Source organism: Meles meles, chromosome 6 (genome assembly GCF_922984935.1).
Source record: "Meles meles chromosome 6, mMelMel3.1 paternal haplotype, whole genome shotgun sequence".
Lineage (NCBI taxonomy): Eukaryota > Metazoa > Chordata > Mammalia > Carnivora > Mustelidae > Meles > Meles meles.
The window spans coordinates 6,065,612-6,207,339 of record NC_060071.1 but is presented as its reverse complement, the minus strand read 5'-3'; the positions used below and the strand labels follow the sequence as shown (position 1 = coordinate 6,207,339).

The 141,728-nt window shown below is 45.9% G+C and overlaps 3 protein-coding genes and 1 pseudogene across 7 annotated transcripts; 1 reads left to right on the top strand and 3 right to left on the bottom strand.

The window, feature by feature from the left end:
• Positions 1–25,783: 25,783 nt before the first annotated feature.
• Positions 25,784–78,678, bottom strand: AP3S2 (adaptor related protein complex 3 subunit sigma 2). Of its 3 annotated transcripts, none has more exons than XM_046008187.1 (7): positions 78,448–78,678; positions 73,719–73,810; positions 73,221–73,332; positions 56,734–56,805; positions 29,244–29,417; positions 28,406–28,513; positions 25,784–26,734 (listed from the first exon to the last, which is right to left on the bottom strand). In XM_046008187.1, the coding sequence occupies exons 1-7, from the start codon at positions 78,514–78,516 to the stop codon at positions 26,606–26,608; spliced, it is 756 nt and encodes a 251-aa protein (XP_045864143.1). In that variant the 5' UTR covers positions 78,517–78,678; the 3' UTR covers positions 25,784–26,605. The 3 variants fall into 3 exon arrangements, with proteins under 3 accessions (XP_045864143.1, XP_045864145.1, XP_045864144.1); XM_046008189.1 differs by lacking the exon at positions 78,448–78,678 and adding an exon at positions 77,900–78,435; XM_046008188.1 differs by lacking the exon at positions 29,244–29,417 and having other exon boundaries at positions 78,448–78,611.
• Positions 69,448–69,653, bottom strand: LOC123945238 (annotated as a pseudogene).
• Positions 78,679–83,694: 5,016 nt separating the features above from the next.
• Positions 83,695–93,482, bottom strand: ARPIN (actin related protein 2/3 complex inhibitor). 3 transcript variants are annotated; one of them, XM_046008193.1, is made up of 6 exons: positions 93,263–93,482; positions 91,877–91,952; positions 89,169–89,301; positions 86,081–86,287; positions 85,539–85,702; positions 83,695–84,430 (listed from the first exon to the last, which is right to left on the bottom strand). In XM_046008193.1, the coding sequence occupies exons 1-6, from the start codon at positions 93,352–93,354 to the stop codon at positions 84,422–84,424; spliced, it is 681 nt and encodes a 226-aa protein (XP_045864149.1). In that variant the 5' UTR covers positions 93,355–93,482; the 3' UTR covers positions 83,695–84,421. The 3 variants fall into 3 exon arrangements, with proteins under 3 accessions (XP_045864149.1, XP_045864146.1, XP_045864148.1); XM_046008190.1 differs by lacking the exon at positions 93,263–93,482 and adding an exon at positions 92,699–92,919; XM_046008192.1 differs by lacking the exons at positions 91,877–91,952; positions 93,263–93,482 and adding an exon at positions 89,420–89,508.
• Positions 93,483–115,106: 21,624 nt separating this feature from the next.
• LOC123944215 (cytochrome c oxidase subunit 8A, mitochondrial-like) lies at positions 115,107–117,145 on the top strand. The gene is made up of 2 exons (XM_046009103.1): positions 115,107–115,259; positions 116,820–117,145. Exons 1-2 carry the CDS (start codon positions 115,146–115,148, stop codon positions 116,913–116,915), a joined length of 210 nt encoding a protein of 69 aa, XP_045865059.1. The 5' UTR covers positions 115,107–115,145; the 3' UTR covers positions 116,916–117,145.
• Positions 117,146–141,728: the final 24,583 nt, after the last annotated feature.

Below are 141,728 nucleotides of genomic sequence, written 5' to 3'. Positions count from 1 at the left end.
CTTAATAAAAGAATGTTCATTATCGCTCTTCCCACCCAGCAGTCCAGTGTCTCAGACTTTGACACCTCCTGACCCCGACTTCCACGTCCAGTTCTGCCCCCATCCCTGCTCTCACCATGTCCTTGGTCAAAGTCACTCTCCCTGTTCATACAGACTCCACTATGCCCTCATGGACTCACCACTTCCACTCAGGCCCCCTCAAATCTGTTTGCCACCAAGAATTGGATCGGCTTCAAACCTTCCTAGGACAGCTGGCTGGCTCAGTCAGGGGAACACGCCACTCTTGATCTCAGGGACATGAGTTCAAGCCTCACGATGGGGATAGAGAAGACTTAAAAATAAAATCTTTAATTAAAAAAAAAAACAAAAAACTTCCTTTTTGCTCATAAAATCCAGACTAAATCTTCCAAAGAGACCTACAAGTTCAGCCTGCCATCAGCCTACCCCCTTCCCAGCCTCATTTTCACCACATTCCCTTCTGTCCCAGTGGTCCAACCACTCTGGTCTTCATCCACTCCCTTTGCCACAGGCCCTTTGCACATGCTGTTCCCGTTGACTGGATCAGCATGTGATCCAGGGCTCACACAAGCAAAGGTCAGTAGGCTGGGCAGGGGCACCTTCTTTCCCTAGTTATTTCCTATTCATCCTTCCATTCTTTCTCAGAGAAGCCGTCGCTGGCCAGGTCAAGTCCCTATTAGTTCCATTAGTTCCACAAACCTCTTTGTCAAAGCCCTGTAACTCAGTGCAGTTTTCCGTTTGATCCGTGTGGTGAAGACTTGAGTCCCGTCTGTCTCCCCCAGCAACTGCAGTCCCCATGAGAGCAGGCCCATGGCTGCTTCCGCTCACCAGCCCGTCACGGTGCCCGGCACATAGCAGGTGTTCAATGCGTAGTTGTTGAGTGAACGCACACTAACATGAATCACTGCTTACTCAAGTCTAGTTTCTAGCCCATTTCCACCCCATCCCTGCCCCCACTCTGGCCCTGGGAGAACTGCCTGCCCCCTTCTAGGAACCTTCCTCCAACCATGGCAAACAGGCAGTGTTCTGGTTCGAGCCCGCTCTATCTCAGGGCTCACCTGGGCCGGCTCCATCAGCTTGTAAGCTCCCCGTTCATCTGCCGCTCCCCGCCCTGGCTCGGGTCTGTCTTCCCCTGAGCTGCGTGAACGCTTGGGAAGTGAGTGCCCGTATGCATTGAATGGAGGCGTAGATGAACTCATTCACATGTAACCGCAAGAATGAATGACCGCCACCTGTCTCTGGGCCGGCAGAGGTGGGGTCTTCGGGGAATCCGAAGTGCCCATCCTTCAGACTGAGTGTGTCCTGACCCCTTGGCGCTTCTTTCCTTCTCTCTAGGGACCTGCCTACGGGGCCCTGGGCTGGCCGGTGTGGATTTCCCACCGTGGTGGCCAGGACCCACCCTCATCAGGCCTGGGCTGGCGCCCAAGGGTACTCATAGGAAGCCGAGTGCCCAAGGAAGTTTCCAGCTTGGGCATGGTGACGGAGTGGACAGTGGCTCCCAAGGGTGATGTGGCAGGTGCTCCCAGTCTATCATCAGGGCCAGGACTGGCCTAAGGAGGCCATCTTTATAGAGACCCCATAGGCTGACCCCCAGAGCCGTGTGTTCCCCTAAACCAAGTTTCAGTCTGTCCCTGATGGGCCTGCAGCCCCCCACCTCTGAAGCAGAAAGACCCACAAGCCTACTTGGCCTAATCCCTTCTCCAAATAGACAGAGGCCCTGCCTGGCCCACTGTGGTCTCTTCCTGTTTGTTTTGGACGCAGGCCCAGCGGGCTGGAATCTTTACTCTTTTGGAAAGAGCCTCTAGTTTTCAAAGTCGGCGCAGGAGGCAGCTTATTGCCCTGTAATAAGGGGTCCCTGCTCTGGGCACCCGGCCAGCTCAGGCTGGGGGCACAGTGAGGGGCATATGCTTTAGCTTCAGGGATGCTATCTTCACACCCCAGGGTGTCGCGGCGGGCATCCCCAGGCTCACCACACACCTCAGCACAAGGCTCTTCCTTTCCTGCTAAACAGCCTCCACTTCCCCACTGCCTGCAGAATGAAACCTGTCTTGAGTCTGAAGACCTTCTTGAACTTGACCATCTGCCCTCTCCTCTTCCCAATGCCTACTGTGCTGCCGGCCTCAGCCATTTCCCCAAACCTGCTGGGCCTTTTCATGCCTCTGTGCCTTTACTCGTCCTGTTTCTATTACTAGGATTGCCTTTCCTCTCCCTCCTGTCAAACTCCTACTCATCCTTCAAAACCCACCTCAACGTCACGGCCTTCTCGTGCACGGTGACTCCTCTCCCCTCCGTGCTTCCCTGGCCTGTTTCACATTTCTATCACAGCACTTACGACCACACCATCTATGTATTCAAAGCCTGCCACTAGACCCAAGCACCTTAAAGGAAGACCCTAATTTTGTAAGTCCCTCCGTTACCAGCACAGGGCAAGAGTCCAGTAAATACTGGCTAAATGAATGACCATGTACACAATCCTTGCCATGGCTTTTAGGCCTGGCATGATCCAGCCCTCCAAGATTCTCTAGTCTTATGTCAAGCTTTCTTTCCATCACCCTCTGCACTCTGCCCAACAGCCTCTTTCTCTTCCTCAAGCCTACCACATTCTCCCCCTTCTAGCCGCACACTGCAACCCCTTCCCCACCAGCAACAAGCGGCTCTCTGGGTCTGGGAAGCTGCTGTGTTTCCCGCACCATCATCCTGGAAGCCCACTGCAGTGATGCTGTCCCAGGACGGCCCTCCCAGCACCCCCAAGACTCCGAGCACCCTGGGGACAGTATCCCCCACACCAGGAAAGCACCTAGCACAGAGCAGGCAGGTAACAACGCGGATGGAATAGAGGCATCGATAAGAAAATGAGCCAGGCAGTTCAAGATGGAACTTGTCCTAGTTCAGACCCTTGATCCTAGGGGCCCATTCCCCCCTATACCCCACACTCCTTCTTGGGCTTCTGGATCAGAGACACAAATCGCCTTTGTGACTTTTGCCATATCTGTGATCCTCTTGGGTATGACTCACTTAAGATTTTTCTTTTTTTTTTAAGATTTTATTTATTTGAGAGAGAGACAGAGACAGTGCACACGAGTGGAAGGAGAAGCAGAGGGAGAAGAAGAGGGAGGCAGAACGAATCTCATGCAGACTCCACGCTGAGCAGGAAGCCTGACACAGGGCTCCATCTCCCGACCCTGAGAGCATGACCGGAGTCAAAATCAAGAGTTGGAGGCTTAACTGACTAAGCTATGCAGGCACCCCAATATTTTTCTTTAAGTCAATCTATTTACTCTCTTTTGGAGCAGTAATTAGCAAGAACTCAGAGTTAGATGCATTAAGTTATAATTTTTCCTGTATACATTTGAATGACTGACTATTGATTTAAAAAAGTATTCATCTAGGTAGTCTCTAATATCATCTTGTATCTCTACACTCACGTTGGAAATCATTGCTCCACCCTGTCTGGTTCTGAGGCTGATGGAGTCCCTGTGGGCTGTCTTTGCCGTGGGACCTTTCTGCAGGTGAGCAAAATACGTGTGTCCCTTTTACTGTGACTCTCTTGATGAGGGAGAAGCTGAGCACCTCCAGCCCCTTCGCAACCAAATCAGCCTTTCTGTGGGTTTATATATTTCTGCCTGTCTGTGTTTTGGTTTAGAGAACAAACGTTCTAAATTAAAAAAAAAAATTAAGTTTGACAACTTGGAGATATTGAAGGCACAGATCACCACACATGTGGGAGACATCAACTGAACAAGAAAAGGCACCTTTGTCCCAGATGCAGGGGGCACAAGTTGCCTTCTGTTCCGACACAGGAAAGCCAGGAGCCTGGGGCGGGGTGGGGGTGGCTGGGGAGAGCCTGGGACCCACGGTCAGTTCGATCCAGGCTCCCTCACAGACCCCTGGTAAGCTCCTACCGAACACTCACTCCGTTGCCCCCTGTCCCCTGCAAGGCTGAGCAGGCTGGGTTCTGGGGGACAACCTGCAGCCCATCTGTCTGTGGTGAAGGAACAGTGACGGGGAGGTGGGGGGTGAGGCTGGGGCTCCGGCATGGGACACACTCTGGCCCCTCAAGCCGCTGGCCTCCTCCCAAGCTTCCGAGCCCTCCATCCACAGCTGCGTGAGCCTGGGCGTGGGCCAGCTCCCAGGGTGCTTCCTCTGGGAGCATCAAACATCGTCTGTCCTGTGAGAACCTCAGAAGGCCCTGATGGGAAGTTAGCTCTGCTACGGATGGATTTCTAAGCCAAAGCGGCGCTCTCCGGAGGGAAGGAGCAGAGAGGCCCTGGTAGACTGGGGGGGGGGGGGGGGGGGGCAGCAGTATGCCAGCCGCGAAGGGGCTGGGGCCGCTCTGGGCTGTGGATCTTGCCTGGCAGCTCCCATCTGTGCAGCTGAGCTCCTACTATGGGCCCCCACCGGGGTCATCACCACCAGCGGGCTGCTGAGGAAACCGAAGCAGAGGGAGATGAAGGGACTTGCCCAAGGTCACACAGCTAGTTAACGGCAACTTCTACAGGCTTAACTACCCGCCCTCGGTCCCAACCTCATAAAACTCATAAAACCTTCTCCCACGCCACCCTCCCTTATCTCCCGGGCACCAGAGGAGGCAAAACACTTTTTAGCATAACAACACAGGACAGCAAGTTAACAAAGGCAGGATCTGGGCAGGATGAAAGGTCTGATCATCTTTTAGGGGGACTGTGTGTCCCTTCTGAATTTTTATTTTTATTCACTTTTATTTTGAGAGAGACAGCATGTGTGGGCGGGGGGCAGAGTGGCAGGGACAGAGAGAGGCCGGGGAGTGAGAATCCCAAGCAGGCCCCACGCTCAGCACAGAGCTGACATGGGGTTTGATCTCACGACTTTGAGATCAGGACCTGAGCTGAAATCAAGAGTCAGATGCTTAACTGACTGAGCCACCCAGACACTCCTCTCTTCTGAATTTTAAGGGACATTAAAGGTCATGGACCTGAAGCGGCTGTTGGAGGGAATGGCCAAGAAACAAAAAATTTGATGGAAGCCAGTTTGCAGGCTCTGCCCATGGGTTCTGAGCTCCATGCCTCATAGCACTGGAAGCTGGGGGTGGCTCTGGGAAGTGGAACTTCCTGGCAGGAGGGCTGCGTTGGGGGTTGGTAGCAGACACAGGCCTGTGGAGGATCCTGGCCTTATTTCCATGGGTGCAGCTGGAGCCCCTGCGGGCCTTTGGTGACAGATACCTAGGGTATAGCCAGGCAAGTGGCGAAGGCCGTCAGCATGGATGAAGGCACCAAGAGGCCTCAGTGTGAGCAGCTGGCCACCGTCCGTGCCGCCCCTCTCAGACCGTCCAACAGCACCCAGCAAGGGGTTCTGGACCCTCCACCAGAGCCACGAGCCCAAGAACTACAGACAATACCGATCTCCCCACCCTTCCAGGGTAGGGACCCCCACTCTCTCCTCACAACGCTGAGCAGTAAAACTTCAAGCAGAGGGGCTGGAGGGCCTGACTTAGGGACGTGGGTGTAGCAAGCCCCCAGGGGCTGCGGTGGGGCGGTGGGAACCCAGGATGGGGTTGGGCTGCCTCACACAGCTGGGCCTGTTCCCCAGCGGCGAGATGGAAGCAGCTTCCCTCCAGCCTTAGACCCTGAGGCTCCATAGGGAAGCGGTTGGAGGCCACAGGATTGGTCACAGTGGGATCTCTGCCAGAAGAATTCCTGTTACTCGTGGTGGTGGGGTCTGGGGAAGGGGCGGCAGGCACCTGGTCCTGAGCCAAGAAGCGACCCACGAAGCTGGCTGAGGAGGTGATCAGGCTCCAGCCCTCCCGCAGGAACAGAGGAGCGGGAGAAACTCCCCTAAAGACGAAGACCCTGGGAGGGGCCCCCAGGCCGCAGGTGGAACGAAGTCTGGCCCCAGTAAACCCCTCCCCAGCCTGGGGCAGGGGCGAGACCTCATTCCGTCCCTGCAGCGGCAGAGTCCGCGTTCCTCCCCCATCTGTCGCCACCTGTACCTGGAACCACGTGTTGTTCCGGAACCGGTTCTACGCTTGGGAAGAAACTTCTGCAAAAAGAAGAGGACGAGGAAGGAAGGACAGGAGAAAAGAATAGAAAAGAAAAGAAGTTTCGCTTCGCTCTTCCCTGGACCTCAGCGTACCCGTCTGAGAAGGGGGCGTGAGCAGCAGATGTTGGGTTCTCTGCTCGCGCTTGCGCCCGGGGCCCTCGCTCACTCCGGCCGCCGCCCCGCAGCCGCGCCCCCGCCGCCGAGCCCCGCGCCCGCCGCCCCGCAGCCGCGCCCTCCACTTGCCTGTCGCCGCAGAGCCGCGCGCCCGGCCGGCCGGGAGCCTCCTCCCCGACGCCGCCGCCGAGTCCGGCCGCCGAGTCCGGCCGCCACCGACACTGCCCCGCTAGGGCCTGACTCCTCCTTTCCCCGTCTTTTTAAAGGGAAGTAACCCGACCCGACCACTACTCCTCGGGGTTAACCCCTTTCAGGCCTCCCGCCCACAGCTCCGCCCGGCCCCGGCCCGCGCCCGCCCGCCCCACGCAGCCTCCGCGGAGCCCCCCGCGGGTGGGGAGCCGCTCCGCCGCTGGCCGGGGCGCGCCGCCTGGAAGCGCCCTGGGTTCCCGGTCCCCTGCGCCCACCCCACCCCAACCCCCCGAGCGCGCCCCCCGGGGGCCCGCAGCCCCGGCGCCCCGCCCCTCCACATCTGGACAGCACGTGCCCCCGAGGGAGGGGCGCAGAGCCTCGCCCTTGGAGCTGGGGGGGGGGGGAGTGGGTGGATAAAGCCCTACTCTTCCAGAAAGCCACCTAGCAACGCCTGGAGATGAGTGTTCCAGATAAATGAATTGTGCCAGGACGTAATTTAACTTTGGTAATGCCTTCATCCTCAAGAAGGCAGAGAAGCCACAGGACTTGGCAAAAAAATAAATAAATAAATAAAAAATAAAAATTAAAAAAATAAAATAGATCAGAGTTGGGAGTATGCATATGCTTCTCGTGCAGATTCCGGGCTCTGTGCAGCCAAGCGCAGGGCACTCTTCTAGGGCCTTCCTTCTGCTGGGCAGTACCGGATGATAATCCTGTGCCTTTCCTCTGGCTGCTGTAACAAATTAATACACACTTAAAACAATGCGCATTTATTACGTTACACTTTCGTGAGCCAAATCGAAAACAGGTCTCTCTAGGCTAAACTCAGGGGTGTCCACAGAACCTCCTTCTGACAGTTCTAGGGAGCATCCACTCCTTTGCCCTTTCCAGCTTCCAGAGACCGCCCACACTCCTTGGTTTCTGGCTGCCACCACTTTTCAAAGCCGACAGTGGCCCCATCTTTCTGACATTGTATCGGTGTAGTACTAACGCTTCTGCTGCCGGCTCCTACCTTTGAAATCCGTGAGATTACGCTGTCCACCAAGATAATCTCCCTATTTTAAGATCAGCTGATTAGTGATTTCAATTCGATCCACACCTTTAATTCCCCTTTGCACATAGTGTAACATAGTCACAGATTTTGGGGATTAAGAAGAGGACATCTTTGGGGCGACTGGGTGGCTCAGTCGGTGAAGCGTCTGCCTTTGGCTCAGGTCAGGATCCCAGGGACCTGTCACGATCCCGGGGTCCTGGGATCGAGCTCCCTGCTCAGCGGGGATCCTGCTTTTCCCTCTCCAGCTCCCCCTGTTTGTTCTCTCTCTCACTATGTCAAATAAATAAAATCTTAAAAAAAGAAGATCACAATGACGATGATGACATCTTTGGGAAGGGGGCCATCATTCTGCCCATTACAACATTCAAGATGCCCACCAGAATGTCAGGTCGAGGAGCACAGTTAGAGACGCTCCAATCTAACCGGCTCCTCCTTACACATTACTGGGATCCGTGGGACAGTTACGCTCTGTGCTGCATGGTCCAGACTAGTTGCTTTCTGACTCCATTTTATTGCTCTTCCTTTGGAACCTGGAGAGTGGACCAGGGTGCCTCTAAGCAGCTGTCTTGCTTCCCCTTCCTAATATGCTGCTGGGCTCGTAAAAGCCAGGTCACAAGTGTACTGGACTATAGAAGTGTGTGTAAAGTAGGAGTAGGTAGGCTCTGAGGGAGACCCCAGCAGCTACTGTGGGTTTTCCCTCTCTCTTGGGTCTCATCCTGCCTCGCCCCCTCCTCCAGCATATTTTACATTATCTGCTCTATGGCTCAGAAGCCAAGGAAAGACCTGCTCAGGCCAGGAGAGAATCTTCCATCCTGGGTCCCTGCGGCTCTGTGTTAGGCTCCGAGGGCATTTTGGGAGGAGTAAACCTGCCTGTGTGGCAAAAGTGCAGCCCAGCTTTCTGGAGGCCACTCTGGGGACTGACATGAAGGTCACTTTCAGGAATTGAGCCCAGTGAAATAGAATATTTGGGGCGCCTGGGTGGCTCAGTCAGTTAAGCTTCTGACTTTGGCTCAGGTCATGATCTTGGGCTCAGGTCATGATCCCAGGGTCCTGGGATGGAGATCCTTGTTGGGCTCCCTGCTCAGTGGGGAGTCTGCTTGTCCCTCTCCCTCTGCCCTTCCCCCTGCTTGGGCTCTCTCTGTCTCTCTCTTAAATAAATAAATAAAATATATTTTTTTAAGATTTTATTTATTTATTTGACAGAAAGAGAGAGAGAGAGAGGTCACAAATAGGCAGAGAGGCAGGCAGAGAGAGAGGGGGAACCAGGCTCCCGGCTAAGCAGAGACCCCGATGCGGGGCTCGATCCCAGGACCCCGAGATCATGACCTGAGCTGAAGGCAGAGGCTTAACCCACTGAGCCACCCAGGGGCCCTAAAATCTTTTTTTTTTTTTTTTTTAGATTTTTTATTTATTTATTTGACAGAGAGAGAGATCACTTGACAGAGAGAGAGATCACAAGTAGGCAGAGAGGCAGGCAGAGAGAGGGGAAGGAAGCAGGCTCCCTGCTGAGCAGAGAGCCTGATGCGGGGCTAGATCCCAGGACCCTGAGATCATGACCTGAGCCGAAGGCAGCGGCTTAACCACTGAGCCACCCAGGCGCCCCAAATCTTTTTTTTTTTTAAGATTTTATTTATTTATTTGACAGAGAGAGATCACAAGTAGGCAGAGAGGCAGGCAGAGATTGGAGGAAGCAGGCTCCCTGCCAAGCAGAGAGCCCGATGCGGGGCTCGATCCCAGGATCCTGCAGGGGACCATGACCCGAGCTGAAGGCAGAGGCTTTAACCCACTGAGCCACTCAGGCGCCCCTCTTTTTTTTTTTTTTTTATGGGCAAGGGTCTTCACTGTAATATGACTTATAATTCAGGAAAATCGGAAAGAGCCTAAATGTTCGGCTACAGGTAACTGGTTAAATAAATTACAGTCTTGCCGTACAAAATACTACCCCACCATGAAAAACAAATCATGTTTTAACTAAAAACAAAAACATAAATCCCAGAGTGGAGAAATGCTTTCTAAATATTACACAAAACCTAAAGCCCCAAAAGACTGATAAATTTGACTACATAGAAAAATAAAAATTTCTGCATCGTGAAAATTGCCACAAACCAAGTCAAAAGAGAAATTTTCAATGGGAGCGGGGCACGCAGGGGCGGGGTGGTGGGCATAACCTAGGCAGAGGGATGATTTCTCTAATATAGAAAGGGCTCCCACAGATTATTTCTAAATGAACCAACAATGACTCAAATAAGGAGAAACAGGCAAAGGATATGAAGAAACAGTTCATAGGAAAAGGGAAATTCAAAAGCATTCTTAAACATGTGAAAAGATGCTCAAAACTCCCTTATAAGGATAAATGAAAACTTTATCCCCAAAGATACTGCCGTTCACTTATCTGATCAGCAGAGACAACAAGGTTTATTAACACACTAGGTTTGCAAGGGTGGAAACACCCTCCCTCCTGGCTGGCTGGTGTGTAAACTGGTTTAAACCTGATAGAAGGAATTTGGCAATATTTATCAAACCTATAAACACACGTCCCCTTTGACTCAGCACTTCCACTTCTGGAGATGTATCGCACAGATAGCCTCACACAGAAGTGAAATGCAGAACGCATCAGGCTTTTCACTGCAGAGCCCTGTGTAGGTGGGATGAACCTGAACGTCCACCAGCAGAGACAAGATAACTGAGCTCACTGTATGCCCGTGCAACGCAGAGTGTAGGCAGCTATAAAAAAGAGCTGGGGGGCTACCTATAAAAATCTCTAAGACATGCTGTTAAGCAATAAAAGTAACAAGTAAATTTTTTTAAATAAAATAAACAGATCATTGTTCAAGTAGATTATCAATTGTATTTTAAGCAGGAAAAAGCACGTAATTCGCTTTGACATAGGTAAACAATGACTCTAAAGATACACAAGACACTGACAACATTGGTTGTTTTCCAGGAGGGGAACGGGGCAGTGAGGGAACAGGATATAGAGCAGATTTTTCCATGCATCCTTTTGGAATGTGAAGCCTTGTGAACATGCTGCCTATTCAAAATATAAATAAAAGTGTAAGGCAAAAAAGACCAGAGGATTAACAGATTTTACAATATAAAAATTGTTTAACTTTTCTATATTTGCGGATGAAATGACTTGATATTTGAGGATTGCTTGGAAATAATCCAGGTGCAGGGGGAAGTCAGGGCTGCCTGCTCAATGCAGCATGATTAAAAATAGGGGGAAATCAGGGGTGCCTGGGTGGCTCAGTGGGTTAAAGCCTCTGCCTTTGGCTCAGGTATGGTCTCAGGGTCCTGGGATCAAGCCCCACACTGGGCTCTCTGCTCAGCGGGGAGCCTGTGTCCCCCTCTCTCTCTGCCTGCCTCTCTGCCTACTTGTGATCTCTGCCTGTCAAATAAATGACTGAAATCTTAAAAAAAATTTGATAAAATATAATAGGGGAAAATCAGAAGCAACTTTAATGTTCAGTAGTTGGGGACTGGTTAAATAAATTATGGTCCTTCATGTGAAAAATACTGTGTCATCATTTTCAAAAATAACAAATAAAAAAAATCATGTTTTAGAAGTAGTAGAAGAGGGGCGCCTGGGTGGCTCAGTGGGTCGAGCCTCTGCCTTCGGCTCGGGTCGTGATCTCAGGGTCCTGGGATCGAGCCCCACATCAGGCTCCCTGCTCAGTGGGGAGCCTGCTTCCCCCTCTCTCTGCCTGCCTCTCTGCCTACTTGTTTGTGATCTCTCTCTGTCAAATAAATAAATAAATAAATAAGGAAAAAGAAAAAAAAGAAGTAGCGGAAGAATCTGTTTTTGTTTTGTTAATAATCCTGGGCTGGAATGACCTTTCCAAGAATTATATAAAGACCAGGAGTCCCAAAAGGAAAGTAAGAAAATTGACTATGTGAAAACAAAAATCTCTGCATTGCAAAAACCACTACAAGCAACATCAAAAGGAAAACTTCACGCCTTACCTTGATCGCTGTGGGAGCTCAAAGGTGGGTACACTAAGAGTTCATTTTACTGTTCTTACTACTTTTGAGAATGTTTTTAAATTTCTGGAATAAAAAGTTAAAAATGATTTAAGTATATGTGAACTTCCACAGAGCAAAAGACAACAACTGCACTGGGCTATAATATTTGCAACAAACATAACAAAGAATATCAGTAACATTCAAAAAGTTGCTACAAGGTGATTTTTAAAAATAAAGATGCAGCCACGCAAAATTGGATGAAAGGTTAGATAGAAAGACTTGTGAAAGAGGAAATTAAAAAGGCCAATTGATACACGAAAAGATGTTCAACCTTAGCCTTAGTCAGGAAACATGATTTCAAAACAACAAGATATCAAATTTTCCCCAGGATACTGGCAAAGGTTTGGACAATTAACCACACCCAGAGCTGGCCAGGGTGTGGGGGACGCGCTCCTGTACTTGTGAATTGCTCTGACTGCTTGAGAAAGTAAAGTGGCAAGAACTATTAAAAATGTAAGGATGGGGGCACCTGGGTGGCTCAGTGGGTTAAGCCGCTGCCTTTGGCTCAGGTCATGATCTCAGGGTCCTGGGATCGAGTCCCGCATCGGGCTCTCTGCTCGGCAGGGATCCTGCCTCCCTTCCTCTCTCTGCCTGCCTCTCTGCCTACTTGTGATCTCTCTCTCTCTGTCAAATAAATAAATAAAATCTTTTTTAAAAAAATGTAAGGATGGGGTATGTGAGAGGCTCAGTTGGTTAAGCGTCTGACTCTTGGTTTCAGTTCAGGTCATGGTCTCAGGGTTGTGAGATCGAGCCCTGCATTGGGTTCCATGCTCGGTGAGGAGCCTGCCTGAGATTTTCTCCCTCTGTGCCTCCCCCCTTTAAAATGAATTAATAAATCTTTTTAAAAATGTAAGGTTGTGTAGCAAGGTGTTTATTGAAGCATTCTTCGTCATAGGAAAAAAATAAAAAAGCCAAGGTGTCCATACATGCCATTTAAACAAATGATTATGAACGTCCTCAGGAGGCATTACACAGCAGTTAGACAAAGAATGAGTTAATTCTATATATCTACCTTGCAATGTCTATGGGATATTTTTTTTTTAAGATTTTATTTATTTATTTGACAGAGAGAGAGATCACAAGTAGGCAGAGAGGCAGGCAGAGAGAGAGGAGGAAGCAGGCTCCCCGCGGAGCAGAGAGCCCGATGCGGGGCTCGATCCCAGGACCCTGAGATCATGACCTGAGCCGAAGGCAGCGGCTTAATCCACTGAGCCACCCAGGCGCCCTGATGTCTATGGGATATTTTTAAGTAAAGAAAGAAAAGGCATATGCTAAAGGAACACATTTACGATTGTTCCATCCTCCTAAGAACTCACTTGTGGGTGGTGTCATGAGTGTTGGGGTGAGTGGAAAGTCACGTGCCAAATGATTGCCCTAAGTGTTCTCAGGGAAGTCAACTCGATGCAGGGGCACTGGGGGCAGGGCAGAGAGACGACCCTTATTTTCTTATACACCTGTGTACTCTTTAAATTGTGGAACAAACATAGACTGCTTTTGTAGCAATCACCACCCCCAAGTGGTAAAATGCTGTTTAAAAAAGAAAAGGATATAAAAAAGCCAGGGAGTAGGGGGAGATGGGAGGAGCTAGACCCTGCCCACCCCATGTGGGGTCCCTGGGTGCCCCTGATCCCCGCTGCAAGCTCTGGGGCTGCTGGGCAGAGCTCTGGCGGGGAGCACCCGATGTCACGTGGGTGACACGTGGGACCAGCCCAGAGCAGCTCAACGAGGACCCTCCCTCAAGTCCCTTCATCCAAGCTGGAGTCCCTTGAGGACCAGAGCAGTCCCTTCAAGGCCTCCATCTCCCCTTGAGTCCAGAAAGAGTGTGGGAGTAGGCAGGAGAGGGGTGCTGACTCCCAAGGTCTCCAGCCTCAAAGACCAGGACCATTCAGTTTCCTCACCCCTCAGGATCCCTTCTCTACAAACCCTCCCTCTCTCAGGGGAACAATGTGTCCTAGAACTGAACACCTATTGTGAGCAGGTGTTTTAACTCTGAGGCCAACACAGTCCCTGCCCAGAAGCCAGAGAGTGAAAAGAGAAAGGATTATGGTTATTCATTCACTCATTTGGTCAGTGAGTCAATCAACAAACAAGTTTAAGGCGCACACATGGCATGTGGGCAGCAAGCGTGGCTCTGTGGGATCTAGGTGGGACTTGTTCTGGGGGCCTTGTTCTGGGGGACTTGTGGTCTACCTAGGCAACAGTAGCAGGGCTCGTGAACTCCAAGGGTGGGGGGCTGGGTCGGTACTGTTTTCCACTGTGCCCCCGTGCCCAGCATGAGACTTGGCACTTATCAGGTGAATGAAGGAACAAAGTTCCACACGATTGTAACGGTAGGAGGTCTGCTCCATGTCTGGGAAGGGCAGGAGAGGGTCAGTGAACAGGGGGAGCTATTTGGGTTGAGTCCTGAAGAGGGAGTTGAATGACCCTACTGGACAGGTGGAGGGAGGGTCTCCTGAGTGGAGAGACCAGCATCCGCAAAGGCAGAGGTCAAGGGCATGGTGGGGCGTCAGGCTAGGGCAGGTGAGGATGGGACATTAGGGCCTTGGATGCCATGCTGAGGATTGTAGGCTCTGCTCCTAGGGGATGCTGAGTCCCTGATGGATTTTGAGAAACAGACGCTACTGGAGATAGTTTTGCCTTTAGAGCACCCTCCTGGGGACACTTTGGGACCATTTTGGAGGGGGGTCAAGTGGGAGGCAGGGAGAGGCGTTGGGAGGGGGCATGGCTCTCCAGAGATGGAGAAACTCAGTGAAGGAGGGGGCAGTTTGGGGATATTGAGGCAGCTTGGTAACCCAGAACTGCAGGCTTGAGGAGGTAGGTTTTCTGAGAAAGAGGAGGGCTGAGCCCAAGCGGCTTGGGGAGCTGGGATGATTTTATTATTTCTCTTTGCTGTTGTTCTCAAGAATTCAGTTTGGGTTTTATTATAAAATTGATTAAAAACACATTGAAAAAAAGGAGGACAAAGAGCAGCTTTGAGAGCAAACTGCCTTGGCCAGGCAGGAAACAGGAGAAGTCTTTTTGATCTGGAGCTGGGCCCAGCAGGGTCCTGGACCGCAGAAGGGACAGACTGGACCTGGAGCACAGTGGGAGGGACAGAGCTCCCGAGGCTGGGGAAGAAGGGACAGGCAGGCAGGGCAGGAAGCAGAGGGAGCCCTGCACCCCTTGGTGGGTTCCCATTTTAGGGCTCCCTCATCACCCCACTCTGGGGAGCCTCCCCAGGGCAGGCCAGGGTGCTCAGTAGAAGACCCTGGCTTCCTCTCAGGGTCTGACATGCACCAGGGAGGTCACTGACTTTGGGTGTTACTTCCCCTGGAGCCTTCACCTTCCTCATCTGTGAAACGGGCACAGTCTGTCATGGAGTTGTTGGGAGAACTACATGAGAAACAGTGTGCACAGTGTTGACCACCGTCCAGCCCACAGGTAGCCCTCAGGGATGACCCCGCCATTAAAATGTCCATCTTTGACCAGTTTGGCAAGGTTTGTGCCCCCTCTGGCCCTGCCTCTTCCCGGGCCTCTAGCCTCCAGCAATCTCCAGCTCTGGGAGTTTCCCCATCTGCCTTCTTGGCCACCTCTCCCACATCCTTTCCCAGGCCCTGCCATCTTCTGAAAGTGCCGTTTCCCGAGTCCCCCTCCTAGAACCCGTCTTTTCAATCCCTCAGAGAGCTCTAGGCCTCTGCCCACCTCCCACATCGCCCTTTGCAGGCCTTCCTGTGCCTGCCCCGCCTGAGCCCGCCCCAGGCCACTGGGCAGCCCTGCTCCCTGGCTCCCCCACTATTCGCCCCCTGCCAGTCTGTGAACCTCCTTTCCCGCCCAGGGCCACCCTGTGCAGCGGAGGGATCTGTAATAGGCCAGTTCTCACCTCCCCTGTTTCGGTTTCCCAGGGCTTCGGTAGCAAATGACCACAAACTGGGTGGCTTGAAACGATAGGAATGTGTTCTCTCACCGTCTAGATGCCAGATGTCTGAAACGCATGTGTCAGCAGGGCTATGCTCCCTCCAAGGCTCCAGGGAGAATCCTTCCTTGTCTCTTCCAGCTTCTGGTGGCTCTGGGTGGTCCCTGGCTTGTGGCTGTGTCCCTCCTGTCTCTGGCTCTATGATCGCCTGGCCTTCTCCTCAGGGTATCTCTTATGAGGACACTTGTCATTGAAGTTGGGTTTCCCTAAGTAGTGCAAGAAGACTTCATCTCCAGAATTTTCACATAATTATATCAAACATCCTTTTCCCACATAAGGTCGCGTTCACAGGTTCCGGAGATTAGGACCTGGACCTGTCTTCTGGAGGGCCACCATTCAACCCAGGCCAGCCTCTGCCCGCTCCCCCTGTGGCTCACCTGGAGCACCCCTCATGCCACACCCCATGTCACAGCCTTCCTGCCTCCAGCATCAGAGGAAAACTCATGACGTGTCTTTCCCACCTGCCCATGGGGCCTCAGGGGCACCTGCTCCAACCTGCTCCCATCCCACCTCCTAGACCTCCTCCTCTTTCTCCGGCAGCCTGAGAGCTTTCCTAGAATTCCCTTCTTTGAAACCCCAGGTGTTGGACAGTCTGACCCCTTCCCAACCCAGGGACCTCTCCCCTTGCTCCTTCCACAGACCTGCTGAGAAGCTCTCAGGTTGTGCCATTTTGGAAGCTCTCCTCTTCAGAGCCCTCAGGAAGCCCTGGGGATTCCAAGAATGGTCCCAAGCTGTTTTAGGAACGAGCCCCCCCCCCCCCACCCCAACCATTGACCTAGGTCTCTGAAGATGGGTCTGTCCTCTCCCTGGCACTAGGATCTGCACAGAATGTGGTTCCCAAGACCATCTGTCCACACCTGGTGATCGCTGAAGCCCACTTTAGGCTTCTGGGCCAGGTGGACGGAGGTGTTTGGGGTCTGCAGCTGGCTGAAAATTTCAGGAAAGAGGCCAGACCTGCGTCCAGCACTGGTACCTTTGGGAGGGCAGAGTGTGGACAGTGACTGTTAAGGATCAGGTTTTGTATCCTGGCTGTGAGAACTGATTAGCTGAGTGACTGGGCAGGAAGCTCCTGCGTGCCTCGGTTTCCCCATCTGCCAATAGAAACAGCACTCTGCCTCACAGCATTGTGGGGAGGCATTAAGTGAGGGAATACAACGGGCAGCCCTGGGCCTCAGCGCCGAGCTATACCTGCCCCTTCTGCCCCTGCCCCTGCCTGGGGTTCAGTGCTGGGGATGGCTAAATGTTTAACAACAGCTGGTGGCGGCCATGAGGTAGTCCTGATTTAGCATTTTCTGATCTCCCCGCATCCAAGTTTAAGCTCCCACAGCAGGCAGAGTTGGGACAAGACACTGCGGGGGAGGGGCGCACAACACTGTAGAACCTCAAGAGGATAAACACGTCAGATGTGGGAACGTAATTAGGAAGCCATGAGTTTTGAGTATTACCTTTGTCTTTACTGTATTTTATTTAATTGTAAGCCTGTATCATTTAATTTTTAATAATGGCCATGGTTCACAACGGACTCACAAGCTTTGTGTAGTTCTAACAGTGGGCTCTCGCGAGCTGGGAGGCGCAGGCTCCAGACCCCGGCTGCAGCCGTGCCCGCTCTTCCGGGAGATGTGGGGCTGCTCCGAAAACTGGGGCCTGGGGTGCATCCACCTCCCCTTCACCCTAGCGTGACTCTCAGGGAACCCCCGCTTAAGCAGGAGCTGGCTCTGGGGTTCCTGGATATGGCCCATGTTCGTACCCTGCCAACCATGCAGATTCCTTCAAGGTGCAAAGGCACAGCTTTGGGATTCAGGCACACCTGGCTCACCTGGATTCACCCTTTCGTGGCTGTGTGACCGCCTGCAAGTGCTCTAATCCCAGCGAGCCCCATCTTCCTCCTCTGTGAGACAGCGACAAGAATTTTATCAGAATTCTAGTCTAGCAGAGTTGCCTGTTCTTTAAGAACAGTTTTGTTGAAACTGACATGCACTTGACAGACAGGAAACTGCTTAGTCCACAAGTCCTGACAGGTGCGTACTCGTGCCGCACTCTACACACTGAAGATACATAAAGTCCCTGGTGACCCAAAAGTCTCCTCGTGCCCCGCTGTGACCCCTCCCTCCCACCCCACCCCTTCCCCGCCCCATTGCCAGGCAGCCACTGACCTGCTTTCCGTCTTTATGGATTAGTTTGTTTCTGCAGTTGTACATAGATGCAATCCCATGTCTGGCTGCTGTGCTCACAGGGTTGGGTGAGGATTAACCCCACAGGACCCGGTGCAGAGGAAGTGCCGCCCACCCAGGAGCTGCTGAGGCAGTCCACTGAGGTCCCACTACGCTGAAGTAACAAACAGCCCCAACTCCTCCCGGCTTACAAGGCTCAGGCTGCATGTCTGTCTCCATTGTGGGTTGGCTCTGCACTAAGTCGGCCCCACACAGAGACCCAGGATGAAGGAGCAGCCCTCACCTGGGACACCACCAGTCTCCTGGCAGAGATGGAAGCGACACGGCAGCACCATACCATGATTCCTGAAGTTTCTTCTTAGACGTGGTGCACCTCACTTAGGGTTAGGTCTTCAAGCCTGATGGCAAAGTTGTGGGAAGTGTCTTGTTTCCCCCAGAGCAGAGAGAGGCAATGGAACCTTTGAACAGTAATAACATCTACCCCTGATGCTTTCCCTACTATTATCATTGTTTTGGATTAACCCCTTCTGCAATATGGAGGTCATGCAAATGCTCCTCACGTGTGGCCCAGCCTGATGTCCCAGGCACCATCACCCCGCGCTGGGCTCTCTTCTCCCCACGGACAGGGTCCTCCCACAGTGCCCAGTCCACTGTTTTGGAAACACAGAGATTAGCTAAGTCCACCAGGACCCCATCTCTGTTATCCTTGGCCACAACCCATTCTGTGCGCCCTTCCCACGGCCCACTAAGCCCCAGAAGCCCTCCTTCCGTGACCCCCACTCTCCTAATCATTCTCTGAGCACATGGCTTCCCTTCCCTTCCGGGACCTGGCCCTCCACACACTTTGCCTACTGCATCTCCTCTCTTCTTGCTCTGCTCCCCAAACCTAACTTACCCGCCACCCCTATCCTGATCCTTCCACTGTGCCTGACAACACAGGGCCACATCATCCACGTGGCTGCCCAGGGCCCTGGTCGTCACCTCCCTCCATGCCACAGGATGAGCAGCAAGTCTTGTCAGCGTTAACCCGATGACGTCCCGTGCATCCTCCATATCTGTCTCCATGGTCCCACCTTGACCTGGTTTGGGCCACTAATGAAGGCCTCCTGGGATATTTCCCCTCCATTTTCTGCACTAAAGCTAGGGTGCAAAATGGGACCCACAATCACCCCCTCTATGCACAACCAACACACACAGTCGCTCGCTGGCTTCCTGCTGTACTCAGGAGAGCCTTGCAAGGCCCCAGCTCTGGTCACCTGCCTTACGCATTGTCTCCACACCTGCTCCAGCTGCTCCAGAGCCCTTAATTGGCAAACTCTTATGCTCTCTGGCCCCCTGGCCTTTGTGGAGCTACCTAATCCCGTGATGAAGGAGCTGAACGTACAATTCTGGAGGTTTGCTCCATCTCCCCGCCAAGGAGCTCAGTCTCTGGATGATGGCACCAGCTCTGTCCACTGAGGGTTGTGGACACGTGGGTCTCTTCCAGTCTGAGAGGACAGGGAGGGGACTGGTGAGGCGGGAGAGACCAACCAGTGACAAGGACAACAGTAATGACAGTGACCCAACATTTATTCAGCTCATACCATGGGCCAGACACTACCCTAAGTGCTTCCCATGGATTTTTTTTTTCCCTTCTCAAATCCATGTTGTTTTTTTATTGATGTTTAAAAAAACCTAGATAAAAATGTGAAATCATAAGTGAAGAACTCCATGAAGCTTCACGAAGTGAACACACAAGCGAAACCAGCTCCCAGACCAAAAGTGAACACGCCCAGCACCCCAGGAGCCCCGCTCCTGTCCCCTTGTCTCTTGCTTCCAGGACACCCACTCTCATGGCTGTGCTTATTCCAGGGAACAATGTTTATTCATGCATTTCCATTCCATTGAAATGGGCATTCGGTCGTTCCTGATTCTTGGCGATTATGCATAGTGCTATCAACAGGTTTGTGCACATCTTTTGGTTGGACACGTGCACTCATTCGGCACCACGGGGTCGGAGGATAAGCATATGTTAAGTCCAGGGGATCCCACCAGTTTCCCACCAGCTGTAGAGGAGAGTTCTGTGTTAAGTCTTCATCTGCACAACAGCCCGTGGCACGCGATGTGGTGGACAGCTGTCTCTGCTTCGCTTGGCAAGCTCCCTTCTGTGTGACGCTGGGGCCACCTCCTCTACTGCCGGTTCCAGCCTCTGAGCTTCACCAATCAAAGGCACCTGCCTGGGAGTCTGTGTCTTCGAGGAAGGCTGGCAGGGTCTGCAGCCCTGGGGTCCAGGGATGGCAGGTCGGAGATGATTTCCAGAGGACTTTTTTTCCTTGTGTCCTGGTCAGCTTGGTTCAGGGCTTTCCACCTTCCTTTTGAACCTGTGAGAGCTTCCCCACAGCACGTTAGGAAGCTTCTCGGTTGGTTCTGACTGATTCAAGGGAACGATTTTAACTCCATCTCACAGGTGAGAAAACAGCACAGAGAGGTTAAGTAGGTTGCCCGAGGTCACACAGCTGACCTGCTGGAGCCAGGACTCAAACCAAGCTTATACCCTATTTAGGGCTTTCTGTCTGCACGTTTCATACACTATTCCCACAACTTGAAGCAGGCAGCTAAGTGACTCACTCGGGATCACGCAGTGAATCACGAAGGCAGGCCCCGTGACTCCCACACCACAGAGCTTCCCGCCCTGAAGCCTGGACTGAGCACGAGCGTCAGCACACTTGAGAGGGAAACAGGAACGTGCATGCAAGTGCCAAGCCATCTTTTATTGACTGACAGCTAAGGGGGGGTCAGGCACTGCGCTGGCCACCAGCAGCAAATAGTGAAGCAAGCAGAGGAGACAGTACACATGCTGTCCTGTCGGGTGACAAGGGCCATGAAGGACAAAGCGGGTGAAGGAGAGAGAGTGACTGATGAGGCAGGCAGGACAGGGAGGTCCTCTGAAGACACCGGAGCTGCAGGGAGGCAAGGGAGAAGGCCCCTCGGTGGCAGGGAGCCCGGCGTGTCCGCCGACCCATGAAGGCCAGTGCGGTTGGGGCAGGGAAGTCAGACGGCCGACAGGAGAGGACAGAGACGGGTAGGGGCCCAGCTAGGCAGGGCCTTGCGTTTTGTTGTGGGGCTAGTGGGAAGACTTTGGAAGGTTTTACGCGCTGCAGGGCGGTGCTGTGTGGTCTGATGAAGACTTCAGAAGGTTCGGTCTGGCTGCTGGGTGATAAAACGGGCCATGAGGAGGCAAAGGAGGGCTAGATCAACAGCTGAGGGGCTGCGACGGTGTCCAGGCAGGGGATAAGGGTGCGGGGACGTGGGGGTGACGGGCGGGTTCCAGGATGGTTGGTTGGTTGTCAGTATCTGCGACAGGTGGGCAGTGGGCTCCCAGGAAAGGGACTTTATGTTGGGGGCTCTGAAAGGGTGAAAACAGGGGCTGGGTCACCTGAGGCTTCAAGGAGGGGTGAGGCTGGGGACTGCCGTCTCAAAACAAAGGCACTACCTGTGAGGCCACACGGGAGCTAGAGGTAACTGGGAGGCCCGGGGAGCCCAGCCTGGCCTCGGGTCCGTGGCCTTTCTGGGGGCACAGGAGCCCAGAGCAGCTCCACAGGGCTGGGCTGGGAGCCGGGAGTGAGGTGGCTGACAGGAGAGTTCTGAGCCCGAGCCCTACGGCTCAGCTGAGCCTGATAGGGAGGCCCCCTCTGGGCTGTCACCCGGAGCCAGGTGCTGCTCGTTGCCAGGCAGCATCACCGTGGCACCTGCCTGTTTGGCACAGACTCTGGACCTTGGGATTTCCTTCCAAGGCTGTAACATCATTATGCACTCTAAACAGCTGGTGGGTTGGTCGGCGCTTCCGAGGGCCCGGGAGGGCCCGGCTGCAGGAGAGGAGGCAGTTCGAGGCTGGGACACTCAGAAGGGGAATTTCAGCAGAAAATGCCCCAAGGTGTTCCAGCCCAGCATCTGAGCGGGAGTCTCCTCCCAGTGGTGCTGGGGAAGAAGCTCCCAGGCACACAAAGAAGTTCCAGGAAAGTTGGCTAAGCAGCTGGCAGTTCAAAAAAACCCAAACCAAACCAAACCAAACCAAACAAACAAAAAAAAAACCTTAGCTTGCCTCAGTTTCCCTAGCAAGGAAGGATTACTTCCCAGCCTGTAGTGTTGCCATCTTTGGCTTGTAGCTACCTCATGCCAGGCTGCCTGAGTGAGATTTGTGTGGCCTGCAGCCAGCTGGGGCTCCCGAGAGGCCTGGGGAGGAGTCAAAGGAAGGGCATTCAGGGCCCAGTGCTCAGAACAGAGAGGCTGGAGGAAAGTTCCCGCTTAGTCTGCCAGGGCAAGAGTAGTGGTCTCTGGCTGCGGGGCAGTGGCCTGGGTTTGTGGCTGCCTGTTCACCTCCAGCTGCCCTGCGTGCCTGTGAGCGTCCAGAGACGGGACATGGGAGGGCCTCCTTCCGCGGCACCGCTCCATGCTGGAGGAGGCGTCCTGACTCACCAGGCCACACATGTAAACGCAGGGTCTTATCTTGGCGGCACCCAGGCTGGTAAAGGAGTGGCTGCCTCCTGGGTTCTCTCTTCTGCTGCCTCTGGAAAGGCAAGGTCCTTCCTGGAGGCAGACCACCATGGACCACCGGTAACATCCCCACTCTCTGTCTGGTGCCTCCACTCCGATCAGTCAGTGCCTGAGCCATGCTGGTGGGTCAGTACATCCTAGCGGGGGACAGGAGCTACAGTCCAATATACAGTATGCTAGAGTGCCATGGAAAAACAAAGTACAGAGCAAGGGCGGGGATGCAGAAGAGGGGAGCCACTTCATGTGGGGCGGTCTGAGGCCCCTCCTCTGTCCAGAGTGTGGCATGGCTCGAACAGGCTGAGGCCAGTCACCCAAGTCACAAGGAACCTAACTCTTACAGAAAGAGAACACTCTTGGTTTTGGTAATAGAAATCCAGGGGCCTTATTTCTTAATTCTTTGAATTGGAAATACTTGTTGCTATCAGAGATAGGGGCTTCGTGGTTTGTGGGAACAGGGTGGCAATCTGGCTGAACAGCCTTCTGTTATCTTAAATTTTGAACTACATGAATGTATTTCCGTTTTAGAACACTAATTCGCTGAAATAGGAAAGAATGTGCCTTTTGGAAAAGGTTAATCATTTCCATGGAACTATTTCCTTAAAGGGGGTCTGTCTGCGTATCTGCTGACTGTCTGCCAGACAGCAGATGGGAGCCCTCCCATGCAGCTCAGAGGGCAAAGTCTCAAGCAGGGGGACAGCCACTTGGCAGCTTGTAAGCACAGCCAGGTGGCACACAGGGGTGTGTGGGCACTCTATGAACCATGTGCACAGTGAGACAGGCACCCCTGGGAGGCAGGGTAGAAGGCGTGGGAAGCTGAAGAGCAGGGCGTCTGCTGGAGCGGACAATGCCTCTGGGTCTCTCTCATCCCGCAGCGGCTCTCTGTCCCGGCTATCACGTTCACTCCGATTTCTATCTTCAGGCACCACGGGTGCATCCTATTTGGGAAGCTGCAGACAGATGGCTACACTAAGGAAACCCCCTCTTACAGACTGGTCCAGGGGCGCCTGGGTGTCAACCCAGGCGGAACCCTCGGTTGAGGGTTCGACTCTTGGTTTTGGCTTGGGTTGTGATCTCGGGGTTGTGGGATCAAGCTCCGCGGTGGGCTCCCCACTGGACCAGGAGTCTGCTTCTCTCTCTCTCCCTCTGCCCCTCCCCCGGCTTATGCACTCTCTCTCTCGAGTAAATCAATCAATCCCGGAAAAAATAAAAATAGAAGTCTGGTTCACAAGACAGGATTTAGCCGGCATGCCCCCCTGGCTCTCTGGTGGGGCTGGGGCCAGAGCGCACTTCGCTAGGGTGGCTGCTTGGACGTGGGGTGGGCGGGGGAAGGGCTGGCTCTCTAAGTGGCAGAGGCCTGAGGAACAGGGAATGAGAAGACTCAAGATATCCCAACTTAACCCTCAATGTGACAAGCAAGGGCTGTGACCAGGCCAAGAGGAAAGGTAAGTAGCTAGATGCCCTTACGGATGAATGTCTGTGTCCCCCAGATTCCGATATGGAAGTCTAATCCCCATAAGTGAAAGTATTTGGGGGGGGGCTTTGGGAGGTCATTAGATTTGGATGAGGTCATGGGGGTGGAGCCCCATAATAGGACCTTATAAAGAGGAAGAAGACCCAGAGCCTTCTCTCGCTGCCATGTGAGGACGTAGCAAGAAGGTGGCAGTCTATGAAATAGGAAGCAGGTCCTCACTGGACATCAAATCTGTTGGCATCCTGACCTTGATCGGACTGTAGAACTGTGAGGAATGTTTGTTCAACTACCCAGTCTAATCTAAGGTCTTTCTGTTACAGCAGCTGGTTAGAGCATGGCCAGAAGAGCATGATGGGGGCTGCTGGCGGTAGGAAATGGGTTTTTGTCCTTTAAATATCCCATATAACACAGTCACCAATTCGAGTCACTACAAACTCAGACTGCTAGTCACTCAACGTGGGCACTCAGAGCTCCTCAGCAGAGACAAGATCAAGAAGCCGAGTCTAACATGCACCAGGCACTTAGAAACTGCGTAACAAAATTTCAGAGTTTAATTAGGGGCAGTGAGCATTGGAAACCCAGTACTCTGTCCCACTTCAGGAAACCCTCAGTGTAAACTGTGCAGGGCCAGGAACTCCCAAATTTAGACCCAGTCCCTATTTTCAAAACTCACATCTCAAGCAGCAGAATCTGTATCCTTCTTCAAAAAAAGCATACAATTTCCTTTTAATTAAAAAAAAAAAATTATGGTTTTGCTGATAGCAGGCAATAGATGTAGCTGAATTTGCAGGCAACCTCAAGTACTTAATGAACAATTACTGTGGTTTGCCCAAAGGGATAGAGCTTTCCAATAAAACAACAGGCTAAAGTTTTAGGCCACTTTTAGAGGCCGTCTGCGAGGGGACTGGGATGCTGACTTGCTGGGGGTCTATGGGACCCGTCAGTAGTTTGTGGGAACAGAGCAGAAACCAACGGTCTCTGGCAGCTAAGAACATTGGAAGGTTGTCCCGGGAAATGCAGGACATCCAATTGTCCTGAAGTAATACATGAAACCACAAAACAAAGAAAGAAACTCAAGAAAAATGACTAGGTTCTAGCTTTGTGACTCTCAATACAACACTTAACACTCTGGTCTACTGTTCCCTTATCAGCCCAACAGAGCACATACACGGCCTCCAGGGCTTGCCCTCTAGGACACTGTCACTGGCCCCGTGAGCCAACCAGGCTTGGTTTCCTTATGTATAACAGAGAGGATTAAATCCGGAAAAGCCACTGAACAGTGAAGAAAATGGACTTTGGATTTAGGCAAGCAGAGTCTCAATTCTTAGTCCTGTGTGACCAAAAGCAGGTTACTTGACCTGAGTCTTACTCTCTTCCCCTGCAAAACGGAGCCAATAATGTCTCTTCTAAGGACTGTGGAAGGATCTCGTTCACACCGCCTTACAGTATGTGCAATGTAAACACCAGTCTTTTTCGTCCTTTCTTATTCCACATTCAACAAATGTGAGAGAGGGATGTGAATATCCTGAAATGTCCATTAAAAAAAATTAAGCCGTTCAAAGAATGCCATCAGCGATGACATCAGATAACCTCCATCTCCTTCTTCGGATGGAAGAGGGCCTACCTTCTGATCACCACACCCATCTCCGAGGTGGTCAGGCAAGCCCTGAAAGGGTGACAAGAAGAGGCTTCGGGGAACACTGGGCACTAAGCACAGAGCATGGAGGTCCTATGGGTGCTATCTAAGATGGGCTCTGCAGCAGCAGCAGCAGCAGGAGAGGGGTGAACAGTCTGGGCCCCCGACAGCAGGCACGAGAAACCCCCAGACTGGGAGACTATGCCGTGACAATGCAGTGAGCTCCGTAAGGCCCTGAGTCCTGGCCCCCGAGGCAGTGTAGGAAGAGGCATTACTCTAAGGTGCCGTCTGAGCTCTAAGTTAACCACAGAAATAAAGACTCATCACACGTGAAAATGTATGGCTTTCCACAGCCAGCTGTGGGAGGATGTCACCCAGGGGGCACAGCGCGGGCCCATAGGCAGAGATCAGGGAGCGGCTCCTCCCACACGAGGGAGAAGATGCTGCGCTCCGGCCAGGCTCAGCTAGCACACTTCCCGTGGCCCCAACCTTCCCCGTGCCAGTTCTAGAATGAGTGATCCCAGCTCAGGCTCTCCTGCTCCACAAGCAGGCGCAGACGGCAGTGGCCTTCCTGTATGGAGAAACTCATCATTTATAACACAGCAACTGATCTGTCTGTTCCTCGTGAGAGGAATGTATTTAAACCTGGAAAGAGTCATAATTCTGAGATATTTCACACATTGTCAGCTTTGCCTTCCACAGACGTGGGGCCTCCCCACTTTGGTGGGGGGCCTTGTGGCTGTGCTGGAGAAACGGCCGTGGGGAAGGGGGTGCTCTCCCTATTAGCATGCACCAGGTTCATGATCTGGGTTGCGTCCTGTGCAAACAGAGCTAGGACTGTGGCAGTGAAGGCGGTGGGAACCAGAAAACTTGCCTATAAAAAGGTCTCTGGGCATGAAAACCCTAACAGAGCCAGGGGGCAACTCTGGTTCTCATCAAACTCGACCCTTGTTTGCCACTGACCACATACCCTAACTGAGGGGTTGGCCCTGTTCTAGCTTCCGCACCTTGTCAGCAAGAGTGAATGCCACAGGACCTCCAAAGCCTGATGGTGCTAAGGATGAAGACTCTAGGCAGAGAATGTCCTAGTGGTGGGTTCTAGGAAGCAGATGGGCCCCCAGACAGTGCCTGGTCCCTTGAATTGGCTACATGCGGGAAGTAAAGGTACGAGTGGCTCGGGCACGCGGATCCCCACAGAGGAAGCCAGGGTCCTCCCACATCTGCAGTGGCCACATGTATCACAGGCCGGCAGGTAGCACATGTGAAAACCAAGCCCATGCTAGCCATGAACCTGGGACACTCCCCACCCCCAACGCCACAGCAGCAGGGGGCAGGACCCGGGGCCTGACCCTTCTAAGGCTCAGAGTGGGCTCTGTGGCAGGACTGGCTTGGCTTGCTTCAAGGATTGCAGTTCAGTAGCCGTGGACCCTCAGACAAACTGGGACAGGTTGGGGACTTTGATGTTGAGATCACCAATGTTGATGTTCCGAGGAATCTCCGGTAGATTGATGTTTTTCACAGCAGACACGGCCCGGGCAGGAGCTGCTGAAAGGCCACCCTGAGGAGAAATGAGAAGGGACATGAGACACACGCTCAGTGTCATCTGCCCAACACTGAGAAACAAAAGTGACAGAGATCTGGAAAGTGTCCACACTGAGCACACACAATGCATGCTTTGATTTTTTTTCTCTTTATTCCTCAAAGGTAGCCAGCATGATGATCCCGAGGGTGACAGGAGCTGTGGGGTAGGGACCCACACTCTGTGCTCCCGAAGGGGTTGTGCCGTATGCAGTGCTGCAGCCCCAGCATCTAAGAGTGCCCGCACACAGCAGGTGCTCAATAAATGCTTGCCACAATAACCCAAGACGGTTCAAATGAGTATGGGGGGCACTTTTCAGGCTCCAACACAACACCTTTCCTGAACAGACTGCGTCTTAGAGACTAGTGCAATCACAGGGAAATTCTTACAAGGAAAAGGAAATTCAGAGCTTAGGACCAAATGCTTGCCGACTAACACCGTGAGATGGGAAAGAGTTGGCTTTGGAAATATCATGTGGCAGCGAGATGGAAGGACAGAGGTCTGCTGTACCCACAGCCATGGGAAGGCTGGTAACAAACACAGGGGAAGGCGTCCATGGTGGGTGCTCCCCTCTGCTCCCCATAGTGCACAGAGAAGGGGAGAAGCCAACAAGACTCTCAGAACCATTTCCTCCCTACTGACTGCTTTCAAGACACTGACTCCAGTTCCACTCTCGTCCAGCACGTCTCCATTCTTCTGCTTTCCAAACCCCTTGCCTCTGACTCACTTACTATTCCTGGAAGCTTCCCGGCCTGCCTCCCTAAAAGAACTATCGTGCTACCCTAGCTGTGGTCTGGAAAAGGTTCTTTAGCAGGACTGCCAAGCCTTATGGGCAGAGGAATTTCTGGTTTTGCAAGATCAAGTTCTGTTATAAGAAGCAAGAAGCTCTTGAACACACTCAACTCACTAAAGCGGCAACTTATTCTGCTGTTTCTGCCACACGTGAAGGTTTATGACCGTAGCCTCTGCTCTCTGGGAAGGCTGATGGAGGCGATGGAGAGACCTCAGAGGGGTAGGATGGAAATAACTGTGAGCTTTTTTTTTTAAGGTAATCTCTATGCCCAATGTGGGGCCTGAACTCACAATCCCAAGATTAGGAGTCGCACACTCCACCGACTGAGCCAGGCAGGCACGCCTACTGTGAGCACCAGGTGGGGACCGGCTGGGGTATGTTATCTGCAAATCCAGCCACACTCTGCTGCAGCTGAGGAGAAGGCTAACCGGAAATAAGGCAACTGGCATCTGTGAGGTTCTGAAAGCCACCATGAGAAATGGCCGCTGGGAGATCAGACCGCCAGAGTACTAGGAAACCACACTGGGACCAGAGAAGGGCATTTTGGCTCCCTCCAGGGTACACGTAGCTTTGAAGGGAGGAATGACAAACCACAAACATGGGCCATAATCCCCCAAGCCTGGAGCTGTTCTTCTTCCTGAGCCAACTGACTTTTCTGTTCACACTTTTAGCCTTCTTACATGTTTTATTTTCAGCACTGGCCTTCAAATCAATTGGTTCTGATGGACTCAAGGAAGAAAGAGGACCGTACACATCCCTAAGATCCCCCAGCAACACAAACCAATACATGTGTCCATTCCTCCTTCGGCCCCAGGCTCTTCAAACCGGCCGGGGCAAAAGGATGGGCGTGCACTCACCTCGGATTTCTCCAGCCTGTTTTGAGCTTCAATCTGAGCGACGATTTCATTCATGTTGGTTTCCAACACCATTCCACCCATCACCACCTCCTGAAGGATGTAGTGCACCTAAAGGGGAAGTAAAAATAAGAAGGGTTAGAGCACCCTGTGGTAGCTGGGGTGTGGCCCAAATGGGCCACATGCGGGAAGTGAAGGTATGAGTGGCTTGGGCACATGAGACCTCATGGCCTTTCCGGCACCAGCCCAGCAGTCGGGCCCGACACCAGCTCGATTCCCAACAGACACCTGAGCCCCTGGGTTATCCACCTCCCAAGTGAGCCCAAACAGATGGCCCCCACACCCTAGCATTCCCTAACATGGATCTCTTCCATGAGCAGTGACAGCTGCACTGCCTGGCCACACTCAAGGCAGGGAGGTGGTGGCTACGAGCACAGGCTCTGAAGTCAGGCAGACCTTGTCTAAATTTCAGCTCTGCTCTCTGTTAGCTGGATGATCCTGGGCAAATTATCCTTTCAGTTCTCCAGCTTCCTTCCAGAATTGTGGTGAGGACTGAATGCGATAACATGTATCAAACACCTGGCCTGGCGTCTGCCCCACAGCAGGTTCTGAATGAATTGGGATGGCCTTCATTACCAGTATCGGCATCATCATCACTGATGCATTCCGTCAGTGCAGCTGTGGGAGAATAAGCCCTGCCTGGTGGGATGTCTCCCAGGCTTCCTAAGACAGACTTTCCGCCTGGGCTCCACCGGACGCAAAATGGACCCGTTCCTTTGTACTTGTCTTCATCCCTTGCTTAGAGCTCGGGTAAGGAACCAGGATCCGCATGAATACTCGCCTGGGTACCGGGCTCACACCTGGGCTCGGGTCCCTCTAGCCAGTACTCCCTAGCAAAGGTGAATCTCGGTGTGTCAGCGGAGCCGCGGTGCTGACTCAACCACTGTGCTCCACGGTACCGGGAGGGCTGCCATGGAAACCCCCAGAAGGTCAGGTCAGAGGTATCCACCGGGTTCTGTAAGTAAGAGTGGGACTTCCTCATTCAAGTCAAATCCTATCAACATGGCCTTCATGGTGCTTTCAGTCATGCTGGAAAGACCACAGGTACACCTCATATTGTTAAGTAAGCACTAAATGAGCCGTCTGAGAAGGAAGAGGGCAGCGGCTAGAGAGACCAGACATGTTCACTGAGATGGTGGGAAGACTGAGCCGGGCTCTGCCATCGGAGGAGGATGTCTGGAGGACATGAAGGAAGGCACTGGAGGAAGCAATTCGGCTGGTGTGGGGTACGAGGAACCTCAGGGTCTGTCTGGAATGGCAGATTTACCAGAGGCTAGAGACAATGCTGATAGGGTAGTTTGGGCCTAAAGTCTGGGCACTACTGCCATTTGGGGCTGGATAATTTTCTTTTGGGGGGCTGTCCTGTGCATTGTAGCATGTTTGGCAGCACCCCTGGGCTCTGCTCACTAGGTTCCAGTAACACCCCTCCAGCTGTGACAACCAAAAATGCTTCCAGACATGGTCACATATCTCCTGGCAAAATCACCTCCAGTTGAGACACATGGGTCTAGCATCTAGACTGGACCGTGGAGGATCTGAGCATCAATTTACTCTGTAGGCAACAAAGAGTCAAGACAAAGATTTGTCTGTGCGTTTATGCATTTTGGGGCACATCAGTTCTCGGGCACATCAGTTCTCTGTCTTTTGCCCAGAGTTATGTGGAGGGAACGCATTAAGACATAACCAGGGTATATCTTCTGGCCTCAGGGAGGAAGTATAATGAGAGCATGCTCAGCAAGGGGTCTGTTTGAGATTCTCTCTCTTTCCCTCTGCCCCTCCCCACTGCGTGCTCTCTCTCTAAATACATAAATAAATAAAACCTTTAAAAGCTGATGTTTAGAGACACCTAGGTGGCTCAGTCGGTTGGGCATCTCCTGGGGTTCTGGGATTAAGTCCCGCATTGGGCTCCTTGCTCAGCAGGGGGCCTGCTTCTCCCTCTCCCTCCTGCCCCTCTCCCTGCTTATGTGTGCGAACACTTTCTCTCTCTCTTTCTCTCTGTCAAATAAGTAAATAAAATCTTTTTTAAAAAAAGCATAAGTTTAAACACAAAGTATGTATGCTTACATGGGGCTTTACAAATCACTTTTCTTTTTTTTTAATAATACTTTTTTTTTAAAAAAAGATTATTTATTTATTTGACAGGCAGAGATCACAAGCAGGCAGAGAGGCAGGCGGGGGGGGGGGGGGAAGCAGGCTCCCTGCTGAGAAGAGAGCCCACGCTGGGGCTTGATCCCAGAACCATGGGATCATGACCTGAGCCAAAGGCAGAGGCTTTAACCCACTGAGCCACCCAGGCGCCCCCTACAAATCACTTTTCTGTCTACACAGACACACTCATGCAGCACTCTTAAATTTCATACAACAGGAATTATTTCACTACTTAATGCAAATGGAGATTTAATAGCAAAAAGCTCATACTTAGGTAACTAACAAAATGTTAAACAAGACTGATCTTAAAATTATTCGTTAGGGAACTACACCGTTTATACTTCCCCATCAAGAAATCAGCCTCTGAACATAATGTGGTGGTTCCTCAAAAATTTTTTTAAAGAAGAACAGCCATATAACTAAACAATTCCACCACTGGGCATATACTCAGAAGAATTGAAACCAAGGATTCCAAAAGATACTTGCACACCTATCTTCACAGCAGCATTATCCACAGAATAACCAAAAGGCAGGAGCAACCCAAATGCCCATCAGTGCATGAAAGGATAAATCTGACATATGCATACAAAGGAATATTATTTGGTCTTCAAAAGGAAGAAAACCCGGACACCTGCTACTGCATGGACGAACCCTGAAGACATTACACTAAGTGAAATAAGCCAGAAACAGAAGGACAGATATGGCATGACTTCCTTATGTGAGCTACCCAGCAGCCAAAACCAGAGGCAGAAAGTAGAACAGTAGTTGTTGCCGGGGCTAAGGGTAGGAGGGGACGGGGATTTGTTTGATGAGAACAGAGTTTCAGTTGTGCAAGATGAAGAATTCTGGATCCAGAAGGGTAGCACAACCACACGAATGTGCTTAACATTACTCAAAATGAAGATGGTAAACTTTACATTACATAAAATTTACCAGTCCTCCTAATATTTTATTCCTTTGTTGGGGGAGTAGAACTTGTTGAGCATCTACTGTATGACGAGCACTTTGTATGTAACTCATTTTAATTTTAGAATAGCCGTGTGAGTAGGTAATATGACCTTCACTTCATATACAAGGGAAGTGAAATATGGGGAAGTCGATCAACTATTCCGATGTCACATGTATCAGTAGCAGCACAGAGCACCGAGTCTAGGTCTGCCTGCCTTTGGAGCTCACGTTCTACATCCTGTCCACCAGGATGCCTCAATACCCCAAACTGTGTCTTCCACCCTGACCACGCCACACCCCTAGTCCCTATGGAATCATTTTAAGACTTGCCTTTGGTTCGTTGGAGATCTCGTATGAATTCCTCCATGCTCTATCCCAAGGCCTAGAACACTGCCCAGTGAGGAGGAGGCACGCTGACTGAATGAAAAGGATTTTCCTAAGTCTGAACAGCATATTCCTGGGCTTTAGGTGCTTCGAAAGTGGACGGCGGTGTGGCAGTGGGTGCTGGAAGGAGAAGGTGTAGGAGGAGGCCTAATACAGACTACCATGGGGACCAGCCTCTGGTTAAGAGAAAATGTTAAGAATTCTGATTTGAACACTGCATCATGAAATCAGAATTTTAAAATGCTATTCGAGATGTGTTCTAAGTGCAAAAAGGAGAAACAAAAATGCAAACTCTTGTTTTCAACAAAGCTGGAAGACAACCAAACTCCCAGACTCTAAAACAGCCACAAAAGTGTCAAAAGCAGGGAGTTCAAACGAGGTTCCTCTCCTTTAGAGAAAGAAAAGAAGAAAGGATACTACAGAGAGGGGACATGGGAGCTGGGGAGAAAGACCTGACGAAATAGACTTCCTATAGATAAAGGACGTACTTTCTGGGACCGAACAGATTCCTTGTTTTGAGAGGCAGGAACTTCATGGACCTGGAGCTGGAACTACTTGGGAAACCACACAAAGCAGCTCTGTTTGCCTCACAGATGCCTATCTCTGCTGGCGGGAGAGAGAGAGGGGGTAGATGACTTCCCCAGGACCCTCAATCATGGACAGCGGCAGCCAGTGCGGAACACAGACTGGGCACCTCTTCTACACAAGCATCCTGCAAACAGCCAGTCCCCGAAAACCTCACCTACTTAAAGAGGAGTTATAAAAATGACATCTTCATAAGATACAAAGATACGACAAGAAAAAATTAGGGAAGAAACTGGAAAAACCAAAGGCAGAGTAAGACTAAACACCGGAAAACACTGCCACAGAGCTGATGAACGGCAATAAAATCTTTTTTGCAAAACGGAAAGAAGAAAACCATGAGGCAAGAACTCAGAGCAGGAGCACAAGCACTCATGGGAGAGGCAGGGAGAAGAGAGGCGTGACTGGCACGGCTCAGGGAAGAAGCGGAAGGGAAAAACGAAATGAAGGTAAAACAAAAAGGAACAAAAGGGAGAAGAGATACTGCAGAAAGCACGGTAAGGAATAAAACAGAGGGAGATGGAAAAAAGCACATAAAATGAAACAGAAAAGGGGTTCAACAGAAGAGAGAGCGAACGGAGTTCCAGAAGACAGCCAAGGCCCGCAGCATGCGCAGAAAGGAGAACTGTAACTGCGGCGAACAAACAGGCAGAGTTGCTCATAAACATTCCAGGAAGATCTCCTTCAAGATGTTCCTGAAACGAAAGTATCCACGTACTGAAAAGGACACAGCATCTCTGGAAAAGCTGGTCCAGAACAGTCAGTGCCAAGACAGACCCAGGGAAAAAAATCAGATCACATATATGAGGGACAAACTCTTGAAAATTCCCACAGTAAAATTCAGGGGTAGCATTAAAAGATGCAGTTACCTACACAATTCCCAAAGAGAGGAAGTACAACCCAAGAACTGCACCTAGGGGGCTGCTGAGCCAGAGTGACAGCATGGGAAACACTGTTCCCAAGAGTCTTTCCGGAGAAATCTACAAAAGGAAACACCTCTGCCAGCCAAGAAGTGAGGGGAGACAGACTGGCCATGAGCACCAGAATCTGCTTACAGGCAGGGCCACGGCTGAGGGGGCAGAGCAACAAGAGAGGCCCAAGCAACAAGAGAGGCCCATGCTATGTGCCCTACGATGTCGAAAGGCTACAGCTAGGGAAAATCAGAAGACTTGGGGCCAGCAAGATCTTTCCTGCTGACCAGAGCTGCGTGCCACTTTTCCTGCACCGAAGTCACCCATATGCATCAGTTTCTCTAAGCACAGGGAGAACTCAGCCGCCCGCAAAGCAGTAAGTATGTCCTCCTTCCGGATGTTAGCAGCCTCCACCTCTAGTCTTCTACAGCTATCTTGCCCAAACCCGATTCGGCTTCATTTCCTTTTTTACCTAACTAGCCTTTCCAAAGTGTTCGTGAACCTTAGTTTTCATAGAACAATTCTTTTGCTCATTATGGTTTATCTGTATATCATTAAGTTATGTAATTCCAATACCAGTTTGACTGGCATCACCGGGTCTACGAATGCCACAGCTGACCTTTGGTCAGCACAGTGACTCATGTGCTATACACGAGCAAAGGATGAGGAACTAAAAGGGTCAGCTTCCCAGCTGCCCAGGTTCATCTGACAAGTCAGTGAAGACCCCTTCCACTGAACATGAAGTGCACCGTGAAAGAGGAATGACATTTCTTCAAGTGCAGACAGAGGGAACATGAGAAGGTTGGAGGCTGCTAAGCACGGATGTGTACAGAAGGCAGCCGAGAATCAATACTACACACACACACACACGAATATGACTCAGCAGTAAAAACAAATGAGATCTTGCCATTTGCAACAACACAGATGACAGACGTAGAGGATATTATGCTAAGTGGAAGAAGTCAAACAGAGAAAGACAAATACCATATGACTTCAATTATATGTGAAACTTAAGAAACTAAACAAACGCACAAGGAAAAAAGAGACAAAAAAACACACTCTTAAAACCAGGGAACAGAGGGGTCACCAGAGGGGAGGTGGTGGGGGAGGGGTGGAACACAGAGAGGATCCAGAGCACACTTACCATGGGGAATGCTGAGTAATGTACAGAACTGCTGAACCATTTTATTGTACACCTGAAACTCATCGAACACTGTATTGTTAATTACACTTGAATTTAAAAAAAGAATCAATACCAAACTCCTGTACCTAAGAAACTAGATATAGTCAGATCACAAAGAATGGTCCTGTTAAATGACCAGAGGTGACGGATGGCCTGACCTTGAGGACAATGGCAGAAATGCAGGTGAGTACATCAGAGAACCCTGAGTTTAAAAGTACCAAATCAACAAAGAGGCGGCACGGGAAAAGGAAATCTAAAATCTGAGTCATGTAGAGGGCAATAAAAACCACAAGAACAGAAGAAAGCAAAGAGCTTTAAGGCCCTCAGGAGCCCTAAACCCAGCCTAACATCAGTTGCACTGAATAAACAGGAATTATCAAGTAATAATAATTCATTGTTCTCTGCTACTTTGACAACCATCTGAAACAAGGACAACAACAAAACTCATTCAAAAGTACCTGTTAAGGAAATTTAAACAAAAGCACTACTGATTTCTTAGTGCTTAGTTCTCAGCACATCTAATGGTCATGTGACCTAGGAATAGTAACAATTTAAGAGTTTCAAGGAATGTGAGATTAAGATAACCCCAATAAACCAACAGGCCAACTTGATTTAAGAGGAAGGCAACAGAAAAGATACCTTGGGTGATGAATCTGAAATCTTAACAGGTAAAATGCCGGGTGGAAACTTGTATTTTACAAGATCAAAGAAACAAATTTATGGCTACACTTTAATGAGGAAAAGCTGGTGTTTATAATTCGGTCCTATTTGAATTTTTCTTTTAAAATCCCTCAAACAGGGCGCCTGGGTGGCTCAGTGGGTTAAAGCCTCTGCTTTCTGGCTCAGGTCATGATCCCAGGGTCCTGGGATTGAGCCCCTTATCAGGCTCTCTGCTTGGCAGGGACCTGCTTCCCTTTCTCTCTCTCTCTGCCTGCCTCTCTACCTACTTGTGATCTCTGTCAAATAAATAAATAAAATCTTTAAAAAAAAAAATCCCTCAAACCAATCAAAAAGTAAAATACTGTTGACCCCAGAACAACACGGATTTGGACTCTGTGGATCCACTTATACATGGATTTTTTTTTTCCATAAATATACTCCAATACTGTTCACGTATTTTCTTTTCCTTATGATTTTCTTAATAACACTTTCTTTTCTCTGGTTTATTTTATGGTAAGAATATGGTATAGAATATATATAACATACAAAATATGTTTTAATCGACAGTTTATGTTATTGATAAGGCTTGGGGATAGTCAGAAGTTAGATGCGGATTTGTGCTGAGGATCAGTGCTCCTAACTCTACATTGTTCGAGGGTCAGTTGTAATTACCAGAATCAAAGTACCTATTTCTCTGGAGCGCCTGGGTGGCTCAGTCAGTTAAGCATCTGTGTTTAGCTTAGGTCGTGATCCCAGGGTCCTGGCATAGAGTCCTGTGGCTGGCTCCCTGCTCAGTGGGGAGTCTGCCTCTTCCTCTCCAATAAATAAATAAAATCTTTTAACAAAATGTCTATTCCTCTAAAGGCAATCTAGCCTGCTATCAAGCCTCTGTACTACCCTCCCAACACATCTGCACAGTGGTCTTCCTTTGTTTATCTTTTCTAGGAAGCTGTCACATTGTCCTCCCTCCCCTGAAGATACAACTTCTAGAACTGGATCGTCTGGGCATCTAATTTGGCCTCACTGCTCTTTCGTATGAATATAAGTTAACTGTCTGAGACCTCACCCGTCTTGTTCTCTAGAGGCAATAATAAGTGTCCTTTGGGATGGGGACCTACAAGTTTGTGGCTTGTAGGGCTCCCCCCGAAGTTTTTCTGTGACCCAGTTCGTGAATAGTTGAAATAGGAAGAACAAATCTGGGGCGTGCTGATGATTCAACAGTGCTTAGGTATGGTTCTGGGGCTCCTAGGAAGTGTAACTCTTCTGTTCTGAAGACCTTGAGTCAGAGGTTCTGGGCCAACAAAGACTTAGCCAGCAGTGCCCCTGCAAAGATGCAGAGAAATGGGAAAAGGACACCAGGACCAATCAGAGGAGTTTAGTGACTGCTGAACCTGCTGGGACTCCCTGAAGCAAAGAAAGCCCTTCTCCAAACTGGAACAAGGGCTTATACTGCCTCTGACTCAGCGATGTCTAATTCTAACCTGCACTACCTTCTACCATTCTTTATGCTGATCCTGTTGAGCAGTTCTGTAAAAATCAGAGACATTTCTTCTAGGATTGGAGGCTGAATACCCACAGCTTGGGCCAAGTAAACTCAAGAAAGGCTAAGGGCTCTCGGGGCCGAGATAATCACCCTCTTCTCAGTGATAGTACTGGGGCCTGTAGGCATTTCTACCGAAATTCAGTCCCTTTTTAACTTGTCTGCCTCTTTCCCTCAACCATGATTTTCCTTGAGAGTAGATTCTTTTTCCTTTCTTTTTTGTTTTTTTTTTAAAGTATGTATGTATGTATGCATGTATGTATGTATGTATGTATTTATTTATGGGGCGCTTGGGTGGTTCAGTTGGTTAAGCGACTGCCTTCGGCTCAGGTCACGATCCTGGAGTCCCAGGATCAAGTTCCACATTGGGCTCCCTGCTAGGCAGGGAGTCTGCTTCTCCCACTGACCTCTCTCTTCTCATGCTCTCTCTCTCTCATTCTCTCTCAAATAAATAAATAATATCTTAAAAAAAAAAAAAAAAGATTTTATTTATTTATTTTAGAGAGAGAGCACAAGCAGGGAGAGGAACAGAGAGAGAGGGACAAGCCAACTCCCACTGAGCACAGAGTCCAACGTGGGGCTCAATCCCACAACCCTGAGATCGTGTCCTCAGCCAAACCAGGAGTTGGACGCTCAGTTGAATGTACCATCCAGGCGCCCCTGAGGTTAGATTCTATGTCACATTCATCTCTGGATCTCCGGCGCTAAGCACCGTGGTTGGTAACAGCAGAGCCTTCGTAAATGCTGGCTGAGTAGATAAAAGCAGCTCATCTTAGTCCAAAGTCCTGACTGTGAGGAGACATGGGCTTTCTGAGTTGGCCTGGCTTTCTATTCTGGCATTGAGAAACAAGCTCTACTGCCCAGGACTCAGAGTTAACTTCTATAGATAAATGTGGGTTAAAATAAACTTGCTAGGGGCACCTGGGTGGCTCAGTGGGTTAAAATAAACTTGCTAGTTTCATGTCAGGATTGAGAGTCTAAGTGGGAACAAAAAAGTATCACTTCAAGGATAGAGGTGTTCCTTAGGGACACAGCTCTGGAACTGCCGGGAATGGAGACTAGTTGGTTTCAACAACCCTATCCATGGACAGAAGATTTTGGGATCTGCCGGAGTTCTGTTCTTGGTTACATCTGTCACGGAGGTCAAAAAAGTTCTGAATCCAGTCCCATGTCAACAGAGATCATCACTAAAAGCAAACTGATCTGGAGCCTAAAGATAACAAACAAGACATCACTTTTACATCTAGTCAAAACCCAGTCTTCACACCTTAAACTGGCCATGTTTCATGACTTTAAGCACTAAACTTAACAATGAATTTTTCTACAGATACAATAAGTAAGGTTCTCGTGCCAGCAGCCCACAGAACTGGACTGAAATCCATAATGCCAGCTAGAATGTAGTACCACCAAGCAGCTTTGCATCTACATCTAAATACCAGAAATAATACTGCTTCTTTAGTAAAACGCAGTTCTATATTGGGACGGCAGGAACCCATCTAGCAGAACGCAGGCAGAGAGGATTGGTAAGATGTTCTGAGACACCAGTGGCACATTAGGGCACACCATACTCCAAGCTTAATCATGACCACAGAAGCCTCTAGATGAGATCAATCCCTCCCTAGGTTCTTGCATTGGAGGACAAAAGCCTGTAGTACAACAAAAGGCAAGCGCTCCATCCCCACTTTCATACTGTTCTAAAAACAACTGTGTCATCACACAGAAGACAGTAAAACACTAACCAAATACAAGAGAATGGTCATAGTGCTTGTACTGGAACAGGAGGATACCAATATTTTAATACTTAAGTTTTAAGGAGAAGAATCACTGATAAGATCTACTACATTGAAAGCTAAGTGCCAGGGCGCCTGGGTGGCTCGGTGGGTTAAAGGCTCTGCCTTCAGCTCAGGTCATGATCCCGGGGTCCTGGGATCGAGCCCCACATCGGGCTCTCTGCTCCGTGGGGAGCCTGCTTCCCCCCTCTCTCTGCCTGCCTCTCTGCCTACTTGTGATCTCTCTCTCTCTCTCTGTCAAATAAATAAATCTAAAAAAAAAAAAAAAAAAAAAGCTAAATGTTGATAATTTTTTTACCTCTTCTTGGCTTGGCTGGTTTCATTAATTCCTAGGAAAGACCCCTGGAGAGTAAGGAGGGAAGAAATTCTTGGTAGGATGAGATGAGCAACACCTCCTTGTCCATGCTGGAGGGTAGTGGCTCCGAGCAGGCCAAAGTGTGAAAGGACACTGTAAGTGAGCTCAGCACTGATAAGGGTAAAAGAAAATCATTTGAGAGTCATCTTGGCACAGAGTCAGCCTCTAGTTCCCATATTATCAATTTTAGAGAGAAATGAAAAGGGGAAGAGGACGTGAAAAGGCATTTCAGAAACCTGATACCTAAGCTGTCTTCTCTCTTTTCCCTACTCTCATTCCAAAGTCCAGTGTTTTATCAGTGTTTTGAAACATGCTGAGGACTGCCCATCCTCATCTCGGTGGCTTGCCTTTCATCTCACTTGTCTACAAATGAACCATGGTAATTAGACTCAACAACCATCTGCTGAGTGTCGACGTAGATGTAACTGCAATGAACAACATGGGCCACACACAGAAGTACCAGGCATAGCTGGTTCCACTGGGAAGTTGATTCTCTAGCTAGAGACAAAACACTGCATGAAAGAGTCAAACATTAAATCACCATATTAAGTTATTTTAATGGAAACCTTCAAAAATGTAGAAGATATGAATAGACATTTTTCCAAAGAAGACATATAGATCACCATACATACATGGAAAGATGCTCAAAATTTCTAATCCTCAGAGAAATGCAAATCAAAAGCACAAGGAGATCACTTCACATCATTCAGAATGGCTAATATCAAAAAGACAAGAAATAAGAAGTATTGGCAAGGATGTGGAGAAAAGGGAATTGTCATGCACCACTGGTGGGAATGTAAACTTCTGTAGTCACTATGGAGAACAGCATGGAGGTTCCTCAAAAAACTAAAAACAGAACTATCCTATGATCCAGTAATTCCACTGCTGGATCTTTATCTTAAGAAAATGAAAACACTCACTTGAAAAGTTACACGTACCCTCACGTTCACTGTAGCATTACTTATAATAGCCAAGACAAGGAAAAAAATCTGTGTTTATCAGTGTATGAATAGATAAAGAAATTGTGGAATATATATATACCGTGGAATATTATTCGGCCCCAAAAAGGGAATTTTGCCATTTGGGACAACATGGATGGACCTCGAGGGCATTATACTAAATGAAATAAGTTAGAAAGAGAAAGACAAATACTGTATAAGCTCTGTTACATATAGAATCCTTTTTTAAAAACAAATTATTTATTTAGAGAGAGAGAGAGAGAGCTCGCATGCACCTGTGAATGGAGAGGAAGAGGTAGAGGGGGAAGGATAGGGAGAGGGAAAGAATCCCAAGCAGAAGCCCCACATAGGGCTCGATCTCACAACTCTGAGATCATGACCTGAGCCGAAACCAAGAGTCAGATGCTCAACTGACTGAGCTATCCAGGTGCCCCTCTTATATATGGAATCTTAAAAAAAAAAACCAACCCAAATTCCAAAAAAAACAACCAAGCTCATAAATATAGAGAACAGATGGTGCTTGTCAAAGGCAGGGGAAAGGGGATTATGAAGAGGGTGAGAGAAATGTGTCAAGGGGGTCAAAAAGTTAAAAAATCTTTAAAAAAGAGAGCAATACAACATGTGCATAACTGGCATGCCAGAAAAAGAAACGGAACAATAGGAGAGAGAAAAGATATTCAAAGATTAATAGAAAAAAAATATAACTCGATTTTATATATTATAAGATCAGAAGATATCCCAGAAAACCTGATGCAGAATTATTAACACAAGACCAGGAGCTCCAGGTCTTCTTACATTGTTTTGAGGGGTGAGAAAACTGGAATTTGGAGATCGACACACCGGGCTAGAATAAAACAATAAAGGATAAGCAAGTCCAAAGCAGCGGCAGCAGCAGCAGCAGCATTTTACGATGCATGCTTGTGTGTATACACTTGCCTATGTATAAGTGAGATACATGACAGCAATGACACAAGGGACAGCAGAGAGGCACCGGGATTATTTATTATTCTGTTACTCTGAGGTATCTGCACTGTCAAAAAAATGATGCTGCAGAGAAGTATTACATAACAAAACTCTTGATAAAGTGGGTAGAGAATGGTAAGGAAACAAAAAGAAGTATGCTTCACATTCCTGTGACTTCTAAAACAAAATACAGCGAACACAATTTAGCTTTTTCTTCACTGCTCGTTGCTAATATCCGTTAGTGAATGCACTCTGACTCCCAGATGCCCCTGGGAACGTGGCCACAAGGCTGCCTGAAAGCAGGCAAAGAAACAACCTGCTTCGTAAAGTTCTATTTTTCTCTTTTCCTTGTTATGGGCGTCTCCTGAATTACGTGTATGACCTCCCTTAATCTTCAGATGGAGACAGGACATTTGCACTATTCTCTCCAGATGTCTTCTTGTCACGTAACTCTACAAAGCTCAATCCCTTGCCCGTGATTTTCTTTCTCGCACTCATATGATCACACATTCTTTCAACGCGACAGGAATGAGTCTAGTGGAATCTCATGATTCCACTTACGTCAGTTGTAAGCCACCAGCAGAAACACGCATAGCCCCACACCCCTTACATCGTGTGTAGTCCTCCTCCACCAGCAGCACTGGTGAAGTGGCCGGCTCGGGCGGGGCCACAGACCGAAAAGCCGGACTGTATCTTTAAGCATGAAAATCGGTCCAAGCACCAGAAGATGTTTATGAGAGGCACATGACAGGCGTGAAGGAGCAGAGACAAAGAAGAGCCCATTTCACACTCACTCCAGACACACAGGAACTGAACAGAATTGTGGGTGGGATCCCTCAGTATCTGGAATTGTTCGCCTCCATCTTTTTTCCAGATGGTGAAAGTCGAACCCGTGTAAGCTAACTATGCATGTGCGAGCCCAGTGTACTCTCTGCACAAAGATGATGTGCGAGGGTTGAGGCGTTCACTCATGTTCTCCCAAAGGATGTGACCTGCAACAACATCTGCTTTCAAATATGCTTAACATCACAGAATGGCGACAGCTAGAAGGAGGAAAGGAAGATAAGATGTGAACCTTGTCCTCAAAGAGCTTGAAATCAAGTTCAGGAAGATAAAGCATGTAGGAAATGAGCTGTAATAAAAGGCGGGCTGCGACAGTACTATGACCCAAGTACAAAACATTATGGCAGTTCAGAGGGTGGGTCTCGAGCTGGAAAATGGAAAAGGTACCTGGGCAGAGGGGACGGCACATCACCCTGCAACTCATGAACTAGTCTCCGGGCCCTGCTAAGAATTTTTTAATAAAAGGATTCCTCACTCGCTGGCTTCCTGTCTGATGCTGTGTATGTACAGCTGACCGCAGCAAAGCATGCTCATTGCATAGTATTCCTTCTTTCCTAATTTTTTTTCTTTTCCCCAAAGAATGCCTATTATGAGTTGCAATGCTCTAAGTCAATTTTTAAAGGGTCCTAGCACGACTTTTTCTTGCTCGTCTGTTTCATCCTCCTTCATTCTTTGTCTATCTCCAGTATTCTGCAATACAGGTCCCAAATGTTAAGCAAAGTACTGGGTGAAGAAAATGACCCAGGCCTTGCCCTCTTGAGTTTTATCCTCTCTCTGACTGGTTAACTGCTAACAAACATGACCCAGATCCCATCTCTTTCCACGCTGCGGATGTTAGAGCAGGAGAGGACACGAAGGGCAGCCTGTGGAGAGTGCAGGCTCTGGAATCAGCAAGTCCAGGGTCTGAATTCTATCTCTGCTACTTATCAGAATTGTGTGGCCTTAGGGAAACTGAGGTTTCCTATCTCTAAGCTCAGTTTCTTCTGTAAAATGGGGAGACCTAGAGTTCTCATCTGACAGGCCTAACCTAAAGACAAAATAAGATGATGCAGGAAATAAATGAGACATTATATTTCAAGCACTGAGCTCTTACGTGCCTGACATGTAAATAAGTACCTGACGAATACTAGTTAATGCAGTAATTACGATCAAAGTCATCTGGTCCAATCTCCTTCCTGAAGCAGGAATTTATTCTTTCTTTTTCTTTTTTCTTTAGGATTTTAAAAATTTATTTGACAAACAGAGATCACAAGCAGGCAGAGAGGCAGGCAGAGAGAGAGAGGGAAGCAGGCTCACCACTGAGCAGAGAGCCCGATGCGGGGCTTGATCCCAGGACTGTGGGATCATGACCTGAGCGAAAGGCAGAGACTTAACCCACTGAGCCACCCAGGCGCCCAGGATTTATTCTTTAGGTCTTGAGAGAACAGATCCTTCACCTAAGCAGAGACAGCTCACTGGGTTCCTAAGCTGTCCAGTGTACTGTGGAGCAGCAGTAACTATCAGAATGTTCTTAACTGCTCTGAGCTGCAATATGCTTGGAACCACTTCCATCCCCTGGCCTTACCTCTGCCCAGTAAAGCAGCAAAGAGTAAGTCCCTGCGCTCTGCTTTGGGATTCTATCACTCTTCTTAATCTGACCAAATGGCACACAGTCAGGAAAGAGACAAACAATTTATTTGGCCATCAAGAAAAAATTCCAAATGCCATTTTCTGATCTACAAACCTGTTTCTAAGGAGATGAAATTCCTGTTCCTTCTAAAGCATTGTTCCTGGGATGGCCATGGACCCTGCTCCACCCTCTCCAGCCCCTTATGAGCTGGGTCAGAAACGTACAAAGCTATGACATCCTTAAAGATAAGTTGTATCAATAACTCAGTACTGCTGTAGCTCAAAGTTCAGAGAAGGAAACGGGGAGAGCTGAGCCTAGAGAGGCAGGCTGGGACAGATGTCAGAGGTCTTTGTAAACAACACTGAAGGGGACTCAGCATCATCCCTTTGGCAGTGGTCCCCAACTCTTTCTACACTCATGAAAACCCATTTGTATGACACACGAGCTCAATCACTCAGGTTTCATTTCACATTCATAACGGTTCGTAAGAGGCAGGGCAAGGAGTGAGGCATGTCCTCCTCTTCTGTAAGACTCACTATCGTGTATGGTACAGAGCCACCGAGTAATTCAAACAAGGGAGGGAGATAGTCAAAACATATTTTTAATGTCATTAGGCAGGGGTGTAAAGGATGATTTAAGGGAGTAACAGTGGAGCCAGAGAGAACAGTGGGGGAAAAAGGTAAAAATGAAGACAAGATCACCATGTATTGAGCATGACAATTACGGACTCCAACAACCGAGAGTGCTGGCTGTTACTGTACTTCACCAAAGCCAAGTTACCGTACTCCACTGACAATAAAACACACCATTATTTTATGTACCACTAAACGAGACAAATGTTGCCAATTTGACTATGAAATGCCACTGATGTAAGCCAAATCTTGCCTTGAGATGTTAAAATAAAAAATATTACCAAAAACGGGAGTCTGAGAATCAAAGAAGTACGGTATCACTCCTGTTTTACAACTGAAGGCAGTGAGGCACAAGGAGGTCTTCAAGAAGGTTGCCTGAGTCACACAATTAGAAGCCAGCAGAGCCGGAAGTCTATAAGGCCACTTCAGAAGAAGCCCCTCAAGGAAAAAAGGGCTCTTCTGCATCCATCCAAAGGTTATCTATCTCCCAAGGGAGCAACAGCAAATCTCAGAGAGTCCTACCCCGAAACTAGTGAGCATGCACAGGTCAGAAACCTTCAAAGTCAAAAACTGATTAAAATCTGTTTACAAAAAGAGGCCTCTAGCTGTGCTAATCAGACATTATATCTGAAAAGTATTTTGAAAATTGAAAAAAAAAACCCACATGCGCACATACAGAATTAGGACATCTATTACATCGACCAATCAACTATGTTTGAGTGCTCTGTGCTGTTTAGAAAACCAACACAGCATTACAAACTAACACTATTCTGAGAGTTTTCAATATAGTGGAAATAATTAGGACTAAAAACATTAGAGCAAAGCCAACAAAGATAACTTGGAGAACCAGAACACTGGAATTCAGAGAAAAATTCATCAAGTGTAAAACTTGGGTTGGGTCTTGAAGCCTGGAAAGCTTGACAGGGGGATGTGAGGGCGCTGGGAGTGAAGAGGGACTGGTGTGGGCGCAGGCAAAGAAGTGGGGGGGGGGTGTGTGTGTGTGTGTGTAAGACACATATCATGTGTGTGTGTGTGTGTGTGTGTGTAAGACACATATCATGGGCCTAAGCAGTCTGGGTCCCCAAGCACAGAGATCCTAAGGGCCAGGAGGCTCCATGATCCAGAAATCCTTGGAAGCAAAAGGGAAGAATATCGATTAAAGGGACAATGGGAGAAATGATTTCTATGGAGAAGCAGACCAGTAAGGAAGGCTGAGGGAAAGACTGGATTTAGTTGCTGGAACTCTATGTTAGTTACCTGGATTTAGGTCATGGAAAGGAAAGAGAAGAAAAGGTAAAAGTGGACCTGGAGAAAATACTGAATGAAGAACTGAGACCACCTGGTGATCACTTAGAACTAGGAAGTAAAGCAGGCATCCCAAGACTTCGCGCGTTAAAGGTGAGGATGTTGCCGACAGACTGGGGATGTTGAGACAAGATACTGGGTGGAGAGCATAGTGGATGAAAGGTGGGCAGGAAAGGAGGCAGAGGAGGGAGAATATGATTGGGCTGGTGCAGCAGCAGGTCATCCACACGAAAGGATATCATACACTCTGGGAAACACAGCCTTTAGCTTGGTCAGAATGAAATGCAGATGTCATGGGGTGCCAGGGTGGCTCAGTCGGTTGGGTGTCTGACTGTTGGTTTTGGCTCGAGTCATGTTCTCAGGGTTGTGGGATTGAGCCCTGTGTCAGGCTCAGCCCAAAGTATGGAGTCTGCTTGGGATTCTCTCCCTCTCCCTCTGCCCCTTCCCCCACTTGTGTAGCCGCACTCTCCCTCTCACTCTCTCTAAAATAAAATAAAATTCAAAAGTCTTAAAAAAAAAAAAAGAAAGAAAGAAATGTAGATGCCATCGCCCATCTAGATTAAAGCAGGTGTGCACTCAAAGGTGAATGCACAAGGAGAAAACCAGCAGGGTGCCCGGGAAATGAGATACAGGGCACACACCCATTTCTCTCTCTATAGGTAGGAAAAGGAGCAGCAGTCTTAAAGTCCAAAAGGTTAGGCCAGTCAGCAGAGGCCTTCCATTCCTTTCTGGAGGTTTCCATAACTAACATCATTAAACATGATACATACAGGGTAAATTCAGGCATGCAGAGTCTGAAAATCTAAAGGGCCACACAGGGAAATGCTTAGCTCCTGGCTTTGACAGAATGACTTTTCTTCAATAGTCTCAGCAGTTAAAGCAGTGGGGTTGGACCAGGGCAGGCCTCTGCTACAGCTGCTGAAAATATCTATGGTACCATGGTACAGACCTGGCTAACATCACAAATGGGTTCGATAATTTGTTCTCTACAGAATGTGGACCTTGATTCTTGAGGTCATTAACAGGTAAGGCCACAAAGACTTCACGGTGACTGGGAATTAAATCTAGTGTATTGTTTTTCACCAAGCCTGAAGATCCATCTGCCTTCAGACTCATAAATGTATCCTAAGGCACACTCTGGGCCATTAGCCTTGCTCTGCCCACACTCCCTTGGCCCTCCACACTGGTGCTCTGGGCATAAATCATAGTTCCTAGGCTAGGGTGAAGGGGTTAGTTTGCAGACCATCTATCAATTTATTTGGCTTAGAGCTCAGACTTTGCCTTAGAGCAGCAGAGAGCGATTTAACTGTTTACCATGCTAGGCAATAAAGCTTGGAGAGAGAGAAAACTGCCTATATTCTTCAGTGCAGTGGGCCTTAAGACACCAAGTGATAAACAGGCAATACACGCACATGGTACATTTCTCGAAAGTCATTCCCTACACTTACATAGTTACCCTCCCCAGAGGCAGAAATTCTTACTAACTTCTTCTGTAACAATGACCAATCTGATCCTCTTTCCCACCGTACCTCAACTCCTGTTACAGAGAACCCTTGAATGACCTGGGAGTTAGGGACACTGAGTACTCCTCCCCCCACCCCGACATAGTCGAAAATCTGTGTGGAACTTTTGACTGCTCCAAAACTCAACTCCTAATAGCCTACAATTAACTGGAAGCCTTACCAATAACATAAAGAGTCAAGTAACACATATTTTATATGTTATATGTACTCTTTAGTGTATTCTTAAGTAAGCTGGAGAAAAGAAAATGTTTAGGAAAATTATAAGGAGGGGCGCCTGGGTGGCTCCGTGGGTAAAGCCTCTGCCTTCGGCTCAGGTCATGATCTCAGGGTCCTGGGATCGAGCCCCGCATCGGGATCTCTGCTTAGCTGGGAGCCTGCTTCTCCCGCTCTCTCTCTCTGCCTGCCTCTGCCTACTTGTGATCTCTCTCTGTGTCAAACAAATAAAATCTTAAAATAAAGAAAATCATAAGGAAGAAAAAAATACATTTACAGTACTAGACTGTATTTATTAAAAAGACAAAACTTGCATATAAGTGGGCCCACAAAGTCAAAACTGTTTTGTTTAAGGGTCACCTGTACTTCCCACCTTTCTCACTTTCATCCAGCCATACTGGCCTCTAGGTCTTTGGTCTTTGTACCTGCTAGTCTATCTACCTAGAAGGTTCCCATCCAGAAAGCCACATCTTGCTCATTTCTACTTCCTTCAAGTATCTGCTCACGTGCCACCTTATCAGAGACGCCTTCCCCAGCCACCCAATATACCCAACTCTGACCTGCTCTATTTTCTCCCCTGCACTTACCACCACCTAATATACATTTTATCTTCCCCTACCAGATATAAGGTTCATAAAGATAGGAATGTTTTAACTTAACCAAGCACCTAGAAGAGTGGATAGATAAAATGAATTCAACGAGAACTGAGTAACCAGAATGTACTAAGTATTATGTTAACCAGATTCACAGTGGTGAATGAGACAGTCTGATGCCCACCTTAACAATGGTATGAGGTGGGTGAGGGGCAGACAAGAGCTAGGCACTCTCATGATTCCCGTCCACGCATAAGTTCCTAAGACACAAGTCATACAATTCCTACCGCAGAACCAAGACTCGAGCCCAGGCACATAAGCTCTGGTGTCCGTGCCCTTAATCAGATAAATGAGCAAAAGCAACACACGACGTTAAAGATAATGACAAAAGCAGTTGAGGGGTGCTGTGGGGCGACAAGGAAAGTATACTTATTTCGTCTATGGGCAGGGAGAGGAATGTCAGAAAGGGTTTTCAAAGACTTTCTTGAAGGGTAAGTCAGAACTGTCGGTCTGGAGATGCAGGGGGCTAGAGACTCGGTTTTGGACACGAGTTGAGTTCGAAATGAAGTGAGTTCAGCTGGTGATTTAGAAGTCACCAGCAGACTGATGGCTGTATGAGACTTCCTAAGAAGAGAGTGTCTAAAACAAAAGAGAAGCGGGGGGCACCTGGGTGGCTCAGTGGGTTAAAGCCTCTCTGCCTTCGGCTCAGGTCATGATCCCAGGGTCCTGGGATGGAGCCCTGCATCGGGCTCTCTGCTTGGCAAGGAGACTGCTTCCCTTCCTCTCTCTCTGCCTGCCTCTCTACTTGTGATCTCTGTCTGTCAAGTAAATAAATAAAATCTTTAAAAAAAAAAAAAAAGAAAGAAAAAAGAAGCAGGACTAAAGTACAAGAAGCCTAAAAGGCCAGAGGGAAAGGTATATGAAAGACCAGGTGAACGTGTGCCATGGGAACTAGAATGGAAAGGAACTAGAACAAAGACTGCTCTAAGGAGGAGGAAGTGTGCAAACAGCTCCATGAGAAGGTCCCTGGAAAATGCCTGCTGGACCCAGCACCGCAGACGACGAGGCTCTCCACAGACTGCTCAGCCTCAGTCCTTCAGACCATGCTCCCACCCCAGACGGCATCTGCACACGCATGAGGCAGAGGCCCTGCCGGCATTTAGTCGAGGGCGTCAGGGATGGTAAATACCAGCAATTCAGTGAAAAACTGCACTACCCGGTCTGTTGACAGCGCCTGCGTTGGTTGACTCTGCGTAGCTGGAGCTGAGTTTATGAGTGGTTCCAAGTCTCCCCTAATGTTCACACACTCCTCCCCACCCTTTGCCATACCTTCACTTCCTACTGCTTTGCCTCCTAGAATTCTGGTTTGGATTTAAAAATGGACCAATCTCATAAATGTCTACACATCTATATAATGTTCATGCTTTAAAACTCTCGAATTCTGACATCTGAGCTTTAATGCGAAGAATGTGGCTATTTACAATATACATACTTGTTTTATCAGCAGTCTTCATTCCTTTTTTTTTTTTTTAAGATTTGTTATTTATTGGACAGAGAGAGACACAGCGAGAGAGGGAACACAAGCATAAGGAGTGGGAGAGAGAGAAGCAGGCTTCCCACTGAGCAGAGGGCCCGATGCAGGGCCCCATCACAGGACCCTGGGATCACAACCTGACAGAAGGCAGGCAGATGCTTAGTGACTGAACCACCCAGGCGCCCCGAGAATGTGGGTCTTTAATATTCTGGGCATTTCAGCCTGAGCGTCAGCTTGCTGGTCTGTTGTGCACGGGTATTACCATTTCCTTTATGAAAGATGACTGGGCATAAAGTGCCTAGTCCAATGCCTGGCACCAGACTGGATGGATATGAACTTCCCTTTCTGTGACTATCTCTCCTCTTGATGAGTCTCTGCTCAGGAATTTGTACAGCCTTCACTGCTCCTCTCGGGCAGCACTGATCTTCTATCACACACTGCTAGGGTTTTCCCCCAGCTACCTGACTTTGGGCTGCCACACCTGTGGTACTTGCCCAGCCTCCCCCGTGTTGTTATGACTCAGCAACAGCCGCTGTGCTCAGCAGGCTGCCTAACATATGCTCCCACGTCTAGGACCCCAGATGCCCAGCCAGAGTGCAGGTGGGCCGCCACCGACCCTGGCCACTTCCACTTCAGAGCCGAGCCTCAGAAACACATCTCCTCAAAGTCCCACTTTTCGTTCTCTACCACTGATCACATATTAAATCACAGAACTCATGATTAGGAACTAGATTATTCTATATAAATAATTTATATACACTTTAGTTTTACAAGGTAACAATAATATGCAGATATACTATATACATGGGACTAAATGCGGTGCCTATGCTCACTTCTATAAAAAGTAGTGCAAGACGAGAGCCCACTCATATAACACCATGCCTATCGAGAAATTACACTCAGCTTACGGTGTCTTTTCCAAAAATGTTGCTTCCTCCAAGACCGAGGAACATCTCTAAGGGACCCATCCTTCTAACTGGCCTATCAGCTTCTTGAGGGTAGGGCATTTTCTTTTCCATTTTTGTATCTCCATATCTAGCACAGGGTCCTTCTCATTAATAACTGTTTTTAATTCGCTGATAATCAGGGGGGGGGAAAAGATAAAAAAACATCTTAACAGACATTAGTGCTTTAGGTCAGAGAGCCAAGGTAAGGATAGATGATTTGAGGAAAGCCTCTCTAAGGAAGGAGGTGGAAGCAATTTATTCTGTTAAGGAATTTTAATTTCCTAAACACCTCAAATTCATGTGAGAGGTATAGGATAGGAATGTCATATATTCTGGTAGAAAAACTGAAAAGCTGCTACATGAGATGCCTTTTTCTAAGAGTCAACTATGCTTCCCTCTTTCATAAGCATTGCTCTATCTTTCGGATACCAAAACTTCTAGGTTCCTGCCCATAAATTGATCTGAAGCAACTGTCAGCTTTTCCTCTAAGAAAGTAAGTGGAAAAAGTGTGGTAGTCATTAGTAACATTCAAAACTATTTCACGTTCAAACCCCCACTCCCCCCCACCCCACCCCATTCCAGGCACATGGAAGGAAGGCATTTCCCTAGCCACTTAGGTGGGGGCAGGTGACTTGCCCAGACCAATGAAATGTCAGTCCAGCTGCAAGTACATGGTGAGGAGGATGTCATCAGCCTGAACATCCAAGTGACTATAGTGAACAGAGACACCACAGCATGAGTGAGAAACCGTGTTGCTATATAAGCCACTGGAATTTTGGAGTTATATATTACCTCATCTACTTAGATTGATACAAACACCAAGCCTGACAAGGGTTCTCAACTAGGATCAAGAAATTCTGGGTTTTGCCTCAGAATAGGTCAACCCTCTCTTGAATCACAAAGGATAACACAAGAACAGTAAAACTGATCTCATTTCCAGACTTTTAGGGCACCCACAAAACAACAAAGTAATATATAACGTGTTTCAGCTGCAGCTGATATATCCAAGTAATATCATTAGTATTAACTTTACTACTGACTACAGTCTGGACAAACGCTGGGTTTTATTGAAAAGGCAGGATAACAAACAGAGAGCTCTAAAGGTCAGATTTTGCTATGTTGTATACACTATCATCCCAATGCCCTTAACCCCTTAACCATTAATAAGGAATGATTAAACAAAGCAAACAGGCTCTCGCAATTTCAAGTGGCAGACAATGAGGCAGTGCAAAGTTCAAGAAGGACCGTGAAGTAGTGCAGCAGACAGTAAGAGTGGTTTGGAGCAGTCTCCGCTTTTCTTTTTCTTTAAACAAAGTATAGTGATGTTAGAAATTTAAGAAATTGTCATTGCTGGTCTCTGTCAGTTGTTCTGAAAGGATAAGATATTGGCCTCTGAAAAATATTCTGCCACAAAATTCTTATCCATCAAGCATCAGCAGAGAAGGGTTCGGAATGCAATGGGACCAAAGGAGGGCCTATCCCCTCCTCCCTCTTAGGCGTAAGTCAGAAAGACACAGGTAGCCAGGGATGGTCAGCATGCCAACTAGGACCTTCTCAAGCACTAGAACTCAAACAGAATGTCTTATTCTTCTATGCCAAAACAGTAGCTTCTTCCACACTAAAAACACAAAGTGTGTGTTCCTCACTGTCTTCCATTTTTGGAGACTAGCAATCAGGATACCTGCTTCAACGTCACTAAGGTGTGGAGGGCCTTAAAAAGTCATTAGGGTGTGGAGGGCCTTAATAAGCCTGTTATCACAAGCTCTGTTCCCAGAAGGGACATTAAGTAAGCACCATTCTTTATGGCATTTATGATCCTTTCATCTTGGGCTCAGCGGTTCATTCCAATTTTGAGCCCTCAGCATTTTCCCACTTCAGCAGTCTATACTTAGCAAGAGATTTTTAAATTCCGTACTATGAGGTTTCTTGGCCTCAGACCCGCCCAAAAACATACGTTCCAACCCTCTTGAGATAGCTCATTGCAAACCCAAGTCCATAAAAAGACTGGATAAACTCCCTTGATGCAGCCACTGAATTGTGACTCTGATGCCCAAATCCTCAAAGCCCAGCTGAGTGCCAAATCCAGCTTTGCTGATGAGCCACTCGTAGATCAAAATGTTATGCTACCCACATGTTTTCAGGTTTTTTTCAAGATTTATTTATTGATTTATTGGACACAGAGAAAGATTACAAGTAGGCAGAGAGGCATCGCATATGGTTTTATTTGATCATAATTAACATCAATACCCAACTTAGTCATGACACTGAGCTATCTGGGTATCTCCGAAAGCAAAAGGGAATCAAATGCCCCAGGCAAAATAAGTTCCAAATGGCACAGTCTGGATTGAAGACTACCCCAGAGACTGTGAAATCAGACTTTACCCAGCCTGTAGCAGCTTAAACCATGAACAACCTGATGAGTCTAGGTAGCTGGCAATCCTTGGAATGCTCACCGTGAAGATCAACCTCACTCAGGTACCATGCTGGAATTGGTGAGGGAAACAGGGCAAACACAAAGATAATGATAATCTAATCAAGTATGGAAAACACACAAGCTTATATAAACTAAGTAACATATAGCCAGAAATACGTGGTCCATAGAGATCATGATAGCCCAGGGTGATGAGGACAAGCTTTAGGGCGGTAGGATTTGAGCTGAGCCTGAATGACAGGCTGGATTCAGTTACAAAAAGATGTGAAAGGCAATTCAGGCAGAGGCTCTAAGCAGGAATTACAACGTGACTAAGACTGGTCCACTCTGCTGCAGCAGAGGTATCTGGCAAGAAGAAATGGTAAGCAAGGCCAAGATAGAATAGGGATAATTGTAGACAGCCTTGAATGCCTGGCCGGGGGGTCAATTGATAACAGGACCAAAACTGGTCTGTGCTCAAGGGAGCAGCTAGTCTAATGGGTGCTTGGGGGGATGGATATATATATATATATATATATATAAAATTCCCACATGCAGGATCAACAAGAAGGAAGAAGAAGTAAGGTTAGAAAACCTGACAGACACAACTGAAATCAAGAGGCACCATAAGTAAAGACAGTGCTTGACCCATAGGTGGAATCGGTGTTAAAAATATAAATGACATTAGTGGGGCAAGGGAGGAAATTTAAATATGAACTATATTTTGAATAATAGTATTTTTTGGTGTTAGACTTCAAATATGTTAATTATGCTGTGGTTAATTTATTGCGTTAATTACAGAATTATGCACAACATGTAAGACAATGTCCTTGCTCTCAGGAGATGTCTGCTGAAGTATTTAGGGATGAGAGGTCATGACGTCCGCAACGAACTCGGATGGGTCGAGAAGAAAACCATATATGCATATAGAGAGATGTAAAAGTGCACAAATGTTAATAACTGGTGAATGTAAGAATAGATATAAGGAGTCTACGGACAGAAGTGACAGGTTTTAGCGAGTGACGGGCTATTCCTAGCAAACAAGAGGGAGGCGAAGTTTTGAGGTTCTGAGTGCACCTGCCAGAGGATGGTGGCTGCACGAGTGGAAAAGGGAGGTTGGAGGAGGAAACAGTTTTCAGGAGACACAGGCCGAACCTGGCTCTGGATAAGAAGTGGCGGGAAGAAGTAAGATGCTGGAATGGAAGGATGGAGAAATGCCTCCAGCAATGGGAAATACAGGCATGGGACTTGGGCCATCCTGGACCAGAAATGATAAGTTTGGGAATGACCCAGACAGATAATTTAAGTAGGAGAACAGGATGAGATCTAGGCTAGAAACAGGAGTGCGAGAAGAGTGAGTTAAGAGATGACTGATGACATACGTTAGTGACAGGTGGGAAGGGAGTAAGAGCCGAAAGGGTTCTGTGCAACAGAAGCAGTGGTGGAAAAAGGACTATGAAGGCAGTACGTCATGAAGAGTCAGGAGCACTGAACGCTGCAGACACCGTCCAGAAGGTGATACTGGCAACCAGGGTTAGGAAATTACAGTGCCTCCTGGGTGAGACTGAAAACCAGGAGACAGGGCTCCAGAAAGGGAACAGATGAAGCAGAAATGCAAGACTGGATGTGAATCACTCACGCGCTCAAGATGTTCACCTTAAATGCAAGACTGGAGATGAGACACCAGTTAAAAGGACGGCAGAAGCAAGGGAACAGGTGGGTTCTGTGAGAGACTGCGGCCCCAGAAGGAACAGATACAGACAGCTCCGAGTCACTGTGGTGTATGGTGGGGAGAGACAGGAAGGGGATCTGGCTCTACACATGGGATGAAACACACTTTCCTTTAAGCCAGGAAGAAAGGGAGGGCGAGGAGGTGAGGAGACTTAGGATAGAGAGGTTTCTTCAGTCCAGAAGGATGGAGTTCAAGGTGACATTCCTATTGTCTTCTGACAGGTCCTTTGCCTACCTAGCCATAGAAGATATGCCTGAATTAGCAACCTATGTGGGTTCTATATGAGGGCAAAGACAAGCCTGAGGTGGAACTAAAAGTAGTCACCTGCTGAAAGACACCTTCCACACTGTAAAGGTGAGCAGGGTGAGGCCCTGGCTCCTTGCACCATCACTTTCCAAAGATCTCAGGGAATATGGAGGGTAATTTCCTAACGTCACATGAGCAACTAAAAATAGACAGGTTATAAACTGTGAAAGGAATCTGCAGCAGCAGCAAACTATTTTATGGAACTTAATTAAAGATAAGACACAGGAGAAAGAACAGCATTTTGTTGGCTTTTTATTTCCTTTTAAAGCCACGCCCACTGGCAGAGAGGGACACTGGGTTTGATCTATGGCTCTCTTTAAGGAAATTACAAGGGGCGCCTGGGTGGCTCAATGGATTAAGCCGCTGCCTTCGGCTTGGGTCGTGATCTCAGGGTCCTGGGATCGAGCCCCACATCGGGTTCTCTGCTCAGGAGGGAGCCTGCTTCCCTCTCTGCCTGCCTCTCTGCCTACTTGTCATCTCTCTCTCTGTCAAATAAATTTTAAAAATCTTTTTTTTTTTTTAAAGATTTTATTTATTTATTTATTTGACATAGAGAGATCACACGTAGGCAGAGAGGCAGGCAGAGAGAGAGAGAGAGAAGCAGGCTCCCTGCCAAGCAGAGAGCCCGATGTGGGACTCGATCCCAGGACCCTGAGATCATGACCTGAGCCGAAGGCAGTGGCTCAACCCACTGAGCCACCCAGGCGCCCTTAAAAAAATCTTTAAAAAAAATAAATAAATAAAGGAAATTACAAGACAGCACCTTGAACAACCAACAAACTTAAAGCAACTCTAAATGCTTGCAAAGAGGAGGCGAAGAGCTCTCTGAAGTTTCTAAGATTCTTTCACATGGAAAGGGAGAGTGACCTCCTCAAAAGCACCAGTGAGCTCTGGATGCCTTGAGCCTATCAGGGAGCCCCAAGGCAAGTATCTCTGGCAAGAATGGGCTTCTTTGATTCCCTTGTACCAGGCTGCTCAGGGAGTCTCAGCACTAAGCTAGCTGTTCAGAGAGAAAACGTCACTCACTCCAACATCCAACCTTTAGAATGCACTCACTGCATTCGCCCAGAGAGTGCCATCCACATCTCAGGAGAGTTAACGGAGACTGAAGATCCTCCTCAAAAATGACAAGAAAGTGGGGTGCCTGGGTGGCTTAGTGGGTTAAGCCTCTGCCTTCGGCTCAGGTCATGATCTCAGGGTCCTGGGATTGAGCCCCGCATCGGGCTCTCTGCTCAGCAGGGAGCCTGCTTCCTTCTCTCTCTGCCTGCCTCTCTGCCTGCTTGTGATCTCTGTCTGTCAAATAAATAAATAAAATCTTTAAAAAAAAAAAAATGACAAGAAAGCCCTCCAGACAGCAATGCTGGTGATGATGGATCTAAAAACAACTACCTCGTTGGGATAAAAATAGAGTAAAAAGGATCATGGCTTAGAAATGAGTTGTAGTCTCCTAAAAAATCATTCGCTCTCTCCAAGGGCCATGGGACATGGTGACAACCAGCTGAAGGAAACGAGGGGCAGGCACACCCAAGGTGAACAGCACTGGACACGGCATGAGCCCAGCTGGATAAAATACATGTGGCAGGTCCTATCCCCTTGCTGGCTATCTCCCACCTTTAACTTCGCACATGGGGACATAGCCCATGTCAAAGTGATGCCAGGAGCACAAATCTGAGAACATGTACTTTGTACTTCAATTCTGCCTGACAGTCTGCTTCCCTACAGAATATCACCTGACCTCGAACGATGTTATAAATGTCTGAGTCACTCTGTTCCTCTTTGGGAAAATTATAACCTTTACTAGCTAGGTCAAAGACCCTATATCATGATTCTTCCAAAGCTTCACTGTCACCGGATTATGTCAAGGGAACTCATTTTACAATCAACATAAAACAACTTCTGACGCCACTAGTGTGGCGGTCAGTCATCATAGTCACATCACTACTTTCTACCAAAAAAAGAAGTCTGTCTATAAAAACATGAACGATGACATAGACCCAGTAATCTCATGTGTGTGTTAAAACTGGTAAGAGATCTTAGCAAAATGCTCCCAAAACTATTAAACTTCAGTTATTAAATGAAACACAACATCTGGGACTACTCCCAGAGTAAAAAGCCACAAAAAGAACATAAAGGTGTAGAGGCAGATAGAAATAACCTAGGCTTTTAGTTTTCTAGTAACCCTGGTTAGGGAGAGAAGGTACCTTATCCATATGGAAGATCAAATCCAATTCACAAACATTTTCAAAACACTTATCCAGGGTCTCCACAAAAACCTAGGAAACAAGGAAAAACAGATCAAGAAACAGGAACATATTCATATCTTCATAAAGGTCACATTTGAAAGCAAAGGGGGGCAGTCGTGATACTACTTACCTTATGATAAATCTCAAAACAAACCAAAAAACTACCAGTTTTAGGCAATCACCCTACCTACCCCAATTTAGGGGGCACAGTCAAGGACAAGACAATCTTGTTTTTAGTATAGCAATACAACCAGCGGCAAACACATGGGGTTTTCTTTCCCCCTCTATAAGGTGCTAATTTACACAGAAAAATAACAAACTGAAATACCACCTACTTGCAGTCCTCTCTGCAGGCCTCTGTGTGTACACACACAAAAAGTTTTTACTATTACAGTGTTACTGTAGTTTTGTTCTGTTAATTCCAATTAACATTAACTTCAAAACACCTTTCCGTGAATCACTTAACATACTCACAACTTTGTTTTTAACTTAGTGTAACATTTAAACAGAAAAGTATACAAATGATAAGAGTCCAACTTAATGAATTTTCAGAATGACCTATCACGTAACCAGCCACCATCCAGATATTGCAATGGAACACTCCCAGCTCCTAGATGCTCTCTTTATGCCCCTTCAGACAAAATCCCCCTCCAAAGGTAGCCACCATCCTGATTCCTATCATCACAGTTTAGTTCTGCCTGTCTATGAATTTACATAGGGCAACATACAACATGTACTCTTTCGTCTGACTTTCATTCAACAGTGCTGGTCAATTGCTCCGTGTTACTCCATGTCATAAAAGTTTGTTCATATTCACTGCTACATAGTATTTCACAGAAATATTTATGCATTCTCCTACAGACAGGACATCTGAGTTATTGTTAGCTTTTGACTGGCTATAAACTAAGAGAAATGGGGCTGCCTTGGTGGCTCAGTCAGTTAAGCATCTGCCTTCAGCTCAGGTCATGACCCCAAGGTCCTGAGATCAAACACTGAGTCAGGCTCCCTGCTCAATGGGAAACCTGCTTCTCCCTCTCCTGCTTTCCCTGCTTGTGTTCCCTCTCTCACTGTCTCTCTCACTGTCAAATAAATAAACAAAATCTTAAAAAAAAAATAAAAAACAGAAATGGAAATCATATTTCTAGCCAATTTGGAAAACTCTTTGACATTATTTATATTATTTATTATTATTCTTATTTTATTGTATCAGAAATTCTACACCTACGTACATACCCAACAGAAAGGCAAATATATATGCATATGCCAAAAGACACATATCATAATTTCATAACAGCACTCTCCATAACTCTACATTTTTATCAGTGGCTGAACATTTTTCTGTGGAGATAACATACTTGCATAGGAGTTTCTTTTCCTTTTTTTTTTTTTTTTTAAAGATTTTATTTATTTCTTTGTCAGAGAGAGAGATCACAAGTAGGCAGAGAGGCAGGCAGAGGCAGAGGGAGAAGCAGACTCCCTGCTGAGCAAGGAGCCCGATATGGGACTCGATCCCAGGACGCTGGGATCATGACCTGAGCCGAAGGCAGCCGCTTAACCAACTGAGCCACCCAGGTGTCCCCATAGGAGTTTATTTTCAGTCCCTGCGCTGGGTACTCAGTGAGCCCTTACAATCTAGCAACCCAAGTCCCTCAGTTTGGGAAAATTTTATCAAATACTTTGGTTGAGAATTTCCCCCTTTTCCTGTTCCTAATCTTTCTATTTGGAGCTGCTTCTGCTGACGTACTAGACCTCCTCATTTTCTGATCCTTTCCCTTCCAGTTTTCTCTCTGGTCTTTAATTTCTAAGAGAATATTTTGTTTCATCTTTCTTTTTTATTTAGTTTTTTTGTTTTACTTCCCAGAGGCTTAAAGACAGGGGTTTGCTTGTTTTATTGTTCTCCTTCCTTTTATGGTCTCTACTTCCTCTACATTGCTTTTTACTGTTTGTTCACTTTAGTCTCCACATTCCATGTTACAGGCTTTGCTCAGATTACTGATTATCCTTGTTTTTTTTTTTATTCGTAAGAATCAAAGGCTCACTGGAAGCGCTGCAACCCTAGTTGTCTGCTGGGGACCCTCCCCTTCATCCCTTTAGGCCTTTTTATTCCTTCCTCTTAGACTGCTCCGATTTTCCAGAGAGATTTTACAACCTGCAGCCTGAAGACGGAAAGACTGGCTACCTGAAATTTGGGAGCTGAGTGGTGGCAAAAGGCTAGGAAGTCAGTATACAACATTCACAAGGCACACATTCATCTGATCCTCTGGTGTGTACCATCAACAATGTCTGGTGTCCCCCAAACCAGAGACCCGGAACTGGGGCAAGGACTTAGGGATCTAACGGGTGCTCAGCAGCTTTCCCTGCCCACTCCGCGCCGCACCCAGCGGCTGTGCTGCCCGCGCTGTGCCTCGTGAGGCTTCTTCACAGTGTAGCAGCTGGGCTGTCAGCCCTCTCCACTGCTGGCCCAGGATGTGGCTTCCCTGGACTTGCCAAGTCAATTACCATATTCTTTCCTCCTTCCAAAAGTTCCTTGCTATTGTTTACTCTCCTGTTCTGTCCTTGTGTGTCTGTGTGTATCTGTGTCTGTGTGTGTCCTCTAGTTTTAGAGAAAAATATGAACTTAGAAGTGTGGAAGTTCCCAATAGGACTTAAAAAAAAAAAAATTGACGAAGTCAAAATTCTTAACAGAAAATAAACCGTGAAAATACTCTGCCAAGAATGTTTAGAAAAACAATGATAGTAAGGAATGACTAGACATCAAAATTCATTGCAAAGCCTTGGTCATTAAAATAGTAAAATAAGGGCACCTGGGTGGCTCAGTGGGTTAATAAGCCTCTGCCTTCAGCTCAGGTCATGATCTCAGGGTCCTGGGATCGAGCCCCACATCGGGTTCTCTGCTCAGCATGGAGCCTGCTTCCCTCCTCCCCTCGCCTGCCTCTCTGCCTACTTGTGATCTCTGTCTTTCAAATAAATAAAATAAAATTTTTAAAAGGAAATAAATAAGATAGTAAAATACAGGGGAACCTGGATGGCTCAGTGGGTTAGAGCCTCTGCCTCAGCTCAGGTCCTGATCCCAGGGCTCTGGACCCTGCATCCGGCTCTCTGCTCAGCAGGGAGCCTGCTTCCCCCACCTCTCTGCCTGCCTCTCTGCCTACTTGTGATCTCTGTCAAATAAATAAGCAAAATTAAAAAAAAAATAGTAAAATACTAAGATAGAAATAAAATATGGATCAATGGGACAGGATATAAAATACTGAAACAGGGTGCCTGGGTGGCTCAGTTGGTTAAGTATCTTCAGTTTGGGTTACGGTTCCAGGGTCCTGGGACTGACCCCCGAGTTGGGCTCCCTGCTCAGTAGGGAGTCTGCTTTGCCCCCTGTCTCTGCCTCTCCCCCTGCTCGTGCTCTCTAATAAATAAGATCTTTAATGAATAAATAATAGATAAATAAATAAAATGCTGAAACCTATACATGTGTATAAGAAAATATATTCTTTTCGCCCTCCCAGATGTGATAAATCATTTTAATTATTATCAAAGGCATAATCCAGTTTTGGAAATTTGTTAAAAGGTTAAAATTCACACAAAACCTGCCTTAAATTAAAACAAATGTAGATTAAATGCATCATATCTATCTCTCTTTTTTTTTTTTTTAAGATTTTTTAATTTATTTGACAGATAGAGGTCACGAGTAGGGAGAGAGGCAGGCAGAGAGAGAGAGGAGGAAGCAGGCTCCCCGCGGAGCAGAGAGCCCGATGTGGGGCTCGATCCCAGGACCCTGGGATCATGACCTGAGCGAAAGGCAGAGGCTTTAACCCACTGAGCCACCCAGGTGCCCCCCATCATATCTATCTCTTAAAGCCATACCTTCCATAAACAAGCAAAGTGGGCTTTTGCTTTAATGCTAAACAATCCTGGCTCTAGAATTCTATGCAATTCTGAACAAAATGAATTATCTGAAATTATTTTCCACTTATTGTGAACCTCAATAAACTAAATTCAAAAGCAAATCATGATAAATCAAATCATGATAAAATTATTTTGTCATGATAAATGATATATGATGATATATGATAAATGACATAAAATTATTTTATCAAATCATGATAAAATCTACCATCGTCTTGAATTCTGCAGTCTTTTTTTTTTTTTTTTTAAAGATTTTATTTATTTATTTGACAGATAGAGATCACAAGTAGGGAGAGAGGCAGGCAGAGAGAGAGAGAGGAGGAAGCAGGCTCCCTGCCAAGCAGAGAGCCCCATGCGGGGCTTGATCCCAGGACTCTGGGATCACGACCTGAGCGAAAGGCAGAGGCTTTAACCCACTGAGCCACCCAGGCGCCCCGAATTCTGCAGTCTTAAGAATTTCAGACAAGCTATGCTAAAAAGCCACTGCTGAGAAATCCAATGAAGGATGGGACACATCATAGGCACTCTGGGTTTTGAAACTTGAGAAAATTAAGAAGCTGATTTTGTGTGTAGTATTTTTAGATGCACTCTAGGAAGACCAAAACCCTGAAAGCCACAACAGTCTGTGGAAAAGTCACTGCAGCCTACTGTCGCCAGGCTGCCCCCACGCCTAGAGCTCCCACACCCAGTGCCACATTCGCGAAGCCTCCTGCGGTTCGCATTCCCAAATCCCCTTCCTCTCCCTCTACCGTGCAAGCCCCCTCCTCTTCCCTGTCCTACAAGGTGGGGGCACTTCACTGTACATGGGGCCTCTCATGCTGAGAAAATACAATTTTTTTTAAAGGTTGTTTTGCTTAGTTATTTGAGGGAGAGGGAGATTACAGAGGGAGAGAGGGAGGGAGAAGTGGACTCTCTGCCAACCAGAGAGCCTGACGTGGGGCTCGATCCCAGGACCCTGAGATCATGACCTAAGCCCAAGGCAGACGTTTAACTGACTGAGTCACCCAGGCACTCCAAGAAAATACAATTTTTGACAAAGGCGATATTTTGAGTTGGTGGGGGAAAATGCACTGGTTGACAGTGTTGGGACAAATGGCTTTCCTGCAGGGGAAAAATTAAAGGTAGTTACCTATCCCAATACAGACATAAAATACCTTACAGGTATTACTGAGCTAAGTGTAAAAAACAAACTAAAAAAGCAATGGCAAATCCCCTTTGTGCCACTCAGGTCTCTCATGGGAACGGATTCAGTCTGTGGGAAACTTCTGGGTGGCTGGTATTGTTAAAAGCGCTGCCCCAGCAGCCAGGACTCGGGAGTAAGATGCCCAGAGCGTACATGAGGAAAGGGAGACCATATTTCTCAGCAGCACTGTGCCAAGGGGTTGTTTTTACTAAAGAGGGTTAATGAAATTAAGATTAGCGTATTATGTCTTGGACTGCCATAACAAAACAGCACAGGCTGTGTGACCTAAACAACAGAAATTTATTTTCTTAGTGTTGGAAGCCAGAAATCCCAGATCGAGGTCTGGCAGGACTGGTTCTGATGAGGGCTCTTCTCCTGGCTCTCAGTCAGCCATCTTCTTGCTGTGTCTTTGATGGTGATGGGAATTTCTTTGGTTTGTGCACGTGGAAAGAGAGAAATCTATAGTATCTCTTCCTGTCTTATAAGAACACAAGTTGTTTGGGATCAGAGCCCCATGCTTATAAACTCATTTAACCCAAATAACATCCTTAAAAGCACCCATCTCTAAATATAGTCAAAGTGGGGGTTAGGGCCTCAACATATAAATTTGAGGGGACCCAATCTAGTCCGTAACAACTGGATTCTCAAATAGACCAGTAATACAGAATGAGATGGAATAGCTCCAGAAAAGATATCCCCAGATAAAGATCAAAAAAGAGCAGTCAGATGTATTTGATTCGCATAGAGCCTCAAGATATCATCATTTGAGATCATGATCAAGATCAAAAGAACATGAAAGTCAGATAATATAGGAAGAAAATGCAGGAGCCAGAGAAGAAGCAGAGTATGCTAATGTATGATAAAATAAAGAAGCTACAGACGCAGAGAGCAAAATAATAAGATATGTATCTAAAAATAAATCCTCTAAGAAATACAAATTTGAGGAACATATTGACAAAGAACATTCTTCTTATAAAGTAAAGGAGAGAAGATACAAACACAAAGAATTTAAGTCATTGAGAGGCAGAAGTCATTCAAGACCGAAGTCTAACTAAAGGCATCATTACAGTAGAAGCGAGGAGTAGAAATGTCTCAATCCAGGAACTGATACAGAAGTCGTCATAATCCAGAAGCAGAGAGGAAGAAACCATGATCCAAAGCAGGGGACACACAGATCAGATCCAGTTCCTGCTCACCAACAGGTATAGGGGTAGAAGCAGGAGCAGCGCTAGAGGAGATGTCAAGATATAGAGAAGACAATGGAAAAACCAAGAAGAGTTAACAATTAACTCAGACTCCTAGTCTACCTCTCTTCAGAGGCAGAAATAGCAACGAGTGCACAAAAAGCTTTAACTAGGAAGCTGGAAAGGGCAGAGGCTGGAAATTACAAGAGCAAGAAGAGGAAACTGCTGAAAACAAAAAGAAGAATCAGCCACAGGTATGGGAGGCTCTGTTCTCAATGCTGTGGCTCTGTAGGCAGTGCAGCAAGTTCCCCTAGATCCCTGTGGGTGCTAAAACCATGGGTAGTACCTAACCCTGTACAGACTATGTCCTATAGGCACACACCTATGATGGTTTAGTTTACGAGGCCTACTAAGAGATTAACAATAATAAAACTACAACATTATAACAATATATTGTAATTAGAAGTTATATAATGTGGTCTCTCTCTCTCTCTCTCTCAATATCTTACTGTTCTGTACCACCCTTCTTGTGATGACAAGATGATAACATGCCTGATGGTGAGATGAAGTGAGGTCAGTGATGAACGCACTGTGATGCAGCATTAGGCTACTACTGACCCTCTGATAAGTCAGAAGGAGGACATGCTTCTGGGTCGTGGCTGAGCTGGTAACTGAAACAAGGAAAGTGAAGCTGTGCATTAAAGGGGACTACTCTGACACCTAAGAAAGCTGTGGCTCAGATGTTAGTCCAGATTAATATTTTTCAGAGATGAGAATGGTCTTATCTAGCTATTATAACCCTGCAGTTGTGAATCCAGTGAAACCTGCTGAACAAGGGAAAAAAAGAAGGCACTTTAGCAAGGCAAGAAAGAAGGGACGATTCCATGCCTGCTTAAATATGGAGTTAAACTGAACTTTGAAAATAAGAACCAAAACATCCAAATTAGAAAAGTAAATGATACTGTAAGTGAAGATGAAGATGGGGAGAGCTCAGCTGATGAAGGAAGTCCCAAGACTAAGCAACAGGAAGAAGTAAGGTTGACTCTAGAACATGGGGATTAGGAGTGCTGACCCTACTCGACTTCCCCCATAATCCATCTATTACTTGACTCCCCCCAAAACTTAACTAACAGCCTACAGCTGGTAGCTGGAAGCCTTACCAATAACACAACCAACACACATTTTGCATGTTATATGTATTATACACTGTACTATTACAATAAAGTAAGCTAAAGAAAAAATGTTATTAAGGAGATCATAAGGAAAATATATAGTACTGCACTGTATTTATGCATAAGTGGACCTAGTGCAGTTCAAGGGTCAACTGTATTTGGAAATCTGGTATGAAATGGCAACATCGTAATGGATTCACTTTGAAAAAGATCACACTTCTAAGGTTCGGGACTTTAAAGACTTCTTGTTCTGATGTCAGGTGCTTGTTCACCAGAGGGCTAGCATTCCAGCTTGCGTGGGTGTCACGCTGACTTTAATTCATTAAAAACTAAGATCCTTATTAAAAAAAAGTAGTAACTATGTGATGCAGTAAGAGGCGTTAACCAATGCTCAGTGGTGATCATTTTGCAATATATAAGTGTATCAAAACAACAGACTATACACTTTAAACCTGTGTAACACTGTATCCATCAATTATATCTCAATAAGGCTGGGAGAAAATCATTTTTTGTAAAAATAAAATCAGTGATGTTAGTGTTGTAATCAGGCTAAACCTCCTTCCATTAAACTTTCCAAGAAAAATTTTTTATTTCATGAATTCTAATTTTTAAATATATAAAAGCTGCAGGTGAGATAAAATTTCACACACGGATTATTTATGTCATCCTGGGTACTTTTATACTTAGCTTCTTGCAGTTATTTTCATCTCTTGAAACATGAAAGAAATATTATACAGATGTTCTGTAGACTATCTGGCCATTTGCTACCTAATCTGCGCAGATGAACTGGGTGGTCATGGTGATAAAAATGGTTTTCTCAGGAGAATAAATACTGTTAAAATGGCCATACCACCCAAAGAAATCCACACATTTAATGCAATCCCCATCAAAACACCAACAGCATTTTCACAGAACTAGAACACAAACAATTCTAAAATTTGTATGTATATTAAGACCTTCTTTGGGGAAAAAAAAAAGCAACAACAAAACTTGAATGTAAGATCTGAAAGAAGAAATTAATAAATGGAAGAAAATGCAGTTTTTAATTCATTTCAAAGCATAAATCCAACTGAGACTTTTGGGACCATTACAAATTATTCAAGAATGTTAACTGCTGAACAGACGGTTATAAATATCAGAGAATATGTTTAAAAAGAATCGTGCCCACGGGGAGTAACTGGTCTTACCGAGTATCTGAACCTACATTAACAACATTAAGTAAGACAGTGTGCAACTCATGCAGAAAAAAGAAACACAACTCAGTGGGACAGAATGATGAGTAAAAACAAAAACGAAATTATGGTTATTCAACTGACCTTAGTGAGTGGCTACCACATGCTAGACACATACCATTCTACCCTGGGGCTGCCTCAGTCAACAAGTCAGGTTCTCGCCAGGCTTATGTTCTGGGTGTGGGAAAAACAAGGAGTATAAAAAAGATCTTTTTTATTGTCCTAAGTGCCCTGAAGGAAATGAGCACGATGATGGGATGGGGGTTACTTCAGACAGGCCTTCATGAAAGTCTCAGAAGATCAACATTTGAGCCAAGTCATGAATAATAGAGTCATCTGAAGAGCTAATGAGGAAAAGAACTTGAGCAAAAGCATTTTAGGGGCACCTGGGTGGCTCAGTGGATTGGGCCTCTGCCTTCGGCCCAGGTCATGATCTCAGGGTCCTGGGATCAAGCCCCGCATCGGGCTCTCTGCTCTGCGGGGAGCCTGCTTCCCCCTCTCTCTCTGCCTGCCTCTCTGCCTACTTGTGGTCTCTCTGTCAAATAAATAAATAAAATCTTAAAAAAAAAAAAAAAAAAGTATTCTAGTGCACTGAGCAAGCAGAAAGGCCCTGAAGCAATAATGTCCTTGTGTCTGAGGAACAGAAAGAAGATGGAAGTGGCCAGAGCATCCTGGAGGAGAGTAAGAATACGATGAGCTCAAACAGAGAAAGACAAAGGAGCCAGATCATGATAGGCCTTGTAGACTGACAAGGAGTTTGGATTTTACTCTAAACCTTATACCTTAAGGTTTCTTCAACAAGGGGAAGTAAAATGGATTATTTACACTTTAATATAATAGTTTAGAAAAAATAAGTTTTAAAAAGCTCAAAAATATATAGAGAATCACTTTTTCACTGAGTATACGAAGAAAATGCTGCCAATTGTAATTGTAAGATGTCACCTATTGTTATATACATCCTGACGTGTGGGGAAATGTGCATCGGAGAATAGATGAAATATGAAAGTATAAACCGGGATCTCGACTTTGCTGGACAAGTCGTTCAATTATATTATAAAAGGTGTATCTGAAAAGAACAATGTAAGCCTACACATGGAAAAAGTAGGCACAATTAATAAAAGTAAAAATTCAGACATCTGTGAGGCACCACTCTATCTCTGAGTAGAGATTAAAAAGGGACACATTTCAATGCTGGAGCTTGCAAGAAACACGAACTCAAGCAGTCTGGAGCCACAGTGTGTTAATATAGCTTCCCTGACCATCTACCTAGCTGTGTGCATTGTAATTAGCAATATTCATCTCTTTGACTGAGGAATTCCATTTCCAGCAGGGTGTGAATAGGCCCAACAGTCTGCATGAAGACACAGAGTAGTTTTATTTGTGTTAACTTAAAAAAAGAAAAAGGAAAATGGAAACAATCTACTATCTCTTCTACCGCTCTGCTGCTGGATTAGCCAAGGATAGTCCCACTGAAATGTGCGCTGACTTACTCTTGAAAACCAGGGGTATGGTCGGGACAAGCTGAGAAAGAAGTGGAGAGCAGCCCATTCATCCTGACCATGTTTCTGCCAGACAGCCAGAACCCGATGTCCCACCTATGTCCTGTTTCTCCGGACGCACTCACACGACCTTGCCCTCGGATGTCCCCAGAAGGAGCTCAGGTATATACCTCAGGGATGCTGTAGCCAGACCATGACCCACACACTGTGCTCAGCTCATCTCCTGTTGGGAGCCTTCCTCTAAAAGTGGCAAGTTACCCTTTCCTTACACAGCTAATTTTTGTGCTTGCCACTCAGATATTCCAAACTAAGATAAATACCAGTTAGGGAATATACATCACATGGTAACGATAAAGAGAAGCAAAGGAATGACCAACACAGAAGTCTGAGGAGGGATGCAATGAATGAGTGGATGGAAGTAAGGAACAGTATTTACAAGCTTTGTGGAACTAGTAATGTACTGTTTCTTAATCTGAGTGATAGCTTCATTTTACTAGCATTCTTGAAACTATATTGACATGTTTGGCAGATTTTTTTTTGTATATACATGTTTCACAATAAATACAATTTTATTATTATTATTTTTAAGATTTTTATTTATTTGAGAGAGTGCAGAGAGAGAAAGCACAAGCGGGGAGGAGGGGTAAAGCAGAGGGAGAAGCAGACCCCCCTGCAGAGCAGGGAGCCCGATGTGGGGCTGGATCCCAGGACCCTGGGATCATGATCTGAGCTGAAGGAGGACACTTAACTGACTGAGCCACTCAGGCGCCCCTGAATATAATTTTAAAAACAATCTTATGGGGATTCTGATTGGGTTTTCAGTAAATTTAGAATCTGAAAGTATAGACATTGCAGTGAGCTTTCTCAACAGGCAAAAGGTATGTTTTATCCATTTATTTTGCTTTTTTTCATATTTTCAGTAGAGTTTGAAAGTTTTCTTCATATATATCTTGCATATTTTTGACATTTATTCCTTGATGTCTTATGGACCATTTTGCTTTTGTGAGTGGATCCCTTTAAATATTCTATGTCCTTGGAAGAAAAAAAAATATTCTATGTCCTAACTTATTATTGCTAAGGGAAAGCTATTGACTTTAAAACTTATTAACCGTGTTCCAGTTCTAAACTCTATTATTAGCTCTAATGGTTTCACAGTGATTGCTTTGGATTTCCTAGGTAGGTAATAATTTCATCTGTAAGCCTAGGAAAGACAATCCCCCATTAACTGAGCTTTTCCCCTCAAAACATACTTTTGCATTTCTTGGTCATTCATTTTTCCTGATAATTTTCCCTTCAACAAGTTCTGTAACATTTCCTGATGGAATTATAATTGGTTTCCCATTTAATTTGTTGATTACCCTATTATCTTTGGTTGACTTTTCCCAACAAGGAAAGCACTTGTAGCTCCATTTATTTGATCTATTCCTTTGTTTTTTCCTTTATGATTTCATAATTCTATTGGAATTGTCAAGTATTCCATACTAAGTTAATTGCCAAACACTCAATATCCTTTGTCACTACTGTGAGGTTTTTTTTTAAATTATGGTTTTTCTAGCTATTTTCACAGAAATGAAAAACTCAATTTTGATGGATTCATCTCATATTTTGCCATTTTGCTCCTATCATTCATTACTTATTATTATAACGCTTGCTGTTTTTCCCAGGTTTTCTAGATATATAATCAGGCCATCCTACAGTGAAACTTAGTTCTCTCTTCCTTCACCATGTAACTTATTCCTTTCTTTTTTTATCATTAATTACAAATCTTTACTCAAATTAGAGTAAACAATAAGAGACATCCTTGTTTTCATGAACGCCTGTAGATTTCTCTCCTGAGAAATCTGGTTCTTGGTTTTAAAACTAAAATTTGCTGGAGTGCCTGGCTAGCTCAGTCAGTAGAGTGTGTAACTCTTGGTTCCAGGATAAGTTTGAGCCCTACAGGTTCAGGATGAAGAATTTACCTAAAATAAATAAATAAATAAATAAATAAGGTGGCACCTGGATGGCTCAGTCAGTTAAGCAGCCGCCTCTTGGTTTCAGCTCAGGTCATGATCTCAGGGTGTGAGATTAAGCCCTACAATGGGTTCTGTGCTCAGCGGGGAGTCTGCTTGGGATTTTTCTTTCTCTCTCTACCCCCACCGCCCCTCCCCTTGCTCACATACTCTCTCTCTTAAAATAAATAAAATCTTTTTTAAAAAAATAAAAGGGTTTCTATAAAAATAAATAAATAAATAAATAAATAAAATCTTGGGGAAAAAAATAAATAGAACTAAAATTTGCTGCTCTGAGAAAAATAAACTGGGTACTGGAGAAAAATACTTATCATTATATACTCTTGGTTTGCCTTTTGAATTTTGAACAATGTGTATGTATTATTTCTTCAACAACAGTTTACGATAAATAAATGTACACTAAAAATCAAACAAAAATGCTTCCTATTCCAATTTAAGAGCATCTTGGGAATGTAATTTGGATAACCATTTCTCTCTGATGCAACCCTGTCAGTCTCCACTATCTTTCTTACTGCTGTAATAGAGTCGAAGAACTTTCCCTTATTAAACTAACTTGCATCCTTAGAATAAAGACAATTTGGACACAATGAATAATTCTTCTAGTATGAAGTATTCCTGAAAGGGAAATTTCAGAGCTAGAAAAGAACTTATAAACTTGTACACTTGATCTTAGCCAAAAGGCCGAGAAGCGATCAACTTATAAACTTGTCAACTGAAACACACAAACAAAGAAGAGCCGAAACATAAAATAAGAACCTTTAAGCCAAAAAAAGCATAAATGATTTAAGACCGCACTACTTATTATTAGGACAGATAGAAACAAGAGCCAGGTCTTCCGACTTCTTGCTATAAGTGATTATTGGCTAAGATCTTCTTTAGTAATTCTGTACCAAAACTAATACGCTATTTTGAGTAATATTTCTTTTGAGAGGCTTTTGGATTACTAACAATTTACACAGCAAAATACACTTAAATAGTGTGATTTTTAAAAATTCTTAGTTTAAGAAATGACTTACGCGGCGCTCTGGGTGGCTCAGGTGGTTAAGCAACTGCCTTCAGCTCAGGTCATGATCCTGGTGTCCTGGGATCAAGTCCCGTCCTGGGCTCCCTGCTCAGCAAGCTTCTCCCTCTGACCCTCCCCCTACCAACTCTGTTCTCTCTTTCTCTCTCTCAAATAAATAAATAAAATCTTTAAAAAAAAAAAAAGTTTTAAAATCTAGGATTCAAAACATTTTTTTTTAAGATTTCATTTACTTATTTGACAGAGACACAGCGAGAGAGGGAACACAAGCAGAAGGAGTGGGAGAGGGTGAAGTAGGCTTCCCGCTGAGCAGGGAACCAAGTGTGGGGCCCAATCCCAGGACCATGGGATCATGACCTGAGCCAAAGGCAGACACCTAACAACTGACCCACCCAGGTGCACCAAAATCTGCATTCATTAAAAAAAAGAAAAGAAAGAAAGGAATATCTTATGCAATATAGAGGTTTTATTGTACTTAACACTTAAAAATTCTACTGAATCTATCACAGAGTCAGGTTTTTTAAAATCCTTTCGTATTTCATCCTGATACTGGATTAAGTGCCTTGTTGTTGAACTAATTTGGGTATTTATGTTTTGAAGTCAGCTATTTCAAATACATTAGGAATACAACTATGTATATCTTCTAAAAACAAGTTGGTGTTTTCTGACTTTTATCCTCAATATATTAGGCCAACTATTTATTGATTTCACTGTGTTTTCAAGGATCAAACCACTTAGTTCCTGTTATTTCCACATTTTATCTATCTTCCCAAATCCAATGCCTACTATTTAATAAATGTCCATTACATTGTAGGGTTAATTTCTTTTTATCTTGCCAATATTTCATTTCCTCCAATAACTGCATCTCTATTTTTAAACTACATTATCACTATTTCTTTTCTAATACACTTATTATATGCCCATTTTTATAGCATTCTATAGTTTACAATACTATAAAATACAATGTCACAATTGAATCCTATAATCTATTATTTCTAAATTCAGATGGTAGATCCATGACTCAAATGTAGTTTTCTGATTCTAGATCTTAAGCTCTTTCTATTATGCACATTGACTCTCAATGTCCAATCTGACTCCGGTGTTTTAAGAAAGCTTTTTAAATCTTATCTTAGAGACAATTTTTCTTAGATAATTTATACTGTTGTGTACAATATGTGAATATAATGTAGGAGTTTTTAAATTAATCATCTTAAATCATTTTCTGAATGTAAAATTTACATTTGTAGCCAGATTGTAATTGTTAATGAGGTTTTAATGCAAGCTTCTATTTCAATGCTTTATTCAAGTCACTTAAAGGAAGCGTAACTAAAATTTCACATATAAAGTGATAGAATTAGGGGCCAGTGGCTGGCTCAGTTGGTAGAGCATGCAACTCTTGCTCTCAAGGTTGAGTTTGAGCCCCATGTTGGATGCAGAAGTTACTTCTAAGAAAAAAAACTAAAATAACAGAATTGTACTAAATTAACGGTTCCCAAGTTAAAGTCCCTACACAGCTCAGTTTTCCTAAAGACAATGAAAAGATTCTGTAACCCACAGGACACCTGGGTGGCTCAGTCAGTTAAGTGTCTGCCTTTGGGTCAGGTCATGGGCCCAGTGTCCTAGAATGGGGCCCTGCATCAAGTTCCCTACTTAGTAGGGAGCCTGCTTCTCCCTCTGCCTCCCTGCAACCCCCGGCCCTGGCTGGTGTTCTCTCTCTCCACGTACTCTCTCTCTCAAATGGATAAATAAAAATCTTTTTAAAAATAATCAATCAGGGGCACCTGGGTGGCTCAGTGGGTTAAAGTCTCTGCCTTCAGCTCAGGTCCAGCTCTCAGGGTCCTGGGATCGAGCCCCGCATAGGGCTCTCTGCTCAGCAGGGAGCCTGCTTCCTCCTCTCTCTCTGCCTGCCTCTCTGCCTACTTGTGATCTGTCAAATAAACAAATAAAATCTTAAAAAAAAAATCAATCGATAGAGATCTGTAAGCTATTCTAATTTACATAAATCCTAAAAAAAAAATCAGATTTACCTATGTTAAGATTGCACAGACTAGGGGCGCCTGGGTGGCTCAGTGAGTTAAGCCTCTGCCTCCGGCTTGGGTCATGGTCCCAGGGTCCTGGAATCAAGCCCCACATCCGGCTCTCTGCTCAGTGGGAAGCCTGCTTCCCCTCCTCTCTCTCTCTCTGCCTGCCTCTCCAACTACTTGAGATCTCTGTCTGTCAAATAAATAAAATTAAAAAAAAAAAAAAAAGATTGCACAGACTAACTAAAACATTGAGTCTCTGTCTTAGGCTAGAATTACAAGTGAAAATTAAAAGTATGAATTCTTAAATGTCACTTGATTTAACAGTTGAAAATAATTTCAAAACATGGTATGATACTATAATTTGTAATAAGAAAATATTTGGTATTCATCCCTGTTTCTGGCATAGAGCTCCTAAGTGATAAAGGAATTTGGAATTTCCTAAATGATAAAGGTGACCTGTTTATGTTAATAAGGTGACTTTTAGAAGGCACCTAAAGATGAGGGCTGGTTGCCAGGGGAACCAACCATGCAACTGGAGGACTGGAACTTTCAGACTTACCCATGATCTCCAGAAAAACCCAACAAGTCAGTATCTGGAGAGCTTCCATGTTGGTGGACTTTGGAGAGTGGCCTGACTAGAAAGGGCATGGAAGCCCTTTCCCTATTCTTTGTCCTATAAATCTCTTCCAACCTTTTAGAGTAAGCAGGTAATCTAGTAAGTACCATGTTCTTCAGAAGAGTTCTGTGAACCACTCTAGCAAATTAAACCCAAAGAGGAAGTCATGGGAACCTCCGATCCACAGCCAGTCAGTCGGAAGCACAGGTGACACCAGCCCGGATTTGTGACTGGTGTCTATCGTCAGGTAGATAGTGTCAGGACTGAGTTAAATTTGTGGGTCACCTGGTCACTGCCCACAGAGAACTGAGTTAACTGCTTGGTGGTGGTGGAGGGGGAAGCACACACATCAGAACTGGTATCAGAATCATACATGAAAACCAAGGGTAGAGAGAGGTCTGGGTAGAAACCAGTGAATCCAAAAGCTCCAGGAGTTTTTATGGGTTGCTAGGAGCTTTCTTAGAGCACCATATGGTGGACATCTGGCAACTCTCACCAGTATCAGTAAAAAGACTGACAAAAAGATCTGCAGGATAGTGACTCAAAAATCCAGTGCAAATTCTCTTTGGTGGCCGCCATCGTTAGCTGACTACACATACCTGGATGAGGTCCAAGATTCCAAGTTCGCTCTCTGACGAATCCACACAGAACACAAAGTACAGTGTGGCATAGTGCCGGTAGATCAGCTTGTAGTCGGAGCCACCGATCAAACTGCAGAAGATGGGAAACACTTACATGGCTGTATCCTAAACATATCCAAGAGAAACCCTATGCCAAAGAATGAGAACGGTATGCAACAGAAAGGGGAGGCCAGGCCAAACAACAGGCCACTTCTACCAGGGGAACAGCAACCCAGTGTGGCAGAGGTGCCCAAAGCACGTTAGCTCACCTTTTCTCCTGCCATCCTCCCAGGAACCAAACACCTAAATGAGTGATATCTGAGGCACAACCATTCAAGAGCTTCCAAAACAGAATTGGGTCTCTTCCTCAGCAGCTCAGGTACCCACCCGACACCTAAGTACTACCTCAAGGGGCAACAGAGATGAAGGGCACCCAACAGTGGATACACAGGCAGAAAGCTGAAGCCCATCATTTACCTTCCACCTTCCAAGAAGTTACAGATGTTGTCATCTCGCTTGAGAACTAGATGGAAGGTCTCTCGAACAATCTGCTGTTGAATTTCTTCTGGCTATGGGATTAAAGAAATAAAAGTGAATCAGTAGCAGGGGGAGGCAGTCTGACAAATTACATTCCACGGACGGAGATGAACAGGGAGAGACATGCTTCCAAGCAGGAAAGATCCGAACATTTGCTACTGGTTTCCAGAAAAAATAAAAGTGTGAGTAAAGGAAAAATAAAAGGGGAATCTATGGAAAATGGATAAGACTCAGTTACAGGAATTAAGCTAGGGTATATTTACCCAGACATCAAGTCACTAACCATTACTGTCTTGATAGGTAAGCCTATACTTCCTTATAGTTAATAACCAAGGAAAGAAGTGGGGTGCCTGATGGCTCAGTCGGTTTGGCATGACTCTTGGTTTCAGCTCATGATCTCGGGGTCATGAAATCGAGCCCCACAATGGGCTCTGCTTGAGATTCTCTCTCCTTCAGACCCTTCCCCACTTGCACGCACTCTCTCAAATAAATACAATCTTTTAAGATTTTGAGAAAGAGAGAGAGAGAAAACAAGTTGAGGGGAGGGGCAGAGAGAGAAGCAGACTCCCCACTGATCAAGGAGCCTGATGCGGGACTCATCCCAGGACCCTGGGATCATGACCGAAGCTCAAAGGCAGATACAACTGACTGAGCTACCCAGGCACCCCTAAACCAATAAAATCTTAAAAAAATAAATAACCAAGTAAAGGAGAATTGATAAGCTCTCATAAAAGGTCAAAGAATAACTAGAAGGCCCAGTCCTGCAATATTTTGCCTTCCCCTAGAAAATATCTATGCCAAGGTAAATAACAAATATCAATGGGTCTAACCTTTCAAGGAGGGCAAGACTTAATTGTGTAATCGTGTTTTTAAAAACTGAATTTTCCATCTTCTGTACTGGTACTATGGCATTATATTTAAGATAGGGAGGGAGTTACGCACCAACAAAGTATTACTGACAGAAAAAGTTCTGTTTACGGATTAGAATTTTGAACAGTTGTACTTTTTTCCCCACTACCATACGGGAGAAAGTTCACCTGTAATGACACCTCTTGATTTCTGTTTATACAGAGGAGGTTCATAATAAGTATGGTTAACATAAAAAAAAAAAAAAAGGATGATGGGGGGCACCTGGGTGGCTCAGTCAGTTAAGCCTCTAACTCTTACTTTCAGCTCAGGGTATGATCTTGGGGTCATGGGATTGAGCCCCGCTACGGGCTGTGTGCCCAGCCAGGAGTCGGCCTCAGATTCTCTCTGCACCTCCCCCACACTCTCTCAAATAAATCAATCAATCTTAAAAAAAAAAAAAAGAGAGAGAAGGATGATGGGAGGAAGAAACTGATCATTAACACAAAAGTAACTGAAAGCTCTAGACCAATGCTCTCACATCTCAATGTGCAATGAATCACCTGGGAATGTTATTAAAATACAGGTTCTGATTTAGTAGGTTTGGGGTGTGTCCTGAGACTGCACTTCTAACAAGCTTCCCAGTGATATCAATGCTGCTGGTCTGGGGAATCCTACTTTGAGTAGCAAGGCTTAAGGAAACCTTCGGATTGGATTTGCCCTAAGAGTCAGAAAAGAGATTCAAGTAATGTTAATCCCTTCTTTCTAAACCATTGAATTAAAGTCTGAAATGGTTATTTAAAGAAAGACCCCCCAAAAAAAACAAAACAGGGAAAATGTCATTGTGGAGAAATTATTTTTCATGACTTTGACTCAACATGGATAAACAGTGGCTCCTCAGTATTTACTGAATACTGCCAAAGGGGCACCTGGGTGGCTCAGCTGTTCAGTATCTGCCTTCAGCTCAGGTCATGATTCTAGAGTCCAGGGATAGAGCCCCGTAGTGGGGGTCCCTGCTCCGGAGTCTGGTTCTCCCTCTGTCTGCCACTCCCTGGCTTGTATTCTCGCTATCCCTATAAAATAAGTAAATAAAATCTTAAAAAAAGAAAAAAGAAAACCTGCTAATCACTAGCCATTGTAAGTCTGAGTCAATCAGTCCCCATTTTCCTGGTTTCCATTTAAAGTCACAAAGCTAGCTCACTGATGCCAGGATGCCATAAAGGATTAACTCTGTGTACTTGGAAATATAAAACATGCTAGATATCAGCACTTTTTTAACCTGATGAAAACATCTTTCAAACTAAACCCTTTTATCTGACCCTAGGGAGAGGTGGCAGTGGTCAGGGGATGTGGTAATGAAACAGTGAAGCTAATTTCTCTTTTTTTTAATTTTTAAAAAATTTTTAGAAGATTTTATTTATTTAAGAGTGAGCACGCACTAGCAGGGTGAGGGGTGGAGAGAGAAGCAGACTCCCCACTGAGCTGGGAGCCAAAGGCGGGACTCTATCCCAGGACTCAGGATCACGACCTGAGCCGGAAGGCACCCCTAATTTCTAATTTCAACATAGAGGTGAACTACTACTTACTTACATAACTCAATGACTTTAGCAATCCCTCATATCTTTTAGTTCTCTTAAGTTTTCAAGGTAACTTTCACTCATGAGCTAATGTGGTTCTTATAAAAATCCCATGTTCTCCAAAGAAGGTTTACAAATGGCCAATAAGGACATGCAAAGATGCTTGACGTCATTAGTTATTAGGGAAATGGAAACTGAAACCATAATGAGAATCCACGTGATACCCAATGAAGTTTCTAATCAAAAAGATAATAACGGGGCGCCTGGGTGGCTCAGTGGGTTAAAGTCTCTGCCTTCAGCTCAGGTCATGATCCCAGGGTTCTGGGATGGAGCCCTGCATCAGGCTCTCTGCTTGGCAGGGAGCCTGCTTCCCGCCACCCCTGCCTGCCTCTCTGCTTACTCATGATCTCTGTCAAATAAATAAAATCTTAAAAAAAAAAAAAAAAAAAAAGATAGTAACAAGGGGCGCCTAGGTGGCTCAGTGGGTTAAAGCCTCTGCTTTCAGCTCAGGTCATGATCCTAGGGTTCTGGGATCGAGCCCCACATCGGGCTCTCTGCTCAGCAGGGAGCCTGCTTCCCCCTCTCTTTCTGCCTGCCTCTCTGCCTACTTGTGATCTCTGTCTGTCAAATAAATAAATAAAATCTTAAAAAAAAAAAAGATAGTAACAAATGTTGAAAGGGAGATAGAGAAATTGAAACCCATATACATTACTGATGGGAATGTAAAACAGTGCAGCCACTTTGGAAAGCAGCTGGGCAATTCCTCAAAACGTTCATCATAAAGTTACCAGATAACCCAGCAATTCTACCCCTAGGTTTATAACCTAGAGAAATGAAAACATATGTGCACATAAAAACATGTACACAAATGTCCACAGCAACATTACCCACAAGAGCCATAGGGAGAAACAACGGATAGGCAGTCAAATGTGGTTTATCCATACAACGGAATATAACTTGGCAACAAAGAGGGACGACAAATTAATCCATGCTACAAGCTGGATTAACCTTAAAAGGATATTAAGTGAAAGAAGGCAGTCATAAAGACCACATACCACATACTGAATACCCTTTATATGAAATGTCCAGAATAGGCAAATTTAAAGAGACAGAGAGTCGACTAGTGGTTGCCTAGAGCTGAGGGAGTTAGGAGGAAATAGGGAATGATTCCTAATGAGGAGGGGCTTCTTTCTGGAGAAATGGAAATGTCCTAAAATTGACCATGGGGATGGTTCCACAACTCTGTGAACGTACCGAAATCCACTGAACTGTATAATTAAATAGGTGAACTATATGTATGTGATTTATTTCTCAATACCACCTAAAAACTAAACAGAAAAATTCACACATGCAAATGCATACACAAACGGAATCGTGGTATTGAACGTCAAAAGAATGATTTAATAAAACGTAATCTAGCTCAAAAAATTCTACGAAAAAGGTAAAATTATTTTGTTCATATCTATTTGACCAAAAAAAAGGGGGGGGGGGGAGAAACACAGGGTCCATACACACGGGGTAAAAAAAAGTGAGCTGAGGCCTGAACAGGAGTTTTCTAACTCTTTACCCTCTTCGTTTCACCAATTATGTCTGTAATATTTGGAAACCTTGCCACGAAGAAATACAACCCTGAGGGCAGGAGACAAACCAGGACGTTTGTGCTTTCCCAGAGGAGTTTCGGGGAAAACTCAAATTCACCTTATCATTTACTGAGCCCTCGCGCGGCAGCATTTATACTTTCTCAGCACTTCCTACTCTTAAGCTGACTTTGTTCAACTCTACAGGAGGAAGGGGCATCCAGTCCCTGGGCAGTCCCAGCCAGCACTGAAGCAAAATAAGCCCAAGGAAGCGCTTCTGCAGATCTCCTGGCCGCAGCAAGAACGTTCAGAAGCTGGCCTGTGTCGTCCTACTCCTACGACCGCGCTCAACGACCGACTAGATTAAAGGGACTTCAATCGGTCGCGTGTTCAGTGGGGCACACCCCCGCCGTCATTCAGCGAGCCCTGAGACCCAAGGGGTAGTTTCACCAAACGGCAGAGAGATGCAGGGGTGCAGGAGCCGGTGAGGGAGCGCGGGGTGGGACAGACAGCCCGACAGCCGCCCGGGTCCCGCAAGGAGGGTGAAGAGGGTGAGGGTCACTCCGGGTGGGAGGAGCCCGAGGTGGTCGACCGGCCGGAGTAGCCGAAGGGAGGGAAGGCGGAGCGCGGGCGCTCCGAAGGGACGTGACGAAGCTGGGCCGCACTCACGAAACGCTGGTAGAAGCGGACCAGCCGCGGCTTCCCGTGGTTGTTGAAAACCAGAATCGCTTGAATCATCTTCGCCGGCCACGTTTCCTCAGCGCCGGCAGCTCCCACAAAGCATCTCCTTCCGTCACAACACGGCCACTTCCGCTGGGTGCGCCGCGGAGGGAGGCCCGCGGAAACGCGCCCCCGCGCCCAAGGGCCCGAGCGCAAAGGGTCCGGCTTCCCCGCACTGCGGGGTCGTCGGAGGGCTCGCCGGGGTCGGGCGGGTGCGGACCCGGGGCCCGGCCGGGGCGTCACTTCGGCTGGGGTCGGCTTGCCAGTCCGGGCCTGGCCAGGGCGCGAACCGGGACCTCCGCCGCTCGCCCGGACGGAACGTTTGTCGCGGATTCCCCCTGCGGAACACATCAAAAGCAGATTCCCGACGCAGAAGCTGCCAGAAGCAGCCGCGCTCCCAGGCGACCGGGCGGCGGGAGCTTTCCTCTTCCCGCCGCCCGCGCGAAAACGTGCAAGTCCTGCTTTCCCCGTCACACTTGCAGGACGGTTCGCACTGTGCAGGTGCCGGCTCATCTAGCCACTGTCCGCTTAGGGGAACGTTTAGTTCATCTTCGTTTTTCCGTGGTCTGTAGTGAGTGGGGGATTAAGGACTCTCAGTGCAAATCCAAGGGGCGATCCCAAATGGTAGATTGTGTTTCTTCTTCGAATGACTTAGTGGGGGCGAGGGGGAGCCACGTCCCTTATTGCAGCTAGAGCTACACGTTGGAATCCCCTGTCCAGAGGACTGGCAGTGGGCATCAGAAGCCTTTAAAATACATAGAATATTAGGCCCAGCGTTTCCACTGTTAAAATTTATAATAAAAAGATTGTGGACGTGTGAAAAGCCCCGGGAATGTGCATCTCAGGGACCCTAGGTGGTTCAGTCCCTTAACCATCTGCCTTCAGCTCAGGTGGGGATCCAGTCCCGATCAGGCTCCCCGCTCAGCCTGCTTCTCTCTCCCTCTGTCTGCCTGCCGCTTCCCCGCTTGTGCTCTCTCCCTCTGACAAATAAATAAATAAAATCTTAAGGAGGAAAAAAAAAAAAAAAAAAAAAAGAATGTACATCTCAGCAGTGTTAACTGCAGGGGAAAATGGAAAACAAATTATTCCCAAACGAGTTATTTGTTAAATGCCTTTTTTGGCATGCCCATGAGAAATACTAAAAGGTCATTGAAAATAATACTGTGAAACGTTTATGGTATAGATAAGTGTTCTTGGCCTATCTGTAAGTGAAAGATCACATAAGGTATGTACATGGATATCCCACTGTGTAAAAGACTGTAAGTAGATACACCAAAATACAAATAATAATCCTGTCTAGTGGAATGTCGGCATCACGACGTGTTCAGCACTGCCCTGGTTATAACCCTGGCTCCGGGGACCACCTGCGTACTTTGGGCAAGTGCCTTCATCTGTAAAACAGGCATAGTATCAGTTTCCTTTACTATAAAACTAGGCTCTTTTCTACTTGAAAAAAATTATTCCACTTAGACGGTTATAAATACAAAATCAGTTACTGTTTGTAAGCACTTGGAGCAATGCACGGCATATAACTGAGTGGTACAGAAGCGATTTAACAAAGCAATGAAATTTGATGTTTTTTATTTTTCGAATTTTCTAAAATAAATATGTATTACTCTTGTCGCCAGATTTTTTTTTTTTAAGTTAAAAAAATATCCAAGAGTTAAGCATCTGACCCTTGATGTCAACTCAGGTCTTGATCTCAGGGCTGTGAGTTCAAGCCCTACGTTGGACTACACCCCAGGTGTGGAGCATACTTAGAAAAAAAAAAAATGAAATCAATAAATATGCACTGAAACTTGACAAAATGTTTCAAATGTTGAGGAGAAATAACAAAATACTAAAACAGAAGAGTAATAAGGGAGACTTAGCTCTACCAACTATTAAAACCTACTATGATAGTTCAAATTGTCACTATAGGGAGACTTATTGAAATAGAATAATTTAAGTATAAAATAACTTTAATATGTGATGTAGGAGACATTGTAACTTGAGAGTGGGAAGGAAGCCAATATCTATATTGGGATAACTGGTTAATAATTTGAAAATAAGCTATTCAGTTATCTCACTTCCTACCCTTTCACAAATTAAAGGCAGAGTGGATTAAGGACTTAACTGTGAAACCAGGTAATAACCAAAATGAAAGAATTGAAACAGAGTATCTAACATCTGAAAGGAGAATATAAACCTAGAAGCAATAAAAAAAATCACAAAAAGTCAACAGATGTATCTATATAAAGATTTTATGTTTGTAAAAAAATCAATTTTTTTAAAACAGAAGTTGATAAAATATGGTAAGTTGTTATAGTTAAAATATAAATAACCGAAAAGACCTCCACCTTCAGTATATCAACAGGCAAAGAAACTGAGTAAGCAAAGAGGAAATATATCTAGATAATGAACAAGGAAAAAATCTTTAAGCTCACTATTAATGGGGGAGAAACGCTAATCACAACGTATTAATTTTAAAGTATTGTTTTACCTTATCAAATACCCTTTTTCAAATGTTATTACACCCCATTCTGGCAAAGGTAGCATGGAAATGGTCTCTCCTACAGTGCTGGTGAAATTATAACTCAGAACAAACCTTTTGGAAAGCGGTTTGACAATCTAAAAAAACTTTTGCAGAAGACTCCTAGATTCCCAGTAATCTGACTCCTGGGAGTCTGACCCTAAAGAAATAACACCAAGATACAAAAATATGGTGGGGGGGCAGGACAGGGAGGGTGTATGGGTGAGATTTAGGGAACTATATAATCTAGAACCCTTATTGACATGTTAATTATATTACTCCAAGTAGGAGTCAATTAATTACCCCAAAATTGGACAATGACACAGCTGCTAAATGGGGGTCAATCTCAAAAAACAATGGTTATGAAGACTCTGTAGCAACATGGGAAGCGATTATATAACATTAATTGAAAAAGGATTATCGCATTTTATGCGTCGGTATGGTATAACAACCAGGGACACAATATTCCAGGAGCAGGCCCCACGCTCACCTCCATGGCTTTTCCGGTGCTCATGTCTTGCTGGAAAGTCCCTTTTCTCCTCCGTCTACCTGGACTTCTTTCCATCTCCACTCCCCTCGCTACACACTCTAGCCTCTCACTGTGACAATTAAGGCAGTCTCCCAGTTGGGCTCATTGTCTTCGGTGTCTCTGCAGTCAAATGATCTTTGATAGAAACCAATCAAATTGTACCACTCTCCCCAGAATCAGTGGCTTCCAAGAAGTTAAGGATAAAGTCCTAAAATACTTAACATGCTAAAAATACCATGCCTGATGTCCTGCATCGTCTCGAACATCTCCACCCGTTCTCTGAGCTCCAGCCACAAAGGCCTTTGCCTTCCTCCATCCCACTGTCCTTCCCCTCCTTCTCTCCTTCTCTCCTTCCTTCCTTCCTTCACCTCTCTCCTGCCCATTTTTTGTCCAGGGCTTCCCCCACTGACACATTGGACCTCCTTTTATGGAATGGTGGCCTGCCTATATGACCTTGCCATACCCTTTGGCCCCAGTGCTATGGGCAGCAGGATGCCCTCCCTGGGTGTCTCTACTAACAGTCAGTATCTCCAGTCCTCCTGCTGCTTAACTGCTTCCCTGCCCACCCCCATGACTGAGGTCCCAGCACACTCAACACCCAGCCAGCCCCATTCAGACACAGGACACCAGGGAGGCAGCTTCTATAATTGTCGAGGTGAGAGGTCACAGGGATCTAAACTAAGAAAAGAGCAAAAAGAACACAAGAGATCCGTGAGCAGACCAGTAAGCCGTGACTTCAGGTGGCCTCACTGAAGCATGAATCCCAAGCCTCATAGCCATATGGTCAAGCCCAGGCTCAAATATGCAAGAAGGTAAATGAAAATTGGAACCACGATAAGTCCAGGAAGCATAATATTACCTGCTCAACTGCTAATACCAATGGAACTGATTTCAGCCTGGACAGATCAGCAGTCAAGGGTTTAGGCAAGTTCCCTAACGTCTAGGGATATAACCCCACTTCACAGGGCCAGGACTCCTCTGGCCCCCATGTCCAAGGTTCTTCTGTAGGTCAAGGAAGCAAAGGATGGTGAGGCGGGGGGCAGGTGGAGAACATAAGCTTGGCTTGTCACAACCCCGGATTTAAATCCTGGCTGTGCCAGTTATTAGCTGTGACTCTAGGGAAATTGCCTTAACCTCTCCAAACCCCCTTTCCTCCCCTGTAGTATACACGTGAAAGCAGAATAACCCAGTGAAGATTATAGAGTTTGAAATCGGACTGCCTGGTTGAAATTCCTCTCTCCTCTATCTACTACAGATGGAGTCTCTAAGCCTCAGAATCATATGAAATTAAAAAAAAGGGAAAAATCACACATACCTCCCGGGATTGTTGGGACAGTTAAGTAAGATGTTGCAAGTGCTTAGCAAGTACAGGTTTCCCCCACTATGGAAAAAGTACAGCATTCCTACGAACCGTATGAGAGGCAGTGAGGAAGCACTGACCATTAATTTCCACAAGGAAATGAGCATTCTCTTGGGCTTTTCTGAAACCTTAGGGCACATCTTGCTAATACATGCACAAAATCCATTGCAGTAAAGCACAGATGTTCCCAGACACAGTTCAAAGCTCTGGGGGCTTGATGCTTGGGTGCAGTTCCTGGGGAAGGAGACGGGTGGGGTCCCTCTCGCTACTTGGGGTGCACACAGTCTCTGAAATGGCTCCCTGCAAAAAAAAATGCTGAATGCCGTTTTCTTTTTCTTTTAGCTTTATTATCACAAAAATGAAAACCCTCTGCAGATTTCTTTTGGTTAGAAAAAACAGGTACTAAGGTAGGTCTTTCATAAAAGCCAAGTGTCATAACATAAACTTTTGAAAACCGGGGGATATGGGCGCTCGCACCAGGAAGCAGGTCAGTGGCCAAGTTACCATCATGGAAAGCATCTAGTGCTGTGTTTGACATATTAGGGACTCAATAGTTGTTAGTTCACCACCACCCTCTCTTGTCCCTGAGGCCAGCAGGATCCGAATGTCACCAATTCTCTGCCCCATTCTTAGGACACGCGGATTTCAACTCCACATCCCGTCTCGGATCTGAGTGCGGGAACACTACCCAGCAAGGCGATGCTCACGATCAAAAAGACACAGCTTCCTCTTATAGGATCATTGCTCAGCTGGAAGACTGTTGACACCTGACATGACCCAGTCAATGCACAGGAATCCTTTTCTGAAGGTTTACTCACTCATAAAAAGTTCTCAGAGTACAAAACAATAGCGACAAAGGTGTTATCAAAATGTGGCCTGGCAGAGTGAGCCTGCTAGGTGGGGACCAGCCAGTCACACTTGGGAAGACTCTAGGCCTCCCTGAGAACAGCATCCCCATCAGACAGCAGCCAGGGAGGTCAGGAGACAGGAACCCCCGCCATGTTGCAGAGAACCAGAGGAGGAATAAAGAACTGGCGGCTCTGGGGGAGGAAAAGGGCACAGAGGGAACAAGGAGGTTTGAACAGGAGAGCAAAGGCTACAGCTCAGAGCCCTGGGGGAGGGGGGGGGGCAGGTGTGGGAGGAAGGCAGGATATACAAGGACAGGGGAAAGCATGCAGATGAGGGACGTTCCCCAAGTGTATACCAAGACCAAGTTCAATTCCACTGCCTGCCTCCAGAAACAAGGCTGCCATTCAGGGCAAGGACCCCCATGGAAAGGTCTAGGAGATCTACACTCACATCCAGGGAGGGCTCCTCCAGGAGCCACAGCATGGGGCGCCATTGGTCATGTCACAGTCATGGATTTGACTTTAGCACTGCTTACTCCAAGAGTATTCTGGGGCAGCTGGAGGAAGAACCAGGGAAGGCTTGGTGGACCGCTCCCTTGAACTCCAGAGTAGATGTTGACGGATCACAGTCTCAGCAGCACTGGTGGCCCCAGAAGTGCTTCACGCCACTCGCCTCAGTCATCCTAGGGGTTAAGGGAAGAGACGTGAACAAAAGCGCATTTCATAAAAGTCTTCTACAAGGGCGCCTGGGTGGCTCAGTGGGTTAAAGCCTCTGCCTTCGGCTCAGGTCATGATCCCGGGGTCCTGGGATCAAGCCCCACATCGGGCTCTCTGTTCCGCGGGGAGCCTGCTTCCTCCTCCCTCTCTGCCTGCCTCTCTGCCTAGTTGTGATTTCTCTCTGTCAAATAAATAAAATATTAAAAAAAAAAGTCTTCTACAAGTCATCAGACCAACAAGGGTCCCACTGAGGGGTACCAGTGGAACCCTCAGCCACCTTTCTTGGCCTCACAGCCCCAATCATGTTTCATTCTGAGACTCACTTTATTACGACAAAGAGGGATCCAGACCCTCCATTCTTCCTTCCCTGCTTTCTCCGGCGAATGTCATTATCAGCATCACCTAGATAAATAGCCCATCTTTCTGGGACTTTGTTTTATATGTTCAATTTGGGGCCTTTTGACATCAATTCAAATCTTCAGGTGAAATAAGGTTCAGAAAAACACATCGACTGTGGATGGACTAAAGATCAACTAGTGAGCTGATCTTTGGCATGCGTGCGCGCGCGCGCGCACACACACACAGACACACACACACACAAAACAACCTAGTGAGGACCAAGCCAGCCATCTTCCAGCCACTTTGGGCAGGGAGCCCAGAACGAAGGAGGGGAAAAAAGCTCACCCAGCTCAGCTGCCACAACATGGCTAATGTACTCACTGGAAGTGAAAATGTTCGGAGATCCAATGGCATCAGGCTTCACTGGTTCCCCTCCATGGTCCATTTTTTCCCATCCCTTGCTTTTATTAATCTTTGGGACTTTCTTGTAGATTGGCACAGCTCAGACCCACCAAAAAAGAAAGGTCTCAAGTGGTCACCCTTCACTCCTTGAAAAAAACGTTCCTGAGGCTGACTCATTCTCGGGAATCCCGTGGAGTTCCACCAAAGCTGGGGGCATACAATGTACGCTGCCGTGTCCTTGTCCTACACCCAACCTCAGCCCCTACAGACAAAATTCCTGCCGAGAGATAAACTGTACCAATGCCGGGCCCACGGTCATCGCTCGTGACCTACCCACTCCTCGTCCTCGGCCCCGTCCCCCTGCTCTCGGGTCTCCTCCGTGGCTCCTGCCGAAGACTTCTGCGCCATAATGTTGTCTGTCCAGGATGCCCCTGTCTTTCCAGCACCAGCGAAATTACACTTGGTCACTGTCCCAGCCTCAAGTTTGATTAAGGATTCTGGAAGAGGGGAAGAAGTTGAATGGCCCCATCTCCCTATTTTGGAAACATATTGGGGGCTGGCCTGATCTGCTGGGGCCCCCTAGGCCCGGGTTAAACCACTGTTCTCTCAGACCTGGGTCCCTTTGGGGAGGCCCTGAGTGTGATCTCTGAGGCGCTGGACAGGAGACATCACCCACAGGAACCACGGGATGGGGTGCCCCCCCCCCCCAGGATCCAGAGCATCTAGGCTGTTGGCCCTAGAGCACTTGTCCAGAGACTTAGGAACAGAACTCAGGACTAAGCAGACCTGGCCTGCTCGCATGAGCTGAGCAGGAGGGGTAGGGGAGCCTCAGACAGGAAGCCAGGAGCCTCTATAGGCCACGGGGACATGCTCACCGAGGAAAGGGCCGTCGCCTCGAGTTTTCAGCCGTACCCCGGCCCCCAGCTCCAGTTCCAAGGCCTCCATCTCCGACTCGGGCATCCAGAACGCCACTGTCTGGTCGGGGGTAAGGCTCTCCGTCAACGCAAGCAGCTCTGGCTTTTGCACCAGCAGCTTCAGGGCCTCGGGCGTGAGCCTGTCGGTGTCCCCCATCGCCTCCACCTCTGCAGGCACACAGCACGAGAAGGTTGTTACTGCTGGAGTGGCAAGCACGCAGGAGGGCCTTTCGGGAGCCAGGTGAGGCCGGAGGGCTCTACACTCTCGGAACCACCTGAAGCGAGGGCTCCTCGTCCCCATGGTGCCGGGACTCACCGAGGGCTTCCTGGCAGAGGAGGTACGGGCGTGGGCCCCAGAGCCAGGCTGCCTGGTGCAGATCTGTTTGCAAGCCATGTGAGCTCAGACAGGTGACTTAACCTCCCTGGGCCTGACAGGTGGGGATAAAAACGGTACCCACCTGCTAGGGCCGATGTGAGGGGTACGTGAAGTAACACACGGAAAGCAGTCAGCACGCTGCTTGGCACACGGGAAACCCTCAATGCAAGTAAATGTCTTAATTATGCCTTTTTGACACAGGAGAAAATGAAGGCTTAGAGAGGTCAGGTGAGTTGCCCGAGGTCACACAGCTAGTCAGGGGAAGAGGCAGGATCTGAACCCTCCACACGTGCCTCCCCACGGAGGCCGAAGTGACGAGCCAGGGTTCTCTCCTGGCTCTCAGGGGCTCCTGGTAGGGCTGGAGTTGCTGGAATGAGTAGCCAACGGTGGCGATGCCCGTCCTCCCCCGTGGCCTGCTCACCCCTGTCCCAGCAAAGCTCGAGGCTCAGGGAGGATTCCAACAGGGTCACCTGCCAGCCCCTAATGTCCCAAATCTGCAGATCCCGGGTTGGGGACCAGGGTGTGCGGGGTGGGCGTCGGTGTCCCAGACTGAGAAGCGAGGACTCGCAAGGTCCTGAGACCTCACGAAGGTGTGCCCAGACACCCCCCAGCTCAGCAACCCAAAACTGTCCCGCAGGTGGCCCTCTCCACCCCAACAGATGCCAACAGATGGGGGCAGGGCTCAGCTGGAGAGAGCAGCCAGCTGGCCCATGGAGCCCACACTGCCTTCCATTCAGGGTGTAAAACCTCCAAGCTCAGTCAGGAATGCTTTCTGGGGTTCCCCACATACCTCACTCCCACCAAGGGCTTTCAAACTGCTCCCTCCTCCTCAGCCCTTGCTCTGCTCAACGTCCCTGAGGAACCAAACCACCTCACCTCCACTTCCCAAGAACCCCCTAATACCACCTGCCTGTCAATCTATGACAAGCACATGAAACCTCTCCTCCTCCCTACTGTTTCCATCTCAAAGGACCACAGGTACCCCTCCGGCCTCTAGCCAGCTCCCCCAGATCTGGGCTCCAGATCCCATCCACTCCCCATCTTCGGGGACCGGGCTCTCCTTCTCCCTACCAGATCTTTCCTCAACGCCCTCCTGAATTCTGGCTTTGACACCCACTACTTCAGAAGCCCCTACCCCCACCCCGACCGGGGTCACTGGGAGCTCTTCACTACGAGCCTACTGGAGGCTCGGTGGCCCCCACTTTCCTGGGGCTGAGACAGCACCTGACCTCATCGCTACCTCACCCCCACCTTCACTGGGCCTCAGAGACACACAGGCTCCCCCCAACTCCGGCCTCTGCAGGCATCCCTCTCCTGCCCTTTATAGGTTCCTTCCCTGTTCTCCGGGGTTGCTCTTCCCCAAGACGGCCTCCTGGGCAACTCCATCCACTTTCCTAGCTTCAGGACCGGCAATGCATAACAACTTCTGACCATGTGCCTCCAGCCCAGCCTGCTTCCTAGGTTCTAGAACTGTGGCCCCAAAGTCCCAGTGCACTTGCAGGCCCCTCTACCTGAAACTACGACCACAGGTCCCGGACAGAACGCTTCTCCCCACACCTGCAGCCAAGCCCAAACCCCGGGGGTGGTCCCTGACTCCTCCTTCACTCTCCTTGTCTCCAAACACTGAGGCCACGGTCCCTCTTCTGTCTCCAATCTGTCCAGTCTCTCCATCCCCACCCACAGGCCCTTAATCCGGCCACCGCAGCCTCCTAACAGGCCTGCTGGTCTCCCCTCGGGGGTTGTTAAAAAGCATTCTAATCATGTCACTCTCCTATTTAAAACTACTCATGACAGAGCTCCTCTGCACCCTTCGGTGAGTGTCCCTTCTAGGGCCCTTCTCAACCTGGCCCCTGCCTCCCTGGATGCTTCTCCTCCCCCTGCATCAGGGGCCGCCAGCTCCCAGAATGCCTTGGTACGCAGCCCCCTCCTGAAACGCCCTTCCCTGCCCTGGCATCCTGCTGACTCCTGCTTCTCCTTCAGCATTTGGTCCTGCTGTCCCCTCCTCCAGGGCAGCCCTGACCGTGCCTGCCTGGGCTCCAGTCCCGGGCCTGTCCATCTCCGCTACCAGACTGAGGACATCTCAAGTGCAGGTCCGAGTCGTGCTCGTCCAGGGACGAACAGGCAGCTCCACATGCGGCTAAGGGCCTGGCCCAGCGCAGACGCTTGTTAAATATTCAGAGAATGAACGGACACCTGAGAGCACGAATGAGTAAACCGACAGAGGGACGGATGGATGGATTCTCATTCAACCTTGAAACCTTCTTCCACAGGGGCAGACAGCAAAGACATCCTTGTATAGAGCCAAAACTGGAAAGAGGTATGAAGTCACAAAGGGCCCAAGAATCCCATGGGAATTTGGGCAGGAAAATGGAGCCTGGGCATGAAGACAGCGAGAGCCCAGAGTACACGGTACATGGATGACTTTGCCAGACTCCAGGAGTCGGCAGGAGGTGGGAGGCCAGCCAGGCCCTGAGGATTGAGGTGGGGCCCTAGGGATCCTCTGAGTGAATGGGGGGCAGGAAGGAGTCCAACCAGGGGGCCCTCAGGCCAGACATGGGCTTCAAGGCCAGCCACACTGAGAAGACATTCACTAGGAGCCAAGGGACCCCCTAGAGACACAGAAAGGCCACAGGTTCAGGAGGCCCTGAGGGAGGAACGATGGAGGATACGTACTGTAGGACGACATGAGGAAGCCCGTGTTGACCTTCCTGGTGGCGCTGAAGTTGGGCTCAACCTCATTTCCCTTGGGGTCGAACTTCCGGCGATGGATACGACTGGGCCTGACGTACAGCACGTAGTAGCGCTCCTGGGGCCGGAGAGAGAGTGCGGGGACTGCTTCCCTCCCCCCACCCTCCAACACACACACTCCCCACAGGGCTCCACGGCAAACCGCCCCCAGCCTCTCCCTCCATCCTGAATCCCACCTCAGCGCTGAAAGATACTTCCGCTTGGGCAGATGCCAAACCCCCAGAGTCATTCATCCATCTAATCGTGTGCTTAGCACAGCACCTGCCACACAAAATGAACCACGGAGACAGTCGTGAGATGGCAGGCCCCGGGCCTGACCCCAAGGTCAGGACAGAAAACAGTGTCTCTGTCAGCCAGAGACAGAAAACACAGACAAAAAAAAACCATAACCCAAGCACCAAGGACCCCAAATACTGCAACACGGGAGTGAAAAACCCCAGCGTCTTGGAGAAGGCACTGTAAGGGAGTTTTGAGTAAGAGCAGCCATAGTGCCTCTTCGAACACATGAGGGACCTGGGGCAAATCCCTCCCAGCCTCAGTTTCCCCTGTGGCATGGGGACAGCGCACTGTCTACTTTCAGGAAAGCTGCAAAGGTTCAAGGAGACGAGAGAGGAGGCGGGGAACACGGACGGTGCTCTCCGAGCTGCTGGCCGGCTACTCTAAGCCAAACAGGCAGATGACACACCCCCCCCAGAGGCTAGAGAAGAGAATCCACCTCCCAGGAGAAACAGGAAAGGTGAGGTCTCGAAGGGTGGAGATCCTAGGACTGGGGGGGGGGGGAGGGTGAAGGGAGACTATTCAAAGCCTGGGACAGGTACGAAATCAAAGTCAAGGTCCCATGTGCGTGTCTGAGTGACCCAGGGCATGCAGGGGCCTCACGGGTACCCAGGCTGAGAATGCAAGCAGCGTCAGTTCAAGTCGGGCCTCGCGTTGGGATTCAGAGTTTGGACTTGATCTGGTAGACAAGAAGGAATGATTCCTCAAAGGTTTTTGAGCGGCAGCGAGATCCTAAGAGACGTCTTTTGGGAAACAAGCTGGCGGCAGGGCAAGGATGAGCGCTGGGGGCAGCCAGAAGGCAGGAGGGGCGAGTGCAAGGTTTGAGGGGGACAGGCTAAGTTCCTGAGGCTCATCTGAGGCCAGTGGAAAGAGGAAGGGAAGGGCGGGGGAAGGGATGGTCAAGGGAGGAGGCCAACAGGCCCAGGCACGGTTCGCCTGGGGGAGAGGGGAGGAAGAGACAGTGGAGGTTTGCAGGCCTGTGGCCAGCAGCTGGGAGGTGTACTGCCTTATCATAGGGCGGGGGAACTGAGCTGGCGAGCTTGGGCAGGGCTAAGAGAGCCCCACAACAGGCTGGAGTGAACTAGCACTGTTTAGCAAGGCAGGCTGGCTGGGGGCTCTGGATTGGTTGTCTAACCCTCCTGACTTGCACACTAAGGAGGGGTGGGGGAGCGGAGGCTCTCCCCAGGGCCACAGGACAGCAACAGGCACTGAGCAGCACCAGGCCTCTGGCCTGCCTCGGGGGCACCGCGATGAGCTCGGCTTTAGGGATCAAGGAATGAAGGTGGTCAGCACACGAGCGCGGGGCTATATGAAAAGGGGGCGGGAATTCAGAACTAGTGCTCGGGAAAGCGACACCGGCAAGCAGCCGAGGTATGTGTGAGCACACCTGAGATGGCGTGGTGACAGAGGGCATGACCCCAGGGACATGAGAGGGCAAGGGAAGAAGGTCCAAGGACATGGGACCTGAAGCCCCCCGCAGGGTCAACAACGCAAACTGTTGGCTGGACAAAGGCTGCTCACCCAGCAACCCACCTCCGCCCCCCCCCAGTATCCCCCTGGCCTGTATGCACAAGGAGGTCCTAGAAGCCCAGACTTCCAAAGTGCCCAGCCACACACAGTGGTGCTCAAAGAAGAGCAAGTCCAGGCCAAGAGATTCACCACTTTGCAAAGAGAGAACTTCAGGGGTCCTTCTAACAGCAAATTCCACCAGTTCATTTAAAATAGTGCAATTCCAGAAAGTTCCAAGGACATGCAACCTCCCAGGAACAGACCTGGGACTCAGAAAGGGAAAGGTCACTGCCGGCCCTCACACCCACACAGGCTGCTAACCTGCTCTCCTCTTGTCCATTAGGCCCCCGGGCAGTGGGAACCACCAGACCAGAAGCCAGGAGTCTGCGCCCTCGGCCCTCCCAGAATAAAGAGCCACTCATCCTGCCCAGCCAGTAAGGCTCCCAGCGCTCTAAACAGAAGGTGACAGGCCCTCTTCACAGCACCTTCCGGCCACACAGCACCCACAGCCTCAGCCCTGAACCAGTCACCTCATCCCTTCTGCTCCCACCCTCCCAATCCCAGCCCCAAACGCGCCAATGGGGTTAGGGCTGCTCTGTCTTATCAGCAAGAACCCAGGTCCTGCCCTCTGTCCTCTGCCTAGCACAGTCCCAGTTGGACCCTTTCCAACTAGTGGCCCCTTTGGGCTGCTATCTCCCCACTCACCCCCCCACCTGCCCCACGAGCCCCTCCAGGAATGAGCTGCACCCCAAGTCTGCGCACTGGCAGAGCTGAGCACAGGGAGATGGCTTGGTGGCTGGGGACCGGGAAGCCAGTCCCTGCGGGTGTCCTCCGGAAAGCATCCTCACCTTCCTGTCATGGGCGTCCAAGATGCTGTGGCGAGACACATCGACCAGTTCTCCCTCCAGCAGGACGCCATTTCCCCTGGGGATGAGAGAGAAAGAAGGGATCCGCTGCTTCTGTCAGTCATCAGGGAAGAACCCCAAGTTCAATGGCCCAGGTCAGAGCCTGCACTGGGACCGTAGCAGGGCCCACAAGTGTCTCCTAGTCGCCTGGCCCCCAAGCAGACCTGGTACTGAACAGGTCCTCCATTCCTCAGAGGGCCCCAAAGGCTGGAACGCAGCGCAGAAGGTAGGGGGGGACAGCCTCAGGCTGCAAGACCAAGCTGCGGCCCCTCCCGCAAGGGTTTACTGTAATGCACAACCTCAGTCTTAGCTAGAAAACCGGAGAGTAACAGCCACCTGACTGCTTCTGTGATGACCACAGCATACGATCGCCTAAGTGAAAGTGTTTATAGACTATTAAGTGCTTACTAAATATAAAGGATTTTACTTTTTTATTAAGCCAAATTTGAGGGAGGGGTCTAAGCTGCTATAAAGTATCTTTCTTTTTTACCTGTCCCCCCCCCCCCACACACACACCTGTCTTAAAGCACTTTCTATTCTTCTCCTCGCTCATATCCACCTAGAGGTGGGAAAGCCCAAGCTTAGAAGTTCTATGACTAGCCCAAGAGGAACTAGATTGACGCTTCCCTCTTCTAGTTTTCATAAAAGAAGAACCGGAGGCTTCCCTTTTTGGAGCCACAGAAATGGGAGAGGGATGGGGACACGCAAGGACGGGGATGAAAATGGAAACTCGCTCTACTTTACTTACCCTACCCATCCCCTCACCTCCAAATCCTTGCGTTTCTAACTGCAAATGGAAGGGTCCATTTGTTCTCATAACCTCCAGGGCGGGTGACGACAGCCACCCCCTCCCCATCCGGAGCCCACACGCGCCACCAGGCAGGCACGGCCCTCCCACGGCCGCGCCGAGCCAACTGCCCCGCGCTCTTGGGGTCCCTGCACGACGTCCTCCCTTCAGGGGCGGGAAGTGGGGCGGCCTGTGCAAAGGCCTGCAGGCAGGGCACGGAGGCAAGTGGCCAGAGTTCACAGCCGCAGCCAGGGAGGGGTTGAGACAAAGGTCGGTGCTTTTGAGCGTCGAGAAGGGTATGGGGGCGGGGGGGGGGGGCAGCGGGGAGTTTTAAGCCGATCTGTGTTTTAGGGGGTGCGCTCCGGCTGCAGGGCGGAGGGGAGCGCCGGGGTGCGAGTCGCGAGGTAGCTATGGCCATATCTGCCTTTCCTACCCCCCCGCACCCGGACCGCAGTCCCCTCCCCAATCCCGGAGCCCGGGTTCCACCCCAGGGACGGAGGACCGGCCCCGGGGGTCAGGGAGGCGGGGGCAGAGGGGCCTACCCCTGGTGGGCGGCGGGGTCCCAGGCCCCCTGCAGCCGCGCGCTCCGCACCGCCTTGTTCCGGAGGGCGCAGTCGTGGTAGATGCGGCTCATGACGCGCACGGCCGCTGCGCCCGCAGGCCTGGCGCTCCCGGGCGGCGCGCGGGGTCTCGGACGGGGCGCGGGGGAGCGCGGGGGGCGCGCGCAGGGCAGCGATTCCCAGGCGCGGATCCGGGAAGGGCGCGGCCTGGGCCCGGCCGGCCCTGGCGGGACTTAAAGGGGCCGAGCCCCATTCCTGCCGCGGGACGGCGCGCGCGGGGAGGTGGGCTTCCGGGAAGACCCGCAGTTGGGGCCTCTTTGTGGGCGGGGGGGGGGGGGGTGAGGGCGGGAGCCAAGTCCTCCTCTTTCCCTGCCTTTCTTGTTCCCATAGGGAGACCCCGTCCCAACGCACGTCCCAACAAAGGGGAAACTGAGGCCCAGAGATCCTACAGGATCAGCTCTGGAAGGAGCAGGAATGGAGTAAAGGGCACAGTCTTCAGGGATGGCGGGATGGTCAGCACAGAACGGGCGCTTCATGCTCTGCCCAAGGTCCCACAGTGGCTGGGGAAGGGGTTCCAGGGACCTGTGCTTGGGTGTCATACTGAGGTTTGAACCCCAGCTGCGTGAGCATGAGCGAGTGTCTCGACCTCTCTGAGCCCATTCTTCTTTCTCTACGGGGTCATTATCCCAGGGGTGGTACGGGTTCGGGTTGGTAAACTCACTCTAGCACAAAGCATTTCCCCTCTCTGCCTTCCCGCACAGCTCTTGAATCCCTCCCCAGCGCCCTACTGCCCTCTGCCCAAGTATGTAAGAGCGGAGAGGGTCATTTTCCATGCCTGGGGGCAGGAGTCTCTTCTGACCCTGGGATTGCTGGAGAGCCTGGGTTCTCTTAGACCCATTCATGGAATTCATCTGTGACCTCTGGGGGAGCATTCAAAAGGGGAGGTGGCCTGGGAGATACGTGGGAGTCCAAAATGAGTTCAAATGGGGGAGGAAGCACCCTTTCCCCCCAACGCACATTAAGACTTTGGTGGGTCCTACGCCCTTTTGTTTTCAAGGGCTCCTTCCCTGATTTAAAAAAAAAAAAAAAATTAAATATATTTTATGTGTGGGTTGACATAAAGATGAATATATTAATACTATATATTAAAACATTTTCTTCAGCCTAAAAATTCCTTTTTTCTTCTAATTTTTTAAAGAAACTAAAACATTTTCATGGATCCTATGCACTGAGTCAAACGGATTAGTTAGCTCCCCTCCTTCCTGCTCAGTCTGGCCTACTTGGCTGTTCCAGAAAGTCTGAGAGAGAAGGGCAAGAGTCCTAGTGGGCTCTGAGCAGAACTATCTCTGGGCTTTCTCCACTCAAAACTCCCCTGGCTGATATAAGGAACTCCTACAACTTAATAGCAAAACCCCAAATAACCCAATTAAAAGATGGGCAAAGGAACTGTATCAATATTTCTCCAAAGAAGACATACACATGGTGAACAGGTACATGAAAATCTGCTCCGCATCACTAATCCTCAGGGAAATGCAAACCAAAACCACAATGAGGTATCATCTCACACCTGTTAGGAGGGCTGGTATCAAAAAGACAAAAGAGAAGTATTAGCAATTGATACACTGTTGGTGGGAATGTAAACTGGTATAGCCACTGTGGAAAACAATAGAATTTTTTCAAGAAATTAAAAATAGAACTACCATATTATCCAGCAATCACACATCTGGGTGTACATCCAAAGGAACTGAAACCAGGATCTCAAATGGATGCCTGCCCTCCTGTGTTCTTTACGGCGTTGTTCACAATCGCCAAGACGGGGAAGCCATCTAAATGTTCACCAATGGATAGATGGGGGGACATGTGGCATGCACATACAATGGACTATTATTCCGCCTTTTTAAAAAGAAGGAAGTCCTGCCATTTGCAACAACAAGGATGGACCTGGAAGTGAAAGCTATCAGACAACTGGACAACAACAATGCACGATCTCATTTGCATGGGGGATCTAAAATAGTCAAACTCACTGAAGCGGAGAATAGAACGGGGGTTGTCAGGGGCTGGGGGGAGCGGGAAATGGGGGAGGCAGAACTCAAAGGGGTGCGAAGTTTCAGGTATACAAGATGAATAAAGACCTAGAGATTCTACTGCACAGTGTCGTGCCTATAGTTAAGACCGATCTATATATTTAAAAATTTACTACGAGGGTAAATTTTTTTTTAATTTTTAAAAAGATTTTATTTATTTATTTGAGAGAGAGAGCACACAAGTAAGGAGGAGGCAGAAGGAGAGGGAGAAGCAGCCTCTTCACTGAGCGAAAGGAGCCCGATACAGGGCTCCATCCCAGGACCCTGGGATCAAGACCTGAGCCAAAGGCAGCTGCTTAACCAACTGAGCCCCCAGGCATCCCTAAGGTGGTAAATCTTATGTTAAGTGTTCTTATAAGACACATAAAATAGTAATAGTAATAAATAAACTTTTGGAGGTAATAGGTATGTTTGTGGCATAGAACCTGGTGAGTAGTTTTTTAGGTGTGTACTTATCGCCAAACTCATCAAGTTGTATGCATTGGATATGTACAGCAATTTGTATGTCAATTATGCCTCAAGAAAATGGTTTGAAAAATAAACAAAAGGGGCGCCTGGGTGGCTCAGTGGGTTAAAGCCTCTGCCTTCAGCTCAGGTCATGGTCTCAGGGACCTGGAATGAAGCCCCGCATCGGGCTCTCTGCTCAGCGGGGAGCCTGCTTCCCCCTCTCTCTCTGCCTGCCTCTCTGCCTACTTGTGATCTCTGTCTGTCAAATAAATAAATAAAATCTTTAAACAAATAAACAAACAAACAAAAAACCCCAGGCTGGTTGCAGCCACGTGGCTGGTGTGTCCCCCCATCTCCTCCCCTTTCTATCAACTTCCAACTCTGGTGGCTTCAAATCTCCACTGCCTTACGTGGCAGCTACCAGCTACGTGTGGCTATTTTAATTTCAGTTTTAATTCATTAAACCTAAGTAGAATTCAATTATTCAGTCTCACCGGGTACATTTCAAGGGCTTCATAGCTAGCAAGATGTGGCTAATGGCTACCACCTTGGACAGAACAGACACAGGACACTTCCTTCATTGCAGAAAGTTCGATGGAACAGAGCTGCTGTAAATCCTTTCTTGGGAAGAGGAATCTCTTGCTTTCTGGGCTCCATGACTTCACCCCATCAGTGCAACTGGTAGACCAGGCACCAGCAAGACAGGAAGCTAAAAAAACAAGAAGACATTTTTTAAAAGGTTTTGGTATTTCCTAAAGAATACCAATCATCACGGGGAAAAGACCAGAACTATGTTGGACTTCCTCACACCTATTTGTAGGTGATTGATGTTTCTACATTAAATTATAAACCATGAGGTACGACATGGAGACAGCTTAAGCTTTGGGCCCCTCAATTCAACAGCCCCTTTAAAGGACAGGGTTGAGGACCCCAAATAATGGTTCATAGGGGCATACGCTTTTACAGATTCTTCACAGGGCAGTTTTGGGTACAGTCAGTTAAGACCAATATCTTTTTTCTTTAAGATTTTATTTATTTATTTAAGAGAGAGAGGGTGTGTGTGTGCGCGCACAAGCGGGGGCGGGGGTGGATGGAGAGAGAAGCGGGACTCGATCCCAGGACCCCAGGATCACGACCTTTGCTAAAAGCAGGTGCTTCACCAACTGAGCCGTCCCAAGACCAATATCTTTTTTTTTTTTTTTTTGGCCTGAATTTTCCTTCGCCTCACATCTGATGATATTGGAAAGGACGGGAATGAGAGAACAGTTGACATGAGATATGGTTAGTTTGGGTTTTGTGGTATAGATTTACGGGGTCTGTAGTCTTTCCCGCTATCATTCAGTTTTTGCAAGCTGTCCTGGTCCAGGAGGGCCCTACCAGCCCCTGGGCCAACTCACCCAGGAGAGGGCTCGAAGGGGCAGAACAAGGGGTCCCATCGCAGCAGAAATGTGTGCCGCAGCCCCTCGCACTGAGCCCACGCGGGGAGAGGAGAAGGAACAAACTGTAGAACATGAAGAACGAGAAGCTGGTGTACAGAAGCTCCTCCCACTCACCAGACAGGGAAAACCATAAGAAACCATGGTTTCTTATTAACCCTAGTCAAGATGGAAGTTTTCTCAGGAATGTTCTCGCTAAAGCCGCCCATGTCATTATAAACCCACCACCCTTTTGTCCTATTTGGTGTGCATGGGCCAAAATTGAATTCACCAGGATTTCTGTACAGCAGAAATAGCCAACAGTAAAACCGGCGAGAAGCGCCCACGTGTGTGGTCTCAGGCTTTATGCATCACAACACATCTTAGCATATCTGACACGTCTTGTCTTGACAAAGTCTGCTGGTTCCGGAAGAAAGAGAGTGATGCGGTGAAATCACCTGAAGAAAACACATACACGCCGCAGAGCAAAAGATGCAAAACAAAAGAAGCAGCGAAGAGAGAAAGCGTAATCGAAAATAAGATGCCAGAAGGAGAACTAAACCTATCCATCACATTACATCAATAAATGCAAATAGGACAAGCCTTGTTGGGAAAGAAAATCTATGGTGTGCCTTTGTATCAGCCATGTCTTCACGCCACATCAGAGCCTCTGGTCCTCATACGCCTCCAGGGCCTCTGACCCGTCCTGTCCTGGCCTCTTGGTGATGACCCGCCCTGCTCGGGTACCAACACACTCCACACAGCAACAATCCTCCGCACCTCGAGGCCACACCTCAACACTTGCCTCCAAAGACCATCGGACCCAAGGGTGGCCTTTAAGAGAAGATTCTGGGCGTAGGACTGTGACACTGAATTGCCTATCCGTCTGTTGGCAACAAGGACGCTTGTTATGGAAAGTGGGTGGCGGTCACGTCGGCACAAAGAGGCGTCAGATTTCCTGGGGTTTCATCTGTGGTTCAACGGGGCGAGGCGTGGGTGGGAGGTGACATTCAGCTGGGAGACGGAATGTCTGTGGCATGGGATGGGTCTGGGGGCAAAGAGAATTGTGAGAAAGAGGGAATGGGCCAGCTTTGTATGAGCAACAGTGGAAACCCTGCCGGAAAGAAGATGAGAGGCTCGGGGTAGCCAACAGCCGATGTCAGGATCTGTGAGTGCCCTGGGGAGCTGTAGCCTTTAAGGAGACTCCTGTCTCCTGTGGCTCTGGGGCAAACTGCTCAAAGTCAGGCTCTGTCGCAGACTGTCAGGGTGACAAAGCTCCAGTCCAGCTGTCGCTGAGATGGAACCTCCGTGCATCGGCTCACGTCGTGCGGGCACGGCCCAGCGGTGCCCAGGGTGCCTTCAGCCCTCCCCTGTGCCGTCTCCTGCTCCCGCCCTGAGGCATGCACATTGATGCCAAAGCAGGAGACACCTGGGCCCTCTGGGCACCGACCTTGCACGACCCTGAAGTGCAGGGGAGTTAACACCTGCGCAGAGAACATTTGAGAATGTTGGGGGATGGAAGCTGCCAGGTAAATTCTGCCTCCTTTCTCTCCCTGTACAGACTGTGATGAGAAACAGCTGAAAAGGCAGATGGCCTCTTGGAAGATGATCCCATGAGATCAGACGCGCACTCCCTCTTATGTCCGAGTGGTGACCCACTGCTTAGGGCACACTTAGACTTGCCCGTCTTACTTCCCTGTCCCTCAGGGATGTTCCCTTCCTCTGGCTTTCCTGGGATGGCATTCCCTAAAAAAGGAGTAGCAAGGGAGATTTGGTCTCAGGCTGTGCTTTTTGAAGGACCCAATCGAATACAATCATATACAAGAATTTTCTAAAACAAAGTGATCCCCAAAGATAAATATAAAAGGGCTTGGCAAAGAGGAGAAATATGCAAACCAAAATGTCAGAGCATACTCGTGAAGAGCAGACAAGGCTGAACTTAACACAAACTGCATAAACTCCGGTTTTTTAAAATAGGGTTTTATAGTGCTGAAAATTACAGTCCACAAGGTAACAGAATGACGATAATATCGACAAGTCAAATAAAGCAGGATTAGAATTCAAAAATAAAACATTACAGGATGAAATAAGAATCAAAAAAGATCACAATGAAATCCAAATTCGCACCCGTTACACTTACTATCATATAAACACCAAAACAAAAATAACAAATGTCGGCGAGAATGTAGAGAAATCGGAACATTTGTGCACTGTTGGTGGGAATGTAAAATGGTACAGCCACTGTGGAAAGCAGTATGGAGGGTCCTCAAAAAAATTAAACATAGAATTACCATATGGTCTGGCAATTCTACCTCTGGGTGAACGCCCAAGAGAACCGAGAGCAGGGACGCAAACATTTACTTCTCTACCCACATTCACAGCAGCATTATTCGCAACAGCTAAAACGTGAAAACAAATGAAATGCCCATCAGTGGAAGAATGGACTAAAAAAAAATGTGGCGTATACATACAACAGAATATTATTCAGCCTTAAAAAAGGAAGGAAATGCAGGGCACCTGGGTGGCTCAGTTGGTTAAGCGTCCAATTCTTGATTTCAGCTCAGGCCATGATCTCAGGGTTGTGAGATCGAGGTCCGTGTCGGGCTCTGCACTAGGCTTTGAGCCTTCTTGAGAGTCTCTCTCCCCTTCCTGCCCTCTCTCTGTAGTGCCCTCTCTCTCTCTCTCTAAAACAAGGAAGGAAATGCTGACACATATCACAACATGAATGAACCTTGAAGACCTTATGCTAAGTGAAATAAACCAGACACAAAAGGACAACATGGTGTGATTCCACTGATAGGAGATACCTAGGGGTCTCAAAGTCACAGAAACAGAAAATAGAATGGTGATTGCCACAGGCTGGGGGAAGGGAAGAATGGGGAATTGTTGTTTAATGGGTGTAGAGCTTCAGTTTGGGAGAATAAAAAACTTCTGGAGAGGGAAACATCACAGGAATGTGACTTCATGGAACAACCCAGAAGCGTACATTTAAAAATGGCAAAGATGGTAAATTTTATGTTAAATATATTTTACCACAATAAAAAAAATCAATGTACACATGCACTGTGGAAAATGTGATAAGCAAAAAGAAAACGTTTTTAGAAATTGCACTAAGGGGAAGAAAAAGAAACAGATTTCTACGATGATATATGTAAATTAGAAAACAAACACATGCATACAGCAACACTGGGTGTCTTAGTTTACTAGGCTGCCGTAACAAAGTCCAATAACACTGGTAGCTCAGACAGCAGCCATGTATCCCCTCACAATTCCAGAGGCTAGACGTCGGAGATCAAGGTGTCTGCAGGTTGGTCCCAACCCTCTCTCCTTAGCTTGTAGATGGCCACATCTTCCCCGTGCATCTCATGTCGTCTTTTCTCTGTGCTTATACATGTCTGTGTCCAAATTTCCTCTTCTTTTTAAATTATTTTTATTAACATATAATGTATTATTTGCCCCAGGGGTACAGGTCTATGGGTCGTCAGGCTTACACACTTCACAGCACTCACCATAGCATAAACCCTCCCCAATGTCCATACAAATATCCTCTTGTTGAAAGCACACCAGTCATATTGGATTAGGGGCAATTCTAAAGACCTCATTTTAACTTCATTATCTTGTTGAAGACTTCATTCTGAGGTTCTGGGGGTTAGGACTTCTATATAGGAACTTTGGTGGAGATACAATTCAGACCATAACACTGCGTGTCACTCCGTGACACACACCCAGCCGAGGACACATAGTTAAATGCATAAAAGTGTGTGCTAGAGGACGAGGGTGGCGGGGAACAAAGTCGGAATGAGAGGGGAAATAGTGAGTGGGGGGGGGGGATGTCATTTTGTTTTATTTATTTATGTTCTTACAGTTAAATGTGTTTATTTTCTGAATATTATGGTAATCCATACTTCCTAAGCATATGAGTGTGGGGCTTGAAATGGGTCGTAATAACATCACAAACTCATATTTTATTGATTTCTATCCTCACATCCCACATTGTCCCTATGGCCGTCTCTTAATTATTTCTAGGAATCCCATCCTCAACGATCACATAGCGTCCATCCCAGACACCCTTTCCTGGTCAGTGTGCCTGATTCTATGTCTCTTGCTGATGCCGCTGCTGTGTGTAAAGAATCTGGAAGGCACTTTATCATTGCCTCTGATGTCAAGCCACCATTTGGTACCCTTCTTCCCTCCCCCACCTTGACATACCAACCACTCCTGCCTTTTCCAGTTATGTCTGCCCCTTCTGGACTCCATGGGGGTAGCGCACTTCTTGAGAAGCTGGTGTAGCCCTGTGTTCGTTGCAGCCACACCTTGCTTCATGCAGGAAGGAGAGGATGTTTCTCGTTCCCTTGGATGTTCGCATACTGCCTGGACACCAAAACAGAACTATTTCTGATCCAATCACTTAGACTATTTTCTATGAAATATCTCCTTTCATTTTTTTGTCTTCTGCAACTCCCTCCTTAGGTTTAAATATACCACAGCCTTGGACATTTTTAGTGGGGAAATTTCATTTTAAAATAGACATGTCTGTAGGGCACCCAGGTGGCTCAGTCGGTTAAGTGTCCAACTCTTGATTTCAGCACAGTTCATAATCTCAGAGTTGTGAGATCCAGCCCTGCGTTAGGTTCTGCACTGGGCATGAAGCCTGCATAAGAGTCTCTCTTTCCCTCTCCCTCTGCCCCTCCCCATTCTAAAAAAAAAGGGAAAATGTACATGTCTAGATATGAGTGTATTAGAAATACAAGAGAATAAGACAGAGGAATTGATCCCAAATGAAAGAACAAGATAAGAACACAGCCAGAAATGTGCCTGGGTGGCTCAGTGGGTTAAAGCCTCTGCCTTCAGCTCGGGTCATGATCCCAGGGTCCTGGGATCGAGCCCTGCATTGGGCTTTTGGCTCACCTGGGGCCTGCTTCCCTCTGCCTGCTTCCTTCTCTCTCTCTACCCTCCTCTCTGCCTACTTATGATCTGTCTGTCAAATAAATAAAATCTTAAAAAAAAAGAAACCCAGCCAGAGATCTAAGTGAAACATAGGTTCACGTCAGGCATGATCATAAAGATACTCACTGGACTTGAGAAAGGAGTGGAAGACATCAGTGAGACCCTTACCCCAGAAATGAAAGAGTTAAAAAAAGAATCAATCAAAGATGAAGAGTGCAATAAACAAGATTAGAAACATGCTTGATGCAATGAACAGCAGGCTGGAAGAAGTAGAAAAACAAATCAATGATCTAGAAGACAAAGTAAGCAAAGCAATGAAGCTGAAAAAAAGAGAGAAAGGAGAATTATGCAAAATGAGAACAGACTTAGGGAACTCACTAACCCCATCAAATTTAATAACCTTCATATTACAGGAATCCCAGAAGTAGAAGAGAAAAGGGGGTAGAAAATTTATTTGAAGAAATAATAGCCAAAAACTTCCCTAATCTGGAGAAGAAAACAGACATCCAGATCCAGGAGGCACAGAGAGCTCCCATCAAAATCCACCAAAGCAGGCCAACATCAAGACATACTGTAAATAAATTGGTAAAATCTGGTGATAAAGAAAAAAAATCCTAAAAGTAGCAAGACAAAAGAAGTTATTAAATTACAAGGGAAAACTCATAAGAGTAGCTGGAGATAGTTTCAACAGAAACTTTGCAGGTGGGAGAGAGTGGCATGATATATTCAAAGTGATGAAAGGGAAAAATGGGGACGCATGCAAGAGAGAAAGACAAAAAAGGATCAGAGAAAGTCTCCAGAAATGACCAAGAAACAAGTAACAAAATGGCAATAGACATATCTACAAATAATTACTTTGAATGTAAACGGACTAAAACAAGGCCCATCTGTATGTTGCCTGCAAGAGACTCATTTCAGACCGAAGACACCTGCAGATTGAAAGTGAGGGGATAGGGGCACCTGGGTGGCTCAGTGGGTTAAAGCCTCTGCCTTCTGCTCAGGTCATGACCTCAGGGTTCTGGGATTGAGTCCCACATCAGGCTCTCTGCTTAGTGGGGAGCCTGCTTCCCACCCCCTCTGCCTGCCTCTCTGCCTACTTGTGATCTCTGTCTGTCAAATAAATAAATAAATAAAATTAAAAAAAAAAAAAAGGTGAGGAGATAGAGAATATTTATCATCCAAAGGGATGTGAAAAGAAAGCTGGAGTAGCAATACTTATAAGGGACAAACTGGACTTTAAAACAAAGACTGTGGGGCACCTAGGTGGCTCAGAGTGTTAGGTCTCTGCCTTCAGTTCGGGTCATGGTCTCAGGGTCCTGGGATCGAGCCCCACATCGGGCTCTCTGCTCGGCGGAGAACCTGCTTCCCCCTCTCTCTCTGCCTGACTCTCTGCCTACTTGTGATCTCTCTCTCTGTGTCAGAGAAAAAACCAAAATCTTTAAAAAGTAAATAAAATAAAAAGTAAATAAAATAAACAGAGATTGTTTATTAATAAAGACTGTAAATAAAATCTTTTAAAACAATAATAATAATAATAAAGAGGACAATTCAACGGGGAGGTATAACAATTGTCAATATTTATGCACCCAATACGGAAACATCCAAATACATAAAAAATTAATAACTAACAAAAAGGAACTAGAAAATCATACAATAATAGTAGGGGACTTTAACACCCCATTTACATCAATGGACAGATTATCTAACCAGAAGAGCAACAAGGAAACAGTGGCTTTGAAGGACACAGTGGCTTTGAATGGATTTAACAGATGTATCCAGAACATTCCATCCTAAAAGAGCAGAATACACATTCTTTTCAAGTGTACATGCATCTTCTCCAGAACAGATCATTTATTAGGTCACAAAACAGGCCACAACAGATTCAAGAAGATCAAAGTCATACTATGCGCTTTTTCTGACAACACTATGAAACGAGAATTCCATCACAAGAAAAAAATCTGGAAAGACCACAAATACATGGAAGTTAAATACCTGCTACTAAACAATGACTGTGTCAATCAGGAAACAAAAGAAGCAATTTTAAAAATACGTGGAAACAAATGAGAGTGAAAACACAATGATCTAAAACCTTTGGGACACAGCAAAAGCAGTTCTAAGAGGAAAGTTTACAGCAATACAGTCCGGCCTCAAGAAGCAAGAAAAATCTCAAATAAACAATATAACCTATACCTAAAGGAGCTAGAAAAAGAACAACAAACAAAGCCTAAAACCAGCGGAAGGAAGGAGATAATAAAGATGAGAGCAGAAATAAACCATATAGAAACTAAAAAAAAAAAAAAAAAAAAAAAAAAAAGAACAGATCAATGAAACCAAGAGTTTGTTCTTTGAAAAAATTAATAAAATTGATAAACCTCTAACCAGACTTATCAGAAAGCAAAAAGAAAGATCCCAAACAAATAAAATCACAAATGAGAGAGAAGAAATAGCAAACAACACCACAGAAATACAAACCATTATAAGAGAATATTATGAAAACCTGTATGCCAACACATTGGACAACCTAGGAAAAATGGGTAAATTCCTAGAAACACTTAAATTATCAAAAATGAAACAGGGAGAAATAGAAAATTTAAACAGATTGATAACCAGCAGAGAAATTAAGTCAGTAATCAAAAAAACTCCCAACAAACAGAAATCCAGGACCAGATGGCCTCACAGGCGAATTCTAACCATTTAAAGAAGAGTTAGTACTATTCTTCTCAAACTGTTTCAAAAAATACAAGAGGAAGGAAAACTTCTAAATTCATTCTATGAGGCCAGCATTACAGCATTACCCCGATACCCAAACCAAATAAAGACACTACAAAAAAAGAGAACCACAAGCCAATATCTCTTACAAATATAGATGCAAGAATCTTCAACAAAATACCAGGAAACTGAATCCCACAGTACATTTAAAAAATCATTTACTACAATCAAGTGGGATTTATTCCTGGGTTGCCAGGGTGGTTCGATATTTGCAAATCAATCCACATGATACATCACAGCAACAAGGGAAAGGGTAAAAACCATATGATCATTTCAGTAGATTCAGAAAAAGCTTCTGACAAAGTACAACATCCATTCATGATTAAAAAAAAAAAAAACCCTCAACAAAGCAGGTTTAGAGGAAACATACCTCAATCTAATAAAGGGCATATATGAAATATAGCTAATATCATCCTAAATGAGGAAAAACTGAGAGTTTTTCCTCTAAGGTCAGGAATAAGACAGAGATGTCCACTTTCACCACCATCATTCAACATAGTTCTGGAAGTCATAGCCACAGTGAGCAGACAACAAAAAGAAATAAGCCATCCAGGGACACCTGGGTGGCTCAGTGGGTTAAGCATCTGTCTTCAGCTCAGGTCATGATCCCAGGGTCCTGGGATTGATTCCCAGATTGGAGGGAGGGGGGTCTTGCTCAGTGAGGAGACTGCTTCTCCCTCTGCCTACCACTCCCTCTGCTTGTGCTCTCTCTCTCTCTGACAAATAAATAAGTAAAATCTTAAAGAAAAAAAACAAATAAAAACAAAAATAAATTTTATTTTTTTAAAAGATTTTGTTTATTTATTTGTCAGACAGAGAGAGAGAGAGAGCGCGTGCATGAGTGAGCACAGGCAGATAGAGTGGCAGGCAGAGACAGAGAAAGAAGCAGGCTCCCTGGCGAGCAAGGTGCCCGATGTGGGACTCAATCCCAGGACGCTGGGACCATGACCTGAGCCAAAGGCAGCCACTTAACCAACTGAGCCACCCAGGCATCCTCAAAAATAAATTTTAAGAAATAAAAGGCATCCAAGTCAGCAAGGAAGAAATCAAATTTCACTATTTGCAGATGACACGATATTACATATAGAAAACCCGAAAGACTCCACCAAAAACCTGCTAGAACTGCTCAACGGATTCAGTAAAGTTGCAGGATCCAAAATCAATGCACAGAAGTCTATCGCATTTCCATACACCCATAATGAAGCAGCAGAAACAGAAATTAAGGAATCAATCCCTTTTACAATTGCACTAAAAATAGTAAGATTCCTAGGAATAAACCTAACCCAAGAGTTGGAAGACCTGTATGCTGAAAACTATAAAACACTGATGAAAGAAACTGATGATGACACAGAGAACTAGAAAGACATTCTACGCCCATGGACTGGAAGAACAAATATTGTTAAAATGTCTATACCAGGGGCGCCTGGGTGGCTCAGTGGTTTAAGCCTCTGCCTTCAGCTCAGGTCATGATCTCAGGGTCCTGGGATCGAGCCCCACATCGGGCTCTCTGCTCAGTGGGGAGCCTGCTTCCCCCTCTCTCTCTGCCTGCCTCTCTGCCTACTTGTGATCTCTCTCTGTCAAATAAATAAATAAATTCTTTAAAAAAAAATGTCTATACCACCCAAAGCAATCTACATATTCAAGGAAATCCTTATCATAATATGAACAGCCTTTTTCACAGACCTTGAACGAACAATCCTAAAATGCGCACGGAACCACAAAAGAACCTTAATAGCCAAAGCCACCTTGAAAAAGAAAAGCAAAGCTGGAGGCATCACAATTCTGGACTTCAAGTCATTCTACAAAGCTGTACTGATCAAAACAGTATGGCACAAACACAAACATAGGTACAGAGATCAATGGATCAGAAGAGAAACCCAGAAATGAACCCACAATGATATGGTCAGTTAATCTTTGACAAAACAGGGAAGAATATGCAATGGGAGACAGACAAGTCTCTTCAACAAATGGTGCTGGGAAAACTGGACAGCTCCAGACAAAGAATGAAACTGGACCACTTTCTTATACCACACACAAAAATAAACTCAAGATGGAATAAAGACCTAGACGTGAGACCCGAAACCATAAACATCCTGGAAGAGAGCACATGCAATAGCTTCCTTGGCATCAGCCAAACAAATTCTTTCTAAATATATCTCCTGAGGCAAAGGAAACAGAAGCAAAGACAAACTGGGGTTCCTGGCTGGCTCAGTCAGTAGAGCATGGGACTCTTAATCTCAGGGTTATAAATTCAAGCCCTGCACCGGGTGTAGAGATTACTTAAAAATAACACCTAAAAAAAACAATTAAAAACTATAGGGACTTCAGCAAAAATAAAATGTTTCTGGGGCGCCTGGGTGGCTCAGTGGGTTAAGCTGCTGCCTTCGGCTCAGGTCATGATCTCAGGGTCCTGGGATCGAGTCCTGCATCGGGCTCTCTGCCTGGCAGGGAGCCTGCTTCCCTCTCTCTCTCTCTCTCTGCCTGCCTCTCTGCCTACTTGTGATCTCTCTCTCTCTCTCACTGTCAAGTAAAGAAATAAAATTTTAAAAAATAAATAAATAAATAAATAAAATGTTTCTGCACTGTGAAGGAAACAATCAACAAAACGTAAAGACGACTTACTGAATGAGAGAAGATCTTTGCAAATGATATATCCAATAAAGGTTTAGTATCCAAAATACATAAAGAATTTATACAAATCAACACCCAAAAAACAAATACCCTAATTAAAAAATGGGCAGAAGACATGAATAGATATTTTTCCAAATAAGACATACAAGATGGCTAACAGACACATGAAAAGATGCTCAACATCGCTCATCCTCAGGGAAATGCAAATCAGAACCACAAAATCACCTTACACCTGTCAGAATAGCTAACGTCAACAACACAGGAAGTAACAGGTGCTGGCGAGGATGTGGAGAAAGGGGAGCCCTCCTGCACTGTTGGTGGGAATGCAAACCGGTTCAGCCCTCTGGAAAATCGTATGGAGCTTCCTCAAAAAGTTAAAAATAGAACTACCCTATGAGGGCGCCTGGGTGGCTCAGTGGTTTAAGCCGCTGCCTTCGGCTCAGGTCATGATCTCAGGGTCCTGGGATCGAGTCCCGCATCGGGCTCTCTGCACGGCAGGGAGCCTGCTTCCTCCTCTCTCTCTGCCTGCCTCTCTGCCTACTTGTGATCTCTCTCTGTCAAATAAATAAATAAAATCTTTAAAAAAAAAAAAAAAAGAACTACCCTATGATCCAGCAATCATGCTACTGGGTGTCCCCAAAGAACACAAAAGCACTAATTCAAAGGGATACATGCACAGCAATGTTTATAGCAGCAATATTGACAATAGCCAAATTATGGAAACAGCTCAAGTGTCCATCAACTGTTGAATGGATAAAGAGGAGGTAGTGTGTATGTACAATGGAATATTATTCAACCATAAGAAAGAACAAAATCTTGCCATCTGCAATGACATAGACAGAGCTAGAGAGTATCATGCTCAGTGAAATAAGTCAGCCAGAGAAAGACAAATACCATACGATTTCACTCATGTATAGAATTCAAGAAACAAAACAAATGAGCAAAGGAAAAATAAAAGAGAGAAATGAACCAAGAAACAGACCCTAAACTACAAAAACCCAACTGCTGGCTACCAGAAGGAAAGTGGGTGGAGGGATGCGGGAAACAGGTGATTTGGACTAAGGCCTGGGCCTATGATGAGCTCCTGGTATTGTGTGGAAGTATTGAATCACCGTATTGTACACTTGAAATTAATATTACCCTGTATGTTAACTAACTGGAATTTCAATAAAAACTTTAAAAAAATACAATAGAGGTGAGAGACTAATTTACTTCTTTCAGCCTAGAACAGATGAAATAGACACAAGTTATTTGTCAGTATCTCTGATCAGCATTTTGCGATGACTATGCTTTACCCTGTTTTCTTCATTGTTGTTTAGCAGTTTTTAATTTTTTCTCTTCAAAAGCCAACCCTACTTATCAGTTCTGGCATTTTTCTGTTATTGAATTTATTCTTTCTCCTCTCAGCTGCACGATTTCCTTTCCTAACATTTATTTTGTTATTCCTTTAAAAATGTCCTGAACTGAAAGCTAAATCCATTTGTTTTCATTCCATCTGGTTTAGAAATCTCAGTTTATAAGGTTGTAAATTTCCCCTTGAGCCACCTCCCAAGCTCTAGCATCCTCAGGTCCTGGCACCTGCCCCTTGCCCTTGAGCTAGAGGGCCAGGAGTGCCCCCACTGAGAGCTCTAGTTTTGGAATGTACTCCTTGCTGCTCTCAAAGGTGCTTACTTCTTTTCCCTCGTCATAGTGTTATGCCTCAAGATTCCTAGGCTTCCCCAAAATAAAATCTCTAGGAAGGTGGCTTCACACATTCATATGTGACTTGACATCCCCATAAGGAGGGTGTGGTAGACAAACGAAAGACCAGTATACAATAAAGGCACCATTGCAAACCGGCAGGGAAGAGATGGACAGATCAGCAAGTGGTATTAGGACCACTGAATCCCAATTAATTAAAAGTGAAAAATCGGGTGCCTGGGTGGCTCAGTGGGTTAAGCCGCTGCCTTCAGCTCGCGTCATGATCTCAGGGTCCTGGGATCGAGTCCCACATCGGGCGCTCTGCTCAACGGAGAGCCTGCTTCCTTTCCTCTCTCTCTGCCTGCCTCTCTTGTGATTTCTCTCTGTCAAATAAATAAATAAATCTTTTTTAAAAAAAGGTGAAAAATCTAAAGTACTGTAAAAATACTAGGAAAAAAAGACCATGCAAAAAAAAAAAAAGCTTAATAACTTCAGAGTGGTATGGCTTTTCAAAACAAAACCTAAAATCTCGGCCACACAAAAAAAGGGGAGCATGGATTGTAATTGCATGTAATTAGGAGTTCTGCACCAACGTTCCAATAGCATAAAAACAAGGTGGGGGAGCACGGCTCTAGATTGATAATTGCCTCGTAAACACGGCAAAAGGTGCTCCTCCTCATTCATCATGAAAGTCATGTGATAAAACCGCCTGAGTAGGGTTGAGCGTTTTTTTTTTTTAACATGTTTTATGCGCCATTTATATTTTCTGTGAAAGCTGAGTTTTGCTCGTGTCCATATTTTCCCCCAGTTGAGGAAAATCAGAACATTTGGTAATACGCATTCGGTTACAACATGGGTAAACAGACACATACGTCTTTGGGGGAAATATGTGTGTGAGTTGTTGTGGCTTTTCTGAAAGGGCATTTGATCTGTTAAAAGCACAGACACAGACCTTAAAAGTTCTCATCCCAAGAAAGAAAATTTTGTATCTGTGGGTGGTGGAGGATGTTAACTAGACTTACTGTGGGAATCCTTCCCCAGTATCCACGAATCATTACACTGTACACCAGCAACCAAAATAATGGTATGTGTCGATTACACCTCAACAAAATATAAAAACTCATAAACACACATACCGCTTTATCCAGCAATTCTATTTCCAGGAACATATTCCTATGTGTGTGGATTAACAGATATGTGAGCATGTTTTGAAATACCAAAATACTACAAACGAGCTAATTGCCCATCCCTGGGGAGCAGGCTCAATGAATTATGAATTATTGACGAAACAGTAAAATGAAAGGAACATACATATGTGTGCACACATGATACCGAACTATTTCACTCACTGTGAAGTCAAAACAGCAAAATCCAGTACAGTGCGCCCAAGCATCACTCATTCAACAGACACTAGTTGAGGACTTGCTTTACACCATGATCTGTCCTCGGCACCGCAGAAATGGAGAAACATGGAACGGCTCAGATCCAAGCTTACATTCTGCCCGAGGAGAGGTGCAAGGGACAAGCAGGAGATCCAGAAATGAGCTCGTTTCAGAGAGTTGTAAATGCTTCAGTGGGAACTGAGCACAGAGATGTGACCACGGGGGGCAGCCGGGCTGCTTTAGAACACATGGGCAGGGAGACTTCTCCGGACGCATTCTCGGAGTTGAGGCGGCAGCGTACAAGAAAAAAGAGCCGGAGGCAGGAAAGAGTGCAGAGTGAGGGCCGCAGAGATGACTGGTCCCGTCGGAGTATGGTGACTGGCAGGGAGGGCACCCCAGAGGGGGTCTGAGCCGTAGGCAGAGCTGGGGATCTGTATCTTCCTCTAAAAACATGCTCTTGCTATATACAAGAGGACGTAAACATACATAGGTGCATTTTTTTTTTTTCTTGCATGAGTGCTTGTTTATGTACATATTTCTGGAAGGAGAAAGAAGAACCTGATTCCGGCAACTGCCTCGGGAGGCCTGGAGCTCCAGGATGGGAAGGAGACTTATGTTTTATAGGGTATGTTTTTATGCTGTTTGATATTTATACCATGTACATGAATTACTTTTTCAATTAAAAACTACTTAATTTTTTAAACTCTGAAAACATCATAATATTCCATCTCAGTCATAATCAGAGAAATGCATCAGGGAATTAAATTTATTTAATTTAAACATCAGGGAAATAAGATTTTTTTTTTTTTTTTTTGGGAAATAAGATTTTTTAGAAAACTCATAAAGCCCATAGTTGATGAGAATATGAGAAAATGGACTCATGGGGATGCCTGGGTGGCTGAGTTGGTTAAGCAGCTGCCTTCGGCTCAGGTCATGATCTCAGGGTCCTGGGATGGGGCCCTGCCTCACACTCCCTACTCAGTGGGAGTCTGCTTCTCCCTCTGCCCCCTGCCCCTGCCTCTATGCTCACTCTCTCTCTCTGATAAATAAATAAACAAAATCTTTAAAATAGATATATAAATCTTTTATAGTTAGAACTTTTTTTTCGCATCTGGATTAGGGAATCTTGCCCTACTCTAAAATTAGAAAGATATTTCTATATTACTTTGTAAAAGGTTTTTTTTTTTTTAAGATTTTATTCATTTATTTGACAGAGAGATCACAAGTAGGCAGAGAGGCAGGCAGAGAAAGAGGGGGAAACAGGCTCCCTGCTGAGCTGAGAGCCCCATGTGGGGCTTGATCCCAGGACCTTGAGACCAAGACCAGAGCCAAAGGCAGAGGCTTAACCCACTGAGCCACCCAGGTGCCTCTGTAAAAGGTTTTAAGTTTTACTTCTGGCACTTAGATCCATTATATACCAATTTTCATATTGGCCGAGGAAGAAGAGAGGCGTTGATTACTTCTTTTCCCATCTGGACCATCAGTTTGCCCAGCTCCATTTATTGGTGAGTATTGGAGGGAGCCTGGCAGAAGGCAAGGGACAGATCAGGCATTAAATGGGGCTGAGCAAGGAAACAAGGCCTTGGGCCTGAGGGAAGTCTGCAGTGGCCCCTGAGGCTTCCTCCTTAATATCAACTGACAGGTGAGAGGAGACTGCCTTCTTGCATGTCCTCACAGGAGGATTTGCTGCTAGGGACAGTTGCAGCCTTTATGTCCCCAAAGGGAATTTTTTTTTTTTTTAAAGCTGAAAAGCAGCTGCATCTTTTTTTTTTTTTTTTAAAGATTGTATTTATTTATCTGACAGACTAGAGATCACAAGTAGGCAGAGGGGCAGGCAGAGAGAGAGGAGGAAGCAGGCTCCCTGCTGAGCAGAGAACCTGATGCGTGGCTCGATCCCAGGACCCTGGGATCATGACCTGAGCCGAAGGCAGAGGCTTCGACCCACTGAGCCACCCAGGCGCCCCGGAAATGTTGTTGATACATAGAATATGGACAACTGAAAACCTATAAAGGACTAAAGTCTTTGGTCATATAATCAAGCCACTGAGCCAACTCTAGGAGCAAGCATCTGGTACATATTAAGTCCTCAAAAATATTTCAGAATAAGTGAATGAATGAATACATATTCCACACAGGACCACTCCCTGGACCTCACAACACCTAGTTCTTTTCTGCCTCTGTGTCCTCAGATTCTCTGTTCCTTCCACCAAGAATGCCATTCCTTCAACATCTCCATGTCCTAAAATTTGACTCAACCTCCAAGACTCATCTTATAAGACCACCCTTTCCCTGGTGCTTATCCCAAACTCCAAAAGCAGATGTGATTTCTCCCTCCCTCAAATGCTCATAGTTTTTTGTACTTTGCATATCTACCTTTTTAAACTTTTGACTCTTCATTACTGATGCCTAGTCTAGTTCTACAGAAAGTTTGAAGGTGCTTGTGAGAATACAGAGGACCTCGGTTCCAGCAGTGGTGGGGGCAGGTCTGGTTTTGCAGGCAGACCACTGGACACTTCTCTGTCCCAACAGGAAAACAGAACCTCTACAGACGACTGGACTGAAGGAGTAAAAGGCCAAGATTCAACAGTAGAGCACAGGTAACACATGCAGGAGACCCTCCCTGAAGGGCCAGGCCCTCGGGAACAAGGGCTACTGCACTGCAGGGCATTATGGGACCTCATCATCATAAGGCTATTATTGGAAAGAGCAAGAGAAGTAGCGGACGTTCTTTTTTTTTTTTTTTAAGATTGTATTTATTTATTTAACAGATTGAGAGAGAGAGAGAGATCACAAGTACGCAGAGAGGCAGGCAGAGAGAGGGGGAAGCACGCTCCCTGCTGAGCAGAGAGCCTGATGTGGGGCTTGATCCCAGGACTCTGGGATCATGACCTGAGGTGAAGGCAGAGGCTCAACCCACTGAGCCACCCAGGCACCCCAGTAGCGGATGTTCTTAACACACAGAAGCAGATGCAGAAAATCCCAAATGAAAGAACAAGAACAAACCACAGCATAAGACCAAAGTGAAACAGATATAAGTAATATGCCTGATAGAGAATTTAAAGTAATGATCATGGGGCACCTAGGTGGCTCAATCAGTTAGGCGGCAGGCTCTTGGTTTCAACTCAGATCATGATCTTAGGGTCCTGGGATTAAGCCCCACATCAGGCTCTGTGCTCTGCTAGGAGCCTGCTTGAAGATTCACTTTCCCTCTCCCTCTGCTCCTCCCTCTGCTCATGCTTAAGCATGTGTGCGCGCTCTCTCTAAATGAAATAAATCTTTAAAAGATAAATAATTTTAAAAAATTTTTTAAATAATGATCATAAAGATACTCACTGGACTTGAGAAAAGAATGGATAACATCAGTGAGACCCTTAACACAGAGACAAAAAGGAACCAATCAGAGATCAAGAATGCAATAAATAAAATTAACAATACACTTGATGGAATAAATATCAGGCTAGATGAAGCCGAATGGAGTAATGATCTGGAAGACAGAATAATGGAAAGCAACCAAGCTGAGGAAAGGAGAACAAAGAGAATTATGCAAATTAAGAAGTCTTGGGGAACTCAGTGACTCCACCAAGCCTAATAATATCCCCATTATAAGGATCTCAGAAAACAAAGAGAGAGATGGGGATAGAAAATTCATTTGAAAAAAATAACAACTGAAAACTTCCCTAATCTGGGGAAAGAAACAGATACCCAGACTGGAGGTACAGAAACAGCCCCAAAAATTCAGCCAAAGGAGGACCACACACATAGACCAAGACATATAGTGATTAAAATGGTAAAAAAAGGGACGCCTGGGTGGCTCAGTGGTTAAAGCTTCTGCCTTCGGCTCAGGTCATGATCCCGGGGTCCTGGGATCGAGCCCCACATCGGGCTCTCTGCTCAACGGGGAGCCTGCCTCCTCCTCTCTCTCTCTGCCTGCCTCTCTGCCTACCTGCGATCTGTCAAATAAACAAACAAACAAAAAAATCTAAAATGGTAAAAAAAAAAAAAAGTGGGATGCCTGGCTGGCTCAGTTGGTAGAGCACGGGACTCTTGATCTTGGGGTCATGAGTTCAAGCTCACATGGGGCGTAGAGCTTCCTTAAAAATAAACAAATATAATGACAAAAAGTAGAAGTAACGAAAAATATTTAAGAGCAGCAAGAGAGGGGGTGCCTGGATGGCTCAGTTGGTTAAGCACCCGACTATTGAATTCAGCTCGGGTCATGAACTCAGGATCATGGAATCGAGCCCCACATCCAGCTCTGCACTTAGCAAGAGTCTGCTTCTCTCTCTCCTTCCCCCCAACCTCCACCCCAGCTCATACTTTCTCTCTCGCTCTGAAATAAATAAATCTTTTTAAAAATAATAAAAATAAAAGCAGTAAGGGAAGAGAAAATAGTTATTAACAAGGGAAACCCCATAAGGCTATGAGTGGATTTTTCATCAGAAACTTTACAGGCCAGACTTCCCGACCTTGGGCTGCTGCGCGTTACTCTCCGTAGTCATTCCGTGCAGCTATGTCTTTGCCCACGGTGCAGCTGCTGAGGGGCCTGACGGGTCTCACCCGGAGGCTCCCGGTGCAGCGTGCCCAGATGCATTCCAAGCCGCCGCGGGAGGAGCTCGGGACCATGGTGAGGAGTGGGGCGGGAAAGGCACGGGAGATGGAGCGGGACAGACTGGGGTCCTGCGGCGAGTTCGGAGCTGGCGGGTCTGGCACCCTGGACCTCGGCAGTCCTGAGACTGCCCTGCACCTCGCGGCCCGCAGCCTAGCGGGGGGCGGCAGTGCTGGCTCGAGCGTGTCTGGAGGGCGTAAACGAGAGGGACAGTGCCCGGGCAACAGTCGAGGATCAGTCAACCCCAAGATCTCGGGTCAGATCCTGCCAGTCACATTCCTGTCGCTTACACGCTGTGCAGTCTCGAGCCCTTGGCCGTCTCTCTAAGCCTTATCGTTGACTGGGGGTGCCTGACGACTGTCAGCGATGATGATGGTTGTTGCCGCTGTTCATTATTAGGGAAGGTGGGTCTTGGTAATTTCCAGAAATGTGGGAGAGTTTAACCTTAAATGACTTTCACCTGTTTGGCGCTTTTATGCATTTGCCTTGGCGGCGGAACTCGACCTTGAATGCCAGTCTTGAGAATCCAAGTCAGCGGGCCCCTGTGAGGATCAGAGGCCGAAGAGCTCTGTGACTGAAGAAACGGTAGTGACCCTAACTGCACCTGGCATCTGCCGAGTGCCTGCTGCGTGCTGGGCACTAGCAAGGCTGCTGCGCAGGTCCCTGGGACCCTGAGAACAAAGGGCCACCCTTTCTAGTTGGTGGTCGAGGGATCCGAAATCTAGGAGCACTGTATTCAGTTGTCAGAAGTCAAACCTGCAGTAGCAGAGAAGTAATTTGAACTCAGGTCTAACCACCAACTTGGCTGTGATCTTAACTGCTGTGGGGAACGTGGAGGTGGCTGTGAAAAGTCTTTTGTCCCCAGCTTCAAAGGTTGAATAGCAGTCCTGGAAAGAAGATGTGAAGAGAGGGGTTCTTCTGGGGTTTTTTGTTTAAGATTTTAAGTAATCTCTACAGCCAGTGTGGGGCTTGAACTTCTAAACCTGAAGTCAAGAGCTCCATGCTCCACTGACTGAGGCAGCCAAACGTCCAGAAGAGATGGGGTTTTTTTAAGGCAAAGAAAGGGAAGTACATTTTACCTTAGCCTGTGCGAGGTTCCTGGCTCCCAGTAGACCAAACAGGTTTAAATCCTTGTTTCTGTCCCTTCACTTTATCATCTCGTGGTGGATTGATTGCTCTGTGGATCCTAACCCAGGCTGCTCCCCACCCCCGCCCCCATATCTGATCCTTTACCTCAAGGCCTAGAGAAGGCCTTGGATCTACTGTGTCCCTCCTCTGGAGCCGGAATCCTGACTCCCTGAAAGGGGCTTTTTTTTTTTTTTTTTTTGTTAGGATTTTATTTATGACAGAGATAACGAGGGACAGAACACAAGTATGGGGGAGTTGGAGAGGGAGCCCTATATGGGGCTTGATCCCACGATGCTGGGATCATGACCTGAGCCGACGGCAGATGCTTAACGACTGAGCCACCCAGGCGCCCCTGAAAGGGGATTTCTGCTGCCTGGGAAGACTGCTCAGATGACGGGAAGCCTAGGGGAGTCCTTATTCTGTGGGTTCCTTCTTTCTTGTGCCCTGTAGGATGTCGCTGTTGGGCTCACCGCCTGCTTCCTGTGTTGCCTCCTGCCAGCGGGTTGGGTCCTGTCGCATCTGGAGAGCTACAAGAAGCGGGAGTGAAAGGGGCTGTCCTGTCCCTCACCCTGTGACCTGACCACCCCTGGCCTCTCCTGATCATGTCTGCTGCATTCCTGGCCGGATCATGTCCTTCAATTACAGTGACCCTCTTCCTCAATCGTGACCTTTCCATTTCTCCTGGTGACATCTTGGGACCACGTATATTGGTTTATGAGGCCCTGCTCGGTAGGGCCCTCCTTGTGATAATAAAGTCTACTTAAACCTTTTGCTTCCGAAAAAAAAAGAAACTTTACAGGCCAGAAGGGAGTGGCATGACACATTCGCAGTGGTGAGAGGGAACAATCTGCAGCCGAGAGAACTCCATGCAGCAAGGCTACCTGTCAGAATCGAAGGAGAGATGAAGACTTGCTCAGACAAACAAAGACTAAAGGACCTCATGACCACTAAACCAGCCCTGCAGGAAATATTAAAGGGGATTCTTAGAGTGGAAAATGAGAGTATGAAAAGTAAAAATCACAAAAGCAGTAAAAATAAATGGTTTTATAAAAATCAGTCAAGGGATTCATAAAATACAAGGCTGTAAAACATGACACCAAACACCTAAAATGTGGGAGGAAGAGGAATACAGAAGGGGCTTAAACTAAGAGACCATCAACTTAATATAGACGGCTACGTGCAGAAGACGTTCTACACAAATGTAGTGGTAATCACCAGTAATAGGTGTGCAAAGAATAGAGGGAAAGGAATCCAAGTACATCATGAAAGAAAGCCAACAATGAAAGACAAAAAGAGAAGAAAGGACCAGAGAAAATCAATAGAAACAACCACAAAACAAGTGACAAAATAGCAATAAATACATAACCATCAGGGTGCCTGGGTGGCTCAGTGGGTTAAAGCCTCTGCCTTCCGCTCAGGTCATGATCCCAGGGTCCTGGGATCAAGCCCCGTGTTGGGAATCTCTGCTCAGCAGGGAGCCTGTTTCTTCCTCTCTGTCTCTGTCTCTCTCTCTCTCTCTCTCTCTCTCTCTCTCTGCCTGCCTCTCTGCCTACTTGTGATCTCTGTCTGTCAAATAAATAAATAAAATCTATTTAAAAAAGTCATAGGGTGACAGAATGGATTAAAGAAAAACAAACACACAAGGCCTATATATATGCTGCCTACAAGAGACTCCTTTCAGACCAAAAGGCACCTACAGATTAAAAGTGAGGAGATGTAGGGGCGCCTGGGTGGCTCAGTGGGTTAAAGCCTCTGCCTTCGGCTCGGGTTATGGTCCGGGGGTCCTGGGATCGAGACCCACATCGGGCTCTCTCCTCAGCAGGGAGCCTGCTTCCCCCTCTCTTTCTGCCTGCCTCTCTGCCTACCTGTGATCTCTTTTCCTCTGTCAAATAAGTAAATAAAATCTTTTTTAAAAAAACTAGGACTGTAACAAGAACAAGGAAGGACACTATATAATAATTAAGGGGACAATCCAACAAGAAGATATGACAATTGTAAATACTTGTGCACCCAACATAGGAACACCCAAACCCATAAACAGTTAATAACAAACATAAAGGAACCAATCAATAGTAATATAATGATAGTAGGGGACTTTTCCATCCCACTCACATCAATGAACAGATCATCCAAACAGAAAATCAACAAGAAAACAATGGCTTTGAACGACACACTGGAACAGATGGATTCAACAGACATATTCAGAAAATTCCATCTTAAAACAGCAGAATGTACATTCTTTTCAAGTGCACATGGAACGTTCTCCAGAATAGATCACATATTAAGCACTGAAACAAGTCTCCACAAATTCAAAAAAAAATGAAGTAATACCATGTATCTTTTCTGACCACAATGCTATGAAACTAGAAATCAACCACAAGAAAAAAATCTAAAAAAATCCCTAATACATGGAGGTTAAATAACATGATACTAAACAATGAATGGATTGGGCACCTGGGTGGCTCAGTCATTAAGCAGCTGCCTTCGGCTCAGGTCATGATCCCAGGGTCCTGTGATTGAGTTCCACATCAGGTTCTCTGCTCAGCGGGGAGCCTGCTTATCCCTCTCCTACTCCCCCTACTTGCATTCTCTCTCTCTGTCTCTCTCTGCCAAATAAATAAATAAAATATTTATTAAAAAAATGAATGTGTCTCATGAAAAAGTGCTCCACATCACTCGGCATCAGGGAAATACAAAACAAAACCACAATGAGATATCACCTCACACCAGTCAGAATGGCTAAAATTAACAAGTCAGGAAATGACAGATGCTGGCAAGGTTGTGGAGAAAGGGGAACCCTCCTACACTGTTGGTGGGAATGAAAGCTGGTGCAACCACGCTGGAAAACAGCATGGAGGTTCCTCAAAATGTTTAAAAAAAAAAATGTTGAAAATAGAACTACCCTATGACCCAGCAATTGCCCTACTGGGTATTTACCCTAAAGATACAAACGTAGTGATCCACAGGGGCACGTGCACCCGAATGTTTATAGCAGCAATGTCTACAATAGCCAAACTATGGAAAGAACCTAGATGTCCATCAACAGATGAATGGATAAAGAAGATGTGGTATATATACACAATGGAATACTATGCAGCCATCAAAAGAGATGAAATCTTGCCATTTGCGACGACGTGGATGGAACTAGAAGGTATCATGCTTAGTGAAATAAGTCAATCAGAGAAAGACAACCATCATATGATCTCCCTGATATGAGGATGTGGAGATGCAACATGGGGGGTTAGGGGGGTAGGAGAAGAATAAATGAAACGAGATGAGATTGGGAGGGAGACAAACCATAAGTGACTCTTAATCTCACAAAGCAAACTGGGGGTTGCTGGGGGGAGGGGGGATTGGGAGAGGGGGAGGGAGCTATGGACATTGGGGAGGGTATGTGCTATGAAGTGTGTAAACCTGGAGATTCACAGACCTGTACCCCTGGGGATAAAAATACATTATATGTTTATTTAAAAAAAATAAGAAATAAATTAAAAAATTTTTAAAAATGAATGTGTCAGCCAAGAAACCAAAGAAGAAATAAAAAATTACATGAAGACAAATGGAAATGGAAACACAACAGTCTGAAAGCTTTGGGATGAACCAAAAGTGGTTCTAAGAGGGAAGTTTATAGCAACACAGGCCGACCTCATGAAGCAAGAAGAATCTCAAATAAACAAGCCAAACCTACACCTAAAGAAGCTAGAAAAAAAACAACAAACAAAAACCCAAACCCAGCAAAGGAAGGAAATAATAAAGATTAGAGCAGGAAAAAATTGATATAAAAACTAAAACAACAACAAAGAAAACAGTAGAACAGATCAATAAAACCAGAAGCTTATTCTTTGAAAAAATTAATAAAATTCTACTCCTGCAACTAATATTACACTATATATTAACTAACTAGAATTTAAATTTAAAAAAAGGAAAAAAACAATAAAATTGAGACATCTCTAGCAAGATACATTAAAAAAGAGTGGGGGGAACCCAAATAAACAAAATTACTAATGAAAGAGGAGAAATAACCAATATCACAGAAATACAAACAATTTTTTAAAAGATTTATTTATTTATTTGACAGAGAGAGATCACAAGTAGGCAGAAGGGCAGGCAGAGAGAGAGAGAGGGAAGAAGGCTAACTGCTGAGCAGAGAGCCCGATGCGGGGCTCAATCCCAGGACCCTGAGATCATGACCTGAGCTGAAGGCAGAGGCTTTCACCTACTGAGCAACCCAGGCACCCCAAAGTACAAACAATTTTAACAGAATATTTTGAAATGATATTCTAATGAATTGGACAACTTAGAAGAAATGGATTAATTTTTAGAAACATATAACCTATGAAAACCAAAGGAGGAAGAAATAGGTTTGAACACATCAATCACCAGCAATGAAATTGATTCAGTAATCAAAACACTCCCAAATAACAAAAGCCCAGGACAAGGTGGCTTCACAGGCAAATTCTACTGAACATTCATTTATCTATTTTTAAAGATTTATTTATGTAAGGGGCTCCTGGGTGGCTCAGTTGGTTGAGCGTCCCACTCTTGGTTTTAGCTCAGGTCATGATCTCAGGGTTGTGGGATTGAGCCCCTCGTTGGGCTGAGCATGGAGTCTGCTTAAGATTCTCTCCCCTTTCCTCTACGTACCCCCTGAAATAAGTAAAATATGGTTATTTGTTTAAGAGAGAGAGCGCACACACTTATGTGAGAGAGGAGGGGGGCAGAGGGAGAGGAAGAGAGAGAATCCTCAAGCAGACTCCACTGAGCAGGGAGAACTCCATGGGGCTCGATCCCAGGACCCCAAGATCATGACTTGAGCCAAAATCAAGAGTCAGACACTTAACCAACTGAACCACCCAGGCGCTCCAATTCTACCAAACATTTAAAGAAGAGTTAATACCCATTCTTCTCAAACTATTCAAAAAAAAAAAAAAATACAAGAGGAAGTAAAGCTTCAAATTCATTCTATGAAGCCAGCACTATCCTGACACCAAAAACAAAGACACTACAGAAAAAGAGAACACGAATATGATGCTGAAATCCTCAACAAAATATGAGCAAACTGAATCCAACAATATATTGAGAAAATCATTCTACACAATCAAGTGGGATTTATTCCCAGGATGCAAAGGTGATTTAATATTCGCAAAACAACCAATGTGATATGTCACATCAATAAGAGACAGGATAAGAGCCATACGATCATTTAAACAGATGCAGAAAAAAGCACTTGACACAGTACAACAACCACTCATGATAAAAACCCTCTGCAAATAGATCTGGAGAGAATATATTTCAACACAATAAAGGCCATATATGAAAAACCCACAGCCAACAAAATACTCAATGATGAAAAGCTGAGAGCTTTTCCCCTGAGGTCAGGAATAAGACAATGGTGTCCATTCTCACCACTTTTATTCAATATATTACTGGAAGTTCTGACCACAGCAAAAATCAGATGACATAAAGACATAAAAGGCACCCAAATGGGTAAGAAAGAAGTAAAACTGTGATTATTTGCAGATGACATGCTATTATACATAGAAAACCCTAAAGACCCCACCAAACAACAACTAGAACTAATAAATGAATTCAGTAAAGTTGCAGGACATAAAATCAATGTACGGAAATCTGTTTATTCCGATACATGAAGAATGAAGCAGCAGAAAGCGAAACTAAGAAAATGCCATTTACCGTTGCACCAAAAAACAAAAAAATACCTAGGAAGAGACTTAACCAGAGATGTGAAAGACCTGTACTCAGAAAACTATAAAACACTGATGAAAGAAATTCAAGATGACACAAAGAAATGGAAAGACATTCCATGCTCATGGGTTAGAAGAACAAAAAAGATTTTTAAAGGTTTTATTTTTAAGTCAACTCTATACCCAACGTGGAGCTTGAACTCACAACAGTTCAGAGTCATATACTCTAACAACTGAGCCAGCCAGATGTCCTGAAAGAACAAACATTGTTAAAATGTCGATATGACCCAAAGCAATCTACACATTTAATGCAATCCTTATCAAAATACCAAAAGCGTTTTTCACAGAGCTAGAACAAACAATCCTAAAATGTGTATGGAACTGCGAAAGATCCCAAATAGCCAAAACAACCTTGAAAAAGAAAAGCAAAGCTGGGGCATCACAGTTCCAGACTCCCAGTTATATTAGAAAGCTGTAGTCTTCAAAACTGTATGGTACTGGCATAAAAATAGACACATGGAGCAACAGACTAGAACATAACCCAGAAATGAACCCACAATGATATGGTCAATTTAATATTTAACAAAGGAAGCAAGAATATGCAATGGGAGAAAGACAGTCTCTTCAACAAATGGTGCTGGGAAAATTGGACAGCTCCAGACAAAGAATGAAACTGGACCACTTTCTCATACCACACACACAAAAAAACACTCAAAATGGATTAAAGACCTAGACGTGAGACCCAAAACCATAAACATCCTAGAAGAGAGCACATGCAATAGCTTCTTTGGCATCAGCCGTAGCAAATTCTTTCTAAATATATCTCCAGAGGCAACAGAAACAGAAGCAAAGACAAACTGGGGTGCCTAGCTGGCTCAGTCAGTAGAGGATGGGACTCTTAATCTCAGGTTATAAGTTCAAGCCCCACACTGGGTGTAGAGATTCCTTAAACATAAACCGCCCCCCCAAAAAAATAAAAATAAAGTTTGGGACCACATCAAAATGAAATGTTTCTGCACAGTAAAGGAAACAATCAACAAAACTAAAAGGCAACATACTGAATAGGGGAAGATAATTGCAAATGACATATCCAATTAAAAGGGTAGTATCCAAAATATATAAAGAACTTATAAAACACAACACCACTTGGGGCACCTGAGTGGCTCAGTCAGTTAAACATCTGCCTTCGGCTTAGGGATGGAGGCCATGTCAGGGTCCCTGCTCAGAGGGGACCCTGCTTCTCCCTCTCCTTCTGCTCCTCCCCTCTGCTTATGTGCGCGCGCGCTCTCTCTCTCTCTGTCAAATAAATAAATAAAATCTTAAAAAAAAACCCTCAATATCCAAAAAACAAATAACCTAATATAAAAGTGGGCAGAACCACTGGGTATTTACCCTAAAGATACAAATGTAATGATCCGAAGGGGCACGTGTACCCGAATGTTTATAGCAGCAATGTCCACAATAGCCAAACTATGGAAAGAACCTAGATGTCCATCAACAGATGAATGGATAAAGAAGAGGTGGTATATATACACAATGGAATACTATGCAGCCATTAAAAGAGATGAAATCTTGCCATTTGCAGTGACGTGGATGGAACTAGAGGGTATTATGCTGAGCGGAATAAGGCAGTCGGAGAAAGACAACTCTCATATGATCTCCCTGATATGAGGAAGTTGAGAGGCAACCTTGGGGGTTTGGGGGGTAGGAAAAGAATAAATGAAACAAGATGGGATCAGGAGGGAGACAAACCATAAGAGACTCTTGATCTCACAAAACGAACTGAGGGTTCCTGGGGGAAGGGGTCAGGAGAGGGGGTGGGGTTATGGACACTGGGGAGGGTATGTGCTATGGTGAGTGCTGTGGAGTGTGTAAACCTGGCGATTCACAGACCTGTACCCCTGGGGATAAAAATACATTATATGTTAATAAAAAATTAAAAATTATATTTAAAAAAGTGGGCAGAAGACACGAATAGTCACTTCTCCAAATATGACATGAAGACAGCCAACAGACAGATAAAAAGATGCTCAGTATCACTCATCCTCAGGGAAATGCAAATCAAAACCACAAGGAGATATCACCTCGCACCTGTCAGAAGGGCTAAAACCAACAACACAAGAAACAACAGGTGTGGGCGAGGATGTGGAAAAAGGGAAGCCTCGTGCACTGTTGGTGGGAATGCAAACTGGGGCAGCGGCTCTGGAGAACAGTGCGGAGGGTCCTCAAAAATAGAACTATCTTATGATCCAGGAATTGCACTATTAGGTATTTACCCAAAACATACGAAAATCCTAATTCATTTTTTAAAAGATTTAATTTATTTATTTATTTGACAGAGATCACAAGTAGGCAGAGAGGCAGGCAGAGAGAGAGGGGGAAGCAGGCAGAGAGCCGGATGTGGGGCTCCATCCCAGGACTCTGCGATCATGACCTGAGCTGAAGGCAGAGGCTTTAACCCACTGAGCCACCCAGGCTCCCCACGAAAATCCTAATTCAGAGGGCTACAGGCACCCCTATGTTTATTGCAGCATTATATACAATAGCCGATCTATGGAAGCAGCCCGTGTCCGCCGACTGATGGAGGGAGAAGGAAGATGGGGTGTGATACACAATGGACCATCACTCAGCCACAGAAAAGAGTGAAATCTTGCCATTTGCAATCACGTGGATGGAGCTAGAGAGTAATAGAGAACAAATTGATGGCTACCAGAAGAGAGGTGGGTGCGGGGTGGGGGAGAGAGGGGGTGGTGATTAAAGAGATTAAAGAGTACACTTACCGATATGTGAGACACAGCACTCACAGTTACTAAATATGAACCGACTTTTATCCATCGGTAGCAGCGCCTGATATCCCTCCCCTCCCCAGTCTGTCATTACACTCAGAGCTAAATACATCCCTCCTTGCAATGCTCCCTTTGTCCTTTCCGTTTTTTCTTTCTTTTCTTTTTTTTCTATACTTGCAAATATCTCTTGGCTTTTTATTCTGACCCACGGAACTGTCTGCGTAGTACCACACCATTTCCATTTTTGTAGCTCCAGGGGATATTCCAATACGAATAAGGCAAGTTTCCCTTTGTCACTCTTCTCCATTTGACCTTGAATTTTTCCTCCGACACCAATTTTCCTAGGGGTATGATCTATTCCAGACAGATTAGAGCCCCCGGGGTGAAATTTGACCTTCAAAGCTTAGGGTGTGGTGGCGCTGGGCTCCCAGGCAGGTCTCTCTCTGCCCAGCAGGAATCTCCATGCTAAGGTACAGTCTGAGGGACACTAGCTGTCCCCCAACCTTGGAAGCAAGGTATCCTTAAGGGGATTCTGGAACTCACGTTCCAGAATGCTAAAGAGGGTCCTTTTCCAAATGACGGTCTGCTGCTGCTCACCCAGGTGTGCCCAGAGAACCTGAAACTTGCCTGTTTCAAGGAAGGGATTCAAGTTGCTTCTTCCCTAGACTAGAAGCCCCCCCACTGGGCATAGGTCTGCCCAGGGGGGATGTGGAGTTGGAGATTCCCCACATGGTGTTTGGTGTTTTTAATCCTTGGTGCTATTTGCAAGACGCTGACTTTTAGAAAACCAAAGTCCTCATATTTGAAGTGGTCATGCTGCCTGTAAGGGAATCTAACAGAGCAGAGAGGCAGGATAGGCCCAGGTGATTTGGCTGAGTGTCCTTTCAGGGGCCCCTGGCCACACTCCCCTGCTCCCCTGCTGACCACTGGACACTGTTCTGCCTGATGAAACAGACAGGCTGTCTTCATCTGGTCAAATTTTGTTCGTCTTTATATCTTTCTTTGTCTTAGGTCCTTACGGAGAAGTAAATTATCGCTGGGGATTAGAATGCCAGACTCAGGGGTCGTCCGAGAGCTGCCAGCCCAGAGACGGTGTGAATGGGAAATTTGTCACTGACGTATTCATCAAGAAATGGGTGGTGTTGGGTGGTACGGTTTGGGGACAGTCCTGGAGACTGTCCTGCTATATTTCTGCTTTGAAGGCTAGTGTTACACACATAACCTGCCAGTTTTCCCCCCAAAACTGTCATACTTGGGCTGGATATTAGGGAACAGGGAAAAAGGGATCATTTCCCACAATCGCTCCCTCAGTCAAGTGGCCCACATCCTGTCGCAGGTGGTTATGTTTGAGAAGAGCAAGGGCCTTCAGAAACCCATTTGTGACATTTGCTATATAAGATTTTGTACTTCAATGTTATTATTTTTTCGGCTGGACATACTCATTGTAGAAAATTCGGAAACTACAGAGAAGGATAAAGAATTAAAATTACCCATACTTCTCTTCTCCGAGTAACCACACGTAATATTTTAGTGAATTTCCTCCGGTCTGTTTTTTATATCTAACTGAGGTCTTTCAGTATACACATTTACTTCTGGTTCCCAATTATTGTCTCATTAAAATAGTCCAGAAAAGTCAGTTTGATGACCGTGAAAAGTTACATCTGATGCCCGTATAATGACCAGCTAAACCATCCTCCTACAGCGGGACATCAAAACTGTTTCCAGCTTTCACTTTTATAAATGTAACAGGGTCAAGAAATTCAACTGTATCTGGGATATGAAGACAAAAATGGAGTGCTTTCATTTTTACGGGTCTCCCGCATATCCTATTCTCTGGGTAGTCTCAGGAGAAAAAAAGTTACCTTTCAAATATGCTTCCTAGTCAATAATCCTTATATGGGAAGCTCAGCCTCTCTGAGAAAAATGGCCAGTCTCCCACTATTGCCGAGATGGAGGCCAGGACACAAGGGAAGGAGTGTGGCTTCTGGGATCCCCGGGGTAGGGGTGGAAGGGAGGCTGGGGGTTCCTTGGGCATGGGTTTCCTCAGGTCCCTTCTGGGGCTCGGGTGATGTCACATCACAGTGATCCCCTCCAGCAAATCACGGCTCCCTCTTAGCTATGCCTGGACCCCATGTGGGGGCAGAACAGAGGCTGGGGGAGACAGACCCAGGGCCCCTCCACCTGGGACTGTGCCTGGGCTAGTTACAGGGCTTTCTCGGAGGTGACCTCTTCTAGGGGCTCCGAGCAGGAAGAGAGGAAAACCCCCTCACCCCCCCATCGTGGGTGTCAGAAGTTACTGACTTCTCTATCTCCCATCTCATTCTGCCTAACGTACTCTCCTCCCTCTGCCCCTTCCTCCACTGCTTTCATCTTCCTGCTTTTCCCTGGGCCTGACACAGGCAGGCTTCCGCTGGGCTCTGCCTCGGTCCCTGCCTCATAGAGCAAGCCTCCAGGCCTGCCTTCCAGAAGGATTATCTCCTCCACTTAGGGAGGACCCCACAGGCTAAGTTCTAAGTCCGCTGTTGAAATGCTGAAGGAGGGTGGGGGTTGCGGGGTGGTACCTTGGATCAAAAGGAAATAATTTAGATCTTTTAAGACAGACACCTGTTTTGCAAGGCTAATGTCTTGCTGCATAATTCTATTCTGAATGTCAGAAGCTGGATATTAATTCCTTCTTTCACTCTTCATTCTGTAATTTTGCATTTCACTGCAATGAACGCCATGGGTTGTAAGATGCACTGTTATTTTAGGTTCTCCCAAGAAAAAAAACAAGCTGCCAATTAAGTTATGAGCAATGCTTTCTTATAGTTTAGAATTTTGGTGTATACTTACTGAAAAAGCTCTTTTTGGGCTCATTTAGACATACGTTTTTATCATATATCACTCCTGTGCATCGGTAAAAAGGACACTAGAAGTGAAATAAATTGGAAAGTGTTCCTAAGACTTCTTTGCAGAAGAGACGGATGCAGAGGTTTCTTCTGAATCCCTTTCCAACTCAAGAGTTGTCTGCGCATCGAGAGCATCATCGACGAAGGATCTCGTAACCCAGAGACTGCCACTGCCTCTGGAATTTTCTGCTGACGCCCATCTTGGAAGTCTTCATGCTGCCCCTCCCCAGCCTTTTAGAAGCCTTACAGAAGGTGTTAATAGAAGGTTTTCAGACCACGTTTGCGTATATGCCGACAATGACAACCGTGTCATGACTGTGGCCAAGCCAACAGCTACTGTCAGCCAACATCGACTACGGGACACACCCAATTTCAAAGAAATGTAAGTCTTAGAAATGACGAATTATTGTCAACTTTAGTATTTCTCCTTCCCACACCTCCTCGTCTACCCCTACGCAGGTAGATGCTTCTAATCAAGCAGAAAGAAAGTCATGTTCTTGGAAAGATTCTAATGCTTTCTGAGGTACTCATCCTCTTCATCTTATTAATGCTGCCGGAAAGAAAAACTTGGGAGTATAAAAGCCTGACTACCCTTCTGCTATTTCTTCAAAAAGATTCTTAGAAGAGGGTTTAGATATTTAGAAGTTTGGCTCTTTTGTGGGTGTGAATATACGTCGTAGCCATTGGATCGAGCGTGAGGTGGGCGGACACAAGCGCATGCTTGTGTGTGCATACGTGCCCACTACGGTAATAAGGGCTCTCGGTAGACCAGAAGTGATCAGGAACTCTTAAAGGACAGAAGGAGAATGAGGCTAGACTGAAGGAGGAAACCACAGTAGAAACCACATGCAAGAGAACGCTGCTTATAGAAGTCAAGAGCAGCTGAGAGGTTCTAAGCTCAGAAATGGCAGATACGGGAAGCAGAAAGAAAGCTGTCTGGCTACTTGAACGTGGTTTGTTGAGGTATTTCAGTCGGAGCAGGACACTGGCTCTCTGTTTTCCTCCCCTTAGTACGTCAAGATGAGGACAAGAGAGGTATCCGCCTGTAGTCAGTCATATTGGCAGCACATGAGATTAAAAATAATGTCAGTGGCCACAAAGGCCATCAACACATAGGAGCAAGGAGCTACTTTGGTCAAAGACATAAGCTCCTGGTTCACCTCATCCAGTAGAGTCTTCCATTCCTCCACCATAATCCCTGGATTCAGGATGTGGGAAACAGTTACAGTGTTCACACACTGGCCACATTTCTCAGAAATCTTTAACAAGTAATGACAAGTATGACTAATAGTGGCTCAAGCAAAAAGCAAAAGCAAAAACAAAACATTTCATTAAATCACACTATAGGATGTCTAGAGGTGGTTTTAAGTTTGTCAGGTTTGACCCAAATAAAACTATCCACAAATCAATTTCATACTCGCACTTCAACATCATTAGTGTATAGCCTCATGGTCACATAATGGCTGCTGTGCTCCAGGCATTACATCCATGTCAAAGGAATGAAGAAAGGAAAGGAGGCAGTACCATTGACTTCTCCTCATATAAGTGTTCCTTTTACAATAAAGTAAAAGATTTCCCAGAAATTGCTCAGTAGTTTTCCACTTTTATCTCATTGGCTAGAAGTTTGTTACATGCCAGACTTAGCTGCAGGGGAGGCTGGGAAAAAGAAGTACTGGAATTAGAATTGATTTAGTACAATCAGGATCTGTAGCTTGAGCTGGTTGGGCATATGACTGCCCAAAACAATGAGGGTTCTGTTAGGAAGCAAGAAGCGAAGAACACCTATTTGTAGCCCATTGCCAGAGTCTTCTGTAGAAGCTAATAGTACCTCTTGAACACAGAGACAATCACACAACCAAGAATAAAAAAAAAAAAAAAAAAACACTTGAAAATTAATGTCTTGAAACAGAGATCCCAAACCCAATAAGCAGAAGAAACAATAAGACGTTAGATTACTTACACGTAATTAGCTCAGATAGATAAAAGAGAAGTTGGTATTCAAAAATAATAATAATTAAAGATTTTGGCCAAAAAGCCAAATTGGATATTAAAAAAAACAAACTTGGGGCACCTGGGTGGCTCAGTGGGTTAAAGCCTCTGCCTTTAGGTCAGGTCATGATCTCAGGGTCCTGGGATGGAGCCCCGCATCATCGCATCATCGGGCTCTCTGCTCAGCAGGGAGCCTGCTTCCCTCTCTCTCTCTGCCTGCATCTCTGCCTACTTGTGATCTCTGTCTGTCAAATAAATAAATAAAATCTTTAAAAATAAATAAATAAAAATAAAAATAAAAACTCAAAGTCAGAATGGACACACTTGAAACAAGAAACCTAGAGCAGAAAGACCAATCAAGAGGGAAAGAAAAAAAATGACCCACACCTAGACCCAGTGTGATATTTCAAGACACCAAGGATAAAAAAAGAAATCCTTAAGACAGGTAAAAATGAATCCACTAAAAACTAAAAAAGAAAAGATACTATAGAAAAAGAACACTTGGGGAATCAAAACTAAGCTTCCGGAAATTAAAAACATAACAGTGGAAGCGGAGAGTCGGAAATTCAGGAGAAGAAATCTCCCAGCAGAGAGAGTGAGAGACAAAGAGACAGAAGATACAAAATAGAGAATCCATCCAGGAGATCCAGTGGTCCGATAATTAGCCTGCGCGGAGAAAACTGGGAAAATGGAGGAGCGGAGACTATTTACAAAACCATGTAATTTGATGAAATGTTCCAGAATTGTTGCCGTGCAGCACAGCGCTGCTGTGAACACTTTTACAAGAGCTGAGGACACGCTCTCACTGCGTAGCTCATGCATGTTCTCTCATTCCATTCACTTAGACTTACATTAATGCATGCGGTGTGCTTCTGTTGACACAACGAACTCCCATAAACCCATCAGCCAACAACTCCGCGGCCTCCTTGCTTTTCCCAGCCCCCAGGACCCCCAGGGAAGGGTAGCCACCATCCTGAAATTTGCGATGATCATTCTTTGCTTTTTAAAAAATGGTTTTTCTCGCATAGATGGGTTCCTGAACAATGGATGGTTTTGTTCTACTTGGTTTAGAATCTTGTTAAAAAAAAAAAAATGTCACTCTGTGTTGTTCTCTGAAATGTGTTTTTCCTTTCATCCTTAGACTATGCCTCGCTCATCTCCACAGCTTTGTGAACATACCAAAGTTTATCCTTTTCCGTCTCTTACCTCCTACCGGCTTGGGAGGACTGAGACGACGGGTGTTTGTGTGCGTGAGCTGATGGAAGTGTCCCCTCTTCCTCCTCTCCAGTAGAAAGTCAACAGATGATGACCAAAACTGAAAAATCAAAAAGGAGCAGTACATTCAGAGATAAAGAAGTATATACGAGAAGAATCAGCTACGGGAGTGAAAGTGGTTTCCGCTGGTGAGGAGGAAATGGTAGGGGGGAGGAAGGACGAGACTGCTATTTTTTTTTTTTTAAGATTTTATTTATTTGTCAGAGAGAGAAAGAGAGATCAAGAGAGCAAGCACAAGCAGGGAGAACAGCAAGCAGAGGCAGAAGCAGGCACCCCCCTGAGCAAGGAGCCTGATGTGGGACTTGATCCCAGGACACTGGGATCATGACCTGAGCCCAAGGCAGACACTTAACCAACTGAGCCACCCAGGTGTCCCTAGAGACTGCTATTTTTCATAACAAAACTTGTTATGATTGGACTCTGACACCAAGCACATATACAACTCGGCAAAAAAGGTGAACATGCTAAGGTTAACCGCCAAAATTACAAAAATGGGAGATAGATCTTGCAAACCATCCGTAAGAAAAAAGAACTGGAATATGTAAAATGCAATCAAGCCAACAAATGGTAGATAAAGAAATAAGAGGGGCTCCTGGCTGGTTCATTTGGTAGAGCGCCAGACTCCTGATCTTGGGGTCATGAGTTCAAGCCCCCCCATACTGGGTTTAAAGCATATTTTAAAATATATACATAATAAATTTTAAGAATGACTTCTCTAAGAAAGGAAAAGAAACAAGAAAAATATTTTTTAAGTGTATTAGGGTTCTTTTTTAAAAGATTTTATTTGTTTCAGAGAGAGTGAGAGAGAGCATGAGAGGGGAGAAGGTCAGAGGGAGAAGCAGACTCCCCATGGAGCTGGGAGCCCGATGTGGGACTCCATCCCTGGACTTCTAGATCATGACCTGAGCCAAAGGCAGTCGCTTAACCAACTGAGCCACCCAGGTGCCCTTAGGTTGTTTTTTTTTTTTTTAAGTGTGTTAGTTTGCTACCACAAATTGTCACAAACTTAGGGTGTCTTAAAACAACACAAATTCATTAGCTTCCAGTTCCAGAAGTTTAAAAGTCCAAAACAGATCTCACTGGGCTAAAATCAAGAAGAGGACAGAGCTACAATCCTGGCTAGAGACGCAAGAATAGAATCCATTGTTTTGCCTTTTCTGGCCTCCAGCCCCCCCTCCCCCCCTCCCCGTCCCGTCCCCCTGTTCCTGGCCTTGTGGCCCTTCCGCCATATTGCATGTCAGCATGGCTGATTCTGTCTTCATCTCCACACACCAACACAACTCTCCTGCTTCCTTCTTTCACATTTAGGGGCCCATATTTTTATGTTGGCCCCACCTGGATAATCCAGGATAATCTCCCTGTTTCAAGGTCAGGTGATTCGTCATCTGAATTCCGTCTGCAGCCTTAACTCCCCTCTGCCAAGTAATGTAACCTAAGTCACCGATTCTGGGGATTAGGAGGTGAATGTCTTCGGGAGGATGTTATTCTGCCCACGGCAAAAAAAAAAAAGTATAGCCAATAGAAAACATGGTTAGACAGAAAAAATAGGTGAAACTCTGAAAAGGGGGAAAAAAACAGAGGAGTAAATAACTGAAAAATAATAAAGACACGTTTACTAGAATTACCCTAAGAAGGGTTTCGGATTGAACCGGGCCGTGAGGGCCCCAGAAGAGAGATAAGGAAATCCCACCCCTAGAGAAATCATAGTGAGGTTTAAGAACGTCAAAGACAAAGAGAAACTTGAAAATTTACAGGAAAAAAGGCAGATTTTATCACAGGAACCGAGATCAGATTTACATCAACTTTTCAATACCGGTACTAGATGCAAGATAGCAAGAGGCTTCTTTTCAAACGATCGAAGGAAAAGGATTTAGAAACAGAAAACTTGACACCCAGCTCAAGTTTCATTCAAGTAGAAGGGCATGATCAAAAAAATCTCAAGAGGTAAACCTGGCCTGAGAAGATTCACCACAGCAGGTTCACACTAGAAACACTGTTGCGTAAAGTATTTGAATAGTAGCAGAGACAAATCTAATGAATGTGCAAGAGATATAAAATCTGAATGTGATTAAGCTTGTCTTTTTTTTTTTTTTTAAGCAGGCTCCACACCCAGCATGGAGCCCAGTGCATGACTCAGACTCACAACCCTGAAATCAAGACCTGAACTGAGGGGCACCTGGCTGGCTCAGTCTACAGAGCACGTGACTCTTGATCTTGGGGTTGTAAGCTAGAGCCCCACATTGGGTGTAGAGATTACTTAAAAAAAAGGGGGGGGTGCCTGGGTGGCTCAGTGGGTTAAAGCCTCTGCCTTCGGCTCAGGTCATGATCTCAGGGTCTGGGATCAAGCCCCGAATCGGGCTCTCTGCCCGGCAGGGAGCCTGCTTCCCCCTCTCCCTCTGCCTGACTCTCTGCCTACTTGTGATCTCTGTCTGTCAAATAAATAAAATCTTATATATAATTAATTTATTTATATATTAATTTTAAAAAAGACCTGAGCTGGGGCGCCTGGATGGCTCAGTGGATTAAGCCGCTGCCTTCGGCTCAGGTCGTGATCTCGGGGTCCTGGGATCGAGCCCCGCGTCGGGCTCTCTGCTCCGCAGGGAGCCTGCTTCCTCCTCTCTCTCTGCCTGCCTCTCTGCCTACTTGTGATCTCTCTCTCTGTCAAATAAATAAAATAAAATCTTTAAAAAAAAAAAAAAAAGACCTGAGCTGAGCTTGAGTCAGATGTTTAACCGAGACAACCAGTTGTCCTTAATCAAGTTTGTCTTTAAAAAAATTGAAGATGGGGCGCCTGGGTGGCTCAGTGGTTTAAGCCGCTGCCTTCGGCTCAGGTCATGATCTCAGGGTCCTGGGATCGAGTCCCGCATCCGGCTCTCTGCTCTGAAGGGAGCCTGCTACCTTCTCACTCTCTCTGCCTGCCTCTCTGCCTACTTGTGATCTCTCTCTGTCAAATAAATAAATAAAATCTTTAAAAAAAAATTGAAGATGAAACTAAAAGGTAAACATACCTATAATATTAAGATGAGGGAGCTTTTGTCTTATGAGGGAGGGAGATGTAGGCATCAATTTAAAAAAAAAAAACAAGAAAAATAAACAGAAAAATTAAAGTAATATAGTTGGCAGGACCACATCCAATTATATTAATAATTAAAATAATTTTAAAAGATAAAGAGGTATGTATTGGATTTTTTAAACTCCAGTTATATGCTGTTTATATAAAGGATGGGAAAAGGCTTCTCAGGCAAATGTAAACTAAAAAAAAAGGTAGCAATAATCATATTAATGTTCGATAAAATAGTCTTAAGACAAAGAGCATTATCAGAGGTGAAGAAGATGTTAGGACAAATGACATAATTCTCCAAGAAGTAATAGCAATTTAAAATGTGTATGCACCTAATGAAGTATATAAACAAAACATTAGTAAAGATATAAAAAAGAAATTCTTTTTTAAAAGACTTATTTTAGAAAGCGAACATGCATATGTGAATGGGGGAAGGGGCAGAGGGAGAGAATCTTCAAGCAGACTCTCCCCTGAGTGGGGAGACAGAGGCAGAGCTCGATCTCACCACCCACGAGATCTCACCACCCACGAGATCATGACCCCAGCCAAAATCAAGAGTCAGGTGCCCAACCAGCTGAGCCACCACAGAGAGAAATTCTTAAATGCTCCTCCATCACAGTGGGAGATTTCATCACCCCCTCTTGACTATTGAGAGGTCAAGCAGAAAACCCTCAGCCAAAGTACCAAAGATCTGAATAACACAATGAACAGAGGCGATCGAATGAGTCTAGAGAGAGTCCTGCATCCAACAGGGAAGGCATGCAATTCTCGTTTCTCCATCACGTGAGAAGCACTAACAAAAACTGATCGAGAAAACCTCAGCATATTTTTCGATGCATAGCTAAAGACACACCGAACCTTTGTATCTTTATGGTTCCACACCAAACAATTCAATTCTCTGCGCCGTGAGACAAATGTCCTATAATTTAACTCAATTCTGACACTGTCACTGTCTACCTGGAATAGGGTCACATCCCACAGGTTAACGTCTCCGTCCCCAAGACGGCCCCCACCCCCTGCAATGTCACATTGCAGCTGCGTGTCCCGGTTGCCAGCTGCGTGTCCCGGTTGTCACGGTGCTTCCAAGCAACTGGCTATAGATTGTAGGTTCCAACCACCCCACCTCCGTGGATTTGATTAATTTGCTAGAGTGGCTCAGAACTCAAGGAGACAGTTACATTTACAGTTTATTACAAAAAGATATGATAAAGGATACATCAGACGGAAGAGATGCACGGAGCGAGGTATAGGAGAGGGACATGGGGCCTCCATGTCCTGTCTGTGGACACATTCTCCCACCTAGAAGGTCTCCAACCCCATACTTTGCTTTGATGGAGCCTTCACCTTCTGGTCATGATTGATGATTAGCTCTCTTTTCAGTCCTTATCCCTCCGAAGAGAACATGGGGAGTGGGGCAGAAAATTCCAAGCTTCCAGTCATAGTGTGCGCTTTCTGGTGACCAGCCCCTAGCCAAGGTCATCTCAATAAAATAAGACATTCCTTTCACCCAGGAAATCACAAGGGTTTCAGGAGCCCAGTGTCAGGAGCAGAGGTCAAAGACTAATCTTAGAACAAGAGAGGCCCCTAGTGCTCTTGTCACTTAGGAAATGACAAGTTTTAGGAGCTCTGTGATGGGAACTGGGGGCAGAGACCAATATATATTTTCTATCATCTCACAGAAGTTAATGATAGAAAAGTAGGTAAAAAGTCCCTACATATTTGGAAACTATAAAACATATTTGCTATGTAACTCATGGGTAAAAGAGGTCATCGTTACATTTTTAAATAACTAGAAAAGAATAACATGAAAACATTGTATCTCAGATGGTACAGGGCACAGCAAATCTTTGCTTCAAGTTGCTTAAATATTAAAAAAGAGGAAGGCCTTAAAATTTGCTGAATTCAGTGATCACGTTAAGAAGTTAGAAAAAGAAAAAAAAATTTTAATTTTAAAAAAAGAAGTTAGAAAAAGAGGGGTACCTTGGTGGCTCAGTGGGTTAAACAGCCTCTGTCTTTGGCTCAGGTCATGATCCCAGGGTCCTGGGATCAAGCCCTGCATCTGACTCTCTGCTCCGCAGGGAGCCTGCTTCCTCCTCTCTCTCTGCCTGCCTCTCTGCCTACTTGTGATCTCTCTCTGTTAAATAAACAAAATATTTTTTAAAAAAGAAGTTAGAAAAAGAGCAATGGATTAGAAAGACAAAGATGATAAAAACAGAAACCAAGAAAATAGAAAGCAAAGATTCAACAGAGTTGATTAACAAGTAAACATTGTTTCTTTGAAAAAGAACGAATAAAATTGACAAACTTCTAGCCACATTGGTCAAAAGAAGTGATAAGACAGAAACAAAATAGTATGAATGAAAATAGAGATATAACTACACATAAAATACAGAGGAAGTATAGAAGAGATGACGATTAATAATTCTCAGAACTTGGACAAAATATTCAGATTTTTTAGAAAAAGAGAACTACTCATAATTAACTCAGAAAGAAATAAAAAGATTAAATGGTCCTGAAACTATTTTAAGAAGTTAATCAGTGCCTGAAAATCTTTCTACAGGGGCACCTGGGTGCCTCAGTGTGTTAAAGCCTCTGCCTTCGGCTCAGGTCATGATCTCAGGGTCCTGGAATCGAGCCCCGCATCAGGCTCTCTGCTCAGCAGGGAGCCTGCTTCCCCTTCTCTCTCTGCCTCTCACTGCCTCCTTGTGATCTCCCTTTCTGTCAAATAAATAAATAAAATCCTTAAAAAAAAATCTTTCCACAAAGGAAAGACTAGGCCCACAATTTTTTTAAAAGTTCCATGTCCAACACGGGACTCAAACTTATGACCTCAAGATCAAGAGTCACGTGTTCCACCAACTTAGCTAGCCAGGCATCCCTGGGCCCATAAACTTTAAAGATTTTATTTATTTATTTGTCAGAGAGAGAGACAGAGAGAGAAAGATCACAAGTAGGCAGAGGCAGAGGGAGAAGCAGGCTCCCTCCCGAGCCAGGAGCCCGATATGGGACTTGATCCCAGGACGCTAGGATCATAACCTGAGCCAAAGGCAGCCGCTTAACCAACTGAGCCACCCAGGCGTCCCGAGCCCATGAACTTTAAAGAGAGTCTACCCAAACTTCAAGGAACAGACCAAACCAATTTAGTACTCTCATTCTACAGAGCCAACATACTCTTGACGGTAAAACCAGACAAAGATTATGAGAAAGGAAAATCACATATAGATGTAAAAATTCTTTTTTTAAAACATTTTTAAATGCAATCTTTTTTTTTAAGATTTTATTTATTTATCTGACAGAGATCACAGGTAGGCAGAGAGGCAGGCAGAGAGAGAGGAAGAGAAGTAGGCTCCCCGCTGAGCAGAGAGCCCAATACGGGGCTTGATCCTAGGACTCTGGGATCATGACCCGAGCTGAAGGCAGAGGCTTTAACCCACTGAGCCACCCAGGAGCCCTAGATGTAAAAATTCTAAACAAAATATTATCAAACCAAATCCAAAGTGTATAAAAAAGACAATGCACAATGACCAAGGTAGTTTTGTCCTGGGAATTAAAGGATGATTAGAAAATCTACAAATATAACTTACCATATTAAAAGATTATGAGAGAAAAATCCATGTAAAATGTCAATAGATACAAAAAAGTATTTGCAAAAATTCAACACCCATGGGGAATTTTTTTAGAAAGTCTTAGTGAATTAGAAACAGAACTTCCTAAATCAGAAAAACCAGAGCAAACTTGCTTTTAAAATGTAAAAATATTCCCTTTAAATTCAGTCATGGAATACGGATGCCTACTGTCATCACTTCCACTCAACACTGTATATGAGATTTTAGCCAATGCAACAATCTGAGAAACGTTAATTAGAGGCATAATGATTGAGAAAAAAACAAAGCTTTCATTATTTGTAGATAATACATTATTAACACAGAAAACCCAAAAGAATATGCAGGTAAGTAGCAGAAACAATAAGAAATTTTTAACAAAATGGAAGAATATAAGATTATTAATATACAAAAGTCAGTTACATTTTTATATCCCAACAGTGAACAACTAGAAAATGTAATTCAAGAGAAGATATTTGAGACCTCTAAGGAAAATAATAAATCTCAATTAAGACATATTAAAGATGACCTAAATAGATACAGAGACGTATCATGTTCGTGGGTAGGAAAATGTGTTATTATAAAGATATCAATCTTCCCCAGATAGATCTGTATATTTGATGCATATACGATCAGTATTTCAATAGAGTTTGCCATAAAACTTAAGATTATTCCAAAATGTACATGGAAAAATAAAAAGCCAAAGATAGTCAGGATGGTTCTAGAGACAAAGAGGTAAGAGTAAGACTTTTCCTACCAGATATCAGGGTTTAATATGAATTTATTATAATTAAAATTGTTTGATATCAATGTACAATACACAAATGACAGAGATAGTGTGTCAGGTTGGTGAGAAAGGAGAAAAATGATTATCTATGTAGGAAAAAGTTAAAGAAAAAAAATCCCTACCTCACATCATACACAAAAGTCAATTCTAGAACAATTAAGAATTTAAATTTCAAAACAAACCAGGAAAAACTGAACAGAGGATACAGAGGCCTGCTCTTTGGAACACGGAGTACAGAAAAATTTCTCAAGCAAGCTACAAGAAACATTGACAGTAAAATATAATTGACAAATCAGCTGCGTTAAAGTTAAGGTTTTTTTTATCTCAAAGGAAAACCTAAAGAAAACAATAGGCACACACTAACAAAGAATTCAGCTCAAAAATGGATTAAGACATTGGGGAGGGCATGTGCTATGGTGAGTGCTGTGAAGTGTGTAAGCCTGCTGATTCACAGACCTGTATCCCTGGGGCAAATAATACATTATATGTTAATAAAAAATAAAAAAAATAAAATCCCATTCTCTACATCACAAAAAAAAATGGATAAAGAACTTTCATTAATTAATATAAAAAGGATAATCAGTCCAATAGAAAAATAGGTAAAAGATGTGAAAAGGGATTTTTTTAGAAAGGGAACCGTATATATCAGTAAATCTATGAAGAGATACTTAAAACTGATCTGGTAAATGCCACTCAAGACCACATAGAGATATTATTTTACATATATCTGATTGGCAAAATTGTGAAAGTCTGATACCTTCAAGCGTTAGAAAAGATGTGAATCTCTAATTGCTCTTAAACATTGCTGCTGGGGATGTAAATGGTTGTAACCACTTTAGAAAGCAACAAAGTTATCATTACTACCTACTCTTAGATAAAATATTCTAGAGAAACTCTGGCTCACGCACAACCAGAGAAATGCATGAAAAAATGTTTATAGCAGCATTATTGAAAATATCAAAAACTTCCAAATAATCATGACAGGGTCTGTATGCTGAAAAAGATAAAAGAGGCCAAGTCTGAAACCATCCTCCATGTGCTGGGACAATTTGTGAAAAAAGATTCATACACCGTCACATCCTGAAGGATAAGTTTCCAAATTCCAAGCAAAAGAGAAAAATTGTAAAGCAAATAAAAAAAACCTGGAAATGATCCAGATGCCCATCTAGGGGAACAGACGACTTAACCATGATTAATTCTTAGGAATGACGTATCTGTAGCAGTCAGATGAATGAACTATAATGATACGGATAATGCTTACCTTGGGAGAAGTCTGGAAGAGAGGTATGGTGGGGACATATTAGATATAAAATATTGTCACAGTTCTTGCTTTCCTTTTAGGCCATGGATTAATGAGTATTTACTATATTATTAAAACTAACTATATAAAAGCAGGCCCGGGGACATCTAGGTGGCTCAGTCAGTTAAGCGTCTGCCTTCCAATGGGGTCATGATCCCTGAGTCCTGGGATCCAGCATGGGGCTCCCTGCTTCTCCCCTTCCCTCTGTCCCTGGCCCTGCTTGTGTTCTCTCTCTCTCTCCAGTAAATAAATAAATAAAATCTTTAAAGAAAAAAAAGAAAAGAAACAGATATAGGTATGTTTGCATGTAGAAAAACACTTACAGGGTGTTACTGGGTGGCTCAGTGGGTTAAGCCTCTGCCTTCAGCTCAGGTCGTGATTTCAGGGTCCGGGGATCGAGCAGGGAGCCTGTTTCCCCCTCCCTCTCTGCCTGCCTCTCTGCCTACTTGTGATCTCTGTCTGTCAAATAAATAAAATCTTAAAAAAAAAAAAATACACACTTCCATATAGTCCCTAGCCCTGTCTGCTGAGAAGACCTGGGAGAAAAAAAATTAAAAAAAGAAGACCTGGGAGAAGTGATTCCCCAAAAGCTATGTGCACACCTAGCGTCCATATCTGCAGGGCACACAGGGGACAACTGTCCAAGAGTTGTAAGCCAAACCAGGCCCACAGCCATTCAGGGCACAGAGATGTTCAGCTCCGGGGAGCCTGAGTGGAGGGACCATGCTGAACAGCCCGGGTACTCCTTGAAAAGTCCCTGGAAAAAAAAAAAATCACAAATTGCCAGACTGGAATAAGGAGAAATAGACAATCAGAATATCCCTGTATCTGTTAAAGAAATTGGATTTGTAATTTAAAAATATCTTCACACACGTGCCACATTCTTGGAGGGAAACTGATAGCTGCGCAAGTACGTGTATTCAAAAAGAAGAGATTTCTAGAAGAAGAAGGGCAAATTAAACTCAAAGCAAGTAGAGGGAAAGAAATAAGAGAAGAGCAAAAATCAATACATTAGAGAACATTAGAGAAAATCAATGAGGCCAAAAGCTGGTTCTCTGAAAAGATCAATAAAATTGATCCACCTGGAGACAGACTGATCGAGAAAAAAGAAAAGAAGACACAAATTGCCGATACATTTTGATTTAAGTTTGTTTTACTCTTAGGCCAAATAGTCACATAATTCTAGAGTCAAGTCTACAAAACTACCTCGTTTCAGAGAAGTGCATCTTCGACCCCTGCCCTTCCCATCTTGTTTCCCTCCACTCACTTAGGTAATCTGTTTTATTCATTTTGTGGCTCATCTATTCCATGTTTTGGCAAATACGTGCATAGGAAATATATTTGTAGCATTATTTTAAAGAATGTTATGTTTCTCCGATGGGGGTACTCATGGGGTGGTTTAAAGTTCTTGGGCATGTAGTCATATTCAAATATAATCAATCCATCCCAACAAAAACCTTTTAGTGTGTTCAAAAACACAAGAGTGTGTGCAATACATCAATGAATATGGTTACCTTTGATAAATGTCTACAGAGAATATCAAAGGGGCTTATCCTGACTCTGCAGGGGGAGGGTTTCAACTTTCTGTTGATCGTAGAGTGAAAAAGCATCTGGCCATCTGAATTAGGTTTCTGTGCAAAACGTGTCTGGTTTATTTTTTTTATTTTTTTTAAAATATTTTATTTATTTGACTAGGCAGGCAGAGAGAGAGGAGGAAGCAGGCTCCCCGCAGAGCAGAGAGCCCGATGTAGGGCTCAATCCCAGGACCCTGGGATCATGACCTGACCTAAAGGCAGAGGCTTTAACCCACTGAGCCACCCAGGCGCCCCTGGTTTATTTTTTTTAAATCCTCTTTTGTATTCGCAAGTTCCTGCTAATTCTGAGGGATGCAGATTCCCTTCCTAATTTGGCCAGTAAGCCCTGACTGTCAATGAACAAGAGCCTTCTCACTGGGGGATGGGATCTTTCA

Bases quoted from the DNA above. Each gene is read 5' to 3' on its own strand.
- LOC123944215 (XM_046009103.1), top strand. From the start codon at position 115,146: ATGTCTTTGCCCACGGTGCAGCTGCTGAGGGGCCTGACGGGTCTCACC. The intron at 115,260-116,819 runs GTGAGGAGTGGG...TGTGCCCTGTAG, and splicing joins GGGAGGAGCTCGGGACCATG to GATGTCGCTGTTGGGCTCAC.
- ARPIN (XM_046008193.1), bottom strand. From the start codon at position 93,354: ATGAGCCGCATCTACCACGACTGCGCCCTCCGGAACAAGGCGGTGCGG. The intron at 91,953-93,262 runs GTAGGCCCCTCT...TCTCATCCCCAG, and splicing joins GACCCCGCCGCCCACCAGGG to GGGAAATGGCGTCCTGCTGG. The intron at 86,288-89,168 runs GTACGTATCCTC...GTGTGCCTGCAG, and splicing joins CTTCCTCATGTCGTCCTACA to AGGTGGAGGCGATGGGGGAC.
- AP3S2 (XM_046008187.1), bottom strand. From the start codon at position 78,516: ATGATTCAAGCGATTCTGGTTTTCAACAACCACGGGAAGCCGCGGCTG. The intron at 73,811-78,447 runs GTGAGTGCGGCC...TTAATCCCATAG, and splicing joins TCCGCTTCTACCAGCGTTTC to CCAGAAGAAATTCAACAGCA. The intron at 29,418-56,733 runs GTACCTTCTCTC...TCTTACTTACAG, and splicing joins TGATCTTCCATATGGATAAG to AACCCGGTGGATACCTCTGA.